Raw genomic sequence first — 144,179 nt, 5'->3', positions numbered from 1 at the left:
CATGGACCAGGTCTTCTCAGACTTCTCCAGCTGGAGGAGGTGACCCCCAAGAAACAACAGGAAGGAAGAATGAGTGTGCAATAACCCGTGAGGGACCTGTCAGATAGAGTAGGAAGACCTCAGTTCCTGCTCCATGTGGGAAGGCCACACATGGTCTGTAGGGCTCTCAGCACCAGTACTGCACTCTCCTGACTTCTCAGACGCCAGCTCCCAGAACTCGGCTGCATCATCACCCTCAGTGCCAGTCCCTGACCCTGCTATCTGGCTTCAGGGTAGCAGAACTAATCAGCCTAAGCTTGCTGTTTTCCTGCCCATAATGTTTGACAACGCTGAGACTGTGTAACCCCCATAGGGAATGCTGCATAATCAGAGACAGGAGGTTCTTCAGGCGAAACCCTGAGAGCAGGAGGGCTGTTAGTCTTCCAAAAACAGAATGCATTGAAGAATGCACCTGCTCTCTCTGGATATTATTTCTCTGCCAGAGCAGTTGGTTATAAAGAGCCTTTTTAAAGTCCTAGTACAGCTTAGCCTTCAGATTAGAGAGAGGCGAGCAGAGGCCACAGGGTTAAGGTCTTAGCCTAGTGCCAGACAGGTGACAAGTCTTCTATAAATGCTAGTTGCAGTTTATTATTCTATTATTGTGACCAAAGAGATAGGGTAGCCATTTACAAGGGCAGAGAAATTAACCAGAGGGGAAAAAAAATTTAGAGCGTCGGAAAAATCAAATCTTAACAATGGCATCAAAAAAAGTTAGTACTTAAAATGAAATTGGACCACTTTGGATAGAAAGTAAAAGTGTTCACTGCCTAGGCATTTCCTTAGACTCTGAGAAGCATCTCCACTTTCAGCCTCAATCTGCTTGCTCCTTGACTTGTGGGATTCTTCCAGATGGCAAGCAAATCATGGTTCCAGACTCACTTGGCTCAGAATCTTGGCTCATGATTCTTATTCCATTTGGACTTGTTAACAAGGATCCAGATTGTCTAATTCATGAATAGCTTATAAAGCACAAGACACCCTAACACTAGGAATTGTCCCCAATGATGCCTCTCTCGGCCCTAGGTGGGGTCCTTAGAATTCCCACCATAAGAGAGCAGACAAAGATGGCCCCAGGAAAAGAAAGTGGCATCTCAGCAATGTCAATGTGGACAAACAACCAAGGATTACTAATATCTGGACAACTTAGAAGGTTGAGAAATCCGTGTTTGCTCAGAAACTGTGCTGTAGGAACAATGAACTCAGTTTTCCTCAAACCCCGGTAAAGGAGTATTTTTCTTACAGCCCCATTGTACAGTAAAACTATTGTTTGAGTTCAGTCATCCTAAACCAATTTTTTGTTACCTTCAAAGGGTCTGAAAGAGTAGATTTTATCTATTTCATCAAAACATGGGTGTTAAAAGTGGGGCAACAATGAAGCAGGATCTTACTTAATGCTGCCGAACAAAAATTTCAGTCTGTACGATGTTACATGTTGAATATGACGCCCTTCAGGAGTCTACAGTTTCCCTTTATTGGTGTGCTCTACCTTGTTGATTCTTTACAAAATTGAGATCAGGATTATCTAAAATCTGACAATGAAAGACTTCTGACTGTTTTTTTTTTTTACTATAGTGCCCATCCCCACCCTAAGTTTTTGTCTCATAATATCACTTATTTTCTAGTTTTTATGGCAATCTATAATTATTTTGTTTATTTTTTAACAGTCTCTTAGGCCTTGTAAAGTCAATTAGAACAGAGACTTTGTTTTTCTTGTTCAATGCTAAATTCTCAGCTTCCAGTATGGAGTCAAGTACATAGTAAGTGCCACGTTAATGCTAGTTAAATGTATTAGCCTGGCCCTGCTCCTTCATGTTGCATTTACAGATGAGGAAATGAGATTTACTGGAATTGCAGTTGATGTGTTGGAGATCTTTTGTTCAAGGCAAAATCCAGAAGTGAGCACTAGTCTGCTGACTCTTGGGAGATATTTTCCCTTTTACAATAAGTTGCCTCTTTTTATATGTTTTTTTTAAAAAAAGTTCTTAGCCTCCAAGTGCATATTAGAATCATCTAGGGAGTTTTGTAAAATCCCAATGCCCACACACCACTCCTTATCAATTACTTAGAATCAGTATGTTTGAAGTTATGTGGAAGATTCCAATGGGCATTAAAGTTGAGAAACTGTGTGTGTGTTTGTGTGTACATGACCATTCTGTGTGCGCACACACAGGTGTGCAAGGGCAGGCCCAGAGTTTGAATTTCATTTAGGAACCAGTGAAGGGTGATACAAGCATTGGCCAATGTAATTTAGCCTGTGCTTATATAAAGTGTAAAACTGGTCCGTTTGGAACTCTGGTTCAGTTTAAGAAAAGCTCTAGCTGTCTCTTGATGACTTTTGAATCCCAATTGTTGGTTGGCTGTATTGTTGATTTCTTCTCCGGGGTGATTTTTCAAGTCACTGTGTTTGGGGAAGGCTTATCTGGCCACTGTATAGGACAGTTTGGGGTAGAGGTGGAATGATAGCAAAATAACCGATTACTATACTAATGCAGTTCTCTAAACAAGAGTCAGGAAGACCTGAACTCAGGTGGTAACAGTGGTAATAATGGAGGGAATAGGAAATATATGTGAGACATTGTGGAAATAGCTCTACAAGATTTGGCAACTGATTGAATGTGAATGCTGGGGCGGGGGCGGGGTGCACTTCAGAGAGCCTTCACAATTGTGCCTAGCCTGATTCCAGAAGTAATTTGTTACCCACATGTGGTAAATTAATACTTTGAGTGACAGTGTACCAATTTGCAAATTACTTCTTTCAGGGCATTAATGACTGAAGAGCATAATCACCATGGCATTATTTTTATTAGCATTAGCATTAATAAATATTTCATGAGCAACCAAAAATTACAGTGCCTATACTTTGAAGAATAGGTATTCCTCCAAAATATGAAATACAACCCTCAGGCTATCACCAGTGCCAAAAATTCTGTAAATATTTATAAATAACAATTCATTTGAGTAGAAGATTAATTGAGATGAGTTGCAATTATGCTTAATGTTAGGTAGTTTTGTTTATGTCATTATAAATTGGAGGGCTTGAGGAATTGAGCAGCATGAATTCCAGTAACAATTTAACTGCAACATTGGAAGAGTTTTATAAACTCTCTACATCTCAGTTGCCTTATCTGTAAACTGAAGAAAATAATTTTTTATCCACCTGACAGCAACCAGTCTGAACCAGAATTTTTTCTCCCTTACTGTAGGTCTTCATGTTTTTTAAAAAAAAAAAAAAAAAAAAAACTACGGAAATAGAGTATGGAAAAAGCATTGGATAAGGAATCTCATGTCTCGTCACCAGTCTCTCTATTCCAAATGGTGCAAGAATTAGACAAATAATCTCTTGAGCTCTCACGTTCAAAATTCAGTAACACAGAATATGCTATTTTCAGGAGGATGAATAGAGCAAGATAATGAGGGAAAGCTAGTATACAGCATTTCTAGAAAGACGAGGAAGCACAGTGATCTGGATCTGAGGAGAAAAGGGGAGTCCTAGAATTGTCCTTGAGGCTTTCTTTGTCCAACGATTCTATGAAAATACCAGAGGCAGAAGATGACAACGCGAGATCTTTCTATAATGTTTTTCATTTTTTTTTTTTTTTTTCTGAAGTGATTTTGTTGCCATTTTCAAATTTAGGGAGATAGGCTTTTTTTTTTTTTTTTTTTTTTTAATGGGAAAATTGAAGAGAATTTGCTAGAGAAGTCTTCTGCTCTGTACAAATGCCAGGGATGCAATCAAGAAGGCACTTGCGATTTTGTGGCATTTTTGCAGATTCCTTTTCACCATGCTCGTGTAGGCATGGAAGGAACCTAAATTAATGATTTAGTATGATTGAACTGATGAAGTGCAGCAGTAAAGGCTGCCAGGTACAGGAATAATTCAGTCTTTTATTTTCAGCCACTCGAAAGCTATAACACCAGAGGGAAATAGTCACACCATCAGCAAACCCGTAGAAAATGCTTTCACACCATTGGGAAAGGCTCTGCCAAATTTCTCAAGGAATTATGAAGTGAACTAGACAAAATAAGCCAAGCCATCAAACATCAACAAGACAGGTGTGAGTGGCTGGTAAGCACCATTTCCCTGACACATGTCTTTGAGACAAGCAGGCCAGAGGATTATATAAAATGCAAATGCAAAACGATAATATCTAGCATCGAGACCACTGCTTCAATCAGATGACTTTGAGGGGGTGGAAAACAAGCTAAAAATAGAATTCTTAAGAGCATGGTACTGAGATCTGATCAAAATGACAAAGTTACTTAACAGGAAATGGAGAAAAGTACTGAAGTTCATCAGTTTGGAGGAAAGAAATAGTTCAAATATTTATTGAAGACCTATGGGCCACACTTTGAGCTCAGGTGCTTCAGATGCCTTGGTGGAGCTTGCATTCTGGAGAAAGAAAAACGGACAATAACCATAGTAAATTAGATAGTATGTTAGAAGGGGATATGCACTGGATAAAAAGAAGAAATAGGGTAAGGGACTGAAGTTTGGGATTTACTCAAGGAGGATATAGAGAGAATAGTCAGGGTAGGATTCACTGAAATGTAAGCAAAGACTTGAAAACTCTGTGAGAGCATTGGCCGGGGGCGGTGGGGGGGTGGGATGTGTTTCTTCCTCCAGACAGAAGGAACAGATAGAGCCAAAGTCTTGAGTTGTGAGCATGCATGGCATGTTGAGAAACAGCAAGGAGTTCAGTTAGTGTGGCTTGAAAGGCAAAAGTGAGTGGGAGAGCTGTAAGTAGCCAAAGGAGGTCAGAAAGCAAGTGAGGTGAGCAGACCATGCAATCAGGTTGGGCCTGGAGGCCATCTTGGGAAGAATGTTGAATTTTACGCAGGGTTTCAAGTAGAGGGGTGATGTGATTGGCACAGAGGATGTAGAACTTCTGTGTTGAGATTAGACTGGGAGTGGGGCAAGGTGACCTACTAGGAGGCTATGGCAGTATAGAAAAAAGAGCAGCGTGACTTTCATGAAATCTGATTACCCATGAAGGGAAAGAGTTTTGTGATATATTATCACTGTCTGTTCCCCAGCTTGACTTGTAGCCCAGTGCACACAAAACAGGGTGGGTTTCAGAAGGCAGGAAGGGAATCCCTCAAACCTGGAGATTTGGTTCCCTTTCTTTTTAAACATCTCTAGAGAGTTCCTCCATTTTTTTAGTTCAAGTACTTACTTTCTCTTCTGAAACTAAAGCCATATTGCTGGTTCCTTCCTCTTGCCTGGGCCCTAATTCTTTGTCTCCAAATAACTGCTAGTTGCCACTTGGTCACGTGTCCATTTCCCCAAATCACTGTTTCTAAAACTTGTCACCACCTGTTTAATTTCCTTGATCATGAATCTAGGAGTTTGTCAGTCATTCTGGGTTAAAACCAGCCTTTCTGATTCATGGTTCCTTCTCTCATATATGTAGGCAATCTTTGAAAGGCATTAATGATTCTTTCAAAATATCTCTTGTATAAATTGTTGCTTCCCCCTCCCCATGTCTATCACTTAAAGTACATCTCATTCTTGTATTACTCTAAGTTTCCCAAGAGTTCCCTACTAGATCCTACCTAAGATTCTCATAAACATAATTTTCATTGATCTGCAGAACCTTCAAAAGTCTACAATGTATAATCTAGCATCTAAAGAAGGATCATTAAATGTACAAATATTTTAGAAGAAAAAAAAAGTAAATAGTTTTGACTGTATGATGATTAATACCATGGTATATCAAAAATGTAATGATTTGAAAGCTAGACAAACCAGGAAAAGTAAGTTTTTACAAATGAGATTCCATGTTGCTATAATCCAATTGGAAAAGTTGTTTTCAGTGATGACACTGATTGTCAATAGGGTATTGGTGGGAGGTTAAATGGATACAGTGTTTCTATAAAGCAATCTAACAATACTTACTGAGAGTTTTTAAAAAGTCCCGTTAGCAGTATAATTGAAATTTTATTCATTTTTCTTAAGGAAGGAGAATTTCAGGAAAAAGATGTTTATAAATACATTTTCAAAGAATTAGTTAGAAAAACAAAGCCTTTCATGTCCATCCTATCTTCTCTATCTTTACTGTTCCTATTTTTGGAGGCCTTTGTCAGCACTCCAAACATGTTCTTCTCACTGGACTACAGCATTCCTTTCTAATGCATCCTCCATGCTTGTCACTAGAATGAGCTTTCCAAAACGTTGTTCTCAGTGATACTATCTGCAGTGTTGGGAAGTTCTGTGTCCGGATGGTCCAGTATAGTAGCAGCTTAGGTACATGAGACTATCGGGCAGGTAATGCGTGGCTAGTGCGATTGAATTTTTAATTATATTTAATCTTAATGGAGCTAAATTCAAACAGCTGAATGTGGCTGGTGACTACAGTATTGGACATCATAGTTCTAAAATATATGTACCTTTTGATGGCTCCCCAATGTCAACAAGTCCTCAAATTTTAACATGTCTGAATAAGCATGATCCTCTGAATAGCTTGTTAGGAAAGTAGATGCCAAGGTTTTATTTTTTGTTTAAAGAAGAAAAGGGCCAAGGGCCTACTGGACTTAGTCCTTTTTCCCCAGAGACTGAAGGTGAGGGGCAAGATGAGTTGGTCATTTTCCTTCTTCTTTAAAGATGGATAGAACCAAGAGAGGACAGTAATAGCCTCAGCTGAGGCTCAGACAGATGGTTGATACAGGGCTGACCCAATTTCCACCATCTCCAAATTCAAAGGTTTATTCACCTTATATTTAAACAAAGGGCTTTAAGTACTTTCCTGCTCCTCAGTTTTATAAGATTTTAAAACTCAGATCTAGGAATGATGTCCCTTCCCCACCACTAAATTCAAGGGCAAAAGTCAACATGGCACATAGTATTATTATCAACTCTATTGCATTAGAAAAATTTGTTTAAGCCACATGGACAGGACAAATCTCTGTCGGTAGGTCCTGTGAATATGAATTCTCAATCTCAGGTGATGCTAAGGGAATTCTGGGCAAAAATTTAAAGTACAAAAGTACAAATTTCTTCCATATTGTAGAAAAAAATGTTCATGATCTGGTCCTTTTAATTCTCCATTTTCATCTTCTGTATTACCCCATGTTTTCCCACCATTCTGTACCCATTTTGCCAAGCCATGTGAGCTACTTGAAATATATTGAGTGTTCTTATTCTCTGGGAATTTATGTGCTAGATAACTGTCATACATTTTTCATGTAATTTTTTACACAATTTCATGAGGTAGACGTATCATCCCCATTTCACAGATGAAGAAATTAAAGCTTAGCTTAAGTAATTTACCCATTGCTATATCACCAATATTTAGTATGATAGCAGGAACTATATGCCAGAGCAATGGGTGAGATATGCATAAAGCAGCATGGATGGATCCCAAAATCTTGATCTGACTAAAAAGAGAAAAAAATAATCCAATGTGCAATATCATTTACTAAAATTAAAAACTATATGCAAGAAAACTTGACACATTTAACAGAATATATGCACACACACCACATGCATATGTGTATATATATTTGTGCATATATTAAGATGAATGAGTGGGGCAGATGGGAGTGGGGGACATGGATAAAAGACAATGAATGAGTGGATGGATTGATGAATGAACGAATGAATGAAACTAAAGAAGGGTCTTGTTTGAGCCAATTATAATATGCCAGCAGGACCTGGAGATACAGAGGGAGAGACAGGGACAGGATAAAATAATGTGTTATATCAAAAGGTTTCCTTTATACAGAGAGGACTAGCATTGGAATATGGTAATAAGTGAATTGCCCTCTGAAGTTTTAAAAACAAATCTATCACACTGCATTACTGAATGAAAAAAAAAAGTTGATATTTTAGCAACATACCCGTTATTACTCATAAATGCATGTATGTTTCACTATGGAGCTGCAAGAGCAGTTAATGTCATTTTATGGTTTGTTTGCTCTTTATTTTCCAGGTATCTTAGTTGTTTACTTCATGGTCATTTTTACACAGTGTTTCTCTTAGAATAAAAATTTCTCAAAAGAGTTGTTAGCTACTTAATTTGCCTGGCATATTTCTTCATGTATTATATTTAACAGAATTATATTGATAGCTATATCTGTCTCCTACCATGTGCCAGAAACTATGCTAAGTTCTTTAGTGAATATAAAATACTTCTGATGGAGCGCCTGGGTGGCTCATTCGGTTAAGCGTCTGCCTTCAGCTCAGGTCATGATTCCGGGGTCCTGGGATTGAGCCCCGCATGGGGCTTCCTGCTCAGTGGGGAGCCTGCTTTTCCCTCTTGCACTCCCCCTGCTTGTGTTCCCTCTCTTGCTGTGTCTCTCTCTGTCAAATAAATAAAAATAAAATCTTTTAAAAAAAATAAATACTTCTGATGATTATTAAATATGAAGTAGATAGCCTCCCAAAGCTTGAATTTTTTTTCTTACCATCAAAGCTTATCATGTTTAGTATTAAATTTAGTTCTAATGTCTAGAACAATCAAATTTATGCTAGCACATGCAGATTGTTTTAATTATATAATCCCAGCCAATCATTCCAGGAAATAATATCAAAGAAAGATTAAACTGCAGCCCTGAATAGCAGAATGTGATACAAGGAAGATCTTATGTGCAAGAAATTTGATCCATATTAAATTTTTCTCCAATATGTTTGTCAATATTTTGCTCCCTTTTGTGTTCCTCTGCGTACATATTTCTCACCAAAATGACTGGCATAAGGAAAATATTTAAAAAGTGACATGTAGTCCAAAAAAAACCCAACATTCTTTCTCTTTGTTGTTGTTGACTGACTAAATCTGGTTCTAATACTGAGTGGAATTTCCAAACATGACCCTGGGGCAAGAGAGAAAGCAAAAGTCAACATATCTCCCAAGGTATTAAACCTATCAGAAGGAAGTTCTAGTGTTTCCTTAAACACACACAATGCAAAATGAATCAAGATATGATGTCATGCTTTATTGAAGTATTTATTTTCATTACAATTCACACAGTTCTTCAAGGTCAGAATGACACTGGTCCTACAAGAAAATATGGTATTTGTGTTGCATAAATCATTCTCTACTGTTTAGAAAACAAACCATGAATTTTCATGAATTTGGGACCTAGCTCTAGGAGCTAGATGATATCAAAATTCAAAGATAAGGGACAGTGTTTCTTTTTTAAAGGCTTCATTGGAAAAAAGTTTAACTTTTGCGGTTATGCTGAAAAAAAAAAAAAATGCAAAGACCAGTACAGCCTATCCTTTTTTCTTTTAGAAGTTGTGGAGGTCTTTTTTTCAGCAGTGTGATTCCCTGACATCCCCCGACTCTGCCATTCTACTCAATTTCCTCTCACATCTTCTGTACAGCCCCCTCCCACATACACAGGACAGAAGTGGGACAAGTGGAGAAGAAAATGATGAGAGTAATGCCGAGGGAAGACAGCAGTGTGTTTAACATCACAAGATCAGAGGGAGCCCAGAAGCAGAACCTAGAAAAATCCTTTCACAGCATGCAATATAGAACAAAAATCCCCAGAAAACTCAAATACTACTATTATCATGTTTCAAAACAAGAAAGCTAAGAAAGGTGACAAAAGGACCCAAGAAAGGCTAGCACATACTTTTAGCCACCTGTGTGTCAGGTGGGAAGTTTTCATCAGAACGCTTTAATTCTTGCCTTTGATGTATGAGCCCAATCAAGACAATAATGTGTCCTTGAACCAAAATGAATCCCCTTGATAGGCTATATCACTCTGGGTGATAAACAAAGCGTTTAAAGACATAAACTAGCTCCGTAGGTGGCCCTCACTCACTCCAAGAAAGCTTTTGATTAAAATAAAAATGTATGGAGGAGCAAAGTTGAATGAAGGCATACAGAAAGTTTTATTCCATTTGGAAGAAATAAACATGAAAATGAGGCCTCTTCAATAACTCTACAAGGGTAGACAAATGGATGAAACCAGACCGTCAGATAAAAGGAGAAAGAACAACTTTGCCTCCATGGCCTCAAGATTTTTACTTTGAGGAGAGAGAATAACCATCGAGGGTTGAGCTACTACCTAAGTAATTCTTTTCCACACTGTTGCCTCCCTAGCTCAACCACAAATAGGAACATCTGCTCAATGGGCTTAGCTAAGAAAGCTGAAGAGCAACCTACAGGAAGCTTGGGACTTCTGACCTACTAGTGATCCTTTTGGTGGCAGCCTTCACAGATGAAGAGATGAATCCTGTGCAAACGAGTGAAAGAAGCCAAAAAGCAAGAGAGAAATGGATGAACAATGGGAAATAAAAGGGAAAGATTGAGGTGAGATTTTTCAGCATTAAGAGAAGTTCTAATGGAAAGGAATTTCTCCTGGTTTACATCTAGAGAGCTACAATAAAAATGGAATGTCTGCTGCCTAGTAAGAACGAAAATATGGAAGCACTAGTTAGTGGGTAAGTCGCAAGGAAAAGCAATTATAGTAAATTTAATCACCTAACAGTAGTCTGTTGGCTATTGAGTGTAACCTAAAACTTTCTAGAGACAACTCTCACAAGTTTGGGCACAATCACTAGAAGTACAAATACCTTTTAGGCTTTGGAGCCGGTCAGGAAAATGGAGAAGTGAGGGTACTGTTAGTAAACTCACCCTTGAATTTCTCAGAATGCCAGAGAACTTAGGCATGTCAGTGAAGAGTGCCAACTCATTCACTTTAATTCTCTGAAAGCACAGTTTTTAGAATACCTACACACCACTGGGGGAAGAGAGAGGGTGAACTTGGGTAAGTTTGGTTGGATTCACTGAGCTGCTGTTTTTATAGGAGAAATAAAAGAAATGAAAACTGTACGCAAACCAACATTTCTAAAGCTACTACACAAAGTTCTGGCAGATTTGACGGTTTGAGAGCAAGGATGTTACAATCAGACTTCATTGCAGAAAAGACATAAAATAGGATATTTTATTTTTTCATTTTTAACTTTTCAAATTTAAATTGTTAAAAATTATGGGAATGTTGCAATGCTAACATGTCAATAAGAAGATAAAATTTAAAAATGAGTTCAAAATGTTCATTGTTATTAATCATCTTGTAGTGAAATAAAAGTGAATAGAATGAAAACACAATGAACTAAACTTACTTTATTCTACAATTCAAAGTATTGGGCCAGAACTTCAAATCATGCCCAGATAGTAACAATTCTTAAGTTGTCTTCATAATAAGGGACTGGTGAGATAAGAAAACTTTAAATCAATATTTATTACCCAAACATATTTAAACCAATATCTTTCATTTTTCTTTCATCAAATCTATTTTTTTTTCAAATTAGAACCGCTAATAATCAAAGACATTTATAAATTCACCTACAATTAGAATTGTTTTTGACAGTTCTATATTTAATTGTTGAAAAAGTGCTATGTGCTTGAGGGAAGCATCAAAATATAATTATTAATTGCCATAAGCAAACCACGTACTAATACATTTAAGCAATGATAACTGTTTTACTCAAATAATTTTAAAGATTCAGGATGAATGATTTTTGGTTTTGCATAATACAGAATTTCAATATAAATGCATCATTGGTTTTAAAATGATTTTAAAATATCTGGCCTTTAAACATTGTTAGGATTTTTTTCCCCTGGCATAAAAAGTAGAGAGTTTGGAAATACAGATTATTAAAAAAAGAAATTATTAAAAGGATTCTAATCTCACTAATTAGGGACAACCACTGTTAAGTATTAGTATATTTTCTGGAGGGAGGGAGGGAAGGAAGAAGGGAGTGACAGAATATATTATCCTATTGAGGATTGGCTAAAAAAAAAAAAAAGAAAAGCAATATATTCTTAAATAAAAGATAGTGAAACTTTGCTTGTAAATATTTGTTGTAACAATTTGCCCAATTAGCCATTTGCTTAATGTGTTTTTGTGTTTCTGAGTAGTAGTCATTTAAGTTTTTGGAAATTCACATTAGTTGCTCTTCCTCTTAATGATTTCTTCCATTGTTTTTAAACTGGGAGTCACTAAAGATTTACATAAAATGTATGACCTGAACGGAACTTTTTTTTTTTTTTTTTTTGAGAAACCATTCTCAAATGTTTATTTTCAGGATCCTTTTACTCTCTTAAAAACTAGTGTGAATTCCAAAAAACTTTTATTTGTATTGGTTATCTCTGTCAATAGTTTCTGTATTAGCAATGAAAACCAAGGCATTTTTAAAAAAATCTGTATATTCATTCAAAAATAGCATTAATAAACTCTTCATATATTAACACAAATGGCATGTTTTTGGGAAAAATAGTATTTTTCAGGAAAAAATAATCAGGAAAAAATTTTCATTAATTTACATTTTTGCTGATCTCCTTCATGTCTGGCATAATAGAAAAGACCCAGAGTCTAATGTCAACTTTTGTATTCAATCTGTTGCAACATGGTTTTTTGGCTGAAATATAGGAAGAAAATTCAGGCTCACAGGGATATGTTGATGAAAAAGGAGTATTATTATTATAATAACCTCTTCAAATAATCATGGATATTCTTTTTTGATCATGCACACACACAAATCTGAGGCATGTCAATAAACTTTTTGTACTGTTGCATCAAAATCCATTGGCCTACCTAACACTTTGCATGGTCTTTTACCCATACATGTTTTTTTAACATCATTCCTTGGTCTTTGGAAAACTTTGTTCCTTGAGCTATACAGATCTTATGAATGTTGACATTTTCCTTCTAAAATATTTTTAAAATCACATTGATTGATATCTTGGCTGATTTCATAATTAAAAAAAAGATTTTTTAAAATCTTGTCTTTTTAAAAAAAAGAGTACAAGTTTTCAAAAACTCTAATTTTCACTTGAACGCTTATGCCGGCAGCAGTATTCCTTGAAGTGAGAGATCTCCTTTGTCCTTTTTCAAGATAATGCCTGCCAGGTACCCAAGTCTGAAGAACCAGTTTGTCTATTAGTAATTCCTTCATGTGGAAAAAAAAAAAAAAGGTGTACCAGGAAACGAAGTGGTTTGTTCAGCTTACGACTCAACCACGCACGTTTTTCTTCAAGACCGTCATTGCTGCCTGCAGAAGTGTTTGTCCAATTTTGTCAAAGTTTATTTTAAAAGCCTTGTGCCTAAGGGTTGAGATTCAGTATTAATAATTATTACTGTTTCCTGAAAGATATTCTCAAGTGAAAATGGCACCTTTTTTTTAATTTACGTGGGGGTTCATTCCAGAAAAGTACACTGTAAGCAACATGGCGCTCTCCCCTTGTTTACAGCATCAGCCTCCCAGCTGTCTCCTTGTATCTACTCTATTCCCAAAATAATAATCAAATGACCCTTTTAAAACATTAAATCATTCTTCCAAAGCAGAGTCTAGGAAGGCAAAAAGAGTAACTTTAAGGGGGGAAATGTGGTGAATACTACCATAATTAAGTGATGAATGCTAATATCATAAAAGTCATGAAGATATCCTAAGAACTGATATGACATGACTGGATAGGCACTTCACCTCTGTGGTGTTCTTGCCAAAACCCCCAAACTTCAGTCTAATCGTGAGCTCAACATCAGACAAACCCAGAGTGGGGGACATTGTGCAGGATAACTTGGCCACTACTCCTCAAGACTGCCAACATCATGAGAGAGAAAGGAAGATGGAGAAACAATCATAGGCCAGAAGAGACTGTGAAGCCATGACAACCTAAAGTAACTCAAAGCATGGACTGGGTCACGGAACAGATAAAGGACATTGATGGAGAAACTGAGGAAATCCAAGTAAGTCTGGAATGTGCCTAACAGTAATGCACCAATGTTGGTTATTTACTTTTGACAAAGATGTCATGTAAGGTGTTAACAATGGGGGAAACTGAGTGATACACAAATGGGAACTCTTACTGCTGTCTCTGCAACTTCTCAGTAAACCTGAAACTATTCTAAAAAAAAAAAAAATGAAAAACTTGAGGCAGATCATTTTACTCTTTTGTTCAAAATTCTCCATTTGCTACTCATCTCACTCAAAGTTAAAGCTTAAATGCTTAACAATCCCTGTATAATCTGGCCACCCATGAACTTTCTAATATCTTTTCCTAAGTAGTCTTTCTGCACCTCACTTTGCTTCAGTCATGCAGGGCTCTGTGCTGTTTCTCTAACACATTAAGCATTCATCTGCCCCAGGGCCTTTGCACTTGCTTCTTCCTCTGCCAGATAGCAGCATGATTTATTCCCGGACTTGCTTCAGATCTCTGAACAAATTTCACCCTTTTAAAGAGGTTTTCTTTGACTGTTTTGTATAAAATAATCATCTGTCCCACTCTGGCACTCCTTATTCCATTTACTCTGCTTTATTTTTCTCCATCTGATTTAACATCACCAGCTGATATGTTTACTTGTCCATTTTTTAATTTCTTCCCTCAGGAATGCAATCTTTTTGAAAGTAGGGACTTCGTTTTGTTCACTGCTATCCTTTAGCATTTAGAACAGAACCTAGTATATAGTCAGCTCTCAATAAATACTTTTTGAATAATAAGTCAACAATAAAGTATTCATGGGTTCAATTCAAGACAAGTAATGTAAGTAATAACTATTTGTTTTGTTATAAAGCTGCCAACCATTATTTCTTGGGAAAACCAGTAACTTATTCTGACACTATGCCTTTGATTAATTTTGTGTGTTAAAATCTTTTGATGATATTAACTAGCAGAGTTTTTTAAAATGTCTCTTCTTAGCAAAACAAAATAGTTAAAAATCTTATGTTCTCAAAACTGTTTCTGGAAATTTTAGTGGTCAAAGAATTCCAAAAGTTTAGTTTTAAACTTCCATATACTACAAGGTTCTAGAGAGATTCAGAAAAAAATATGTTCTATATCAGTATGGAAGTACATTTCAAGGGACACAGTCATTCATGTAAATATAAGTTCTATATCTTATAGTTCCGGCATTTCTTTCTAGAATCAGGTGGGGAAAAAAAAAACTTTTCAATAAATCTTCTCAAAGGTCATTATTTATATGTATCTATAGAACAACAACAACAACAACAAAAAACCAGGCTAGGAATGGATTCTAGGTCTTTTTCTAAGAAAGTCTTAGTTAAAGGATACATTTTTTTATGTTTATCTAATTTTTCCCCATATGAATATGTAGGTCTACTGTTTTTAAATATATATATTCCTTATTTTAATTCACATTGGCACTAGGTAAATGACAATCTAAGTAAAAAGTACACAATATTAGAGAAAAAGTCCTTCAGGGTCTGATTGCATTGTCCTTCACTAATTGTGCCTACCAATTTATTCAAATTTTGAAACTCTTTTTTTTAAAAAAATAGGTTTTACACCATTTATAAATAACAATAGAAAATTAAAGGCCGTGTTACTGTATTTTGAGTTACCGTATTTCTTAAAAGACAAATCATTTTCTTTAGACATTTTTCAGACTTCTGAATGATACGAAGCTTTCCCTGGATTCTGAGCTTTATTCAAATGTTATTTTTTTTATTGTTTCTATTTGGGATCCATGGATGGTTATAATCAAGCTGAAGAAAAAGATTGTGGTTCAATTTTTAATATTTATAGAACTGATACTCTTCAAAAATTTAGCATACTGGCTCCCCATCCCTCCTAAAGAGTTGGGTCTAGATTCTGGATAATTGTGACTTGGTAGACCTGACAGTAGCATTTTTTATATATGGTAAGCAAATATGGCTTATAAGGTAATCAAATTATTGGGGCATGGAAGAAAGTTCTGAGGTTGGAAATAATATCAATAAGTTGCTCTCCTAATAGGACTCCATTGATTTAAATTCAGCTCAACTAATCCTAAACATTAGGTATCAATGTATAACCTTGTGAAAGACTAACAACATATTCATTTCCATAATTCTGTATAAATCAGCTTTTTTAACTACAAGTTTGTACCTTTTGACCACCTTCACCTGTCTTGCCTACCCCCAGTCCCTTGCCACAGGCCACCACCAGTCTATTCTCTGTATCTGTGAGTTCCGGTTTTTTTTTGGGGGGGGGGGGGTTGAGATTTGGTGTTTTTTAATTCCACATATAAGTGAGATCATATGGTATTTGTCTTTCTCTCTCTGGGTTATTTCACTTAGCATAATGCCCTCAAGGTCCATCTGCGTTGTTACAAATGATAGAATTTCCTTGTTGTTGTTTTTTTTATGGCTAATTAATATTCCTGTGTGTGTGTTCCACATTTTCTTTATGCATTCTTCAATCAAGGAACACTTAGGTTGTTTCCATGTCTTAGCTATTGTAAGTAATGCAATGAACATGGAGGTATAGATATCTTTTTGAGTTAGTGTTTTCATTTCTTTCGGATAAATACTCAGAAGTGGAATTGCTGGATCTTATGATAGTTCTATTATTAATTTTTTGAGAAACCTCCATACTGCTTTCCATAATGGCTGTACCAATTTACATTTCCACCATCAGCACACAAAGGCTCCCTTTTCTCCACATTCTTGCTAACACTTGTTATTTTTTGTCTTTTTCATACTAGCCATTCTGACTGGTGTGCGGTGATCTCTCGTGGTTTTAACTTGCATTTCTCTGATGAATAGTGAAATTGAGTGTCTTTTCGTGGACCTGTTGGCCATCTGTAGATCTTCTTTGGGAAAATGTCTGTTCAGATTCTCTGCCCATTTTTTAGTCAGATTGTTTTTTTGCTGTTTGAGTTGTACAAATCAGCTAATGTGATATTTGCGTCCAGTCAAGGTGGCATTTTAAGTTCATCCTTTGAAGTCCTCCTTTGCTTGAAATACATAGCAATGTGGAAAACAAAATATATTTTTTTTAGCAAAAGAGGCAAAATATAATGAAATCGTGTGTGTGTGTGCGTGCGTGTGTGTGTGTGTGTGTGTATACATATATTAGCCCAAAACAAGCTAAATGCCTCTGTTGAATAGACTTCTGCAACAGGTGCACAAAGTAGTAAGTGAAGCCGCAGCTGTGAGCTCGTTGGGTTCCGGACCCCGACCCGGTCAAGGTAGCAGGAAGTTCATTTACTGTGATGTAATGACTATTCATCAGCCTCAGTTCTTAAAACAAAGGTCTGGAATATTTTTTCCGACTCCTTGACCCATATCCCCCTTGTCCTTTGAAAGGAGAATGAAAATAGTTGCTTTGCATCCCTAAGGATAGTGTGGTTTAAATGATGGAATATACCTTGAGAGCCAGGAGGGAGGAGACTCAGATTTGAAGCCAAGCCTGAACCCAACCCAGATACTGGCTCAATGAATCAATCTGAAATGTCCTCAGTCCAGAGTCACTAGTCATCAACTTAAGACCTGGTTCTGACAAGGTGAGGCCAGATGGAACAACACAGATGGAACAACTCAAAAAGTTCTAGACAGTAGAAAGGGAAACCTGGAATTGAGAGAGGAACAAAATTAAAAATGCATTCAAGAGGAAAGGACAGAATAAGCATTCAAAACATATGAGAAAAGCTATCATTATAGAAGATAACCAACAAAATCAAACTTCAGAAAATGAGTTCACATCAGATAAAATAAAAAAAAAATGAACAGTTTGTCAATGACTTTAAAAGTTTGGTTCATTCAGTAAATGAGAACATAACTGAGAAAGCAGAACTTGTTCTACCTTAACCATTAATGATCATTAACAGGAGAATGGTTGAATGACGTTCATACTATGAAATTGTATACCCTTGTTTGCTGGGAGACAGACAGTCCTCCACGGCACCTCTTACATTTCTGCATATCTTGCAATAATGTTTGTCTACTGAATAGCCTTGGAAGATGCTCTGGGGCAAAGGCCATGTTTACTCTCCAGTATAATAAATATAGTATCTTCCTCTAGAGCCAAAGTAAAGCCGGTCTGCTGACTGCCAGTTAGTAACGATTTGGGTTCTCTAAGCTTGGGTCACTCAACTGCATATGCAGCCATTGCTTGTCCTTCTTTATGTTACCCTGTGGTTACTGGAGCTTAGGGATTTGGTATAAATGCTAATACCCCTGATACTGCTATTTCTGTTAGTATAAAACTTCTTTGTCACTAACCCGAGAGTCTCATGTCATCTGCCAGCATCCATGAAGCTGTGGCAGGCTAGCTTTCAACTTGCAAATAGAGTAAAATCTCAGACGCTTCACAGCTGTTGAAATTGTTAGAAATTTGAAATCTCTATGATATGAGATGGAAAGATCACCAAGGCATGCTAAGGGAAAAAAAAATATCAAAAGCAATAATGTATTCTGAATATACACACATACCACACACATATTTGAGCCCAACATACACAGATAAGTATGTAAATATTTAAAGAAAATTCTGGAAGGATACATACCAACTAATAAAAAATGATTACTTCTCTATTGGAAGAGAAGGATGCTAGGTACCTGAGTTAGAGGTGGGTGGGACAGGGAATAGGATACTGAGGAGAGAAGTATTCAAGTGGTTGGCTCATGATCCGTTCAGTCTCCCTGGGGGTTGGGAGCACCACTGGGAGAAAGGAAATACGGAAAAGTGAACTGATCTTATCTCCTTGCCGATTGGACTTATATATATATGTAAACTAATAGTATTTGGTAGATGAAAGAGACCTTCTCCACAGAATTCTTCCAGTAGGGAGTCCCTGACTAAAGGATGACTACAGTAAATAAACTCACAATCGATGGATTTATAAGGCATGACTCCTTAGAGAATGTTCCATAAATTCTAGAAGTCTTTTGGGTATAAAATGTAGATGTTTCGTAACTTCGGTGTTCCTGACTTGGTAGCCTTAGGGAGGGACAATCATGGATCTCTCTGTAACAACAGCTTGGTAGCTGGTTTCACTTTCTCCCTTCTGTCTCTGTCCTTTCCAGTGTCTTCCATTCTCTTAGCCCAAATGACCTCTCTCAAACACAAATCTGAAACTATATTCTTGCTTTAAGTGACAGCACATAGAATAAAATCTGAATTATGTGGCCTGGCATAAGAACTCCCCTTGACCACAACTTCTATTTTTGGTCTCATCTGCTGCCCTGTCCCTCCTGTTGAAGTCATTGTTGAGCCATGTTGAACAGGCTCTGTTGTTAGGCCACCCCATGCTCTTCATAGCTTCAGCTCTTTGTGGATGCTGCTCCTTCTGCTTGACTGCCCTTCTCTCTTTGGTGGCTTGGGAAACTTGAAATCACCTTTCAAGAACTGGCTCAAAAGCATACTTCAACAGAATTCTTGTTCCTGTCAAGCCTCAGTCTTGTGCAATCCCATACCATGTTCACATTTCTGTCTTCTGACCATGCATTTTCACACTTTGTTCCCATCTTTATTTCCCTCTTTCTGCTGTGTGCTCTGAAAATGCAGGAGCTAACTCTGATTTATCTTGTCTTCCCAGTGCCCAGAAAAAGTGGCCACTTATGTGCACCAAATTTAACTGAATAGTACTGAGAACATCAAGAGAGAATGAGACGTTAAGGAAAAGCACAGGGAAGGGAAGATGATGGACTTAGGAGGGGATGTCTATCAACAGGCAATTGGGGAGAAGAAGGTGAAGAGTGATGAATGAAAATAGAGTTGGAATGTAAGAGGAAGGCCAGAGTCATGAGAAGAAAAAGGTGTGCAGATAGAATGCAGAGAGAAGAGACCTACCAACGATAGAGAAAGATGCTCAGGTTCAGGGATATTACTCTAGTTTACAAAAAAAAAAAAAAAAATCCCACAGGTTATTAGTGCTCAGTTTCCTAAGTACTGTTGTTTATACCCACGGCTGTACTCTCCGGATTAATTTAATATTACAAATTATTCTTTAAGTTATTGCATACATAAAGGCACCATAATGTACAAAGTAATGTGAAGCAATTTAAATGATAATTTCTATTTGGAAAATATTTTACAAACTGAAATTTGCCTTTTGAAAATCTCCATGCTCCAGGCTTCTATCTCAGAAAGAATGTGGGGCATCGATTTCCAAGTGTTTCCTGTTTTACCTGATCTAAAAGCCGGAGAGGGTGCCCCAGGAGCAGTGGTATCTGCCTGCCAAACACTCTGAAACTCTCAAAAATAAAAAACTGGACATGCTTCATCACATAAGTAACTTCAGAGGAGATAGATTTGATTTATAGTGTTAATTCCCCTTGCTAAGCTATGGCAGGCAAGTAGAAAAGATGAGAAAACTATTTTTGATTTTAATATAGAAGATATGCTGGAAAGATACCAGTCCTGTTAGGATGTCTGAAGTTTCTGAATTCCTACGAAAAAGGATTTCCCGTAGTTCTAATAAAAGGAAATTTTCCCTATGAATGCAGTGTTCTTTTTCACTGTCCTGTAGACATAGAAATAGAATATTCTGTTGTGCCACAATTTGGTAGTCTTATGAATCCTTTTTTTTTTTTTTTTGATACATTGCCAATAGTCTTCATACTTTCTTAGGAGATTATAATTGTATATATCTATTCTCTATCATGTCTTGTGTTTATCTGGGCTATTCTGCCATGGGTTTCTCCTCTTAGACATTTCTCCTCTCTTTTCATGTCTATATTATAGTCAGATTTTACTAGAGAAATATCATTAACCCTTCTTCAAATCAGTTGTTCTGGACATTCTTCCAGGATATTGAAGTCATTACATCAAACAAGGATACACACACACACACACACACACACACACACACACACTAGAAATGCATTCTTTTCTGGGATCTTTTTATACTTAGATCTTATTTTTTTAATACTTGGCTTACCTGAATGTGATAGAAATTTGTATTTCTAGCTGAATTGAAAGCAATCAGAAGATAGAAAAGGAAAAGTGGAAAATGATATAAACACACTTTCTGGACTAAGTAAATACTATTGACACATTGCAACTATAAACTTAGAGATTGTATGATTTTTATTCTCCCTTTATGAATTTAAATATAAGTTATTAATATCTCTCTGTCAGATATATATATGGGGGGTTTGTATACACACACACACCCCACACACACACACCAGTTTCTCCCATTAGTTGGTAAGAGTTCCTAGACCATGAACTATCCCTGCGAATTGATTCCACACTCCCTCAAGTATGACTTCTCATAAGCCAAGTCCTTTAAAAATATAACATTTCATATATTTCTCAGACTACATGTCAAATCAGTATCATGCAAACATAATACTTTAACTACTTTCTTAGAGCATGGTGTTGAGAGGAAAAAATTTTATATATCTGTACTACATCGACATTAATGCAATGGAGCAATATTGAAACTGCTTTTATCTGCCACATTTCTCAGATGAAAGCAGCAGCTAAATTTTATGGTAGTTAAACTGTGAACCTTGCACACAATCTTGCCTATGTGGATGCGGCCCTTTGGTATTATTAAAGCAGTAGTCTTTATTCTGCATCTTAAACTTTAAAAGTTGCTAAGGACATAAGCAGCCCATCATGTGGTCATGTCTATACCGTAAAATCTTTCCAGAGTGCGCAGCAAATTCTTGGCAGAATTCTCAAGCCTTCCAAGAAATTAGAGTAAAATTCCACCTGGTATTTGTGAAGCAGGCAGCAGAGGAGATTGTGGTCTACCTTGGCTCCCAAACACACTGGACGTGAACTTGTCAATAGTTCTTGAATGGTTTTGGAATACTCTGCCAATTGTTGGCATCTGCTGCTGTCTGCCTATCTTGTACCTCACACACAAGAAAAGTGCAGATTCTACTATTTAAATGAACGATGGCTAAGATTAAGTATTTTGAGGCAAATATGATTTCTGTTAGAGTTTAGTTCAATCTTGCAGAGAAGTTTACCATTAAGCAGAGAAGTGGCCACAGATAAACAACTTCCCATATGAGTATGTTTAAATGGCTTAGAAAGGGATTATGTTTTAAATATCCTTATACTTTTTTTATAAATGGAGTGTGCTGGAATCCTTGCTGTGATGCTGATAAACTCCTTGTATCACTCACTGTCATCAATACCTTTTCTTGAGCTGTTCCGATTAAGTGAGTGACATTCACTCTTGGCAAATCCCCCATGGAGTAACCTGAGCTCACAGGTGCCTAGCCACAGTACCAGTAATGACAGGATTCTGAGGGGATTTGAAACCCTACCTCAATAAACTTATTTCTGTTTTTCAACATACATTCAAAGCAATACTTTGGCATTGTAATGCGATTCTTGACAGGGCTAAGGTAAATTCATCATGCTAAACTGAAATGTTTCTGGCAGATGTCTACTCTGTAACAATCAAATTGTGTGTACTGTGATATATGACAACCCCAGTGTTACTTCTGGTTGTAAAACTTACAAGTGGAATACTTTATTCATGCAAACTTGGAATGTAATTATGCAATGTATTATCCCACCATGTTTTTTCATTCAGAAAAACTTTTTGAAGACAATCTGCCAACTTCCAAATAATGGGAATATTTTAGTGCACATAGAAAGAATAGAACTTTTTCATCACAAAGATGTGCAGGCATTTCGATGCTTTGATAGGATACAAAATCATATGCTTGTTGAAATTTAAGAAAGCATACAAGTAAAGTGTTTACTCTTCTTAAATATTAACTTTTCTCCCCATGGAAAGAGTCGGTTGTCCCAGGCAGATGTTCTTCTTTAAAGAAGAAATGATTGGGGCGCCTGGGTGGCTCAGTTGTTAAGCATCTGCCTTTAGTTCAGGTCATGATCCCGGGGTCCTGGGATCGAGCCCCACATCGGGCTCCCTGCTCTGCGGGAGGCTGCTTCTCCCTCTCCCACTCCCCCTGCTAGTGTTCCCTCTCTCACTGTGTCTCTGTCGAATAAATAAATAAAATCTTTAAAAAAATAAAAAATAATGATTACAATACCAACATTATGTACCAAAATAGTTTAAAAATAGATGTTTTGGGATAGCCGCTGCTTAATTATATGTATCACACATACACTGCAGTATAATTTATCATATTTTAGGTCAAAGAACCTAAAGTTTTGTTTAAAGGAAAATGTAATCCAAATGAATGACAACTCTGACTTTGATGATCCATGAAAAGCATTAGCACATAACTCCTTCTATTCTATGACATGATCTCTGAAAACAAAAACACCCAAGGAATTGGAATAGGCAACATTTTAAGAATCTGGCAAATATCAGTGTTTATACTATGGTTTGGATTCCCATTGCCTTGTCCTCCATACTTTCAACAATTAATAAATATTCTGATGAACAGATAGAAGCCCTTGGTTCATGTTTTAGGATCTAGTTGCCAGATGCAAATCCCACTACCGTCTGGGCAGCTGCATTGGCCTTCCCTTCAAGAACCAGCTTGAACCCAAATGGCTTCCTTTTGCCCTCGTGGCTCCCTTCTCCCTATTATTAGTAAGCACCTATATTTTAAAGACCTCCTTGAAATTTAATTAGTATTTGCAATGTGAATTTAAATATTTACATTTTAACGTAATTATTTTTTAAGAAAATAGTCTAATTCTATGATCCTTTCACTATTTTTGTATTTTATGAAGAATAAAATAGTTAAAGTAGGTTTGGGTCTTATTTTTTTTTTTTTTTTAGAACTAAGGAAACATAATGTGTGATGCACAGAACTTAAGACAAATTAGGCAACCTCTGGGGGCCAGTAAACACCCTCCCAGACTAACACAAAACTTGGAACCTGCCCAATTGAAAATTTGAATCAGATTGTGCAAAAAGACAAAGGCTGGCAAGAATATAACTTTGGAAGATTTACCCACTAATTTTAGAGCTGCTGGAGGCCCACCAAAGAGATTTGGGTCATGCATTACCTAAGACTTATGATGGGAAGTAGACTTACTCATTAGGGCAATTAAAGAATGACTCATTTAAGCAACAGTTAGGAATCAGTAACTGGGTAGTTAGATCAGTTTAGCTAAAAATGATCAAACCATCGTGTGTATAGTCAAGTGGAAATTGTCCTCTCTTTCAGTTGTGCTTATAATCATCATCCAGTGTGTTGTGGAAATACATGTCTGATTGTGTGTGTTGTTATCATGCCATATATATATATATATATATATATATATATATATATATATATGTAATTATATGTAAAATTTCTTAAGCAAAATATGGTTGTAATAGCAAGATCTGGGACTAGACATCAGGTTTCCTAGGTCTAAGGGAACTACTTTAGAAAATGAACTTAAGCAATCCATTGTTTCATATATATATATATATACACACACACACACACACATATGTATTCATTTATTCATTCATGTATTAATTTAACAAGTATATAAATGAACACCTCTTACCTGCCAGGAACTCCAGAGATCCTTTGTCCATGTCTCCTTAACGCCTGTTTTCCTCATATTTCCTCCCTGCAAGCCCTGGCTACATATGGTATTTTTCTCACTGGCTCCCCACCAGAACACCATGTATACCACCATTCCCACCATGTAAAACCTAAATGGAATTCTGAATAAGTTTCCTAATATTGGTGACACTGTTGATAAGCACTTTCAGGCCCATTATCTCACTGAGTGAAAACATGACATTTGTGGTCTTTAATGGACTTTAAAACTTCTGTGAACTTGACTTTTGTAGAACATTCATGCAGTTGGTTTTGTATGCAAGCACTGGGCACATGTAACATGTCCATCCTCCTAAATCTTTCAGTTCTCTTCCAGAAATGTATTTAATTCAGTCCCTCCCCCACCCCCATCTGTTCCTCCAGTCAGTGCCTTAGTTCAGGCCCTCAACCATCTTTTGGGTAAATGAATACACAGTCTTTTAACTGCCTCAGTTCATCTTCAGTCCCCTGTAATCTATCATTCATACCGCTGCCCCAATAAAATTACATCAAAATATAAATTTGATCCCGTTTCTTTGATTACAATCCTCAGAAAGTTTCGTGTTGCCTACAAGTAAGAGTTCAGAAAGCTTCAGCAAAGCATTTGTGGTACTACCTTGTTGGACTCAGTTGTTCTTCTTGCCCTCACCTGTACTCTATCCTTTTAATATTACTGCAACTTGAGAATGAACAGATAACTATTTACTCTTTCTCTAATCCTGGTTTGAATAATCCCTCCTCTGGGAAACCTTCCTGGCTCTTCCAGGGAGCCTTAGTCACTCCTACTTCTCTACTCTCGCAGCAATTCTACCTGTCTCTTAACTCTTGAATTCTATCAATTTAATGTGCATTCTCTGAGAACTCATTAATGGACACCTTGCAGTCACTACTCACAGCACAGGGTCTGGGACACAGGTGACCAGTAAATGCTCCTTAACTAATTGGCTGAATATTTGAGGTACCAATTAAAATGTTGTCATTTACCAACCTAGGGTTGAACTGGAAAACTAAGCCTGAGGTTGGATCTACTTTAGTTTAAGAGTATCTGACTCTGAAGGCATACATATGTCAAATTAAGTGTTTTATTATTTTTGTTTACATTCATCTGGAGTCTCTAAATAAGACCTTTCTGGAGGGACTGACTTCCTGGCTAATTGTGGGTCTGCTTACATTGATAATGATGTTGAGTCATTTCAGGTTGTGTGGAACAAAGTTAAACCTCATCATCTTTAGGGATCTTAGAGCTCTATAAACTCAATCATAAATATTGGATGACTCATGGTAATAATACCCTGTTCCTTTCCCTCTTCCACCGCCAGCTTGTTACGGTGTCAGATGTTAGCATGAAGATGGGTAATCATTGAACCTGAAATTGCTAAGTTAATTTCTGGAGTATCTAGTGTAGTTCATACAATACTAGATTTGACTGTCCATGCTAAAGAGACAAACATCGAAGAAACCACCAGAGTTTACATTATTTTGACAAATCTGAGAAACACAGGATAACAAGATCGGATTCAGAGAACATGTGCATTTGCACACACACAAACTCACTCTTACTACCTCATTAGAGTACTGGCAGAAAACAGATGGCTCACTCCAAGGCCTTAATTAAAGAGCACTTAATAAAAGGGACTGTTCACAGAGGAAGAATCAGTTGTAAGGTAACCAACAGGGGAGTTTGAAGTGCCAGAAACTAGCAACAGTGGGAGACGTTACTTCTCCATGCCTGAAGGGGCAAAAGCAGGGAGCTGTAGCTATAGAAGAGGATGACTACACAGCAGCACTTTATGTCGGGGAATGGAGTTATAAAGGTCATTACCTGGCAGGAAGGGGGCCAGGGAGTGGGGCAGGAATTAATACCTTGACCTCTCTCTCCTCCCACCTTCTGATTTTCCATCAGTGCTTGCCATCAGCCGAAGCCAACTAGAAACCAGAAAGCAAGGGAGCCTGGCACACAGGCAGAGACAGAGAACAGACCTGGAGAGACAAATGGAGAATGACCAGCAAACAATTCATGAAGAACATCTAACTCTTGATTCCTTATCTATCTAGAAAAAAAAAAAAAGACAGCTTTGATAAGTAGGCACAAGATAGTGAAATACTGTGGACTGACGGACTTTGGGTCAATGCATGTAATGAGAGTTAAGTAGTACAGTAGCTATGATTTTCAGTCTCCCTGGGAGCCCATGCTAAGACCCACTCAAAGTGGCAAAGATGGGAGACAGGAAACAAGGCTGGTGAGACTTCAGATCCCCATGTCTTCAAGCCAGCTTCAAGCAGAGCAGTTGTGTTGAATCTATTATATTAAATTATATGTAAAATGTCTTAAGCAAAATATGGTTGTAATAGCAAGATCTGGGACTAGACATCAGGTTTCCTAGGTCTAAGGGAACTACTTTAGAAAATGAACTTAAGCAATCCATTGTTTCATCTGCAAAATGGAAGTAAAATGCGTATCCTAGATGAATCACAGGGTTGTGAAGATCAAATGGGGAAGTAGAAATGGCTTCCTTCTGAAAAGTTAAACAAGTTCTACAAATGTCAGGCCCTATCACTTTTGGATACCATCTTATAAAGCTGGTCCCTGAGTATATGCTTGCAATCATCACATCCTTTTTCTTGACTATCTTTCCTCTACACATGGAGCACTTCACTCAACTCCAACTTAAACAGCACATACAAAGAAAAGATAAGCAGTAAGAAAATCCAAATGTGTTGGCAATATCGCTGCATGTTAACAAGAAAGAGCTAGGTTCACATTGAACTCCATTTTCGTGGTGCATAACTCTCCTTTCCATAGGTCCTATTAACTTCAAAGGGAGCTCCGTGCATGTAAATGATTATATTTATTGGATGCGCCAACTCCTTCTTATCCTCTGGGCACAATTAGAAATATCATAGAAAAATTAATGTCAGAGACTTGGATCCATATTTGATATTCTGTGGGAAATTTCCCATAGTTACAGATGTTAAAAATCCTGCCCAATGGTCCAGTTATGAATGTGTACTATTTCTGCTTCTATCATCTTTGGAATTATTTTTTCTCGTTTTAGAATATTCTTTTTTACATTAAAGGAAAAAAAGTCTTCTCTTTAGGTCCAGATAAGCCAGTGATAAAATCTTGGCTTTTACAACTTGGTGCGGTGATAAAAATTTGGACAGCCTGGCCCTGCTCTTTCAGGGAACTGTTAGTGGTTCCCTGAGATTCTATCATTAATACTTACAACAATCCTGTTCCTACTTCAAGTTCACCCTGGGAACGAAATTCCTGGATGCCCAGTTTAATATTACATCCACGAAACTATGCTGTCATTTCAGGGTTTGTTGTAAATTCTGGCCATTATTAATATCCTTAGTAGGTAGCTATAAACTCAGGTTTTCTCCAGTTGAAATCGCCACAGTCAATGAGAACAGATGGTAGGTGTGTGAAGAGCTGCACTTTTCACACCTACTTGCTGTTTGTTCTCTTTAAATTCAGTGGTTTCGGGGGGCGCCTGGCTGGCTCAGTCGGTGGAGCGTGCAACTCTTGATCTCGGGGTGGTGGGTTCGAGCCCCACGTTGGGTGTGGAGATTACTTACAAATAAAAATCTTAAATATAAATAAATAAATTCAGTCATCTAGTGGCTCTTGGTGGAAGTGTGTCTCTGGAACCATTTCTGAGAAATAACTTCTGTCCTCCGCCCAGACTCCTCGGTGAACGTAAGGGCCTTGCAAGTGGTACAGATTCAGTTCCTCGGCCGTAGGTATTATTATACGTTCTGTATTACATAAACAGTATGTGTGTTATACATCCAAGAGGGCAGGTTAAGTCTTTAACTGTACATTTCTTTAAAGTGACAGCAAAAGGAGAAAAAGGGAAGAATCCCCTCAAATCAAATATTTAGAACGCTGATGAAAGAGAAGATGTGTACTATGGAAAGATAAAAACCTTTACTGGAAATGGACCCACCCACATGAGGGGTGGGGTGACCAATACAGAGACTCATCTGATATTGTGAGAAGCAATATGATTTACAAAAGAGTCATTCTAAGTAGTGTCACAGACAAATAAAACCATATCCACAAAGTAATTTGGATCCACTGTGAATTACTCGTAAGGAATACGTAAGCAAAGGGAGTCTAATTTTAGTAAATATTGATAGAGCAAAACAATCCAAAGTATATATAACAATCATATTTCTAGTGAAAATGTGTGTAAGTGGGTTTATTTTGAAAGGAAAAGTCCTACTCCCAGTGTCATAACCAATTAAATTCTCCAGGTAATGACCCCATTTGCATAGTGAGCGGAACCCACAAGTGGGAATTTTAATGGGCACACCACCTGAGTACAGTAATTGAGAGTGACACAACTTGAACTAGTTTTGTGCTTACCCCACTGAAAATTCTACTCATATTATTTTTAATGTCAAGCTACAAGTCAAATTTCAAGATGATGGATTTGTTCTTTTTTAAGCACCCGAGTTTGAGTAAAAGAAATGCTTTAATTCTGTTATGCATTGCATATCTTTGCTTTAACTAATCTGTAGTTCTGATTCTCACCATTGCTTCATTTTCTTCAGTGATTGGAATTTAATTTTATTCATTAATTTGTGAATAATTAGATAAAAAAAATAATGTCCTCAGCAGCCAAATTGCTTTTGGATTGCCATTTAATGTACTTTTACCAGGATACGTATTCTCATTAAGCTGGCATCACAGTTTACTAAAATGTAATTGTGTAAATATGCCCAATTATTCTTTCTGATGATCTAAGAAAATCTAATAGAATATGTATTCGTGGGTATTTCCCTCCTCCTTCGCCTCAACACCAATAAAACGCCCTTCCTGCAGAGCTGATCACAGATGCCTTGTCATCTGAAGGTGTTACTTTTAAAAGATATTCTCCTTATCTCTCAGGCACTATTCATGTCCTTGAAAGAATTGTGCATTCTGATTGAGGGATCATATGACGTCCACATTAAATTATATAATAAAGGTGATCTCAAGACTATAAGAGTCAGACACACATGATGAACTGCGCTTTCTAGGTTTTGAGATGACATTTTAAAACTTCTTTTGTTTCACTCTAAGATTGCTTGAGATCCTAACTATTTGTAGGTGTTTGACACCACTCCGCCACATCTGTAATTGGCATAGCATCCAGCAGACAGGCTCTGTACATCTTTACACTGCAACCTACCAAGTTAAGAAATGTATTGGTTCAATATAAAACAGCAGGCTGTTTTTAGACATAGTTACTAGTGCACAAGCTTTAATATGGCTTGGCTTCATCCTATAATGAGATCTTTTGGTTCCCTGCTCAACAGGCTTTTATTCCTTTGCAAAAGGCTATGAACTATGTCAAGTGGATCAGCTGCTTTTATACACCCTCTTTCTTGGCTTTGGAACGTAATTCTTTTGCTTCTACCCCTTTATGCATCAGACAGAACTTAAGAACCTTTTCAATTTTTCAAGCTAAACTTAGAATTTGTTTGAATTTGCTTTTTACTATTTTCCTAATAATTACATTCTCCACCGAACCTCACACAAAGCCCTGCCTGGAAGTGAGCACTTAATTGCAAAGCTACACTTTGTCTTTAACACATATTATCTATACCCCATGTCGGTAATATGTCAAAGGATGGTTATCTACCGTGATTTCTTCCCGGTCACCTCACAACTGAATGCAGCACTCTGTTTTAGCAAGCACCGAGGTGAGGGCTCGAGGGCATAAATAACAGACAAACAATGGAACCAGAACTAGTGGCCACAGTTCAGTATGAAGGCAGGGAACTACTCATGTTGACATTTGGCAGCTTAGGAGCTATACTGACTCCATTAAAATTTGAACATTTACAATGTATTTTGATTCACAGCCCTTTTACGGTCGAGGGAGCAGTCATTGTTGGGAATTTTGGATTTAGGCACCACTGATCGTTTTTGCAAAAACCACCCTCCACTTTAGGGCTGCGTCGTAATGTTCTCCCATCTCCATACCCCCTTCCACAAAATCTCTAATATTAAATAAGCAAGTAAACACTAACAGTTTCTCATGAGAGGTGCCAAACTTCTTACCTAGGTTGAAACTACAAGAGGGTCCTGACTCCACTGAGGTACCTTGAGAAAATGGGCACACTGGAAATTTATTGTTAATAGTGGGGCATGGAGAGGAAAGGTTAAAGGGACTGACTCCCTTGTAAAAACGCTTGACCAAAAAATGTAAACAGTAAGTGTGGAGTAAGCCCTATCAATATCTTAACCACTATTTAAAACAAAAATGGTACGATTTAGGGGTACCTGGGTGGCTCAGTCGTTAAGCGTCTGCCTTTGGCTCAGGTCATGATCCCGGGGTTCTGGGATCGAGCCCCACATCGGGCTCCCTGCTCAGTGGGGTATCTGCTTTTCCCTCTCCCTCTGCCCCTTCCCCCTGCTGGTGTGCGCACTCTCTGTCAAATAAGTAAAATCTATAAAAAAAAAAAAAAAAAATGGTATGCTTTACGACATTAGTGTAAAAGGAAAAGAAAAATGGATAGTGTAGTATTTGATGAAATTTTATCTTGCCTGTCAGATTAGATGTAATAAATCTGCAGGCCTACAAATGACAAGTAATTGGAAAGGGCATAAAGGTCTTGAATAATTTGAAAAATAATCTCATTAATAAATAAACTGATTCATTAGGTGGTTGGGTAAATCTAAGCATTAAAACTGGAATTCCAGAAGGCAAGCCACAGACTCAGGACTCCAGTCTTATTTATGCTAGGCAGTGACTTTGACATTTATAACATTAGAATCTAGGGCACTGATAGAGGTTGTATGGATAAAGAATGGGAAATTATTACATAAGGTTGCCTTGGTTACTCCTTGAACTGTTCAGAGAAATCCTGACTACTTTAGGTGAGGAAAAAGGATATAGTTGATAGACTATAAGAATATAAAAATAAAATTATATTCCTAAATAAAAAGCCTTCTAACTAAAGTGATTTTGGAGGGGTTAAATACTAACTATAAAACATTACTAGTGCACAAGCTTTAATATGGCTTGGCTTCATCCTATAATGAGATCTTTTGGTTCCCTGCTCAACACGCTTTTATTCCTTTACAAAAGGCTACGAACTATGTCAAGTTATTGTTTGTTGGTGTAAATATTGCACCACTAAAAACCCGAGATGAAAATACTTCTGATGATTGAACTTTTGGATGAAATTCATTAAATCTAATACCCGAGTTCATAGATTTTTTTTCTGTTTAATCTCAGTATATATATTAAAAATAGAATTACCTTTGTTTCCATTTACTTCCTTTGGAATTATCATCTCCCAACTTCTAAAAACCCTTTAGTTAAGACTATGTTTTAAACTCCTATACTAACTATGATTTGCAGTATAAATGGATCTGAATCTTTCATAGTTCATTTAGGGGCATGAGTCATGTGATTTACAGAAGGAAATTAGGAAATCTTTAGAGAGGGAAGTAACAAGACAAAAAAGCCTCAAGTTTTAAATGACCGTCAAATTCATTCAAATACCAATGTATCAGTTAGGTAGAAAATAAGCTAAAGCACAATAGAGAACATTTTTTTATTTCAAAATAATGTATTCAGGATTATACAGGTCCAGTTTAAAAATATTAAAGGTAAAGTTTCCACAGTTAAAAAGAGAACAAATCGATAACTGTAAACTGTAGCACTTAGTCATCATGGCCATGTAATTCAACAGAACATTTTACATACAGAAATTCTAATATATACTGAAACTATTTTCACATTTTCCTACTTTGGTTTTTTTCATTTTTTAAAATTATACAAGATACTTTATGGAATGACTAGAGTAGACAACAGAGGAAAAGTACTGTGAATATAAATATGAAAAAATTCTATCAATTAATGTTCTCTGTTATGGAGAAACATTACTTTAAAAGTGCTAATATTTTCATTGCAAATAGTGGCAGAATATATTTAAATATTAGACAAACCACTTGGTTGAAAAATCTTGCAAGATAAAAAGTGACACATCTTAACAATTCCAGGTCATTAAAAGGCTTTATATGTCAATACACAGATGATATTCCTCTATCCTAATAGATACGCATAAGTTAACTTTGGGTATAGGTAAATATTCAGATTCTGGTTACTATGAAATAGTACAAAGATGTTCTTATATTTAATGTAACAAAGACACTCTTTAGACAAGAGAAAGAGCGGTTTCCTATAATTCTATTTAAACCCGACAATTTAAAGGGTGTGTGTGTGTACATGCACAAAGCACTGAAAAGGGGATTCAGGAGTTTGCTTTTTTTTTTTTCCTTTAAGTCCTTTAAAAGTAATGACGGAAGCAGAAGCTAGGTTTTATCTCAAAGGAAAAACCAGAGGTGACATTCCTATGCTTTAGGTTTAAAACCTTTCTTAAAAGGCTAGGTTTGCCAAAGGCTTCCTAAAAATATGAATTTGTTTTCACTATCAATTTGAATTTCATCTGGAAGAACTAAAAATAACTATTAATCCAAAAGTATCCTTCCAGAATTTCTACAAGGAATTACATTAAATCAAACCAAACTACAATTCTGGGAAGAGCAGACTTAGTAGGAGAGCACATAGTAGGGAAATTTACTCCCACTTTCATCTGGGCTACACAAAGTGTCTATGTCTTACTAACTATATGCTTAAGTCGATTATGAGACTATTTCTTTACACTTGCAGCATCTTGATAACCTGCAGTGTTGGTTTAATTTAACATAAAATTGCAATACTGAAATCTGCTCACAGTAGTGGACGTCCCACTGCACTGGAAGAAAGGGTGTATTTACATTTAAGATGAGCCATGTTTATAAAACATCAGTTATGAAGCAAAACAAACAGCCTCCGCCTCCTACAAAAGACTGAAAGCTCTCAAAAAAACCCCCCAAAACAAAACATTTTTGAATAAATCAAAATCAGAATACTGAGATTTTAATAGTTAAAAAATCACTTAATTTAAATGCATTTTGTCAAAAGTATTCCACATTCTTTATAAAATAGAGTTATTTTAATAAAGCATTATATTCTTATCAAAAACTTTATCATAACATTGAAATGATGTGTAAAAAACTGCATATTTTTAGTTAAATTTTATAGTCTTTAACCAAAAAAAAAACTATATTCCTGCAACTAAAGAAAATACATACTTACGGCATTTTTCTTTTAATGGCTTAAGGGCACACACAGTTCAGGCTCCCCACCTAAAGCTTGGTCTCACTAAATCTAATTCATCTAAGCCATAGATGGATCACTCATCCTAAAAGCCTCCTGAAATGCTACCTTCTCCTTGAAGCTTTGTGCATATTCCAGTAGGCAAGAGCTATTCTTTTCTGTGTATTCCTAGAGCCTTTTTAGTCTCTCTCTCTCCCTCTGTCCCCGCCATAACCCTCACTTCAGTAGGCCTTGAGGAATGGGGTTTGTACTTGACAGGTCTCTTTCCTCTGCTAAACTGTATACTCCTCTGGATGGGAGTTCAGTGGCATCCGTCTCTGCATCTGAGCAGGCCATTACACACAGTAGGCGCTCAATGTCTGATGAACAAGGGGAGAAAGGGAGAATCCAGCACGGAACTGAACACTGGGTCCCCAACTACGGTGTGGGTTTGTTTCCCAAAGTTCACTTTAAAGGAAGGGATGCTTACTTTGAACCATGAACAGATAGACATCAAAACTAAATTGTCTGTTTTAAATACCCACAGAGAAATAATACATTTGGAGCAAGAGGCTCCTAAGAATGGTTAAAAGAAACAGAAACATGCATAAAAAGGAGGAGACATTTAGGTTTTTTTTTTTCTTTTTTTTGGGGGGGGGAGGGTTCAAAATGTCCCTCAGTCATTGTAACTTATTAAGTTTAAAAGTAGTTAAAATTTCACATATTAAACCACGTAGATTCGGTTAGAGAGAAACAAGCTTCCAGAGATTTCTTGAAATAATGAGTTAACAGTGCAAATACTGGGTTGCTTCATGAGAATCTTACCATGTGCTTTTCTGCCCCCCCAAAGAAAAATTTTAAAACACTCCAGTTTTAACACAAACAGAAGATAAATACCTACGAAGGAAAACAAATTCCACAGCATTCCATACAGATTTCCAAACAGTCCGATGATTCACAACAGGCATCCACAATGCCACAATCCGTGTCACAGGGGCAGTTACAGTCCTCCCCCATTTCGTCTCCACAGCAGCAGCAACAGGTTTCGGAGGTGCAGCTGCCACAGGGGGCCTGGCCCAGCACGATATTGCAGAGGGTGAGGAATTCACAGAACAAGCAGGCCAGGATACAGTGGACACAGCAATCTGCATTTTCAGTTGGGAAGAGACCCCGTAGTGAGGGGAAAAAAAAAAAAAAAATGAACACAGAGAAATCCTCAATGGACTGAATGGTAAGAATTGATCAAACTAATCCAGAACCCCATGCCATGCGGTCTTAGAAGTCTTCTGTGGGCTGCGAGCTCACAAAGACACTTACATTTTAGAAGAGCAATCTTTAGAAGTGGGTATTGCATTCAGGAAACAACCAGCCAACCAACCGACCGACCGAATAGGTGGTGGTTGTGTGTGTACAGGTGTGTGCACGTGGCTGAGATTTTAGGTTATTCGCACACACTGTGCAGCGGTCTTAGTCCTAGGTTCTACTTCTCTGTGCCTCTTACCCATCTTCCCTATATCCTACTGCTCTCCATCACACAGGCTCAACACTTCTGTGACACTGAAGTCCTTTAGAAATAGACACTTGACGGCTCCACCCACCTGCTCCAAAACTGGAAGGAAAAAATATTCAGTATGATACATTCAGTATATTACTGAACTTTTCCAGGGTTATATTGTCATCATGGTTTGTAAGGTAATTGTTATAAAGATACGGTTACAAAGAGCTAGATTTATTATCATATGAAGAAAACAGAGTTACCTGCCAGATAGCCAGTTCTGTTCAATATGCCTTCAGAGAGAGACAAGTATTAACTAGTTCTGACACATGTGACCTTAACTTTCTACTTCACTAGGGAATGCTTCTATTTCAAGGCTGAAAGGGGAATCTAGAAAAACTCACTTGACGTTGAAGAACCTTTAACTGAGTACTCTTAAAGCCCTAAGAATCTTGTTGAACATAAGATTCTTTATATATTAATCATAGAACACATCATACTCAGAACTATCTGTATTGGATCTATCAGTTTCAAGGGGGGAAAGAATGGCCATCCCACCCAGCCTTAGAAGGAGAAGCTTACATCTTTGAAGGCTCCTTTGGTCCCTTCCTAAGCAAAGCTTCCTCTCCCAAAATATAATCAATGTCTTGAATTTTGACTGAATCTTTCCCTTACTTTTCACTGTACTTTTCACAACAGTGAATGTGGAAACATCCCTCAGTAACCTATCAGAAAGGAAAAGGGTACCTGAGGAATTCCTGTGAGTAGCATTTTTTTGCTCAACGCTGTTAATTTACCCTCAATGATTCATGTCGCTAAGTTCACTTATTTTCCAGGTGTAGAGTATCCCAGTTGATTACATATACCATAATTAATCCATACTATTTATGAATATATTTGTCATTTCCAGTATTTTTGCCATTCCAAATAGTAGTGTTTGGAACAGTTTTGTGCAAGTATCCTAGAGCTCACGTGCTAGGTCACTAGCAGAACTGTTGGCTCACAGGATATGCAAACTTGTTTCCAAAGCCATTGCTCCAAATTTTACTCCCCTCAGCCCCCAACCAAGTTTGAGAATGCTCAATACCCACAACCTCACCAATCTTGGAGACTGTCCTACTTTCATAAATGCCAGTTAGTTGAGTGTGAAAGGGCATCTCATGGTGGTTTTACTTTGCATTTATGTCTTCACTAGTAAGTCTAGACATCTTTTCGGGTTTCTTCTTCTTTGAAACAGGTGTTTAGGCCATTCACGTTCCCCCTTCATTTTTCTAGTTATGTTTTTTTTTCTTACTGATTTGTAGAAGTTCTTCATATATTCAAGATACCAGTCCTTTCTCAAAAATGACTGTTTGCTCTCAATATGTGGCTTTTCTTAGGTTAAAATAACGAGACAGATGAGTTAATTTTTAGACCTTGAGAGTTTAAAGTAATAAAAAGAAATCCAAATCAAATCTTGCAGTTAGCTAGAGGTCCGTGATTGATTACAAGGCTGAGGAGGCATTAACAGGATTTGGTAGCAGAATGAAATACAAAGTTTTAATGTCTGATTCAGAAGAAGGGAGCCCAGCCATGCCTATACACAGAAAGGAAGAAGAAACCAATAATCAGGAGGGGAGAGACTGAATGTGATTGTTAAGACATCAACAGCCCTCAAGATAAAAAGGGACGGGAGTGACGCTCCAAACTAAACAGCTCATCCCCACTCAGAGGACCTAGCTATTCACTGGAAATTAAAAGCTCTTCCAGGGGTGCCTGGGTGGCTCAGTCGTTAAGCGTCTGCCTTCTGCTCAGGTCATGATCCCAGGGTCCTCGGATCGAGCCCTGCATCGGGCTCCATCCCAGGGTCCTGGGATCAAGCCCTGCATCAGGCTCCCTGCTCGGCGGGAAGCCTGCTTCTCCCTCTCTCACTCCCCCTGCTTGTGTTCCCTCTCTCGCTGTGTCTCTGTCAAATAAATAAATAAAATTAAAAAAAAAAAAAAAAAAGCTCTTCCAGATTTTAGATAGCGACAGTTGTCATACAGAAAGGAGGAGCCCTAAATCCAGAGCAGGATCTGCCCAAACTCCTACTTTTAGCCAACAAGATTCACAGATTAATTTAAGTCCATTAAACTATTTTTAGTAAACAAAATGAAAAAGACAAGTTCTTAGCTGTCAATAGATCGAACACTCCTTTCTAGCCTATCTTCTATAACACAATGTGATTTTTTTTTTTTCCAAAATGTGATTTCTATAATAGGTATGAGTGGTTGTTTTTCATAGAATGGGAAGCCTAGTGTTAATGAAGGAAAATTATTTATTTGCTGTTTTCAGAATTAAGGAATATGTTACCTTAGGAGAGAAGATGTTTTCATCGCTATTTTTTTTAAAATATTTTATTTTTGCAAGACAGAGAGAGAGAGTGCGCACGTGCACAAGCGGGGGGGAGGGGTAGAAGGAAAAGCAGACTCCCCACTGAGCAGGGAGCCTGATGTGGGACTCGATCCCAGGACCATGACCTGAGCCAAAGGCAGATGCTTAACCATCTGAGCCAGCCAGGCGCCCACACTATTCCATTTTTTAAAAACTATTTTCGATACTTACTTTGTACTAAACTCTGTTTAAGGCTCTTTTCAAATATGAATTCCCTTAATTCTAATAATATTTTCAAGAAGCAGTACTGGTATGACCCCTGTTTTACCAATATAGACTTAGAGAAATTTTTGAAAATTCGCCCCAAGTCCTAGAGGCCAGCAGCAGAGTCAGAGTGAGAAGCCATGCACTTCGCCGGGATGGGCCAGGCTCTCATCCAGCATGCTGTGCGGACCGCGGGGGCAGGGCACTCGGTTCATCTTCCTTGGGGGAAGATCAGTTATAAATCCAAAACTTTCTGATTTGTCTTGATCTGTTTTTAGCCTTGATTCATGTTCCTTTCCTTTCTAAAGATGATTCTGAATTTCACTTTTAATGAAGAGTTGATAGTAAAGGTTAACCCTCAACAAGAGCAAAGTTTATGAGTTGGAGAACTGATAAGCGGCCGGTCACACTGTGGAAATAGAAGACAGTAGGCAGCCGAGAGAGATGTCTCAAAAGAAACAAATCTGTCAATTTAAAGCATAAAAGTTAAGGTCCATACATACATGAACAAAAGCAGTGAGCAGAGGACATAGGAATTCTGGTCAAACACGGTAATGACACACGTCTCTAAAGAGTAAGTTCTTGGGCGCCTGGGTGGCTCAGTCGTTAAGCGTCTGCCTTCAGCTCAGGTCATGATCCCAGGGTCCTGGGATCGAGCCCCATGTCGGGCTCCCTGCTCCGCGGGAAGCCTGCTTCTCCCTCCCCCACTCCCCCTGCTTGTGTTCCCTCTCTCGCTGTGTCTCTCTCTGTCAAATAAATAAATAAATAAAATAAAATCTTTAAAAAAAAAAAGAGTAAGTTCTTTATGTAAATACTAAAACTTAAACATACACAAAAAAGACATCCTCTTAAAACACAGGTTCTATAGGTAATTGACTAGAAAACCACTTTGGGCTACTCTGAAAAACCAGTCTATTCAAGGACACCTAAAAAAAGCCACAAACCAAAATGCAGTTCAGAGATTACAGTGATCATAAACAAGGTGCATCTACAGAGACATGGACCGCAGACACAGTCATTCCCTGTCCTTTATAAGTAAAGAACTACCTAGGTAGGACAACAACAAGAAGATCCCTAAATTCTCTCAAATCAATTTATTTTTCTTTTTAGTTGTGCTCTATAAAGAGCAGTTGGATCAAATTGTGACCTGAGGTAATGAAAAGGTTAAAGTAAGACCAAAGAGCTGACAGTTTCTACCACGGGCACCCCACCCCCTCCAGGGGGATCAACAATCATAAACAGCATTACGATGTTGGTTTTATGTGAAGCAGAGAGAGGATTAGAAGTATTAGCAAACTAAGAAGACTAAAGAAGAGGAGTCGTCTGCATCGATGTAGTTCACAGTCAGAAATAATTCTTTTCCCCCCTGTCCTGGAGGTTTTTCATTTTTATGATTTTATTCAGTCATATTTGCTGTTTTTGCCAAAAGTATTTAACCTCTGAGAAGCCAACTAGGTTCTGGGAAGGATGCCTGTCTCAGACTGGGCCAAGCAAGAATTGCACAATTCAGCGTACTATTGAGAGGGGAGCTCAGCACAAGACTGACAGCTACTGTAAGTTTAGAAAAACAAAGGAACACACCAGCAGTCAAGTACCTTGCAAGAAGCCATAAAAAGAAAGCTTTAGCACAACGTTTGATTAAAAGAAACCAAAACTGTTATGAATGACTGCAGACAACAAACCCAAACAAAATCTTTTGAGTCCTGTGAAAGGTCATCGGTGTTAAGCCCATGCAGCTGGTCTATCTGGAAAGCGTCTAGCTGTCGCATGCCATGAAGGTAACACCTGAAACCTACATAACCAGCATCTTAGATGACTGGTGGAAACATCTGTGACCGGTCCAAGGGGCTTGGTTCTGTTTAAAATGAGACTGGAGACTCATTTTTATAAAAACACATTCGTTTAGGGGGCACCTGGGTGGCTCAGGGGTTAAGCGTCTGCCTTCTGCTCAGGTCATGATCCCGGGGTCCCGGGATCGAGCCCTACATCCGGCTCCCCGCTCAGCGGGGAGCCTGCTTCTCCCTCTGACCCTCTCCCCTCTCATGCTCTCACTCTCTCTCTCAAATAAATAAATAAAATATTAAAAAAAAAAAAAGAACACATTAGTTTAATAATGAAATGATCCCAAATTGATTAGCCCAATCATATGTGACCCAAAATGCTAAGAAAATACGAGGGAAGTAGTTACAGTGAATGGAGCCCTGACTAAGAGCCATCAGAAATCTATCTGCACGGTAAACTCAGCTCTCTTCTAAAGGAGTCTCTTACATTTCTTTAGTTTTCTTTTTTTTAAGATGTGGTATGACAGATGCTCTGAATTTCTTGGAACAAAGACCCCAAACAGCAGAGTACTGGGAAGCGCAGAGCAACAAATTCTGAGAATAACCCACAAACCGTTTCTGAGTGCACGCAGATTTGTATGTGTTTTATCTCGACTAATCTCTAATAACGTTTCCTATGACCTATATGCTTGAAACTACTTTCTTAATCAGGTCCCCAACAAGTAAACTATATACAGAGAAAAAGAGTTTGTTACCATTTTTAACAGACCAACAGTATGCCAAAAAGCAACTGTAGATAAAAATATGAGCAGTCAATTATGCTTAATTAGTAATTTAGGAAATTGCATGGAGATCAAACCTGACTTTACGACCAAAGCTACAGAGAACCCACAGGTGTTCCCATGTCTTTGGCTGCTAAGGCTCACATCTGCCCGGTGGGGGTACAAAGGGGCTCATTGTACAGAGGATGCTTAATTGGGTGGAGGCATTCTTCTTCCCAGACGCCGCTTCACTGCGACCGTTGTTTCTCAATGCAAAATCAAAAAGCAGGCTAGAAGTGGGTTTTAGTAATCCTGAATCACAGCCAGGATAGCTAAGTATCTGGCCTCTGTGAAAAGCCAGCTGTGAGGGATGAGACACAGACATCTCCAGGGAGTTCTCAAGTGTTCGCAGGGGCAGGAAATATTTACTAGTAGAGCACGGTAGCTCAGCTCCAAGTAGCCCTGTGTCTCCAAGCCAGAGGACACACAGCATTCTGGCCTACAGCCCTAGAATGACCTGCTGCCTGCATAAATTGGCCCAAAGTGTCCCTCCTACACAGAACTCTCTGGCACACTGCTGGCCCCGTGAGGCCATGCATCTCAGCCAGAACACAGTCAACATTTTCCTAGTGGGGAAGAAAGTGAGTTAGGTCAGGAGGTAAAAGGAGAGAAGAGCTATATTTTCCACTGCACTACAAAGAAGACCACACTTAGGAAAACTGAACAATTATATTTACTATTATCTTTCCTCTCAGCAAATTCAAAAGAACCTTGGGAAAAAAAATTGTTCTCCCACATCCCACAAAGGGACTCCTTGATTTTCCTCCCACCTGTCCAAATCCTGGATTCCATCCTGCACCTATGAGAAGTGCATTTGCATTTTAAATTACAGTTAAGTGAATAGCAGAATTTTTTTTTTTTTTTGCTTTTCTTACTCGTTTATCCTGCTGCCTGCTCCATGGTTGATTCATTAAATATTCCAAACTCTGAGAGATTTGATCCAGTAATTGTTAGTCACGACTTAACTGTAGCACTGAGTCAAGGAGTCCTTTCTAAAGAGCCACATCTTACTGAGTCTAGGAACAGAGCTTATATACCAGAACCCCCTTTCCCCGCTGCTCCCCCCACCCCAGGAGCTGTACAAAGAAATCTGAAGAGGCGTAAACACTCAGTTAGTAGAGGTATTTATTTAAAATATTTCACATGTACAGTTAGTGAGCAGAGAAGAGGGTAAAGAAAAGCTAAAAAAAAAAAAAAAAGGTGCAAATAACATTTACATTACTTTAACTAGATGCCAAATTGGATAGCTGGTAATAATAGTACTGTCCTCAGAGGGTTGCAATGAGGATTAAAGGGGCAATGCCTACAAGTACTCAAGGGACTTATCGTGGAAGTACTTACTAAGTACTGGTTACTGTCATAGCAACAAAGATAATGGAAGATTTATTCTAGGGAGGCCACACCGCTTTACCTAGCAATATTTCATTCACTCTGATCACCCCACCAAAATCGGGCCATTCCATTTTAACCGAAGGAGGTTTAAAAAGGCTCGGGTCATAGCTGAAACACTTGAAAAGGGAGACCCAAAAAGGCAACTGCAAGAGACAGAATCTGCAGAAGAATGAAGCACGCAGAAATCGGCCTAGGAAAAATTAGGAAATCTTATGCTTGGCTGCAGCAGAAGACTTAAAATAATCATCTTTTTCCACATTTAAATCATGTTCATTTATTTTTCTCCGGAAGCTGGAAGGCATAAACAGAGAAATGCTATAATTTACCTGAACTTAGTCAATGTTGACTTTATTCAACTGGCCAGTTGGAAAAGCTCTAATCCGAAAGGTTTAATTAATAAAGTTGAATGTAACTTTTGGATAACAAAATCCACTTTAGATCTTAGAAGCACTTTCCTAGAAAGAATATGTCTAACGGTCCGCTTAGTTGGTCACAATGCCATGTATGGCTAGGAAAAAATATATTTTTTCATTGAAACTAGGATTTACATTCTTAAAACTGTACAAAAATGATCTAAGAAATCTCTCCCCAAACCTTAATGTTTTTCCCATTTTTCACAACTGTGTCTCTTTCACAATTCACATTTCAGTTTCTCCTCTTCTTATTTGTGCTCGTCTAAATACTGTGCAGGGTACATTCAGAAATCAGCTTTTTCTTTTTTTTTTAAGCCAAATAGTGCCCAGTGGGGTGACCCTGCAGAAGGTGGTGGTAGTGATGATGACAGTGAAATAACAAGACCCTTGTCTTATCAGATGCTTGTTATGTATTGATATTTATAGAGGTATAATTAACATGTAACATTAGTTTCAGGTGTACATGATTCAATGTGTTTGCACTGTGAAATGATCACCACAATATGTCTAGTTACTATCTGTCACCATAGTTTTCTCAGGAGAACTTCTAAGATCTACTCTCTTGGCAACTTTCAAATAGTCAATATGTTAACTATAGTCACCATGCTATACATTACATCCCTATGACTTATTTATTTTATAAGTGGAAGTTTGTTGCTTTTGGATTCCTTCATCCATTTTACCCACCTCCACCCACTGCCTCAGGCCGCCACAAATCTAATCTGTTCTTTTACCTACAAACTCTGTTTTTGGATGCCACATGTAAGTGTGATCCTAGGGTATTTGTCTTTCTCTAACTTACACACTTAGCATAATGCCCTTAAGGTCCATCCATGTTGTTGCAAAGGCAAGATTTCCCTCTTTTTTTTTATGGCCAGATAATGAAAACACACACACACACACACACACACACACACACACACACACACACACACATATATATATAAAATTATATATTTTAAATATATGTATTGATCACATCTTTATCCAATCATCCATTAAGAAACATTATTTCCATATCTTGGCTATTATAAGTAATGCTCCAGTGAATATGGGGGTGGATATGCCTTTTAGAACTAGTCTTTTCAGCACCAGAATTACGGAGTCATATAGCAGTTCCTTATTTTTTTTTTTAAATATTTTTTAGATTTATTTATGAGAGAGAAAGAGAGGGAGAAGCAGACTCCCCACTGAGCAGGGGGCCTGATGCAGGGCTTGATCCCAGGATGCCAGGATCATGACCTGAGCTGAAGGCTGACACTTAACTGACTGAGCCACCCAGGCACCCTGATAGTTCCATTTTTAATTTTTGAACTACTTCCATACTGTTTTCAATAGTAGCTATACCAATTTACATTCCTAACCAACAGTGCGCAAGGGGTCTCTTTTCTCCACAACCTCAACACTTGTTATTTCGTGTCTTGTTGATACTAGCCAATCTGACAAGTGTGAGGTGGTATTTCATTGTGATGTTGATTTGCATTTCCCTGTTGATTAGTGGTGTTAAGCACCTTTCCATGGGACATGTTGACCATCTGCATATCATCTTTGGAAAAATATCTATTGAAATCTTCTGCCCATTTTAAATCAGATTGGTTTTTTTTGCTGTGGAGTTGTATGAATTCTCTCTATATTTTGGATATTAACCCCTCATTTGATACGTTTTACAAATATTCTCTCCCATTTGATAGCTTGTGATTTTGTTTTGTTGATGGATTCCTTTGCTGTGCAGAAGCCTTTTAGTTTGACGTAGTCATACTTGTTTATTCTAGGTTTGCTTTTGGTACCAAGTCTAAAAAATTGCCAGCAGAGTAGAAATCAAGGAGTAGCTTACTGCCTATATTTTCTTCTGAGTTTTATGGTTTCAGGTCTTATAGTCTTTAATCTATTTTGAGTTAACTTTTGTGTATGGTATACAATAGTGGTTCAGTTTCATTCTTTTGCACTTGGTTGTCTAGTTTTCCCAGTATCATTTACTGAAGAGTACTTCAAGTACTCTTTAGTACTGAAGAGTACTGAAAAGATACTTATCTTTTCAGTACTGAAAAGATACTTATCTTTTACTCATTGCATATTTCTTGGCTGTCAAAAATTAATTGACCATATATGCATGGGTTTATTTCTGGGCTCTCTATTCTGTTCCATTGATCCATGTGTTTGTTTTTATGCCAATACCATCATGCTATGATTACTACAGCTTCGTAATATAGATAAAAATCAGACAGTGTGATGCCTCTAGCTTTGTCGTTGTTTCTCAAGATTGCTTTGGCTATTCAGAGTCTTTTGTAATTCCAAATAAACTTTAGGATTGTTCTATTTCCATTAATGCCCTTGCCATTTTGATAGGGATTTCATTGAACCTGTCGATTGTTTTAGGTAGTATGGACATTTTAACAATATTCTTCCAGTGCATGAGCACAGAATATTTTCATACATGTTTGTCTTGTCTTCAGTTTCTTGCACGAATGTCTGGCAGTTTTCAGGGTACAAGTCTTTTACCTCCTGGGTTAAATTTATTCCTGGGTATTTTATTCTTTGAAGCAAATGTAAATGGGATTGTTTTCTTAATTTCTCTTTCTGATATTCTATTAGTATATAGAAATGCCACAGATTTTTCTTACTGATTTTGGATCCTGCAACTTCACTGAATTGGTTGATTAGGTCTAAACAGTTTTTTGTAGGAGTATATAGGGTTTTCTATACATATTATGTCATCTGCAAATAGTGATAGTTTTACTTCTTCCTTTCCAATTTGTATGTCTTCTATTTATTTTTCCTGCCTAATTGCTTGGGTCAGAATGTCTAATACTATGTTGAATAACAATGGTAAGAGTGGGCATCCTTGTCTTACTCCTGATCTTAGAGGAAAAGCTTTCAAGCTTTTTACCTTTGAGTATGATGTTAGCTGTGGGCTGGTCTAATATGGCTTTTGTTATATTAAGATATATTCCCTCCATACACAATTGTTGAGATTTTTAATCATAAATTTATGTTGAATTTTAACATAGTTTTTCTGCATCTATTGATGATCATATAATTTTTATCTTTCGTTTTATTAACATGGTGTATACATTGATTTGCAGATATTGAACCATCCTTGCATCCCTGGAATAAATCCTATTTGATCATAATGTATGTCTTTTAAATGAACTACTGAATTTTGTTTGCTAATATTTTGTTGAGGATATGTGCATGTATGTTCATCAGGGAAACTGGCTTCTAATTTTCTTTCTTGTAGCATCCTTGTGTTGTTTTTGTATCAGGGTAATGTTGGTCTTATAAAATGAGTCTGGAAGTGTTTCCTCCTCTTCTATGTTTTTGGAAGAGTTTGAGAAGGATGGATATTACTATAAATGTTTGGTAAAATTCACCAGTGAAGTCATCTGGTCCTGACTTTGGTTTGTTGGGAGATTTTTGATTACTGATTCAATCTCCTTACTAGTAGTCAGTCTGTCCATATTTTCTATTTTATTATGACTCACTCTTGGTAGGTTTATGTTTCTGGGAATTTATTTCTTCTAGGTTGTCAAATTGGTTGGAATATAATTGTTCATAGTAGTGTCTTAAAATCTTTTGTATTTCTGGGATACCAGTTGTAATGTCTCCTCTTTCATTTATGATTTTGAGTCTGCTTTTTTTGTGTGTGAATTTAAAGGTTCACCAATTTTGCTTATCTTTTCAAAGAAACAACTCTTGGTTTCATTGATCATTTCTATTGTCTTTTAAGCCTCTATCTCATTTACTTACACTTGATCTTTGCTGCTTCTTCCTTCTACCAACTTTGGTCTTCATTTGTTTTCCTAATGCCTTGAGGTATAATGTTAGGTTGTTTTTAGATTTTTCTTATTTCTTGAGGTAGGTAGTTATCATTATGAACTTCCCTGGTAGAGCTGCTTTTGCTGTATCCATTATTTTTATGTTGTACTTTCATTGTCTCAGGGCATTTTTTGATTTCTCCTTTGACCCACTGGTTGTTCAATAGACTGTTGTTTAATTTCCACATATTTGTAAATTTTCCATTTTTCTTGTAATTGATTTCTAATTAAAGACAACTGTGGTTGGAAGAAATGCCTAATATGATTTCAACCTTCTTGAGTTGATTTAGTCTTATTTTGTGGCCTAACATGCTCTATCCTGGAGAAAATTCCATGTACACTTGTGAAGAATGTGTATTCTGTTACTTCTGGGTGTAATGTTCTGTGTATATTAAGTCCATCTGGTCTAATGAGCTGCTTAAGGACAATGTTTCCTTATTGATTTTTCTGTCTGGATGACCTATCTATTGATGAAAGTGGGGTATTAAAGTCCTGTTAATACTGTTAGTATATTGCTATTTCTTCTTTTGGGTCTGTATTGTTAGTGTATTGCTATTTCTTCTTTTGGGTCTGTAAATATTTGCTTTACATAGTTAGGTGTTCCTATATGGGTAAATATTTAAAATGTTATATCCTTTTGTTGGATTGCCCCCTTTATCAGTATGTGATTATCTTGTCTCTTTTTATAGTCCTTGTTTTAAAGTCTATTTTGCCTGATCTAAATACACCTACTCCAGCTTTCTTTTGGTTTCCAATTTGCATGGAAGATCTTTTACCATCCCTTCACATTCAGTCTGTGTGACTTTACATCTGAAGTGGGTCTACTGTAGGGAGCACACAGATGAATCTTGTGTTTTCATTTAACCCTTTTAATAGAAGAATTTAGTCTATTTACATTTAAAGTAATTATTCATCGGCATGTACTTACTGCCATTTGTAAATTGGTTTTTTGGCTGTTTTGTAGCTCTTCTGTTTCTTCCTTTGTAACTTAAGATTTTCTGTAGTGGTATGATAAGATTAATCTTTTTCATATTTTGTGGGTGTATCTGCTATAGGTTTTTGCTTTGTGGTTAGTAAGAGGCTTACATATAATGACATTTCTAACAGTCTATTTTAAGTTTATAACTTGTTTTTTTAATTTTATTTTATTATGTTATGTTAATCACCATACATTACATCATTAGTTTTTGATGCAGTGTTCCATGATTCATTGTTTGCATATAACACACAATACTCCATTCAATACGTGCCCTCTTTAATACCCATCACCAGGCTAACCCATCCCACTACCCCCCTCCTCTCTAGAACCCTCTGTTTCTCAGAGTCCATAGTCTCTCATGGTTCATCTCCCATTCCGATACCCCCCCTTCATTTTTCCCTTCCTACTATTTTTTTTTTTTAACATCTAATGTATTATTTGTTTCAGAGGTACATGCATTCTAAAGCTCTATATGTTTACTTCCCCCCCTTTTTTGATGTCACATTTTACATCTTTTTATCTTAACTACTTATTGTAGCTTTAGTTATTTTTACTACTTTTCTAACCTACATACTAACTTTATAAGTGATTAATCTGCCATGTTTACAACATTATTCTGAGTTTTACTATATATTTACTTTTACCATTGAGATTTATACTTTCATATGTGTTTCTGTTACTAATTAGTACCCTTTAACCTCAGTTGAATGAAGTCCCTTTAACATTTACTGTAAGGCAGGCTTAACTTTTGTCTGTCTGAAAATGCTTTCTCTCTCCTGAAATCCAGAATGAAAACTATGCTGGAGAGTGTTCTTGGTTGTGAGGTTTTTTTCTTTCAGCACTTGAAATATATCGTGCCACTCCCTTCTGTCCCAAAAAGGTTCTGCTGAAAAATCTGAGGATAGTCTATTGGGGTTCCCTTGTACATATGTTGTTTTTCTCTTCCTGCTTTTAAGATTCTCTCCTCTTTAACTTTTGACATATTAATTATAATGTGTTTTGGTGTGTGTCTCTTTGGGTTCATTATATTTGGAAATCTCTCAGCCTCCTGTATCTGGATGTCTGTTTTCTTCACCAGGTTAGGAAAATTCTCACCCATTACTTCTTCAAATAACTTTTTTGCCCCTTTCTCTCTTTTCTCCTTCTGTGATCCCTTCAATGTGAATGTTGGTCCACTCGATGTCACATAACTTCCTTAAAGCTATCTTATCCATATTTTTTTCTTTCTGCTGCTCTGATGAGGTGAGTTCCACTGCCCTGTTTTTGAGTTCACTGATCCTTTCTTCTGCTTCAAATAGTCTGTTGTTGAATCCTTCTAGCATATTTTTCAGTTTGGTTTTGTATTCTTCAGCTCTGTGACTTCCATTTGGTAATTTCTTACATTTCTTTCTTCTCCCAAATTTGGTGAACTTCTTTAAAACCATTATTTTGAACTCTTTGTCAGGTAAACTTTTTCTTGGGTTTTGTCTTGTTCTTTCTTTTAAAACATATTCTTTATTCATTTTTCTTGACTCTCTATGTTGGCTCTTATGCATTAGATAAAACAGCCACCTTGCCCAGTGTGAAGGAGTAGAGCGGCTTTGTGTAGCAGATAAATCTTATTGTTCAACCCTATCCTAGCTCTTGGTTGTCTCTCAAACCTTTGTGATTGTCCAACAGCCTACTTTATTTTTAATGGCTCCCAGTGGTTGAAGAGTGTGCTAAAACTTATCAATGTTCCAAAAGGAAGGATCTCAGTCAGCACCTAGATTCAAACTGTTTAGAAGACAGACCCCTCCCTGCCAACAATAGCAGTTTTTAAAGTATGCAGCCCACTGCCTTCCAAGGCTAGACAATCTAGAGGTGTCCACTGGGTGGCAGTTACAAAAATCAGGGCAGCAGATGGGTATACAGGTTCCTTTTGGGAGGATACTGGTAATCTGGAACAAGGCAGAAGGAGAGCTTAAAGAAAGCATCCATAGGCCCGTGGAGTGCCTATCAATAGGTCCCTAGATATATGCCCCACCTGAAGCCTGCCCAAAGTCAAAGCTCATATTAAGCAAATAGGCCTCTCTTGCAGAAAACTAGGGGTATGTTTCAGTCTGCTATCTGTCCAATGCCCTAGGAGTGGCAGCTGGCCATGAACAGTCTCTCCTCTGTTAGTCTGTGGGACCCAGGAACACATGCCCTGCTGTCCACCAGAGCTAGACAATCAAATGGTGTCCCTGGGCAACCAGACACAGGTATAAGCTCATCTTCTCCCAAAGACAGTGGCATTCTAGACGACAAAGATAGTGCCCCCACTGTGAGGTTTCTGGAGAGGATTAGAGTGGGTTAGTTGGAGGGATGCAGAGGGAAAGCAACCTCCCTAAGGTGGTACCTGCCAGCTTCAGTCCTCAGAGTACTTCGACGACCCCTAGATGTGTATTAAATTGGATGCCTGCCCCTCACTTGTTTATGTTTATGTTAAAAAGTATTTGCCTATCTTAAGGTTTAGGTCTAACCTCTCAATTAGCTGCCTCTATACTGAGGCATGGGGGTCCAAGAGCACAAGCCCATTAATAGCCTTTCCTCAGTTCAACATAGTCTTTTTTGGGTCTTAGATGAGCCCCCAAACTTCTAGCTTTGTAAACCAAGGGGGCTTGCATCCCTATCAGATGCAGTCTTAAAGGTTAGGGTGCTGAATGTGGGGTTCAAACCCTTTGCTCTTCAGGGAGAAGCTCCACGTTTTGAGTTCCCTCCTACTTGTAAATCACTGCGCCATAGTGAGCTTTATGGCAGGACAGCTTCTCAGCCTCTCCTGCTTGCTTTGGATGTGGGTTTTTTCTTTGCCCGATGTGAAGGGTTCCCACAGCTAGTTTTCAGGTTCTTTTCAGAAGAAATGGTTCCATATGTAGCTGTACATTTGGGGTGTCCATGGGAGGAGGTAAGTTCAGAATCTGACACTGCCATCTTGAACAAGCCCTCCCTCTATCAGATGCTTAGTCACCGGTTATTAGCCTGTAACTGAACACACAGGATGGGCCAGGTTACTTGTGACACAAGATCTTATGGGAGCAAACACACACAAAAAGAGAAGCTGACAGTGTTCACAGGGCTGGGATCAGGCACCCTCATTCTCCAAGCACTTGCACCTCTGCGATCCCAAGGGTCTCTCAGTTCCTATTGCTGCAAGCTCCTATGGAGGCAGAACTGCGACTCCAGCAGGGGGGACGGGCCTCCCACAGGCACGAATAGCCTTGCCTTGAGAAGGCCTAGTGACGTGCTCCCTGGTCCTGATAGAAGAGCCAGGCCCCAACCAAAGAGGCACAGCAGTCTGACAGACACTCCAGGCAAGATGAAGAGGCACAAGCCGAGTGAAATGAGACACCAAAGCACATTTCAAAGTAGTGCACAGGAGGTAAATCCTGTTATTTATGGAATTAATTTGTGAATCAATGATGGCATTATTACTCTTTCCACATCCCTCCCTCTCCACCCATGTTATCTATTAATACCATTTGAGTTTTGTTTTGTTTTTTTTTTTAAGCCTCAGATGAACAGGACAGCATGACATTGAAATTATAAGGTATAAATACCTCCACCTTAATTTAGTGTACAAACAATTTCGGAGCCAAGAAAATCCATGACCATGTTGTTTGCAAGTACTCTAATACTGACACACCTGGTTTTCTCATCCAATAATAATTCTGTAGCCTTGTTATTATAAATGGTAGAAAAGAAGATAAAAAATAAAACCCCTCTTACTACACTGCCTTTTTCTGCTCTGCACTTCATCAGCTGCCCCCACCCCCCCCCAGCTGAGGTTTCCGAGTCACAGCTCATTACCGAGGGTGACCGTTCAGGCCAGCAAATGCCAGAACGACTGGAAGAAATGCCACAAGTGTCTGTGGTGGTTGTCTGTCTGTCTGGTTTTGGTGAGGCTTCTAGCAACAAGGAAATGACATTCTTGGGGGCACAAAAACGTATTTTCTAAGTCTTGACTCTGTCACTAATTGGCTAGATGACCTTGAACACATCATTTCACTCACTGTCTATATGCACATAATGAAGGAGAAAATGATCTCCAAATTCTTTCCAGGCACTAAGTTTCTATGAAAGTCTAGCTCATGGTCTTTTCTTGGCCTTGAACAGAGCCATTATTTGGCTTCATTGATATTCAAAGGACAATGGAAAGTTAATTAATGCTGAATATGTGTCGGCCCCAAGTTGGCTAAGCCCCAGGAGCAGGTGGTCCCATGGTATGTGTTAGGTAAAGAGAAGGTAAAGGTGGCTCCAACTAGTGGGGAGGTTATTCAAAGGCACACAGGCAAGAACAAGATAGTTTTAGAAATACCAAGTGGCTCAACATTGTTAGGGCAGGGAAAACCAAAGAGAAAGCCTTCAATTTTCCATTTTGGAAAGGAGGAGGCAGGAACAGCATCAGTGATAATTATATGGTGTCAGGAGGGTCAGGTAAGGTGACTTTAAGGAATATAACGGGGGTCCTCGGATTAGTAGGAGTTGGTAAGACAACGGATGAGGCAATCATCGGAAGAGAAGAGTCAAGTATGACTCCCTAGTTTCTGGAGCCATTTACCAAGAAAGAAACATGGGAAGAAAAATAGTGTGGTTTAAAATACTTTGGGGAGGCACCTGGGTAGCTCGGATCTTTATCTTAGGGTTGTGAGTTCAAGCCCCACACTGGGCTCCATGCTGGCCATGGAAAGTACTCAAAGGAACCCACTTAAAAAAAATAAGACATGGTAAGTCTGAAGATACTCAAATGGAAATGTCAAAGAGGTGGCTGGAGACACTGGCCTAGAGCTTAAGAGACAGATAGATCCAGGGTAGGAAGTCACAGGTAGCTGAAATTCTTACAGTGAATAAAATTATTAAGTTGTCCAGGGAGAATGACATCATTTGAGAAAAGCTGAGAACTGAGGACTTACCAAGACGTAGAAACTCCAGGAAAGGGAGGTGAAACTGAGGACTTACCAAGGACGTAGAAACTCCAGGAAAGGGAGGTGACATGGAAGCAAGAAAGAAAAAGATTTCAAGGAGATTGTGTCAAAGACTGTGCTTAGCCAGAGAAATTTCAGTAATGTGATAGGGATGAAAGTGAATAGCAGCGGGAAGGAGTAACTGAAAAATGAGGAAGTAGAGACGGCAAATGCAGATATCCTTTTAAGAAATCTATGCAGAGAAAGCATCTTCTCCCCCTGGAGAGTGAGGGAAAGCTTCCGAGAATTTAAAGAGAGTGGCAACCGAATAGAACAGCCATTGTGGAAAACAGAGCAGGTCCGTGTAGTTCACTGCAATGTCCCAGTCCCCAAAAGGGTGCCTGCCCCTGAGCAAGCTCGCTAATGATTTGTTGAATGAATGAGGGGCACACCAAAGGTTTGCTGAGGGATTCTGAAAATCCAGTTGAGACCCAAGACCACACATGGATCATGATGGTGATTTTTATGGAGGGCCAGGTTTCCTCAGTAGTGCTCAGCTCCCTGGTACAGAGAGAAGTTGAAAAAGACAGTCTAGATTTTGGTTCTGAAAGGCAGGTATGCCGGGAGGACAGGGTCTCAAGCAAGTTAAGAGGTTCAGCAAGGGATCCAGGTATCAGTAAAGAAGACAATATTTGGGAGGCCAGATATATATAATGGGGTCAACTGGTGTTCAAGAGCCAGTATGTGCATATTTTTTAAAAATTATACTTTCAGTCAGAAGTAAGTAACCAATTTATCAAAAGCACTAGATTAAAAAATAGGACTGCTCTGTAGACTCTCTTACACAGGCCTGGGCACAGGGCAGATCCTTAAATACCTGTTGACATCATGAAATTCATTTGTATGGCCTGAGACAGACATTACTTTGGGTTTTACTTCATCTTCTCCTGTCACTCCACAGAACACATTTTCCAGGAGCTATCTACCCACAGATGTTGAAAAGTTCTTTCTAAAATAACTACTCTTCTGTCATTCCAAAATGCAATTTCTGCATCCCTCACTGAGCATAATTATTAGGGAAAAAAATAAACTCCAGCTTCTAGTGTCAACTTTAAATTATGTTATGGGGATATTATTCCCCAAGAGGTCCAGTTCTTCCCATCTGATTTCCCAAGAGAACTCAGAGTAGAAATTTAGGCAAGTTTAATACGTCTTTGGAAAACTAGTATATTAATCCATTGCGCTCTTTTCTTTCAATTATCTTCACATTTCCCCCCCAATTCCTGGATTTCTCAATCTTCGAGGATACAACTACTCTTTATTTGTATGAATATTTTCCCTTTCAGAGAAAGGAATATCATTAATTTCCCTGAGCAAACTGTTTTCTAATTATTCCATTTTATTCTTCTAATTGCCTCCTCTACCTACCTGAGCCAACTTCCACCACCTTCCATTTTTGCTTCGGTTGAGTGTACAAGAAGTAGGGAAGTCAATACTAACTACCAGGGTCCTGTGCCGGGAAGAGGGCCTGAAGCCACACTAATCCCTTAGGAAGAGTTGCCTGAGACCCCGGAAACAAAATTTTCACCACGTTGTTGACTTTTGATATATTTCTTCTGTTTTCTCCTGTATTTTTATGGAGAGTTAAATTAAGATTACCCAAACTATGGCACGCAAAACCACAGAAATAATTTTCTCCATGCTTCTATATCCTGATACTGCTGACTATACTGTGGTTAAAAAGAAGTAATTTTACAAAAGTATGCATGAAAAGGTAAACGTGAGAACGGTTACTTGGGAATTTACTATCTAACAGTTTCTTAAGGTGGAAATTTGGATATGTCTTTTATAAAGCTTATTTCAATTTCATATGAGCAAAAAAAAAAAAAAAAAAAGCTATTAAAAAAAGTGTTCTCTGCATTATGAAAACTACACCCGGAAATGTAAGGTTACAAAGGAAATTACACTACAAAGAATGCTTAGGATGTAGCAAAGCAGGGTAGAGCAGGTATTGGTTTTTTTGCGTGTCACAGACAAAATATTTTTGAATGTGTAAAGTAAAAACGATTTCAAAGGAAACCAATTATGTTGAAAAAGTTATTAAAAGTTGAGGTAGAATAAAAATATTATAAGTATGTGCTTTTTCTCACACGTCAATAACAAGATTCTGTGGTGATCTGATAACTACCATAATTTTACAGTAGTGATTAGCATAAACAACATTTCAGGATTTCTGCAACAATAATAGGACATGAAAATATCAGTGACAAAGTCAGAGGTACTACTCATGCTACTGAAGTTTAGCATTTCCTTCAATTATAAATGGAAATAATAGATACCACGTATAGAAGGTAAGGAAATGAAGTTGTTGTTTTTTCTCTCAAAGTCACGGACCATTCCCAAAGCTAAGAACCCCTCAACTGGAGGATCCTAAGTGAATCTTTCAAAAAGCTTCCTAGTGTATTCAACTTAAACCTTCTATATAAGAAAAAATTTTACTTTGCGAGAATTTTTCAGAAATAAGGCAAATTCATACCATCAGCTCCCCCTCTATCCCTTTTATACTATACTGAGAGTTATACAGATTAATTATAAAAGGTCCTCAAAAACTGTACTAATTTAACACTATATATTGGTATTAAAATTAGTGAAAACATTTCCAAGAGAAACTGTATACATTTCTGTTACTTCAATTGATTTTTTAAAATTACATTCTCAAATGACCCTACCTAACTCCAACAGTGAAGCAACTATGTGTTCTGAAAGACATCAACTCAAATATCACGAGAGTTTAATTCATTGTTTAAAAAATCTTGGGTCTTAGCTTAAAAGAAATAGTCCTGAAAATCTCCATGTACCCATACTCACAAACATACAAGCTAAGAATACTTATTGGAAAATAACATTAAATCATCACTATTGAAAATGTCATGAATCACTGTCATTTGGGTTCCTCTAAATTGCAATAAATTGTTCAATGAAATCATGCAAAATTTCTGAGTCAGGAGGGAGAGAAAGTAAGAAAAAGAGAAAAATGAGGGAAGAGACAGATTGGGGTGGGGGGGATGAGAAAGACAGGCAGATGGACAGAGATATGGAAGGTATACTTTGGAGCAACAACCAAAATGAGCCAAAACTTGGCTTGCAGGCCAGATCTGCAAAGATAGAAGCTTCCCTAGGGACAAAACAGACCTATTCCTAGAGATGAAGGACACCCTTTTGTTCCTGTTCCAAATTAATTTCCCCCCAAAATTACAATTCTCTATTCTTAAACATTTTAGTGTGTATTTAACCAGTGAAACAATAGATCTTTTGAGTATAAAGAGATGATGGTGGGGGCAAACAAAGGAAAGAACTGAAAGAACATAGTAAAATATGGGGCAAAAAAACCCAGGAAATTTATGAAAGCACCAAGACAAAAAATATAGTATCATCAAAAACGGTTTTAGTTGAAGTCAAAGGAACATGAATATAACCCAGTTAAACTTAACATTTTGAATTTTCTCTTTTTTCCAGATCGTCAGTGGGCAGACCACATGATATTTGGACATAAATTAAGGTATGGATCACACATCAGGATTATCTTCAGTTCATTAGCTTATTTAAATTTATTCTTCAAACCTCAGAAACTGAACTGATTTTTTTTTTTTTTTTACAATGTAAATACTGTAGCTAAATTTTAGGCTAAATTTATCGTGACCATCTGAGATAAAGTTTTGCTGTAACTGGTCACCTCCGATATGTGAAGACAAAAATTATATCCAATGAGCAATACTTTGGTACTATTTTCCCTCTGTATATTTCACAAACTGCAAGAGACTCATGAGTCATCAGCCAGTTTTTGTCAGAAGATTCAAAACATCCTGCACATTCTGTATCTTTTCCCAAAAACTTCCTCCTTTGAGAATTGTAGTATTACGCAGTGTCTAGTGCTATTATTGTAACTATGAAATAATTTTTTGAAGTCCCTCTAAAACGAATGGAAACTTTTATCATAATTAACATCATTCCAAATGATAAAATATTTTCTTAAAATGGGAGGTTTCCAAAACTGTAATTCCATGCCAAATCCTACTGGCCATATGAGGGATATCCGGCTAAATAAATGTATAGGGCCTGCTGTATGTATTATAGTGCTTATATGTAGGAGGCACTTTCTAAGATCACCTTTAAAGCATGGCTGCTTTAACACTCTAAAACCGGTGAAGGATATAATATAGATACAGATATCAATAACTACAACCTAAGGCATTTTGTAACATCTCCTCCTCTCTCTCCTACTCCAGGACATCCTGCTCTCACCTTAAGTAACTCATTACCAGTAACACAATATCTCCCATTTCTAAAAACATTCCCCTTCAGCAAAATTCCTTGAACCAGAGTAGCCTAGACTTGCCATCTTTAATTCTTCTCTTTTGAACCAACTTCAATCAGACTCTTGTCCCCATCACAACACCAAAAGTATGAAGGTCACCAATGACCTTCACAGGACAATGTCAAGGGTTACCTCTCACTCATCCTTTTGGATTTCTCAGTTGCATTTGACTCTTGAAACACTTTGTTCACTTGGTTTCCAAGCTGTCCCTCTTTCATGGTGCCTTCTCCATCACCAGTTACTCATCCTTCTTCTTTTTTTTTAAATGGTTCCTCTTCCTTTTCTGACCTCTCTATATTGGAGTAGTCCAGGGCTCCTGCATCCCGAGCAGTGGTTCTTAATTCTGCATGCATACTAAAATCCTGTGGGGAGCTTCTAAAGGAGACTGATAACTTAGCCACCCCTACCGCATTCCAAATGAATTAGAATCTCTGGGGACAAAGCCCAGAGAGTAGTAATCTACTTCCTACTCCTTTGGCCCAGAAGCTCTTACTCCAAATACTCAGGGCCAGGATGGAGAACCCCAGCCCTAGGGAGTGCCCTCCACCGAACATTCTATACCTTGATGACTCATAAAATATATCTCAGGCTGCAGACCATTCCTCTGAATTCCAGACTCCTCCTTTCACATCACCACTTAAATAAAGGGTATCTCAATCCACGTCCATGACCAAAATCCTTACCTTCCTCCACCAACAAAACCCTGTTCTTCCTGTAGCCTTCTCATCTCCATTAATGACAACTCATTACTTTAGACTGTTTCAACCAAAAAACTTGGGAATCATCCTTAAATTTTGTCTCTCACACTGAAATCTCATCATTCAGTAAATCTTACCCTGCCTTCAAAATACATTCCGGTGTAACATCTCCCCACCTCCACCGCTGCTGCCCTGATCCAACCCAGCCATCTTCCATCTGACTTCTTGCAAGAGGCACACAGCAGGCTTCCATCTTCGGCCCTCATGTGCCTCTAGTGGACTCTCAGCCCCAGAAGCAGGTAATGTTTAAGAATGGTAAGTTAGATCATGTCCTTCATCTGTTCAAAATCCTTACACTAGCTCTTCAGCATCCCCCCTCACTATTCAAATGTCTTAGAGACATTTGATCTTAGAGTAAGAGGTCTGAAGGTGCCCAATGTCTTTACTTCTAGGAACAACACAAAAGGTAACAGGATTCCATTACCATCTTTCTTAAAAACTTGAGGAAAAGAATCACATCTTTTGTCAGATTCTCAAGCCCATGAACCAAAAATGAATCACTGTGTAAGAGACCATCATAATCAATATTCCAATTTATTATAGGTTAGGTCTTAACCTTTTCAAGCTTTTGCTTGCAACACTAATTCAGTCAAGAGTAGGCCATATTAAAAGATAAATTTACTTTAAATATATTTTAATATTAACCTGTCTTCTATTTTTCTGGATTATATAGTAGTTTCCTTACTCATTGTTCCTATACTTCTCTTGTAACTAACTCTTTAACTGGTTTTTTTACTTGTTGATGTTATTTCCTTTCTTATACTATACACACACACACACATATATATATACATATATAAGCTATGATTTAAATTCAATTCTAAAGTATAAGAAGCTCTAAACGTCCATCAACTTGTGGTCCAAAATACAACAGTCAGAAATGTGGAATTCAGAATCCTAACTGCCCACCCTGTCAATGGCTTCCATTCAAATGCCAGTTAGTGTTCCTGGAATGAGGTAGGAGTGGGGGCTTGAGATAGGCTTTTAATCACTTGAAGTTAATTTCCTCTTACGCAGTCATTCCACAGAAGTTACTCAGAAGGCTTCTAAGATTAATCAACCACACAACAGAGTAGAGTCATCTAGGTTAACAATTCAGTAAATGCTTCTCTGGTGGCTCAATTCTCTTCTTTGGTGATGGATATACAACCACACAATTCAGTATCATTGAACTCAAGAGCTGAACTCTGAAGAACCTATATGCCAGCTTGTCAAGAAGTTAATTACCTTTTTATATATTCAAACTTTTCCTCTCTCCTAGATCCTTTCCATCGAAATGTAACACATTCAAAGCTTTCCCATCTTAAAACGAAAGAATACCTAACAAAACAACCTCCCTGGAGCCACACTTCCACCCTGGACTTTAGCCTTTCTAGAACTATTGTTATCAGTGAGTTTCCTCAACATTCCACAACCCACATCATTCAGGCTTCTCCGTGAAAATGGCTCTAAATTAGGTCACCAAATGATATCCACAATGAAATCCAACAGAATTATTTCAGTATTCATCCTGCTGAACCCGTCAATTATCCGGTGCAGTCCTTTTCCTAAAACATTCTTTCCATGACACTACCCTTTCCAATTTTTTTTTTCCTCAGCAAGATAATCGTCCTCCTCTCTTTGCCTCTGACCTCTCCCGTAGGTTATCTTATCAGGGTCTTGGCCTCACTCTGACTTACTCTATTGGACATCACCTGTGGAGAAAAGTCTGAACTTTCCATGGGATTGTCTCCTAAGCACGCAAGCTGAACTCCCATTCCCAGCCCACCAAGCTGGCTGGCCTCCAGTGATCCCTGAGTCACTTAGTTTTCAGCCATCTGATCGTTTCTCTTAAATCTCTTGAGAAAACTCATCCAAATTCACAGTTTCAAATATTCTCTCTACAAGAATATAAATTAGCATACCTGGTTCTAACTCCTCCCAAGCTCCAAGTCTGTATTTCCAAATGCTCTTGGATTGTATATCATTATTTGAAAGCGACAAGGTCTAAAACTCAACTCCTGGTCCTCCTCAAACTACACTGAGCTATTCTTGATTTCCTAATTTCTATTCATTTTCCCAACTAATTGAACTAGAAAATTAAGGACAGTCCCAATCAGGATGGATGTCTGACTGCAGTTCAGTTCTATTCACTTTTAACCCTGGGCTGGGACCCAGCACTTAATCCTGAAACCCTGAAGAAAATCTCAGGTTCTCATTGCTCACATTCAGCACAAGTCACGGGGCTGAAAATAAAGTTTCATCCTAGAGCAGCCTGGCTGCTGTACCTACTTAGTGCTGTCTCACATATTAAAACACCACTGAAACTTTTCACTACGAATGCAAAAGTTAAAACGATGGTGTATTAATAGGGTTGTGAGATTTATTCAGTTTTTCCATTTAGCCTATTATTTTGAAGCTGGGTTTCTAAATAGTCTCTTCACTCTGCCACCCCACACCCCAGAGCTTCCTGGCCAATCTATCTGTATCTCCATTGTTTTATTTCCTCCCCACCCACCTCCTGAGTGAATGCTAAGTTAATTTAAATTGTTCGAGCAGTGGTCTAAGCCACTTGTCTACAAAAGCCCAAGGTAAAGGAGGTGAAATCCATACCTATGATGGCTTCTCTCTTCTTTCACTTGGCCTGCAAAGCCGTCAGCTCTTTTAAAGAAACCATCTGAGGTGTTTCAAATGTTAAATTGTATGTATTTCAGGACCTTATAAAATCTTTTCTGTGCTCCTCATCAGACTGATGGGTATGAGAATAATTTACTCCAGCACATAAAGTATAGAGTTAACCTATTTTCCTAAACTCTAAAGGAAGTGTGTTTAAATATTTGCATTTGGTCCTAAAGACACACTTACCATTTATAAATACTTCGGATAGATAATTTTAAAAAACAGCTGACTAAATATCTCAAGTGAGTAAAAATGATTTATATGTGCGGAATGATTTATACTTTGACACCGTCAACTTTGGTCAGGCCTTCTTTCCTCACACACCCATCTCCCTGTGTTACTGTTGTTCCATTTAGTTTGTTAGTTGAGCAGTAAAATTTACTAAAAGCCTGTTTTCCACTGGACTGGCAAATACTGCCTCAGAAAGCAGAATCCTAAACCTTTCTCCCACACGATCATTTTGACATTGGAATGGAAGGCACTGTGCCTGAGAAAACAGCACCAAACAAAACATCATCCAAGCAAATTAAGTATTTTGAGGAATGTGGCGACATAGCTTGCCAAAGCCACAGAAAGTTTGTTTCTGGAAGCTCAGATTATGACACTATGGTCATATCATGAAATCCTATTATTCGTCCACTAAAATACTTGTATTTCTATAATTACAGGCAAAACTGACGTTTTTATGGGGGAAAATGAATGTAAGATTTTATAATATGTAATTGAGAATGAACAATTCAATTTGAATTTTACCTTTTTTTTTCTGGTTTTAGGAGTTGGGAACATGGTGTTGACTGAAAACCTCAAGGAATGAGGAGGAAACGATGGAGGTGAGAGGCAAAAGTTCTGAGTTCCAGTCCTGCCTCAGTGGAGTTTCTTTTCGCCTCTCTCTGACCTCAGATCTTTGCACTCCTATGGCTCCACATTCTCTTCCCTTGAGGATTTCGGCTGGTCTGAGGTTTCAACCACAATGTCTGCGGAATGTTAAAGAACAAGTACCTGTGTTCTCAGGTTTATACTCCTCACTTGCTTCAGCATTGACTGAATATTTATTACAAGCCAGACTCCGGGCTTTGCTGGAAATGAGAAGAGTAAGACAAAGGCTTTGCCTTCGGTAAGATTAGGTTTTAGTGCAGGAAGACAGATAAACTTCAGTATCACTGTGTACGTGGAAGGTGCTATGGGGACACGGAAGAGGGCCAGTTAGCTCAAAACTGGGCATCAGTAGATGATGCCCAAGTTGAGTTCTGAAAAAAATGTGCACAGGTCAAAAAGGCAAAGAAAATTATGAGAACATTCCAGGCTGAGGGGAGAGAAGCAGCAAGGGCATTTAGTTGTGCCACTTGATTTCTATTCATTTTCCCAACTAATTGAACTAGAAATCACTGCAGTAAAGGCATACTTTCAAACACACCGAGTGAAATCAAGGTTTGCAGATGGTGAGGAGGGTAGGGGAAGTCAAGGAAGGGTGGGGGGGGGGGCAGGACCTGTCTGATCACCTTGTGAGCTTTTCACACTGTCATGCTCGGTTATGCTAAATCCCCTTTGAAGGCTGTGTGCCCCCACCCAGACTCTCCCAGGCACGCCTCCGCTCCTACTGACACTGCCATGCCCTGTCCCTCTCCTGTATACAGTGAAAAACTACTACATTATGAATAATACAAGGGGAAATACACCGGAAAAGGGGAGGAGGCGGAGTCTAAAAAGGTAGGAAGCCAACAAAATAGAAGAAAGGGAAGCAGAGAGAACCAGTAAAATTTGAAGATTGGACTTAGGTCCATCCAAAGGCTTCCTAGAGCTTGGTAGCATCCCAGCTCCACAAGTCTAAAGTAATTCATCATGTCACATACGGCCACAGTTACTTCTAACATACAAAAGGAAGGTAAAGGCAGTCTGTGGGTGGGTGTTTACTGGGTAGCCACCCTGAACAGGTAAGAAGGCATCTGGTTTTAAAAAATTGCAACCACCGGGGCACCTGGGTGGCTCAGTCGTTAAGCGTCTGCCTTCGGCTCAGGTCATGATCCCAGGGTCCTGGGATCGAGTCCCACATCGGGCTCCCTGCTCAGCGGGAAGCCTGCTTCTCCCTCTCCCACTCCCCCTGCTTGTGTTCCTGTTCTCGCTGTCTCTCTCTGTCAAATAAATAAATAAAATCTTTAAAAAAAAAAAAAAATTGCAACCATGGAATTTCTGCATTAGGAAAAGAATTTTTTTTTTTTTTTTAAGAAATGCACACTGGATATAAAATGGTGTCCTTCTTAAAGGTTCAGAGGCACAGAACATCCGAGGGGTGCTGTGGATTTGCCCTTTGTCACATTTCCAGTCTTATTGCTCCTAATTCAGCTTTGACAACAGTGAAATACTGAGGGTTCTCTGAACGAAACACAGTAATTCATAACACCCCTTCAGCCTTGAATGTGTCCCCCTACCCTCACTAGCTACTGAGTCTCCATCCAGGTACTGCTTTCTCGAGGAAGTTAGCATTCTTAAGGAACTCGCAGGGTTAAGTGTCACTGCTGTCGCTGTCATCATTATCAAATACTTCATCTGGGCCAGACTGCTGTTCTAACTCCAAGGAATTCCATAGCAACTCCTCTTTACAACAATCCTATTAAGTAGGTACGAATAACATCCCCGTTTCACACTTAAGACACTGAGGCATAAAGCCTACCCAAGGACGCATCACAGGACAGTGGTGAAGTCAACATTTGAACCCAAGCAGACTGGTTCCAGCGTCTGTGCTCTAATCACTAGGCCACACAGCATCTGTGTGATTAAAAATGAGACGGATCCAGGGCGCCTGGGTGGCTCAGTTAGTTAAGCGTCTGCCTTCAGCTCAGGTCATGATCCTGGGGTCCTGGGATCCAGCCCCGCATTGGGCTCCCTGCTCAGCCGGGAGTCTGCTTCTCCCTCTGTAACCTTCCCCTTGCTTGTGCTCTCTAATAAATAAAATCTTAAAAAAAAAAAAAAAAAAAAAGATTCTAGGTACTGCGCTATCCACAAGGCTCTAGACTGTCTGATTCAACATTTACGCTCAATGAGCTTCTGGAGCTGGAGATGTACAAATGATGGCACATTAACCCAAAAGGTACAAAGTCTGTTTTAAAAACATCTTTGCTGAAAATTTTTACACAAATATAGAGCTGTAACTGGCACACCTGAAATGTTAGGATTTACAGTTCCTACGATAAGAAAAGTGTTTCGCGTCTAATGAAAACCCTTGGCAATTTGAATATTATATGATACTAAATTATACTATAATTATTTCAAAGGTCAAGAATCTTAAACATTTAGTCTTAAAACTCTCCACCTGGGTGATGCAATCAGAAAATTAAAGTATGTATGAAAATATTTAATTATACAAAACAAGTAGAAATCTACCTATTTAATAACCTTTAAATAAAAGGTACAATATTTTCCAACATGGGTATTGCATAAAAGGAAATTTTTAAAATAACATTTTTTAATGAATATGAGTACAGATTTTATTTTCCAGTGCTAGTTTTGAAGGAAGAGTAGGATAAAGGTGTGTGAAATAAAACACTATCACTTACTAACTGGCAGGAAACTCTGTGTGAAGCTACTGTTCTGGGCACCACACTAAATTAAACAAAACGGACTCATCTGAGTCCAGCCTCTTCAGGAATTTACAGTCTGGTAGGAAAGGAAAACAAGAATAGGGCAAAAGTGTGCAAATGCTTTTGAAAGTTTTAGTAGAAAAGGCTTCTAGAAGGCAAATGTATACGAAGATCCCTGCCTGACCTTCACAGGTAACCCGGTCAACACTAGGATGCAGTGCTGGAATGAGCAGTGATTACCTTTACCTTAGGGAACTCTAGTGAGGCAAAATATCAGGGCTTATGAGCATAGACTGTGGAGCCAGAATGTCTGGGGCTGAATCTCATTTCTACCACATACCAACTGATGTCAGCGGGTTCACCTGACCTGTCTGTGCCTCAGTTTCCTCATTTACAATGAGATCATGTGAGGGCAGCAGGAACACAGAATGAACTAACTCACGAATCAACATAGCTTAAAAAAGAGCATTCAGGCCGTACCCAACCCACAGTTAGAGCTTAAAAGATCTTGCCAACACACGGACTCAATTAAGGGGTGGGGTCAGTCTTCAGCTCTGTGTAAGCAAGGGGCCCCCATCTTAGGATTTTTCCAAACTTGGTCAGCAAAGAGGCCCCTACTTCTCTTAAGCAAAATGAAATAGTTAAATATTTAATTCCATCATCTGAGCCAGAAAAATGCCCCTCTACTTGTCATTCTTATTTATGTGCAACACAAAAACAACCACAAGCCCCGGTTCTCCAGAAAAAACACACACTGTCAAACTGTGGTTAGCTGATTTGAGGTTTAGGGTGAATATGACTTTGCTATCCATTTGCTCATTTTACTGTGAGAGGAACAGACATAGACAATAAAGACTGAAGAAAATGAAAAACAAAAAAACAAAACCGAGAAAACTATTAAGCTCCTCCTTATTTTTTGAATAATTTTTATCCATTTTTATTCATGTCCTAAATCAAGCCTGTCCAAGACCTACCGTTGTGACCTACAGACCTCCTGAAATCCAGATGCCATCCCTGTGCATCAAATCCATCCCTGCCCTTGCCCTGTCCCACTCAGCAAGTATTACAGTTCTGCTCAGCCTGGAATCCCATATTCTGTTGAGCAAGAAACATGCCGGGCAACGGAGCGGTTTTGCTGTGAGGACAGAATCACAGAATCCGGGAACACAAGCTAACTTGGAAGATTTCTCCTCCAAACAGTTTTATAGAGAAAGCAGACCCAGAGAAACCCGAGTCGCCCAGCGAGCTTGCTGGCCACGCTCACAACATTGGTTCTTCCACTTGCCATCTGCCCTGTCTGTCCCTTTTTGTTTAGCTACAGCACCATTCAGAGAAGAAACCTAACTTCAAAACTGAAACTCAGGGCTCAACTTTAAATAGCATCAAAAAGCATGAGGATACCTAATTTGGAGACGATATGAACTGGGACAAGGAAATTTTCATCTGGATTTGAGCAATCACAACACCAGGAACATACAATCAGCTAAGTTTTATAGCCTCACAGCCAAGTTCTGGATAGGACACTCTACAATATATTTAGATCTCTTCGTTTATGTTTCATATGACTCATACCCCCAGCCCAATCTGGGAAAGATTTTGTGATAAAGAGCAGGATTGTCCTTAATCCTTATCCCCGTCGCACACTCACAGGACTGAATGAGATGGAGACAGAGGGGGAGACTAGAACTCTTTCAACACTACTGAGTTTCCTCTTCCTTTGTAGGTTACTTAGGAAGCTGCATTCCTGGGGCGCCTGGGTGGCCCTGTCGGTTAAGCGGCTGACTCTTGATTTCAGCTGAGGTCATGGTCTCGGGGTCGTGGGATTGAGCCCCGTGTCAGGCTCCATGCTGGGCATGGAGCCTGCTTAAGACACACCCTCTTCCCCCCTCCCCCCACTCACACTCTCTCCCTCCCTCCAATAAATAAATAAAAATCTTTTTAAGATTTTTTAGGCAAAAAAAAGGAAGCTGCATTCTTCCACCAGAAATAATTTCAGACATGGTATTAAAAATAAGAAAATAATGAAAATTTTTCTAAAAATTCTATAAGATATTTCAAGTTGGGCTGATATGCACCTTTCCGGTTGGATTGAGAGACCATTCTTTAAGTAAATATTAAATGGCAAATAAGAGGTTAAGGCTGTAATAAGTAAATTCAAATGTATAAAACAAGTAGATTTCAATTATTTCACCCAATCACCTAGAAGCAAAGATACTCTAAAGAAAATTGCATTGCCTTCCCAACTCCTTGGAGAGCCAGTTTAGTTAACAGCCTACCTCTGCTTCAGAGATGACCATACAGCTTACATGTCAAACTCATTTTAAAGTGTCAATCATGTCCCTTTCAATCTAATTAGTTTGGAAAGTAGTGTCACTGACCTAGAACTATGCAGACCATTTATTATCATATCATTTGATCAACCTAACACTTTACCTCAGTTGAGTTTGAGACACCTGTAGCCAAAATACAATATCCCTTCTTCCCACTCATTACTGGTAACTCTCGATACAATTTCCTATTTACAACTCAATTTATCTCTATGAATAAGCATGGCCAACTTCACAGAAGCATTGACAGAATTTGCCTTATTTAAGATTTTATGGTAATTAAAATTGAAAGGTAAGGGGAACAAGAAAAAAAATCAGATATACCTGAACTAGCGGGTGGAAAGATCTATCTACACCTATATTTAGAAAACAGATTTGAGTTTTGGGATCCCAAGAACTGCTAAAGGAGAGCAAAGAGGAAGAACAGAGGAACATGGATGGGCTGGCAGGCAGACATCTGGGACCTTATACACGATAGGGAGACTATTCTTTTTTAAAAAAATATATAGGAGCGCCTGGGTGGCGCAGTCGTTAAGCACTTGTCTTCGGCTCAGGTCCTGATCCCAGGGTCCTGGGATCGAGCCCCACATCGGGCTCCCTGCTCCGTGGGAAGCCTGCTTCTCCCTCTCCTACTCCCCATGCTTGTGTTCCCTCTCTCACTGTATTTCTCTGTCAAATAAATAAAATCTTTAAAAAAAAGTAAAATAGAATAAAAAATAAAAAATATATATAATATGGCAAGCTATTTTTATAAAAGGAGTCTGTGGGTTATAAACCTGTTGTCATCAGATGAGTTTGTGTTGTAATAAAGAAAACCTTTCTCAGGTTCATAGTATTTAACCTGACTTTGACCTGGCCAAGGGCAGGATGAAGCCGAACTGAAGACATAGTAACTAGCTCCTGAGAGGTCAGAGAATACCCCTGTACCTCCATGGGAGAAGCTAAAGGCCAGAGCACAATGAGCTGGGGGGCGGGGGGGGGGGATGAGGGGTGGGAGTGGCAGCACAGCTGGCTGGAAGATGCGAGCCAGTGAAGCAACAGAGATCACCTGGCCCACTCTCTGGCAAGAATATGACAATCGCCAAATCTTTTTCTCATTTTAGTGTTGCATATTTAAGAACTCATTTGCAAGACAAACATACAAGCAGGCAATCTTCTCTCTGAACCACAGAATAACATAATGAACCAGGGATAGAGAAAATACATGCATCCACCACCAGCATGTTGCATCCATATTTTTAAACATGGTATTAAAAACAGTAAGTATATCGGTTCTATTTAAAGTAATGACTCCTCACTCTAGAAAGCAATAATCTAAAGCAGGATGTCAGCTGCCGGCACTTCCTTTCCTAGCCTGTGTTTCCCTTTGGAGAGGTTGTATTTTACCAAAACTCCTGTCTGTCTCAAAGATAAGCAAGATTCTTCATTCATGTTTGCTTGATCAAGTAGTTATTGGTGACTATGATTTTACATCTGGTCAAATAAAATAAGCATATATCTCCAACTTACCTTCAGGTGAAGAGCCTGTCTTTTGGGAAAAGACAGCATTTACTTTACTCTTCTTACTGATATCGCTGTTTACAGACAAGCTGGACTGAATTTTTCTATGCATTTTGTGAGAAACAGGTGCTGAAAGTCTTCGATTATCTGCAGATACATGTTTGGCCCCGTGGTGAATTCCATTTCCATTGCTCAGACTTGTGTGGCCGTTCTTTATCTTGCTGGTTTCTTCCTCACTTGGTTCCTGTGAGCACGTTGGAAGCTGAGGCAAGCGCTGGGGTTGAGCTAAACAACAGGAAAAGTTGATCCAGTTAAAAAAAGAAATATTTGAAAATCATCAAAATATATTCAGGAACAGACTTTTTTTTTCCCCCCTGGGCTTTACCCATGGTTCTACAAAATGGAGAGAAAGAAAAAAGGAAAATATTAATAAACACGGACACAGAGAAAACATAGTTAGTAAAAAAGGGAAGTGGGACAGGGTCATCAAAAGTGACCTTATACAAGGCATATGAAAACAGTGGGAAAGACTGCTTTGTTTTTTAAGAAAATTTAAATTGGAAATCTGAAAAAGTTATTCCACACTCATTCAACAGCAAGTGTTTGTTTTTCTATGTACCAAGTCCCTCTTTTGGGTGCTAGAAACATGGTATTATCTCAATATCCCCAGATAACAGGATAAAATGTTTAATTATCTTTTGAGATAAAAGGAAAAAAAAAACAATGAATCCAAGTATCAAAACTGGACAATATAGAAAGAAATATAAAATATAGTTGTTTTCAATTTCATTTTAATTTTTTTAAACAGTTTTATCTCTTTAAGTAATCTCTACACCTAATGTGGGGTTCCAACTCATGACCCTGAGATGAAGAGTCACCTGTTCTTCCGACTGAGCCAGTCAGGCACCCCTTCAATTTCCTTTTAAGTCCTGGAAAAAACTTTTTCCATATTTATTTTTTAATTTGACATAAAAAGAAGCCATTTATTGGGAATAAGTTGGTTGGGAATAGAAGAGAGCTTCCTTAATCTGATAAAACACATCTGCCGAAATTAAATGTCAGCACTTTAGAAACGCTCCCATTTAGGTCAGGACCAAGAAAAAGTGGCCCAACTTCACCCCTCTTATTTGACATGACACTGGAAGTACTGGCAAAAGGAATATAACATGAAAAACAAATAATAGGTCTGAAAAAAAAATTTTTTTGAGATGCATACCTAATTGGAATGTTCTAGGGGAAATTTATGAGACTACAAACCCTGAAACACTAAGAATTTAACAAGATATATACAAGATCAACCACATTAAAGTCAACAAACTTCCTCTATGCCAACAGTAACCAAACAGCAAATATACAAGAAAAAACGAATTCTTTACAAGATCAAAATAATAAAGAAAAATAAAGAAAAAAAAAAACCCCAAAACCTCCCATAAATATCTAAGAATTAAGCTAGGAAAAAAATGGGCAGAGATTTTATGGCAAAAAAATCACAGAACAGTACTGAAGGACATAAAAGAAACCCTACTAAATGCAGAGTGAATATTAATCCTCCCCAATTTATTTACTTAGTGTAATTCCCATAAAATTTCCGACAGGCTTTTACACAGAACTTGAGAAACTGATCCAAAAATTTATAAGGAAAAGCAAACAAGAATCACTAAAGCAATTTTAAGGAAGTAAAAGAGGGTTGCAGCACTTGACTTACTAAATATATAGTCCTATCAAGAAACTCCAGGAACTAAAGCCATGTGTTGTGGGTCCAGGAACAAATAACCAGGGGAAAGATAGAGAGAGCTCCAAATATGTATGTGTTTGCACATCTAAGTGCATATATACCTTATAGAGATAAATTACAGATGCATTAAATGCCTATATGTGAAAAGCAAAACATTTCAGATTGAAAACAAATATAAGAGGGGCACCTGGTGGCGCAGTCGGTTAAGCATCTGTCTCTTGGTTTCAGCTCAGGTCATGATCCCAGAGTCCTGAGATCAGCCCCCTGGGGCTCCGTGCTCATTGGGGAGTCTGCTTCTCCCTCTGTCCCTCCCCCTGCTCCTGCTCTCTTGCACGCATGCTCTCTCTCAAATAAATAAATAAAATCTTTTAAAAAAAAATGAGACTTAATACCATGATACTAAGGAGGGACAAATTAGATTCTTTGGAGAACAAATCACAAAAAAAAGCAGGATGACTACTCATCATTTGTGCTGTCTGGCATTTCTGAACACCCTCACAGAGTTTTGGTCAATTCCTCTATCCCATTCCTTGACTCCTCTGCAGCTAAGGGGCAGGTTTGTGACCTAAGTCCTACCAAGCACAAGGATGACTTACATAGAGCAGTGGCCAAAGCAAGACCACAGCCACACCAGGGAGGTAACTCTCAGCACAAACAGTACAGAAGACGTTTACTGGTCTTGGCAGTGGGATGCAGTGTCTGATATCCACTCCCTAGCAGACCATGGGCTGATGGCGCAGCAGTGGGGTTTTCAACAGAGAAGCCCCACTGAATGGATGGGCATGATCTTGGCTGTGTAACTCCTGGGAGGGTCCGTGTGCTAATGAGGGAGCAGAAGGCTAGCTGAGGACAAAGCACAAGCTGACACCCTGCAACATCCCTCCCCCACCCCACCCCAACTCCTGGGTGGGATATGTGTCACATTCCTCCAGGAAGCTCCCAACTGTCTTACTATTAATGCCTTACTAGAGGGAAAAAAAGCCTTGACAATGGCAAGGCCTCCAGTATCGTACGTCCTCTTCAGCGTATGAAGTTCTTTTGAAAACTTCCCTTTTCCCTTACCCCCAACTCCCAAGTATGTACCCAGCCACCCCTCACAACCCTGGTGCAGCAGCTCTTTCTGCCCATGGGTCCTGTCCCTGTGCGTTAATAAAACCACCTTTTTGCACCAAAGACGTCTCAAGAATTCTTTCTGGGCCATTGGCTCTGCACCCCACCCCACCAAACCTCACCACTATTCCAAAACTACATCACTAATAAATTTTTTTTCCATTTAAATTAGCCAAAATGGATTCTAGTTTTTGCAGCTGAAGAGCCCCGACTCCTCCTTCCCCCAACTGTTATTTGTTTACACTGGTTAAGTAATGAGATTATTAAAATCAACATTTCCATTGATTGAGCAAAGCTATCATAGCACTTCAGCAAAAACAACAGAAAAAACAAAAACCACTCATTGCCAAAATTTTACTATTTTATAATTTCCTGGAATTTCAAAATCAAAAACTGCTGTTTTAATTAGTCTTCTTTTCCATTTATGATTATGAACAGCTACAAAATGTAAATTAAATCTGAACACTAAGAACTCAATTTAGAAAAAGTATTGCATGCAAAGCTTAACAATTATACATGGTATTGACAATGTCTAAAAAGGGCCTGATTATTTGTGATCTGGGGATTAGCCAAAACGGTATATATTTTTGACAAAGAAGACAGTTTGCATTTGAGTAGGTCTTTAGCACACATTGTTTACTTCCATTCTTGTTCACATATCCTATGGCTCTTGAAGAAAAACATCTTAACATATCAAAACATTCTACTCATGATTGTGCATATTTCAAGAAAAAAGAATTCATTTCTTAACAAAAGCATGTTTTCCTACCAAATCTGTTACCATTAATATCTGATTTATTAAACTAACCTATGAACTCCGCGTACAGTTTTTCGGTTCTTCAGTGATAAAGGAGAATGATTATCTAAAAATTAAATATTGGGGAATACGACAAAGTAATGGTGTGAAAATATATCAAAAATATTTTGGTTTTGTCCTTAACTCTTGATGAAAAAAAAAAAAGGTTACTTCTCTGTTTAGCAGCTATATATGACCTTCTTGTAACAAAAATGGACAAGACATCTGCAAGAGGAGATCTATTATGGGTGTGCAATCATTTGATCTAGAGATTAATCTGCTGCTCCCATAGCTTCTTGTATCAACTAGAATGACATCCTAATGACTGCTATTGAACATAGATAGTTATGCATATGTATTTAAAGGGATGCCAAAGAAGACAGTTAAACCTAATTTGGTGTTCTTTTCAGAGCACTTACCAGTAATCTCGCCAAATAAATGGAATGTTTTGGGCCACTTTTTCCCTGAAAAGAATATTTCAAGCAATCTGAGAGCTTGGTTAAATTGAAATATCCAACTGACCAATGCTAAGGAGCTTCTCGTCAATCAAAAATGTCCTGTCATAGTCCATAATCCATATTAAATTTAAAATTACCATGTCATAAACATTCTCAATAAATAAAAATAAAGGTGGTAAAAGACAACTACGTCTTGCCACCAAATTCTCACACTGACAGATCTGACCTTTTTCTACTATCAAAATTGACTATTTGCAAATTAGTGGGTATGGCTGGAGTGGTAGTCAAACATATCCTTAATGATTTATCTACATTTCAATCTTCAAAATGATATCTATTTCTGTTGGCAGAAAAATGATAGTACATTCATTTTTGTTTCACTGTCACCTAATTATTTTTCCTACAGTTTGTATTATGGTCAGGTAACAACTGAGTATTACCTTTTTACGCCAGATTTTTAACATTAACACAATTTCTTAGTTTTATGATTTGGTCAGATACACGCAGTATGTAAGTCAAATTAAAACTAGATAAACCCTAGATAGATTAGCTATCTTAACATTTATTTTAACGTCACTGATAATTTTTCATGGGTGTGACTTGAATCTTATGGGAAAATTATAAGTAAAACCAAGTCGGAAACATGATTTTATTCTCAAATAAAGAACAAAAACATCTGACTGATTAAACCCCAACTACTTGGCTTTAAACAGATTTCTTTTCCTTACTGCATAAAAGTTGTGTATGGCTTTAAAAAAAAAAAGCACACTAATATGGGAACGACACAATGCTTCTTAAAACACAAGTGATGCCTAGGGACCCTCACTCTCCCTTTAATGATCCACTGCTCTCATTCAGCTGTCTTTCTTTTTTCAAATCTTTACATATGTGACAGCTCTCAAAAGTAGACCATAGACCATCTGGCATTTTCAGAGGTGTAACTTGTGCAAATTCAGCTCTATTGGGAGCGCACCGCTATCTTCTGCCTGCGTTATAAAGGGACAATAGAATGGAGAACTTATGAGTTGTTTTGAATTATTCATTTTTTTGCCTGTATATTCAAGAAATTTTACAAACTCTGCATTTTGTACTACATAATCACATGCGTTAAAGGTACAAAGAAACTTTTTGACACCTTTTTTCTACAGAAAGCTGGCATTTTGTTTGATATGTGAACATTCAGCATCTGTTATATCATTCTAAACAGGATGGGTGCTTCTACAAAAGACCCCATTTTAAACTTACTCTCTATGAGCAAAAAAAATTTATTCTTGATATTCAGTAACGAATGCAATACACATCAAAATTTCAAATACCAGTTATATGAACATTCAGCATCTCAAAACCTGGATAGCATTGGTCCCCCGCTTACCATATGTGTAAAGAATTTTTTTTTTTTTTTTGGAAATCACTGCTCACACAATGCTGCATGATTGTAATTTTCATATCCGTGATGAATAGTTACAAATGTCTTAAGAAATACTGTGCTTTCTGGGTTCAAATGTTTTCAATCAGGAAGGAAACCAAGAGAATTAAATCTAGTGATTTTCAGTAAGAATAATAAATATGGAAGTAATGAGTCAATAGCATGAACTTCTTTTGATAATTAAAAAAAAACAAAAAAACAAAAAACTGGGTGATACTGTAGCCAGTAATAACCACACTTGAACCTACAGCTGCTGGAGCGGTAATATAAAGCGACATTTTGTTATAGCCTATAATCTGTTAGCATGTGCAAGTCATCTCCAGTCCCTGGTCTCTTCCACAAATTTAATAAAATTTAATAAATTTACAAAAGAATTCTCCTACCATGTACCCAATCTAAATGGTGGTGGTACACATACAAAGAAAATTTAAATGCTTAGAATTTAAAATTGTAACAAAATTATCAAAATAGAATACTGCCGGGGGGTGACTTGGTATGAACCGAACTTACTCTTCCCAGAGATAGTTAACGAAGCTTTTACTGGGTGCGCAGTACTATGCTACCCTGTGGTCACCCTGAGACAGAGACGAACACGCACATGTGCACACATGCACACACACACACACACACACACAAATGGTAGAGATTATATATAAATAAATAGTGTTTTATTATACTTAGAACATGCACCTATAGGTAGAGATTATATATATGAAAAGCGCAGGGTTTTATTATAAATATGTATAACATGCATCCAGATACAATAGCTTTAAAAATCACTTCAAGATGCACTAATGTGATAAAACTATATTTATTTGTTCTAATGTAAATTTAGGCTAAAATCAAGTAAAATAAATGTGCTAATGGCCAACTCTGTTCCTCAGCTTGATGCAAGCCTTCCTGAGTGTACCCTAGAGAGACCCTGTACCCTAACACTTCCACAGTCTGGGAGCCCCTGGCGTTTCCTACCTGTTTCCTCAGTTCCCTTCCAAGGGCATATCCGAAAATTTTTATTTATCTCTTGAGCCTCTGAACTCTTTCATCACCTATTACATCTTCATTTTATTTAATGTATATATTAACATGGTGAAATCTATTTTGAAACTGTGACCTTTTGGTAACATTGATCACTTTAAGAATCCCAATCAAATTCTGTCTACCTACATGACTTGGAATGCACAGGATGGAGGAGACTGTCTTATGACGAAAGCATTTTTAACAGTAATTCATCCGTAATCAGTGGCAGGGGTTGCAAATACTTCTTCCTAAACAAAAGGATAAAACTTGAGAAGTTGTTTGGAGAATCAATCATTTTCTTCATCTGGTAAAGAACATTAAGAAAGTACTTAGACATATTTCAGCAGAGCCTGAAAGAGGGAGGACTGCTAGCTTCTCCCCAAATCCATGTTCCCCATTGTCCTGGCTCTTGGCTAACCATTTCCCCAGTGTTCCTGGCGGTTCAAGTTCAGCCATGTACCCATGTTCACTCTGAAAGAATGAGAGCAGAAATTACTTCTGCCACTTCCAGGCCTAGGCCTCAGCCTGGGGTGTGTCCTCTATACTTTCTTTCTCGCACTTGCCAGCAACCCAGCTTTGACCACAGCAGAGGGAAGTATCTTAAGCATGCTGGAGAAACCAAATAGAAGGAATCTGCAGGGGCAGCAGAGAGGAGGAGAGCCTCTCACTGACCTGGAATGCTCATCCTATACTCTTCCATAAGAAATAAACTTTTATTTAGCCCACGGAGTAACGCTGGGACTCACTGTTATAAAACACTAATAGCTTCTATCAAGTCCTATGAACAACGATGCACATTATAGATACTTATACGTGAACTGCCCCTAGCACTCGTGACCCAAAAGATAGCACATTTCACTAGAAAGAAAGCAACAATACATTGGTAGCAGTAGAAAGGCCACTGCCAAATCCACAGCCTGTGGTTACTCTTAGAAGACAGCAGATAAGCTTTACAATGCAGAAGCTGATGATTACTGAGGGATAATCGTGCATCATGCAGCTCTGTAGGAAAAGGACCCCAGTATTACTCTGCGGTTCGAAGACAATTTGTATCGTCACCACAGCTGGTAGGAAATCTAGTAGAGTGACCAACCATCTCGTCTGATCAGGACTAAGGGAGGTGCAGGGATGCAGAACTTTTAGTTTTAAAACGAGGACAGTCCCAGGTGAATCAGGACAAGTTGGTCACCTTTATATCGGGAGCAATTTGTGCACAATTGCTAGCATTTTCCTCCAAAAGACACCAGTATCAGCAGATGGAGGGAAGGGCATCGGCTTTGAGCGAGACCCACTAGGGTTTGAATTCTAGAGTCAGTATTTCCCGGTTCTGTGAGCTTTAGAAAGTTACTTCATCCCCCTGGGCATTAGGACCTTCACTGGTAAAATGAGAAACAGTGACAGATCCTCATGGGTATGGACAGGTTTAACACTTCCCAGTTTCATACCACTGTTTTTCTCTTTCCTTTCTCTTCCCTGCAAAATTTTCCTGTCATTTCTTTCTGATTACGATTTGGCTTTTATTTTTTATTCTGTTACTAGGGGTTTCTGTTCCTCCCTATAAATCAACACAAAACCTTTTTAGAAATAAACAGGTTGCAAAAAAAAGATCACAAACGTCACCTTTCATTTTTCAGAAAAATAACAACTTGATTGAAAAATATACTAAATATACTAAAATATAAGGATTATGAAGGAAAATAAGATTTGCACGTTTTTCTAAAAGGCCCCAAGCAGTAAACCAATGAACAACAAAAAATTTGTATTATATTCCCTCCAAGTGTAGCTTTTCTTGAATGCTTGTTTCTATTCCCAAATGAATGACAAATTCAGCCTGACTTTATGCCCGCTCGTGCACATCACAGTTTCTAGTTAACTTATATGGATAATAGGAGCCCACCACTCCTACATTTGAGAACAGAATATTTTTCAGTTTAAGTTAGCAGGCTTCCTTATGGATTATTATCTACAAGCTTTATTTATATATTAAAAGATGATATTGTCTTCTGATATAATCCCATCATGAAGATAGGATCTCCGTTTGCTATGGTATCCCCTTGTTCTCGGACTCAATAGGTATTTCCATCACTTGATTCAACTGATAAAGTGACCTCTGCTTATGATTATTTATAACTGTATAATACATATCTAAATAAATGCATATGCACTTATATTTTATAGAAAATAAATAAGCTAAGCAGTATTTTCGGATGACAGAAAACATATGAATAAAAACATAGCACAAAGTCACAATCTTCCAAAAATCTATTTTACATACTGAAATTTTACCTGTTTTCTTTTTCTTTTTTTTTTAAGTTATAAAAGGCATTTTTTTTGGTTTTTAAAAAACCAATTAGTGGGCGGGCAAGCAGAAGCCTGAAAAATCCTACTATTACTCTATTAAATTTTAACAAATAGGTTTCCTCAGGATTCTCAGAACAATAGCAAGTATCAGATAGCAACAACTAAAAGCACGCAGCACTCTTAGGTTTCAACTAAGATACACACCGACACACTTGGATAGATGCAGAACTGCTTTCTGACATAGGCCCTAGACCCATCTCTGCCTTGGGGTGCCTTTAGCTCTCCCCCCATGGGATAAGGGCCCTCCAGTCAAGCAAGGATACAAGTTAAAAAAAAAAAAAATCTTGAAACCAAGAACTCTGATCAAATATAAAAACTGCATCAAGAGTAGGCTGTTACCATGTCCACAACAGACAAACTGTGGAAGGAGCCGAGACGCCCTTCAACGGATGAATGGATAAAGAAGATGCAGTTCATATATACAATGGAATATTACTCAGCCATCAGAAAGGATGAATACCCACCAACTGCATCGACATGGATGGAACTAGAGGGGATTATGCTAAGTGAAGTAAGTCAAGCAGAGAAAGACAAATATCATATGGTTTCACTCATATGTGGAACATAAGCAATAGCATGGAGGACCATAGGGGAAGGGAGGGAAAACGGAAGGGGGGGAAATCAGAGAGAGAGATGAACCATGAGAGACTATGGACCCCGGGAACCAAACTGAGGGTTTCAGAGGGGATGGGGGTGGGGGATGGTGTAATAGGGTAATGGGTATTAAGGAGGGCACGTGTTGTGATGAATACTGGGTGTTATAGGCAACTAATGAATCATTGAACACTATATCAGAAACTAATGATGTACTACACAGTGGCTAACTGAACATAAAAAATAAAAAAAGAGTAGGTTGTTAAAATGTGCAATCACCTAAGTAAAGCCGAGAACGGGGGGAGGATGAGGATCAATACATTCTACCGTACAAAATCAGTAGTCACTATGAACTGGTGGCAAAGGGGTTAAAATAAGGTGCCATCAGTTCTTGGAACATGGAGTACGTGCGTACTGAGGCTGGAGCTTTGGGGTACGCTGCAGAAAACTACTCATATATTGGTATATTGGACTTCTTATGGCTTTCCGTAGCTGCTATAAGAAAACAACAAACCCATTCTAACTGGCCATGGTAAAAGCCAACTGGGGGGGAAAAAAAAGAGAGAGAGAGAGCTATTCTTCTCTGCAAGCAACACAGACAAAGCTAGCAACACACAAATAAACTTGCTAGTGTGTAAATCCAAAAAGGTGTTCCCCTCTGCATAGACCAGTTGTGCAAGCCTTCCTTGCCTGAGACACGCCTCGGTGATTAGAGCAAGGGCAGGGTTTCGGTCTCCACTTGCCTTTGTGCAATTCACAGGCATACAGCCCTAAGTAGCGGCCCCAGCAGCCAGAGAGCTGAGACCACTGAAGTTCAGACTGTCAGATATGGCAACTGAATTTCAGCAGCCAGATTACGTGTTCAGTCAAAATTCAGTGCTGATGAGGTAAACACGAAGTGCTGAACGATGGAAGAGGGAGGAGAGCGAGAACTGGGAAGCCTGAAACTGCAGACTCTGTCAGGTGCCTCCCACACTCACTGCCCATCAGTAAGCAGTTCCCAGAACTCGTTGACAAGGGATACAGTCTGGGGAAGGAGCAGCCGCTGGGGCCAAGGCTCACCACCCACAGAAGTAATGCTAGGGACAGCAAGCTACTACGTGGAGACAGAGGGAGTCCAGAGCTCGAAAACAGAAGTGGCAAGTCAAGGGCCCAGAGTCAAAGATCATTATGCAACACAACTTCTGATGCCAGTTACAAGAACATGAAGTCTTCCCCCACTACCTCCCAAGAAAGGGTACTGATAAGCAACGAACGAAGATGTTAAAGAAATTAAATTGCTAGTAAAATCTCTAGCCTAGCAAATAAAGGCTTATGACAGTTCCACCCTAAGGCAATCCCTGAATCTAAGTCCTTGTTAACAACAAGAAGAGAACTGCTAAGGCCCCTATGAGGGAATCCTCCCTGAAGCCCTTCTCAGTTACGGCCATGAAGGACACCCAACAAGAGAAATCTTAGCAGAGAATCCTGGCGTGAGCACATCCACTGCCCAGGCCAAGGTCAAGGGAGAAACTCAACAGATGCTTCCGTACTACGCCTAACCAGGGGTATATGGATATTCCCCAGACCAGTACCATACTTGAGAGTTGACACTGCAGCTATCCTATGCTCCCTTCACCATCATACAGCCAGAGATGTTTTAAAACATAAGTTGCAAGATCATGAGGAGCTAACTCCAAATTTGACTGAGGTCACATTTCTGAACCATCTCAAAGGAGGAATGAACATCACCCAGAGGTCTGTAGAACAATGACATGACACCAGCTCTAGATGCATCATCTAAATGTGACTTTGATTTGTCTCTCATTAGGGAGAGGCGGGGTGCACATGTTTGTTCAAAGGATAATTGGATCTCATTAAGAATATTGTGAAATCATATGCACGGAAACAAAAAGTATCTGTGTGTACACACAAGTAAATGTGTGGGGGTCAAGCAAGAACTGGACCATGGCAGACACCTAACCTTGATCCATCCAACGTCACCCACTTTCTTCTGGTGTCACTATGGCTATTCATGAGAGCAGGACCTCAATTTACTAACAAGAACCCTTCAAAAAATAAAGTACTTTTAGTTGCGTATGTTTTGTACACAGAGCTTAACACCGGGCATTTACTGACTTGCCTTTGATTGTATAGCGAGTACCTTAAAGACAAAATTCCGTCTTCTTAGAGTTCCATCAACCTTATCAGGCACATACCTGCTGACAAAGAACCTCGTACAATGTTCAGCACCCAGTGGACACCCAGTGAAAATTAACTGATGATGATGAATTATACCAGCTTTTAAGCTGTCACTTGATCCCAGTATATAACAACCTTCCTGAATAAATCAAGCAACAGTTTGGTATTCAATACCATTATAAACTTCATCCTTCACCTTCATGAGTCTAGGGAATTGCTGTAAAAGCATAATATGAGGATGGTGGAGCTACAGCAAGGATTCAAGAAATTCTCTCGGCTATAACAAGGGAATTAAAGATTCAGTTACAGATATCATACAATGCGTAGGGAAATGTATCAGAAATACTAGTTAAGTGACCTTCTTGAAAACAGCATTAAAAAGTCAGTACCAAATTATAAATCTAAAAGTCCCCCCACCCTTTAATAAAAGTAAATCCAACCTGATGTAGTATCTCTTTGAGGTTAGAGCAGTGGAAATGCAAATGAAGTTCCAATTTGAAGAGAGGGAATCAGGTAGAGGAAACGATGCGCTGCTAACTGAACGTTTAAAAAGAAATTTATTTCTGGTAGCTTATACAAGGTAAATCAGAAAAAAAGTAAATTCCACTGTTATTCCCCTGAGCTTTAATATAGGTCATAACCCTCAAAGTTCACTGGTGAGTATTTGTTATTGGGATAGCTTTTCACTCTTCAATAAATTCCTCTAAGATATGGTCCGAGACGAGGAAACCTTTGTGTTTTAGTTCTAAGAACAGTTCCCATTATAGATGATGCTCTCTCCGACATAATTTAAAGATTTAGGACTCCAAGGAAAGTTCTCAGAAGTGACTCTAAGGCTGGGATGGTCCCAATGATCATATCCAACCCCTGCAGGAGATCCTGGAGACCTTCCTCCCTAAGGAAGTAGTGGGAAGTATATATGAATTTTAAATTCTTTCTTACATGTGAACAACAGATCACAGATTAAACATAATGGAAAGGTTTAATATGTAAACAAATAGGGAAAAATAACATGATTTTCTCCTTCTCATCTTGTCTTCTCTGAAGATGAAATCTCACCCCCGCTTCCCACTCCCTTACAGGGCTACTTTAAATTTTTGGAGACTGATTTGGAGAATGTGAATTTTAGATTCTTGTCTTCATCAGTGTATCAAGATGATTTTAACATTTATGGGAATAAAATGTTACCCCAAACATAAGCCCCAAGAAATGGCTTCCATACAGAGGAACAAATTCATTAACCACATTTAAAGATTAACACAATTAAGTCCATTTATAAAAACATTTCTTCCTCTGATTTTGCCATTAAACCCCACTAAATACATCAAGGTACCTTTGGTGAAAAACTAACTTAAATATATTATAAAATATTTGTTATGTATATAGTATAGTGCCAGGCTCTATTCCAGGCATAAGAGAGATTACAAAATGTACAAACACCTTGCCCTCACAAAGCTTACAGATATTTATTATCTTGCATAACAAGAAATCCAAAGATAGGGTACCTCTACTATTATTAATTTCCTAGGTTCTATATTTTCACTGCCATCCTTGGCATGTCAACTTTCCCATCTGACTATTCTCCTCATAGTTACAAGACTCTCTGAAACACCTCCAGACATCACATTCAGAGATGATGACAGCCCTTGAAAAAAAGACGTGCTCTTTCTTACTGTCTCTTTAAGAATATATTTAAAAAAAAAAAAATCCTTTCCTGCAGGAGATGTCCCTCAGGTTTCGTTGGTGGACACTGGGTCACCTGCTAAAACTAAAGCTCCCTTCTTCTCTCCCCACAAAACAACACTTGTTGAAAGGTCTGCCCTCTCTACCAAACTGTTTGCATGCTTCTCTGTAGAAAGAAACCTGCCATTCATTCATTTGTTCATATAGTCACTTAATGAGCATTTACTAAGTGCTACATTCAAGGGCCAAGCACTTCTGACAACCTGCTGCAGCACCCGGAACAGTGCTCACTTAGCAAAACGAATGAAGGAATGACAGAAACAGTAATGTTCATTCTACAGCTCCTAATTTCAATTATTTAAGTAAAACCTTAATAAGTACGTATTTCTTACCTAGAAATAAGGAAAACGTAAGCACAATAATTGCCTTTTCCCATACCTCCCTGATGTAACTTGATTTCTACTTAACCCAGACGCCAACCCTATAGCCCTGTAACAACTAGCCCACACACACTGTGTTATTTATAATGCCAGATATTAGTTGTATTTCAGATGAAATGGGAAAAATGAGAACGTCTAATTCACTTGTCACCATAGACCTCATATTAATTTCATTAACATTTAGAAGAACGTTGTTCTGCCTTCCAACAGTAGATAAAAACCCATAAATAATAACTGGAGCTGGTAAAAACCACCAACAACAGATCTTAACACTTGAAGACCAAGAGTGGGTGGAAGTGCCCATTATATATAAAATTATGTTTTCTTTATGCGTTATGCTTTCTTTTACCAAATACTTAAATGGCATTTCAACAAAGACCTGAAGGGGAAGACGCCTTGCCAAGAGGAGTAATGGGGTTCCAGGCCAGCCTAACAACACGTGCGAAGTTCTGAAGCAGAACAGGGCTCGGAGCATTTGCTGACCCGATGTTAAGCCAGTGTGGCTAGATAATACTCCCACGGTCCTTTGGACCATATACTTATTGCCTAATTTAAATGATAAACATTAACAAATACATTAGAAAAATCAAAGAATGTGCTTCCATCAACAATTCCTGGCAATATTCTTGCAGATATTGTGCTTCTTTACCTTATAAGCCATTACTGTAATAAATTATTCACTTATAAGACCACTCTCAGTAAAACTGACCGGAAGCTGACTTACATACTTTACTGTGAATCAAGATACTCCCAATAAAAGACTTCTTAGGAAGTTACAAAAAGGGGCCATCAACTGTATATAAATATAAAGTACAACCACAATTTGGAATATTAGGAAACATTTATAAAAATCTTATCCTTTAATTACTTTCCAAGAAAGAAACACATACATCCATTTCTCTGAAATGTACAAATCTATTTATATTGAAATTGTTCTGGGGCTAGAGAGACTAGCAGGAATTATTTGATGTTCTTTAATAGTAAAATGAATGGTTGTGAGAGAATCTTGCTACTATTCTTAGGAATCTGCTCAGAATTTAGATAAGAGACTATCACTGTGATTTATACTTATCTTCCTATTTTATTCCAATTTCCCAAATCCGATTCCTTTACTTAAAATACAATTCTCTAGCAGTAGCTCTCAACCTTTTTCCAACTCCATAGGGCTTATTTGAGTAACACACATTCTTTAGTAATATCTTGTGTGAGTTCAAAAAACAAACTCCTCCAGTGATTCTCCTATCTCCTGGCTTGCATGCAGCACTGGAGAATCCGAATTCTAATACAGGAGCCAGAGATAGGTAGAATGCTGACCAAGAGCAAATTTTTATCATGAAGGCAAACTCTTAGGAGAGAACAAAATGGGCAACTGGACAGTCAGTGGAATAAGTTTATCTACTTGGGGTCTTAAAAATTCCTATGAATTTCTAACAATTATTTTCTATTAATAATGCCTTTCAAAGACAAATACCATATAATTTCACTCATATGTGGAGTTTAAGAAACAAAACAAATGAGCAAAGAGGAAAAAAAAAGAGAGGGGAAGGCAAACCAAGAAATAGACACTTAACTACAGAAAACAAACTGATGGTTATCAGAAGGGGAGGGGGGTTGGGGGAGATGGGGGAAATAGGTGATGGGGATGAAGAAGGGCCCTTGTGATGAGCGCCAAGTGATGTATGGAAGCGCTGAATCACTATATTGCACAACTGAAACCATTATTACCATGTACGTAAATGAACTGGAATTTAAATACAATTTTTTTAAAAAAGAAAAAATATATAGCCTTTCAAATCCCACATTATAGTTTACAGATTACAAGTGGTAACTATATATTCTCATTGATAATCAAAGCCCATTGTCAACAATTTTAGCCCTGCTTCTGCCACTAACTACTTGGGTCACTTTGGATGAATTGTTTACCCCTTTTCATGCTTCAATTTGCCAGCTGAAACAAAACAAAACAAAAAACACACAGAGATTGAACACACTGATCTCTAAGGGACGTTCCCTAACTTTAATATTATAAGAATATATAGGCCCATGATTCATTTTCAACATGTAGAAAAACAATGTAAACACGGCATATGATATATAGAAAACAAACTGGGAAATACGAATGCAAGCACCCACACTGTTAAGGACTTAACATTCAAAATCTAAGTCATCTAGAGAATATCCATTAATATAATTATTCAAATGTCATCTTTTTTTAGAGAAAGAAGTATGAGAGAGTAGAAGGTATGACAGCATTCAGTGGGAACAGAACCATTCAGTGGGAGCAAGGCTAACCAGAGGGAGTGACAGTTGGGATTGAGTGTTTTGCTGTCCACCTTCAGCCAACAATTACTAACCTAACAAGGTTGGCTTAGCCGGGCGTCAGGAGCTCAGGGCTGCTACTAGCGACAACGGTAACCAGCAGGGGGTAAAATTAAATCCCTTCCATTTTTTTGGTCCAACTTAGAAAACTAGTGACCAAAAGAGAGTATGAAAATCAGTATTTTCTCTATATGGTGATAACTGGTTTATGACCATCAATCTTAAGGGGAAAGGAGGCTGAGATTGTATCTGCGACTCATCATTCAAGCAGCTGATTTGCACTTAGCACCCCGTGGTCAGTCTGTCCCTCACTCCTGTGCTCTGTTGTGCCAGGCACTCAGGGTCTGGAGTCTCCCTGGTTTAAATTCTCCAGAGCATCCCTCTCTTGAGTCTTGTGAAGGTCAGAGCGGGAATAATATGGTTACTTCGACTCAAGGGGTGGAAAAGACCGAATGGTCTTAGTCATCTGTAAGCAGACTTCTAACCGGCACGCTTCTGCACTCCCAATTTCATCCCCGATTCCAAGAGCCTTCGTGCCTCCGATCATGAACCTTTTGAGGGGTAGTGCTGTATCGGGTCATGCTAACACTCAGGTTTTGGCTAGTCTGTGCTACGAAGCCAGTTCTTATTTCTCCATCGACTTTCTGTCTTTCAGAAAATGTTTAACATCTCTGGTCTGTCGTTTCCTTGTCTGTTCTTGCTTTCCTTAAATTTATGTCTTTGTAAAATTATCATTAATTTACTATTAATTTCAGTGGGATTTCCAAAGAGAATGGAATATATATGTTCAATCTGTCATGTTGAACCAAACATGATTTTTAAAAACCATCACAAAAAAAATATCTCAAGAAAATGTGGCAAAATGTTAACACCTGTTAAGTCTGAGCTTGGCTGGGGTGTTTTCAATATTCTTTTTTAACTCTCATTTTTAAAGCAGCTAATTTAATGCTAAGAAAAATCAGAATCCTATTGATTAAGCACCTAAGCCCACAAACCAGTGAATTGCTACTGATTGGTACTTAGGTAGAAGCATTGTTTTATCCTGAAAACACGACCACAGTGGGATATTACCAGGTATCGAGGGCAAAACAGTATCTCCTTTTTCTAAAAAAAATAATCTTTTGTTTTGACTGAGATATTTCACTACATTTAAAACTGAAAATGCATTTTAAAATAAAGAGAGGCGTCTTCAGTGCAGTGGCTCACGTCCTTACATTTTTGTAGGCAACTCTGGCGATGTGTTTTAGGTTGTATTTTTTTTAGAATCATAAAAAGAGGCCATGCTGTGTGTACCTGACTCTCCCCTGCTAACTCCTGGATAGCCAAGGATAGAATCCAGAGACTCACACTCTACTTTCTTTCCTGGTTCTTTGCTTAGTATCTCTGGATCCGCCCGAAAATGGGATTAAGGAAGAGGCTCCATTCTTCACAAAGCAGAACTCAAAATGGTCCAGCACTTCTTCCTCTAACCCAGGTACTAGTGATTCTTATCATAATGTAGAACAAATTCCACGTAGAAACTTAAGAGTTAACAAAGTATTTCCACTTGGGTTTTCACGGTTGCCTCCTCACTGACCTCATGAGGTACCGAGGGAAGACAGTACCTCCCCTCCATCTATATTCTGAAGATGCGAAACATGAAGTGACTTGGCCCAACACTGCAAAGCTAATGAGCTTTAGGCAGAATTAGAATCTGAATCCTAGGACTCCACATCCTACCTTCTCTACCGACACACAGCCTCTCTCTAAGCACCGGTGTTGCACACTGGCCTGGCCCCTTTACAACGTCTGCCCAGGAGCCTCCCTCCTGTCAAACACAGAGCTAGCTGACAAGTCAAGCTTTGGGCCATTATTTCATTTTCACTTCTGCTCCAAATACGTTGTCTATTTGGAATATGGAAGTCAATCTAATTGGCCTGCCACATGTGTACCTTCCCCTACTTGAAAAAAGCCACCATGTTATGTTTTTATCTGTCGTCGATGACACCTCCAGTTCTTCCCAGGTCTTCATACATAATCATTAACAGCACGAGAGATTCTAGCACTGAGTTTGCAAGGCGGGCTAGAGTGGATTGCATCAGGCCTGACTGACTGGCAACTCTCTAGCTGAAGCAGCCTGCATGCAGACTTATAGAAAAAAAATTATCTGAATCATGAAACTTCTTTATGACATTTTCCAAGGGGCTGAGTTCTAATATTGTGTGCCAAAAACAAACAACAGAACAAAAAAAATAGGGATCGGTTAAAGGTGGAGATAGACATCATAATGAGTCTCTCTCCCAAATAGACCATCCACAAATATTTTCCCATTTGTATTAACATGCAAAGAAGTGAAAACAACACTGTACCTGCAATTAAAAGAGAAACAACTGAAACCATCCCAAAATGATTTAACGTCATCCTTACCTCCCAGAAATGCTATTCTAGGACTATAAACCAGCCATCTTTTCAATTCATTGTAATTTAGTGTTTCATACACTAAAATGGACACTAAAATCTGTCATTATTACTGACCAAGCTATAATCGCACCTACTCGGCCTGCCAGACCTGTAGATTCTGACTCTGTGAGCTTAGTTATCCCATTTTGTTTTTTTTCGGTCGAAGAAGTAGTGGTTGGGCTTTTGTTTGTTTGTTTTTAGTAAGAAAAAAAAAAAGAAAAAATTAAATGCAGAAAATGAACCCTCCCACACATTTGTGCTTTTTGCACATTAAGTATGCACTTGGTGAACTGTTATATTTAAATATTTTTACTTTAATGCCGTAGATGTCATCAGAAAAACAAACCAAATTAAAGACTTCTCCCCAGTGAGTGTTCTAACAAACCCCTCATTTTCTTTAGGCTTAATGGAGACAAGGAATTGCTCATGAATGTGATGTTTATCAAAAGAAGCAAACCTGAGAAAGGTGATGAGCAAGGGGATGAATCCTTGGCTAGGTAATGGGCCCCACTTCTCAGGAAGAATACTTCTGAACATATTTAAGACAATGAGAATAACTGTACTGAAATCAGAGTACAAACTTCAAAGAGTTGTGCAAAAGGTAGTATTTTGTTTGTGTGTCTCCAACCCTCAGGAGCAGAGGGTAAACCGTGCTTGCAGAGGGCCTTGTACTACGTATCCCATATCCCGTATATACGTATGTTGACGCCTCATTAATTAGTTTCCATGGTGAAACTGAAACCTTTGAAGGAACTCCCTCAAGGTGAGAATGAGGAGACACGACTGCCCAGGAACAGTTTTGTTTGGAGTATTTTTCCTTGTAGCAAAACAGCTCCTTCCATGGAGTCCATTTCTTCACTTTTACTTAATAAAAAACAATTTTTTCCAAACTCCCTCCCTCCCTTCTTGCCTCAGAATGTATTTATCCCACAATTCCAAGTCTTCTCACTCTGTGAGAGCTGAATTTTCTGGGGTAGGCCCATTATTCAGAGTTTTGTAAAAGGGTAACTCTTAATAACGAAATGACCAAGCTCTTTTAAATGCTAAACTATTGTGATACTGATTATTCTTATACAAGCAAATGATTATGACTGGTTTACCGGCGACAAACAATGGTGCCAAGGTTGCACGGAACTAATGTGTTCCCAGCAGGCCTATAAATATTTGCTATTATTCTTCTTTTAGTAACTAGTTCCAAATGAGCAAACTATGAACTTTTATACAGTAAGAATGGTGTAAAACTGCCCCTAATAAATCTTCTCTGTCTTATGCTGTATTTCCATACCATTGAAAGAAATAGCTGATATTGCACAAAGTTTTGAAATACACTGTTCTCCAAAGTATGTGCTTCATCAGCAATTTATTTTAACATCCACATCTCCCTCTCTAAAGGAACTGAAACTAATTATGTATTGTCCCAAATGCCCAGATACCACTGATATCATATGAATTCATATATTATTCAAAAAGCTGATCTTTTTTTTACTTATTAATATGACTCTTAGGTAAACTGTATCTCTATTATAAGGGACTTTGCTTTACTCCGAGAACAAACTCTTAGCTATAGTAGTTAAGGAGATATCCTTTCCACTGTATCTACAAACACTTGATTGGAATGCTGCTTATTGCAGAGATTTTTAACTGAAAGAGATAGCTTATTCCCATTCGGGACAGAGTGTCAAGAGAAGATGAAAGCAGGCATTTGTAATTCCTCAGAAAAACAGGCAAAAGGGTTTTCAACCTTAAGAAATCCAACTCTTACATAACATAAACCTTGATCTTGGGTTAATACATTAAGATTCTAAAGATAATCAAATAATCCCTTATGGCAGCATCAAGTTTTCGATCTTAAAGTCCTTTCAATGCGCTATTCAACCCCATCATGCCACTTCACGAGGCCACAAGTGCAAATTATAATAGTTCTTTTCCAATATCATAAAACTTAAAGTGCTGCATAGTGAAACTAAAAGCACGAAACATTTTCTGAACAATGTAAACATCTCTCCAAAAAAACAACTTCCCAGAAGGACTACGGGCTAAAACAAGAGGCCAGTACCTGGGTTCTCCCAACCAGGCCACCAAAGCTATCAGTCCCTACGGGTCATCAATCAATCAAAACTGTAAGAAACCACTATCCAAAAAAAAAAGAAAAAAAATCTTTAAATATTCAAATAAAAAACTGTTCAATTTACTTTACAAGCTCTTTTTGTTCTAGGGCAATATATTCAATTGAAAATCTTACCAGCTCTAAGTCTGAGCCATACCTCAAAATTAACTGTGAAGCTCTCAGAAATTAAAGTTGTCCAGGCCCTACTTACATCTGATTCTAGGTTCACTGGTGTGGAGTGGGGCCTGGATATCAGTATGTTTTTAAGCTAAAGTAAAGAGTTGAGAACCATTGCTTTGAACAAGGGGATAGGACTATAGCATCATATTCCTGCCCCTGTAGCTCCAGCTTCAGTTACTGTGATTTCTTCTTGGTGCAGAAGGAAAATGAGTATCCTCACACCGCAAAGAAGAAGAGCAGATGTCAAGACTCTCTGCCTATCTCTTGGAATGAGAACAAGTAAGTTCTCACGGAGGCAATGAGGAAACAGTTCGCAAAAACTAAAGAAGTCTTTTTTCTAAGATGTCAAGTATATAGTAAGCCCAGCAATTGTCTTGAATTTATCACAACAAAGATAAAATTCCAAAGGAACACAGTACTTTCAAATTTTCCTAACTCTTTTATGATCCAACACAAAGGCAGGATATAGTCACATCGTTAATAGTGACAGAATGGCAATAATTTGGGAAAACTATCACCTCCCTGTGACTTGAATGTAATCTCTAGGGCACCATGAACACCACAAAGTCCCAACCCTTCCCCTACTCCATCCCCCATCTGAGAATCAAGGCTAGATAATCAGGAGATGAGCTGTGTGGCCCTAGGTACACTGCTTGACTGTTCTGAGCCCAGTCTCATTGAGAGGCAATAATACTTATTATTCCACCTGCCTGATAAAGTTGCCAATAGGCCAAGTGAGATCATCAATATGAAAAATTTCATTAACTGTAAAAAGCTCTAAGTAATAACATTGTTAATATTACTAATAAAAAGCATTCCTTTGATATGCATGAACTGTAGACTGAGAAAATTAGCTCCTTAAGAGAGGCAAAGATAGTCAATCCACATTTTAAGACAAATTACTATAGCTTAACCAATTCAAAGCTGTCAGTCTCCTACAGAGAAGCTAAATGTAGTCAAAAGGTACAGACTTTCATTTATTCAACAATTAACATGACAGTAGTGGGAACAAACTCTGTGCATGGCCCTGGGCTATATGCTGGGAGGGCTACAAAGCTGAAGGAGCCGCCAATTCTGCCTTTAAGGAGCCTTCAGTTCAGTGACAAGGAAGGGGGCCATCCACACGGCAGGACAATTTCAAAATTAACAAGTCCTTTAGGAGAGATGAAGACAAACCCACTCTGTAAGCCGAGACGAGGGAGAAATCACAGCGGGCCTTGCTCATGCAGCTGGAGATGTGGGGTAACCTGAGTGAGGCACGGGAGAAGTAAAGGACTGGACGCGTACAGGGAAGAACAAGGAATCTATTTTGGCTACACCAAAACTACGTAAAAGGAAGGCATGGAGGAAAAAGCCGAATTTCTTTTATTCCCATAGGCATCCAAAATAGCTTCGGGAAAGTCCACTGTGGTCCTGCACCGGTGCTAGTTGCTGGGGGTGCAACCTAAAGCCAGCAGATCGTAGCCATGTCATAGCAGAACCAAGTTACAAATTGTGACAACAACTGAAAGGACAGGTGCTTGGAGAAACAGGGAAGAGACAGAGAAGGCTCTCTTCAGAAGTGACAATTAAGTCTGGAGCGCAAGGAGGTGGGGGGCAGGGGGAGGGACACGATGACAACCCAGGGTGCAAAAGCTCAGAGACACAAAGGAACTCGGGGCATCTGGAGGACAGAAAGAAAACCAGTGTAACTTGGGAGGCAGAGGGAGGGATTTCCAGCAGAAAACCTGTCCTGACAAACACTACAGAAAGAAAAGAGGACTGAGAGGAGGCCACTGGGTGAATGGACCTATCAGTATTCAGAGATGGTTTCAGCCGCATTTAACCTCTAGGACATATATCAAGGTAGACTAAGGATCAGCCGGGTAGACCAGAACTGGGTTTGAATACCAGGAGCTGGTGCTAAAATATAACCTAAAATGTCTCAGTGACAGAGACAGATATATTAGAATATAATCTGAGTCTTTAGAAAAGTGTCACAAAATCAAAAGGCAAGACTGGACCAAAAGCAAAAATCAATTAGAAATTAAAGTACAGCTGAGGAGCAGAGAGGTCTCAATTGAGATCGAAGAACATGTAGTCAAACTAAAGCTAATCCTACCGCATATAACATCTTTTATCTAGGAGTCCCCAACCCCTGGAATATGAGCAGAGAAGACTGACCCTGTTGTCCGTTACCTTGTCATGGCCAAGAGTACACCAGGTCATAGAATTGAGGGGGATAATGAAAGATCATTTGGATCTTTCCAGAAAAAAAACAAAAACAAAAAGGAACATGAAGTTAAGGAGATGAGATTCTATGGGGGAAAAGAACATAGTTAAGAGATGAGGCATAATTAAGGTAAAGAACGGACAGAAATGAGAAAGTGAATTTCTGATTTCAAGGTCTTCGAAAAGAGACCTTGGCGGAAACAAGGTCCAAGGTGTGTCTAGGTTTGTAAGGTGGCCCCAGTGAAACAGATAGAAGGTCCTTTTGAGTTAAAGAAGTCAAGCACCGGTGTGATTTCAAAGAAATTAAAAGCAACTCTATAGTTCAAGGAAATTAAAAGCAGCCTTGACTTGGAGGACAAACCAGACCCCAGTTAGGGACGGAAGAGGTCACGCCGGCAGGTGGAGAAGGATGTATGAGCAGCCAGCACCATCACACTCAACACCGCTCCACGTGGTGACTCATGGGAGACTCTGTTATGTGACTCGGAGTGTCGGCGACCACCAACACCTCTCACACCAACCTTCTAGGCACTGGACAGGCAGTGAGGCTCAGATTTAATGTTTACATAAACTGAGATTTTTTTACCCTGACGTCAATCAGTCCAAACAAATTTGGACTTTATAGCATTAGTATTATTCAATCTCCTATAAAAAAGATCTTCTGATATATATTTAAAATATGTTCTAAATATTATACACATGTATTTCACTGCGGTATAATCTTGAAGAAATTAAAAAGGCAAATTATACATATCTACCTGGAAAATACTGAAGGGCATGTGCTCTGTTTCTTTTAACAATGTAAAGCCAGACCAAAAATCAACCACCTGAAATTGGCTAAAATGAAAAATATTAAAAACCTAAATAGGTAAGAACATGGGTTTAATTTTACATTTCTAGTAGTAAATATTCATATTCAGAGCTATCTGATAAGACTTTTAAAAATTTACTGGAGGGACGCCTGGGTGGCTCAGTAGATTGAGTGGACAACTCAGTAGATTGAGTGGACAATTCCTGATTTTGTCTCAGGTCATGATCTCAGAAAAGTGAGATTGAGCTCCCTCTCCCCTCACCTTCCGGTAGGGCTCTGTGCTCAGCGGCAAGTTGGCTTGAGATTCTCTCTATCCCACTCCTTCTGACTCTACCCCTGCTCGCATGCTCTCTAATAAATAAATAAATCTCTTTAAAAAATTTTACTGGATATGGGAGAAGTGCAGTAAGAAGAACCTAACTCATGAGGAAGAGTAGGAAAATGCTAATTGCACACGATCACACCATTCTTTGGATGTGTGTTCTCAATGCTGCTGCCTACATTTCACTCACCTTTGTGATTATGACAGCACCTTTCCAATGCTGAACAAACATGGAGAAGATACCCTGCAAAGATGGGCCTCTATGTTGATGATACAGCATTATCTTTTTCATTAAGACAAGGAATGATGGGCAACATACAAAGATGACATGTACGGTCTTATTAAATCACACTGGCATGGGGGGCCTGGGTGGCTCAGTCATTAAGCATCTGCCTTCGGCTCAGGTCATGATCCCAGAGTCCTGGGATCGAGCCCTGCATCAGGCTCCCTGCTCCACAGGAAGCCTGTTTCTCCCTCTCCCACTCCCCCTGCTTGTATTCCCTCTCTCTCTGTGTCTCTCTCTGTCAAATAAATAAATAATTTTAAAAAATTAAAAAAAAATCACACTGGCATGGGGGCACATGGATGGTTCAGTCGGTTAAGCCTCTAACTCTTGGTTTCAGCCAAGGTCATGACCCCAGGGTTGTGAGATCGAGCCCCACGTCAGCTCTGCCCTCAATGCAGTCCACTTTAGATTCTTTCCCCCTCCTCTCCTTCCTCCCTGCCCCCCCCCACTCCTCCCCCTGCTTATGCTCGCTCTCTAAAAATAAATAAAATCTTAAGATCACACTGGCATGAATCAATTATTTATGACAATTTGAGATGGTGGGAATCTTTTTTTTCTTAAATTTCCCAGTCTAAATTCTCAAGAACCATGGAAAATGTATTTAATTAGATTATGTTATAATGCAGAACAAATTTCTCCACCCACTCTCTTCTCTAGCTCACTTAATGCAATTTTACCCTCTAATACCAGCATCAGGGGGTTTTAAAAGATATTTCCCTGACTTTTGGGTGTCTTACTGCGGAACCCAAGGACTTGGGAAGAATCCAGCTTCCGATGGAAAACGGTGGAGCACGGATTTACCACCGAGTCCTGAAAGACTCACTGAAGGAAGAAACACAGGGCAAGTCACCGTACTGACTCCCAGCTGTGCTAAGATGGAGGGGAACTGGAGCTCCTGGAAGGAGTGGAGAGGGATTTCCACCAACCCTTCTCATTCTCTACTGAGCCATGGATAAAGCTAAAGCCGGAAGCAGGTCTCAGTCCTTCTGTGCCTGGATAAAAGCTGGCAACCACTGCCAGCAACCGCTGCCTTCAAGAGTGTTACACAGCAAGTGCCCCACATACCTGCACAAGCTACTCATACTTGTCACAAAGGCAGGATCTGCCCAGCCCAAAAAAACTTCCTCATTCTAGAATTTCAGAGCCTTACTGAAAAAACAAATTCTAAAATGGGTATAGAGTATTCCTTTTTGCTTACCAGAACTAAATCCCCACACCCTCGATGCCTCCAGCCAGGCCCGGCTTCGTAGCCATGGGACCTGTGTGTGCAATGGCACAGAGCTCCACTCGCAGAAGGACCCTGAGTGGGTTCAATGCTCTACCGCTGCCATCTTGAAATTCACACTTTTTGACTAAGGGGACCAGAATTCTCATTTTGCGCAATACTCCACACATACTCCACCTACCAATTTATTTAGCTGGTCCTGTCTCCTGCAGAACCTGAAGGAATCTGAATCTCCTGGCTTATCTGTGACTTGAAGCATTTCTTACAGGTGCCTGGGCTCTAATGTAGCTTTGGGAAGCTGTGCCCTTACCCTGGCATTGTTAGCTATGTGGGAGAATTTTCTTCTTAAAATACTGTTGCTTTTAATATAATAAAATAATTCACCCCAAGGGCGGGGGGAATCAACAATACAGAGGAAGGTATACAGAATATTAAGTGGAAGTCCTCTTCACCAGTACAACCCCACTCAATTTCACATAGCTCCCTAAAAGTAACTATTGTGAAGAGACAACTTCTATTAAGGAAAAAAAAAAATATACACACATATGATTTGATACAAATCATATATATACATACACGCATTTATATAAGAGACAGTTACACATATATCTTTTTTAAAAATCCCAATTTTGTATGTTACTGGACTAGATGGAGAAGACCTTTCCAAATCTTTCAATGAGGCAAACCAGCAGCTCCAAACAATGTGCACTATTTTTCATTCATTTCAGAGTGCTCAGCTTAGAGGATATCAAACTACTCTTCCATTCCTCCACAACAGGTAACTAATCTTAGGGCAAAGCAGAAAGAACCAGATATAACCAACTCGCTGGCTTCTCCTCAACTATTAAGTTTCGATGAGGAATTCAGATGATTGAGACTCAAACAGAGATAAGCTCCAGCTTTGCCTCTTACTGGTCATGCTGATTGGAACAAACCTCTGGATTTGTTTCCCCACCCACTGAACAGGGCAATTTTTATGAAACCTCCAAAATTTCTTCCAAATCTGGCACTCTGGGTTTGGGAGAAACTATTTCAGTCGTCTGTCCTTGCAACCTCACCTCACCAGGGACCGTTCCACTTAAAAAATTTTAAATTCTTACTTCCCATTTTCATAATTCATCTTCTCTTTCCACTTCTCTTGTTCACTTACTCCATCGATACCTGTTCTGTTTCTTCAGGAATAGAAACCTTTAGGGATTGTTAGCCTCTCTGGCTATTTTTCTTATTTGTTAGACCTTTCTTGTTTTTACTTCCCTCTCAACCCACTAGACAGCCACAGCCCAGCATTTCAAACCCTCTTTGGACAATGTCCTTAAATCCTCTGCCATGTCGTCCTTTCAAAACAACTATCATTTGTCCAAACTAAAACTCCTGGCCTCATTCCCAGCACCTGCTTTTCTCTCACCCCATATGTCTTACTGACTGTATGCCACAGAAAGCTGGGTCCCACCTGCCATGACCCCATCCAAGACATATCTTTCTCAGTTGGATTAATACAACAGTCTCCCAGTTGGTCTAATATTTTCAGTTTTCCATTCTTATTTATATTCCAACTATTGCACCAGTAATCTTCATAAAATATAGGCAAATAAAAACATAAGCCTACTCAAGTCACTATTCCCTTCAATACGTTCCATCTTCCCTTAAGCCTCTGTTAATAGATTCTTTGCCTCTCACCTCTCTGTACCTCTCATTGAACATTTTCCATCTCAGCTTAAACAAAACTTCTGCAACTCTCCTCAAGCTGACCTCTTACCTCTAGACCTCTAAGTATGCTGTTCTTTTGGCTTGGAACACTATGGCTCCATCCACTCCCATGCTCTGCCTGAGCTGGCTAGCTCCTTTAGGCATTACCGTAGACATCACTCCTCTGGAAAGCCTTCTTTGACCTCTCCCCAACATGAGACTTTGTGTTTCTCAAATGTGAACATACAGCAGCCTGCCCTTTCCCATCACAGCACTCATAATACACCTTATTTCAAGTCTATAAACTCTGAACGCAGGGACCACACTTGCATTGTTCATCACTGTATCACCAACATAACACAGGGTCAGCACACTGTAACACTCCATCTTAATGTAATTGATTTCTTATTCAGCTTTAGAAGTTATATTTTGACTCCTAATCCTGAAAGTTACCCATGAATAACATACTCTACAAAAAATAATTTATGTGTAAATTCACACAGTGTTCAGCTCCAGGAAGTTGGGAGGTTTGAGAACTAAAATTATCTAGCATTTATGGTCTTGATCTTTACATGTTATTTCTTCAGTGGTTAGCATTTTCAGGGTGATCTCTGAGGTAGTTCCCCGGCCTCAGCACCTCCCCGAGGCTCAGAGAAGCTCCCAAATGGGAAAGGAATAAATCTGGTTCCCTCACTGAACCCCATCCACCACTTATACTTCAATACCATCTCATCTCCCCCAGTAAAGACCAAAAGATTTTAAGGATATCAGAAAGAGATTGAAAATCTTTGACAAAAGGGCAGCAGGAGATAGACTGGAACTGAAACGAGTCATGGTATAGGATAAGGGTGAAGGGTGAAGTAATAAATTAGAATATTCATAGGAATAGTAAGAACAACAATAGCAACAACATACATAGCACTTTATAGAACACAAAGCCTTTAAAAACTAATTTAGAAAGGCAGAGAAAGATAGGAGAAGGAAGAAGAGAGGAGGGAGAGAAGGAAGGAGTGTGGGAAGGCTGGGAGTAAGCAAGGGAAGGAGGGATGAAGGAAGGAAGGAAAGAAACTAAAGTGTCTCAGACTCTTTTCTTATTAGCTAGGCAAGAAAAATAAGAAATAGGAAACCAAAAAAGGCCCTACATAAAGTGCCATTTCTACCCACCTCTACAGACAATGAATGTTATTCAGAACACTGCCATAGTTCACTGAGAACTCTTCTGAAGAACTTATCAGCTAACAGCAGTCAAACCTATGACTTGACTGCTTTAATATCCTTAGAGTCATCTATAAATATTTGGAACTTGACTTGAATGAATCATGTATGGCTTGGGAGTAAGAAGGGGGTTAGAAGGAATAAAAGGAAGAATGTATTGATTTAGAATGTTCATGAGAGACCTTAAACTCTGAAATAATACAAGCAAGATGGGTAAAGAATCTCATTAATTCTATGTGCTTCTTACGCATTTATTAAGCATAAACCATGTAGCATCCAATGTGCTGGCTACTGTTGTGACATAAATATCAACGATCTCAGGAAGACTGGTCTACGTACCCAGCATGTCTGGACACATAACCCACTGGAATCACGAATCAAAAGAAAAAGCAAAACTCAAAACAAAAAAACAAAGCTTTGTAACTGATACCTGTGCCCAAGGATAATAATAATGAAAACCAATAAATTCATTCAATGTTTACATATATAGCTCTGTGCTAATTAAGCACACGACATACATTTTCTTGTATAATCCTTAAAATAACCCAGTAAGGTATAAAGAATTAGCACCTCCATCTTATTTTATTTTATTTTATTTTATTAAAGATTTTATTTATTTGACAGGAGAGAGAGAGTACAAGCAGGGGTAGTGGCAGGCAGGGGTAGTGGGAGAAGCAGGCTCCCCGCTCAGCAGGGAACCCAATGTGGGGCTTGATCCCAGGACCCTGGGATCGTGACCTGAGCTGAAGGCAAACGCTTAACTGTCTGAGCCACCCAGGTGCCCCTTAGCACCTCTATTTTAAAATGAGACATTTGATCACAGAGTTTAAGTAACTTGCCCAACACCAGCAATAATGATGTATCCAGGATCCGAACCTGAGAGTCAGCTTCCAAGACCCTGAGCTTAAGTTGCTCAAAGCAAAAACAATGGGCAATGGTTCTCTCTAGTATCTTGACCAAAACCCAGATGAGCTTGGACTAATGCATCCTAAGGAAGAAGTGTGTCAGTAAACTTGAGTTCCATTCTAGAATGCAGCCTAATCATGGTCATTGGCCAATGAGAGAAATACAGGTAACCATCAAAAAATAGCTTATGACTATCCATCCAACCCTGAAACCAAATCATGAGTTGGATTTTGGAATAACGGGATGGTTAGCGATTCTTCTCTACGGCAATAATCAAAGCATCTCAACTGTAGCCACATAACCATTTGGTCAGCGAATTTTTTAAAAAAGAGAATTTTTCTGACAGACAAATGGATGAAAAGATACTGAGCAAGATGAAGTCACAAAGACTTACTCCCAATATGGGATCCCAGAATGAATCAGCATGCACTACTGAGAGAGAATTCCAGATCACCTAAGAAACATAACACGAAAGCTACATTCCCCCCCGCCCAGTCTTACTGGGAGATACTTATTTCCGGGGCTTGTTTATGTCCTCTTTTATATAAAGTGAATTCCAAAAGAATAATAGTAATAATATTAACTATAATGTGGACTCAAACATGAGAACTGCTTTAGAAATTTAAATCCAAATCTCTCATGCTTTTTCCTTATCATCAAATAAGAAATGTTCTCAGTATATAAACAGTATGCCTGAGTCTCTGCCTTTTTTCAGTATTTGACAGAAAGGAGGCATTCCCTCAAGTGATAAAGTCATATTCACTAAGGAGTATCAGAGGTAAGTTGGCAAAGTCTTGGAAGAGAAGGAATAGAGCTCCTCAGAACCAAGCCTGGTGATGTTGAGAGGAAACTCCAAGGATGCCAAGAGGAAGGTTTCCAGCAGCAGAGCAAGTGAAACAGCAGGAAGCCAGGAAGCATTAGCTCCATAGAGAGGAGACAAGTGTGAATTAGAGAAGAGGCTTGCAGTCTACTACCATTTAAGTGCTTACTAGTATGAGAGCTAAAAACTCTTCAGAATGAATGAATGGGTTAAATAGAATGAGGATTACCATTTAAGTGGAGCATTCTAACTTTGCTTCAGATCATGGGAATTCTACAAAATCACAAAGGAGAGAATTAGCTGAACAAAATAGTTTAATTTAATGGGAAATTTATTTCAGAAGGGGAGCTAAGGAAAATTTCTGGAGTTAAGTAATGACATTTAGAATTAGGAGACGTTTATGTAAAAGCAATGTCCAAGAATAAAGTTAAGTAATAAGAATTTTCAGAAAGACCTAGAAAAATCTGCGAGAGAGACCTGAGGCACTTTGGAAAGAAGAACAAAGAAAAATGTAAGCTCTCTCTCTATAGGAAATAATTAGAATAGAGTTTGACCTAAATTAAAGGAAAATACTACACATATCTGAGTATAAACACAGGAACACACACACACACACACACACACACACACACACTCTTTCCTACCTTAGAAATCCCCCCAAAGACTAAGATCAAAATGTTACTTCTGTTTCTTTTCTAGTCTAATTAAAACATGAAATGGTGCCTATTGCCTGTTATCAGTTTATGCATATTATGGGTTAAATAGAAAAATTAATATTAATTGAGGGTGTCACTTCCCTGCCACATTTATTTGACCAATTCAGAGGAATAGTGATTATAAAAACAAGGCAGCGTTCCAAATTATATACTGAATCATATAGGCTCATCTGAGGGGAAAAGCCAAAGCCTTAACTGGTGTTCCCATAAAAAGATACTCTTATAAACTCTAAAATTTAAGCCTCATTCCAGAAATTATATACCAAAGCATTTCCTCAGAATATGAACCCCTTTTAAACTGTAAAAAGAAAATTCATAAGATGAAAAAATAAAACCTCCCAATCATAAAATTTCCTCAAAAACCTCCATTACATTTTTAATTCTTTACTGATCTGATTTTTTTTTAAACCAAGTTGAGTAGTTGGAATTGTCTTTTTAATTTAAATTTCATAAGAGAATCACAATGCACATTCCCTGACCAGATTGTGTGTGGCCTATTTATTCGAAATGTTTGATTCCATATGGATTTCTTCTCTTTTATTTATAACTTCCAGAAAGGATTCTCTGTAATAAGTTAGCAACTCAAGGGCAACCAATTTGAAATCCAGGCCCTGAGAGCACTGTACCTGAGGTCTGCCACCTGCAATGTTTTCTAGAAGGACAAGGGAAGGCACACAGAGCTCGAATTTCGGTGTGGAGCATGAACCAAGTGTGAGCCACAAGTGGGTGGTCCACTGAGGTCAGGGTTAAAGTTCACAGAATAATTTGGAAATTATTCTCAGCTTGGATCTCGTTTATGAGGCCTGAGAATACACCCTTTAATTAGAATACAATTTCCAAAGCAACCACTCCCTTGACTTTCCAGAGCTCAGTTATTCTCAGAAAAGTAAAAACAGCCTCATCACTCTGACAGCTAACAGTCCCCTATAAATTATGCCTTAAATGTCCAACAAAGAAAGCAGCAGGCGTCCGGGACAACGTAGATGTTAGCTGCCAGCCTTCTAACCACGCTCCAGAATAGATAGAGAAAGAGAAGTCCTATTAAAGCAGACTCATTCTCCTCCACTTCTTGCTTATGCAGCTGAGCCGTCCCATGGAAGCTCGGAAAAAGAGTGGGCTGTGCATTTGAAAATGTTCCCACACCCGGCCCGCCTCATTTTTCTGATGATCCCTTCATCCAGCCAACCTCGCACTACAGTGGGAACACTAAAATCAATTCCATGAGAGCCAGCTGCCCGCCCCTTCCCCAGTGCTCGGGGAACCACACAGGACTCCTGGAATGGGAGCCAGCCCGGGCCTGACTCACCACAGATGTTCCCCTCCTCCCCCACGCAACTCTGAGCCAGGGCCTTCTTTCCAGGGCCTATTGTTATTACAAAAGATTTTACTGGACCCCCCAAAATATGCTAGATGCCGAGAGGAAAACACACCTCCCTAACAGTGGGATTAAGAAAGACAGGCGGTGAATTATGCAGAGACGACCACCTACTCTATGGGGAAGGCCAAAGAAGAAAATCCAGACAGCTCTGGGGAGGCCAGTGTCAGGGAGTTGGAACAGCAGAAGCTATCAGAGTGTCAGACCTTGAAGTGCTAGCCAGACTTGAGTGGAGTCTAAAGATGACCTAAATCGTTCCGTTCTGGCAAATCCAGATATCAGATTTTTCTGGAGACCCAACAAAGTCGCCTTTGCCTAGAAAAGTGTGACCCGGAAGAAGACAAAAATACAGTTTCTGAAATCTGTAATCAGAATTCAGAGTCCGAGGTCACCCGCAAATACTCGGAAATTCTTGCCAGCTACGTTTTGGGCAGGCATGGCATTGCTGTCTTTGGCCTTTCTCTTCTGGATATCCATTCGACTATCCGTTTTCCCAGCAGCCTTCCCACAGGGGGTCATAATGCTCCATCTCTGCGTTCGTTCAGTGCGTGTTAGTAAAACTAGACAGTGGCTCCCAGATGCTCCCGTGTCCCATGGTACCGGCTGAACCATCCTTATCTCAAAAGAAACTATTTCATGCAATTTACAGTATTTTTTTTTTTTTTAATCACTGCCCCCTTAACCAGTTTAACAATAGGGAGAAGAATTCATTTTAAATCCTTTCCCTTTAATGGTATGAATTCTGTAACTAAGATGGAGCTTCACCAAACAGTATAGCAATAATCTTTATACTTACATGCTTACTAGAGAGAATAATTCATTCTTTGAACCTACCAGGGGGAAGCTCCAGGTCTACAGAACCTGACGCAGAATCAGCTTTTTTTTTTGAAGACTTTTATTTATTTATTTGACAGAGAGAGACACACAGAGAGAGGGAACACAAGCAGGGGGAGTGGGAAAGGGAGAAGCAGGCTTCCCGCTGAGCAGGGAGCCCGACGTGGGGCTCGATCCCAGGACCCTGGGACCATCACCTGAGCCGAAGGCAGATGCTTACCGACTGAGCCACCCAGGCGCCCCCAGAATCAGCATTCTGAATAGCACCCCAGTGCCACTGCTGTTGCCAGGCATTCCCACAGTTAAATGAAAATATACCAAAGCTTTTGTATATATTCTACAGAGCACTTTCAGGGAGAGGAAGAGAATAAAAAGAAACCAAGTAGTGCTAAAAGTGTTAATTGTAAAAAAACAAAAAAATGAAAAAATGAAAAAATGAAAAAATAAAAAACAACAGTTTGGAATCATTTGACTACAAGAACAGGGACCAGAATGGTATCAACCTTCAAAGTACTGTTTATTGTCCTTTTGCTCTGTCTTTATCTTTTTAGTTTCACAGTCCACTCAGAATTGTCTGACTTCTACTTCATCAATGCTCAAGAAGGAATTAAGTTTAGGGGCACCTGGGTGGTTCAGATGGATAAGTGTCTGCCTTCCGCTCAGGTCATGATCTACAGGTCCTGGGATCGAGCCCCACGTCGGGCTCCCTGCTCAGCGGGGAGTCTGCTTCTCCCTCTCCCACTGCCCCTATTTGTGCTCTCTTTCTCGCAAATGAATAAATAAAATCTTAAAAAAAAAAAAAAAAAAAAGAAGGAATTAAGTTTAACTATATCTCTATGAGAATAAAGTCCAAAATTTACAGGTCAATTCTTCTTTAAAAAAAAAAAAGGATGAAAATGGACAGACAGTATTACTTATATCCTAGCTCTACATTTTAAAATATTCATGAATATACTTTCAGATAAACTCTGTTGATTTATAGATTTCTGGGAGAATTATATGGAACAATTAACTGAAAGCATATTATCATAGCCATATACCCAAATCACTCCGATTTTCTCTAAAAATACTCACTTAGGATGAGTTCGTCATCTGAACAGTTTCCCCAAATGGACTGGTCTTGCATCTCTCCATGTGTGAAGCAGCTATCGGTAGCTTGAGTTATATTTCTCTCAGTATTTTCTTTATCACATTTTTCTAAATAAAACAAAAGATATATTATTATTAAATGTTACATATTTTTCTATTCTTTTTTATTTTAAGGGTTTTTTTTTTTTTTTCCCAAATGCCTCCGAGTCTGCCATAACTTAAGAAAATGGGAGCAGTATCTCTATTGACTGTTGCATAGGTTATTGAAGTAGTAACAGATTTACTGAGCACCTACTATGTGACCAGCATCGAAGAAACAGACATGCGTACAACAAAAATAACCTGTTAAGATTATTAAGTAAGTCATCGTAACACACCAAGTGGTCTGCCATGACAGAGTCATGTGCAAAGGTCACATACAAGATGAAAGTGAGTCTGTACATGTAGGGGGCGGGCGTGGAAGGGAAGCTCCAAAGGAGAAGAGACCCCACTGAACGGTTGGGCTAAAAGTCAGACTGCAGTTGAATGAGGAGCGACTGAGAAGTGAGAAGGTGTAGAAAGCAAGTGCAGAGTTCTCTCTGTGGAAACTCGGGAAAGAGGCAACGACTGTGTTACGCATTCTCAGAAAGGGAGGCTACTGAGGATAGGAGATTTATACATGGGTTTATGGGTCCTCAGGGGGAAAGCCAGTAAGGAAAAGTAACATCTTACCGGGAACATAGTAACTCAAACAAAAAGCTAACTGTAACACAAGGTAAAATCCATGTCATAAGAGGTCCAGAGCACTGAAGAGGTTTGAAGGAAGAAAAAGAAACTCATCCCGATTCAGAGCTCAAGAAAAGCACTAGAGAGAAAGGTGCATGTTGGATGGTCTCTAAAACATTCGCAGGAATTCTCAAAGCAGAGATGGGAGAAAGGCAATGCCTGGTAGAAGAACGGCGTGGGCAAACTCCGCAAGCAAAGGTTCCAACACTCTGGAGTGTGAAATACTTCAAGGGGGACATTAGGAGATAAGACTGTAAAGGTTTGATTAGGGACACAGCATGAATATCTGAATGAGAAGGTGAGAAATCTGGACCGAATTTAAAGGCAAGACAAGTAAGTCAAAGTAGCCACTGAAGCTTTATGAAATGCCTTATCGGAGCCAAGCATTAGGAAGATTAATACATTCGTACACAGCAGTGTCTCAATCCTGACTGTGTTTTAACTCACTTGGGGGGCTTTAAAAAAAAAAAAAAAAAAAAAAAAACAGATTCCTGGGCCCCACCACCAAAGATTCTATTTCAATTTGGGTGTGGTGCACTTAGGTAATATTATTGCACTTAACATCATTGAGAATCACTGGAATATGGATGTACCTAAGAGGGAGAAGAGAGTAAGGGAAACCAAAAGAGAGACTTAGAAGAGTCCAGTTTAATCAGAGTTTAATCAACTGAATGACAAGATGGGAAAGGGGGTAGATGTGAAAATCTAACTAGAGCTCTGCACAGATAATCAGGGAAGATGGGACTGGAGATGATAGAGCCCTCTCGGTCAAGGATTTGACTGGGAAAACCTGGAGACCAGGAGAATAATTTATTAGTTTAAAAAATATATATTTGTACATAGTAGATGTTTAGGCTTTGTGCTAGGCAATAAGGATGCAATGAATTGTGAGATGTGGCTCAGGCCTTCATGGACTTTACAGTTTAGTGGATGAGTTTAGTGTTGCACATTTGAATTTGCAAATCATAAATAAATCAAGTTATAGCTGGAAACAGTGATCTTCCTAAACTTGACTGCTAAAGCCATTTAAATGAACGGGCCCATCAAAAGAGTTAATACATTAAAATAAGAGTACCAAGAGGGGTCTGTACAATTAGAAAGGAGTCAGAGAAGGACGAGAAGCTGGATGATGTCAAGCCATGGAAGCAAGGAAAGGAAAGAGATTCAAACAGAAGTTGTTAGTCAACTGTGTTAACATTTCCAGTGGAAGGAAAAAATTTCTGCACATGCAAAAGTTTCTCATGTACCATGGGGATTTCACAACAATTGAAAAGTTCTGCCATGAAACACATTTCAACACATGAAAATAGATGGACACCCTCTTAGGAAACTAAATCCAGAGGCTAAAGTCTCTGAAAAAAAGCAGGGTCTTCGATGCTAAGTATTTTCAGAAAGCAAAACCATATTCAGATAGCAGTAAAATATAAATCAGAAGCATGCTAAACCAATATGTTCTAGAAGATTTATGTAACATTTACTCAGCATTATCCGAGAGAAAACGTAATCTTCCTGAGAGGTGTTAGTTTCAATTAAAATCTTTACTTTTTTAAACAACTCCAGAAATCTTTCCACTGTTACAGTCAACTCAAGGCCTTTCTGAGATTATCAACAAAAGAGCTTTTTATAAAAACTCCCTAGTATACATAAACTAGCTCAGCAGCAGAGTCCCACGTACTTGCAGCTACTGTTATGTAGCCAACTGCCGCCAGGTGTCATGCTAGTAGGCTTGATTCAATTAGTAACTTTAATTGAAGCTGAATGAAATTAATTATATAATTTTGAGCTGTTCAAGCTTAATTCCATTAAAATTAATTCATGAAACCAGGGCATTATGAAGCATTGCTGACTAAAAGAAAATAGGTATGAATAAAGCCTCTAGACACACTTGACTCACATTTGAATCATGTCCAATATTCAAGTGCTCAACATAGGCCCTCTAGACTCTGCACGGAATAAATGAAAATGTCATGTGGTCCGTATGCACACGCATCTAGTAGTGACCCACTAGTAAGGGGAACATAAAGTTCCTTCTGCTTTAAATTTTATTAAGGAACAGTTTCACTTTTTTTTTTTTTAAGTTTCCTTATCTGTAAAATTCTAGAGTTAGTCTTCCTCAAGTTAAAAAACAAAAACTACCATTCTCCCATATATTCAAGAAATAATCAATAAAATGTAATTACTCTCAAATCACAATCATCAGTCTCTCCAACTTTGCCTTCTTTGAAAAGTAAATGTCTTGGCCCAAAAGTTGGTCTCAGCTTTTTGCTATGACCCACAGCACCCAGCCCAAAGCAAGGCTGAGAAAAAGTTCAAAGTATAAAAATTAAGTTGACTTTTGTCAATTCTCCATGTCTATAAACTAAACTTCTGTGACCACTTGAGTGTTGTACAACTTTCTAACATATCTATATTATTTTATTAACATACCTGTAATATTTAATGGAATACCTATATGGCGGCCTCATAAACGGTGCACAATTACATCTACCACTGAAGAAATGCACTGAGGCAGAGGAAGAGTTAATTGGTAGACAACTGTAAGATGAGCACCACAATGTCCAGCTACAGAACCAACTTTACTACAACTTTCAATACCTTGGGTGAGCCACTACTCATTAAGATGACCAACAGGCAGTTTCTAATAGCAGATTTCTAGGATCAATATGGGTTTATGGTGTTACTTCTGAACTGCAGAAGCAGGGCCACAGTCCTGGTTTCATCACTTCCTTGCTGGGTTTACAAAGGTTTGTAGTTGCTATTCAACTAGTATGTGGTCCCCAAAGAGAGAGCCCATAGATAATCAAGTAACTTCATGATGCATGAGATCCTTCTGTACCTTCCTACAAGAATTCTGTACACACATGCAAGCAGCACTCCTCCCTAACTTAACAATTTCTCTCTTAAAAGGAGACCTCCATTGGCTCAATAATGCCGTTCTTCTAAGCCAGGGGTTCTCTACTGCAGAGCTCTTTAACCATCAAGATGCACAGGTCCCAACCTCAGAGGTCCCAATTCAGGGGGTATGGGAGGAGTTTTGTCATCATCATAGATAGCCAGGTATGAGCGATTCTGCTCTAAGTTCTTCTGTTCTACACAATTTAGAGAAAACTTAGGAGAGCCTATCCAACACGGAGATACACATCTTGCTTTGCATCACCTCATCACAGGATTCCAAGTAATGAGAAAATGCAATTTGACCTCATCACTCATATAGAGGGATTTAGTTCTGTCTCTGTGCCAGAACTATGAGAATACAAAACCTGAGTTATAGATAACACTTACCAATTCTACTAATAGATGACTATAGAAGCATGTTTTAAAAACTAAAATAAAAACTGAAGACACTTTAAAAAGATAGCACTAGACCAGAGAATAACTGCCTACTCCTGGCAGCCACTTCCAAAAGGCTGTTTTCCCAAGAATTCTAGTTACTCTGAACACAGAAGTACAGAAGAATCTTTGGCTGGGGTGGTGGGGGGAACCCCAACAACAACCAAAAACCTTAGTCCCTGACAAAAAAAATCTTCTAGCTGGGGAGACCCAACATACACGCAAAACAAGAAACCACAAAACTCTCAATCATTCCTACTGAAGAAGAAGGAGAAAGAACCAGGTAAATAGAATTTCCAATTAATTAAAAATTCTATAATATTTTACCTAGTTGACATTATTCAAATTTAAAACTTTGAGAATGAGAATTTCACTTATCTCAGAGAGTTGGGGAATAACCTAGTTGAACGGTGATTAACAGAAGAAAAATCTAAGAGCATTAAAAATAAGCAAATTAGATAATAATGTATGTACAACATTATATTATGTTCCATGCCACACAACAGCTACTCAGCTGGTATATGGTTGTTAAACAAGTTTTTAAAAATGAAACAACACTTCCTTTTGTTGAAAGAGTAAATTAATTAATTTTTGCAATTACAGTATTAGCAATTTTCAAAGGACTTTAATATATAATATTCATTTGATCTTCAGAATCATCAACGATATTTTAAGAAAGAACACATTAGCTCCATTTTACTGATGAGAATACAGAATGAGTCTCAGAGATAGATATTAAGTTGAAAACAGGATAAAAGTCAGAGCTGGAAAGCATCTTGAGCTCAGCTAATTTCATACTGCAGCCAGTGTAGAAAGACCCGCTGCAACACTCAGCCCTTCAAAATTCCGAGGAATGACACCTCACAAAGAAACACAGCCCATTCTTGGTCAGTTAGGTTCGTTAGTAAGTTATTCTTTATTTTGAACATAAATTTGCTATCAGGTTATTTATAACTAGTCCCAGTTCTGCCTATTGTAGGTACAAACAATAAATGTAAACCTTTCTAAAAGACAACAGTTCCAACTACTGAAGAGGGATATTCTTTCCATCAGCCTGTAATCAAGCAAATATACTATCTCAATAGCTAAATGCTATTAGCACATAATAGTAAAAGAATCTAGTCATGCTGCATGAGGAGGATGATTAGTTTGTCGAAGTTACTAATGAGCTTTTAAACATAAAGTTCTGTATGTGCCACGGTCTTCCAAGAAATGGAGACAATATTGTCATGTAAAACTCCAAATGTATCTGATTCCTTCCTGACGAACAAAAAGACTCTCATTAGGTTCCCTGGGACAGAAATACCATCTCTAAATTGTACTTTGCACTAGAAGTGGTTAAGAGCAGAGGATCTCAAATCAGGGCCCCTGGGTCCATCACTAATGCTATGGATCCTGGGCAAATTAGTTTTGTCAAAATAGGACTAGAAACAGTTATCTATCTCATAAGGTGGATGGAGAAAGAAATGGAATCATGCCTGGGAAGCAGAGTTTCTGGTATATGATAAGGGCTCATCTACATTTGCTATCAGTAGTTCACTAACTGTTAGGACATTAAGCATCTTTTAAAAAGTTATCATATGGGAGCTGTTGAGGGCAGTAATCTATTCAATAATCCCTATGTGAAAAACCATGCAAGAAATCTGTTTCCAGACGGAGTATAAGGAAAACTATTGCTTTCTCTGAGAAGCTATAATTTTTTTTTTTCCTGATGCACGGTGAACATATTTTAAAAAATGCTTTCTTTTTCACCCAAATTTACAGACAAAACTGAGTGAATCTGACCCTACAGTCTCTCTGTACATTTCAATTTTCCCCCATGTTTGGATCTCCTAGGTACCTATATTTTCATTATGTTTTAATCTTCTTTTAAAATGTACTCTTAAAAGCCACCTCAAATATTCTGCTGAACTAGGCAGAGGTATGTGTAAATGCACAAACCAACCATCACATACATTTTCTACTTGTTATCCATACTTTATTTGCTTACTTCATGAAAGACTAATATAAATGATGGTGCTTGGCAGAAATGTTTATAAAACCTCATAAAACTTAGGGTAAAATACACATATATTCATATAGAAAAGGAATATAAGTATCTTTCTTTATACTTATATTTGGGGGCTTCTGCATGTTAGATCTCATCCAATTCAACTTAATATTTGATAATAATCTATGACAGATCATTTATAATCTATGTAAGATGTATATTCTTACTACTATGCAATCTATATTCAGACCTCCTTTTTCTGAAAACAAAATTGCTTTAAACAATTTTTACTCTTCCATTAAAATACCAGCATTATTTCAGATGACCTATGTGTGTTCTGGTTTATGAAATCTCAAGTAATCCAAGACAAGAATCTCTGAGAAAAGTAAAAAATCTGGGACTGTTTGTCCCAGAGGCTCAGAACAATGTGGAAATCTACAAATGCTTCCCAAATGTAACCTTTAAAAACCAAAGACAAAGCAGCTTTCAGGAAGACCCAAGGCTCTGGAATTTTACTTCTTCACTCATCAAACACAAACAAACAAACCCCTCAAGCCTAATGACCTTCAAGAAGCACAGCAAAACCAACCTGCTTTGCCTAATGCTCTCAAATGGATTAAAATCTCATTGTCCAAAAAAAATTAAGATAACCAAAGCATTTTTAACAGATGAATGAGTATGTGCACAAAATTTCATAATTCTGTAAAGACAATAAAGTTATTATATAAGCACAGATCATTATGAAGTTTATAGAAATAAACACCTAGATCAGTTGAATCGATTCACTGTTACCGATATTTTGAAAAGTAAGACTTCTGAGCAAAATCTAAAATGCATTCCTTCAAAGGGCTTTTTATGCATTCAGAAGCTTATGGTGCATTTACATTCAAGAGTGATACAAATGACAGACTCAATTAGTTCACAGGCTGGGGGTAGGCAGAGTGGGTTATACACATAGCACAGTGGAAAACAACTCCGAAATCAGATCGATATACAATTGAATACGACTATGCAAATGCACAGGTACAAAATGCAGCTATAGTTCCGGTAATATCTCAATAAATCAGGGCTCTAAAATAAATGGCAGAAGGAGCAGGGAGAGGTGAGGTGACAGCAAGCTGATACGCACGACCAGGACACATTGCTTCCGCCACCTTTATCTCCTCCCTTCGACATCTAAACCTACAGTTCCTTGTCCTAAAGACAGAGTTTCAGGATGACTTACCCTGAGGCATAGTAAACTCCCGCCTCTTCAAATAGATGTTCAATTGTGTTCTTTCAACCAAGTATACTCAGGCTAACACCAAACACTCACAGGCTCACGGAATTTGGAGTTAGCCGGGCTTTTAGAGGTCTCGGGCCAACCTGATAACCTGAATTCAGATGAATACCTTCACCATCCAATATTCCCAAGAACACGCTGAGGAGCGTAGGCATGAATACTCCCAGGACGGGGACACAGCCTCAGCACACCGCTTACCCCAGTTTGGGACTGCTTTGACAATTCAAAGATTTTCCTCGCAAGTGGCTAAAATCTACTTCCCTGTATTTTTCAATGATTCATCATATTTTGCTCTTTGCAATCGAAGTCAAGTCTAATCTTCCTTCCATGTAACAGTCCTGTCTTAGAACTAATATCTCATGCTCTTGTGTCTTCACCTTCTCTGTGCTAAACACCCTCAATTCCTTCAGTGTCTTTTCAGGGCCTTTTTTTTTTTTACATCCACCCTTATGGACACCCTATGGATAGTCTTCTTCATCTTGTCTAGAAAGCTATTATGAAAGAGTTTTGTCTGACTGCGAGAATCCAGAGAGGCCGTAACTACAGCAGTTCTCTTACTTAGCAATCGACTAAGCCTATTACAAAAAAGGAATTGAGGACTCTGACATCTTCCCCTTTTTTCCCAATGAAGTCACACACCCATCTTTAGTCTCTTCATGATCACTGTTGTAACGCCACAATTCTAAAACTTTTCTGAGCAAGCTATAGAACATTTCTGCTATCTAGCACTTGTCTAAATAGGGATTAAAAAACTATGGCTTATGGGACAAACCCTGCTTACTCCCTGTCTTTATAAATAAAGTTTTATTAGAACACACACACACACAAGAAAACCTTTTCTGTTACCTCTCAGTTCTATCAGGTGCGGATATAAGTAAGTGCGAGAGGATGGAGAAGAGCATTTCACATAGCAGTGAAACCACAAATAAGAGAATCAGAACTGTATTGGAATTTATTTTTTGGACTTCAGAATGATAGACACAGATTATAGGTCAGGGGATGTATCCTCTCTGGTAATTCTCCTAAAGGCCCAAACCAGAAGCCTCTCATAGAATTCACTAACCTGGCTTTTCCTTGAGACACTGCCTTTTTTGGATTCTCCTTTAAGACAACCAACTCATTCTGGCTCCACAATCTTCGTCATCTCATTAACTTGACCACCTCATTAAAATGACCACCTCCAGGAGAAGAACTTTTAGATCCATTATTCTAGGCCTGTTCCCATGCCCTGACCTACAAATTTGAAGTTTCAACTCTAAATCAGTAGATCTTTAGCAACTCCAACTCGGCATTTCTTAAAATTCATCACCACTTCTCTTCTGTCCCTGTTTCTCCAACTGTAGTCTGTATCTTGGTCAGTGGTATTCACAGAATCATCTTTCAATTCTCTTTTCCCTGCGCCAACATAATCATTATGAGACCCAGCTAGTTACAACTTCCCAATTTCTCTCAGATGTAGACTTTTCCTGTGCCCACTACCAGTGCCACCAATCTTTATCTCCTCCAACCAGAAATACTTTCAACACAAAGACTGGGTATGTTACTCCTCAGCTCAAGAAAAATTAAATTCATTTTGCATATTGATGAAAAGTTGGAATAGTTATTTTCACGTTGTATACATCTTAATGTAAGCTCCTACACCTTTCCCATGCTCCATAATTTCATCTTGCATTTCGGTGAGAAATAAAGAGTAATACCCCTCAGAAAATGCATGTTACTTAAGTGATGGAAAAACTAAGAACAGAGTAGGTCCACATTCATAGAGCCCCAAAGACCAAGGGCTGATCCATCATGGAAAAGAGAAGGAGGACTGTATCTTGGAGGGGAAGCCGGTTCCTTTGTACTCGGCCAGCTGCCTGCCGAGGGCCTGTCACCTACTCAACCACAAATTGCTTTATTTTTAGTGCTCAACTCTGCATAAGGCAAACCAAAAAGACCTACAAACTGTTGTGTTCTTCAGATGGGGTCACTAACAGTCCAACCCAGACAAAACTGACTTCTTGCCATTCTGAGTTTCTCATTCAACCTCTGAATTTGTGTGCTTGAGAACTGCACCCATCAGCTGGCAACTGGCCATCAACTCATCTGTCACATGGTTCTTACTGGACTCTTCAATTGATACTTACGCAAGGAATTAAAATTTAATTTGGCACATTTGTATCTCATCCTCTCTCTCTCACCTACTTTATAAATTCCTTGTGGGCAAAAGATGCATGCATGACACATTTTTAATCTTCACAGGACTTTGTATGTAGCAGGCACACACAAAAATATTTGTTAACAGGGTTCCTCTTCAAACGTGTCAATAATGAAATCTATGTGCTGGCATGACAATTAACTTCAGACTTGACTCCTGAAACTACTAAAAAATTCAGGCATAAAAGCACATGCTATGAATCATCGTACTTCAGATCATGTGGGTGTGAATCTGAAAACAGAAGTGGACTGCAAGTAGAAACCACAAACGAAATTAATGTTAAAATAACTCTGTTCATAGCTCCTACTTACTGAACCCTAACTGATTAAATTAGAATCTTTAAAATACAACTCGATTTCAAAAACAAAGTTAAAAGCTTTCCTTCTTCAGAATATGTGCTGATGTGAAAAGAAGAAACAAAAAGTTTAAGTAACTTCAGGAAGGGAAAAAGGGACAGAGACACAAAGATAAAGAAAAGAGAGAAGCATCCAAAACACTGGTGCACGAACACATGTAAGGTTAAGTCAGCAGGAAGGACTGAAGCGTCCTTCATCTGCTCCAATGACTCACCAACATTCAACTATCCAAACATCTAGAATCTAGCCAGGGCAGAATCTGTCTTCCTTTAATAAAAACTGATGATAAAGACCTTTAGAAGCAGAGACATAAAAATCACATCCCTTGCCTTTACATATAGTAGAATAATTACATTATCTCAGAAAGACAATTTGGTTGAATTGTTCTCCTCTGTTGTTATTTATTGTATCGTTCTAATTTTCCATTTGCAAATGGCTTAACTTTAGATTGTGTCGATTTATGCTTCCTTATTTTCCCCAAATCTTTTATTATTATAAAAAATATAATGCTAGTAGGGGCGCCTGGGTGGCTCAGTCGTTAAGCAGCTGCCTTCAGCTCAGGTCATGATTCCAGGGTCCTGGGATCGAGCCCCGCATCGGGCTCCCTGCTCAGCGGGGAGCCTGCTTCTCCCTCTCCCATTCCCCCTACTTGCGTTCCCTCTCTCGCTGTCTCTGTCAATAAAAATATTAAAAATATATATATATAATGCTAGTAAAATAATTGCACACAGCTATTAGAACTTTCCATGAAATCACCTCAACAAGATCCAGGAAATAAGGTTCAAAAAACAGGAAAGGCTCTTACACACCCAAAAATTCCAATTTCCCCACTAGCCCTATGAAGATCATTCAATTTATACATATATACATATAAACATATATACATACATACATATATATCCACACACGCATGGACGTGTGTGTGTGTTTTCATTTGTTTGTTTTAATAAAAAATCCTTATATGTTAACTGACCAAACAAGGCCAGCAGGCACGGTTCTTGCTGGCCAGAAACCTTCTCCTGCCAACTGCACTTCTGGTCTCTCCGGCTCCCCATATACCCTAGAACACAAGCTTAGTTAGAACAAACATATTCTTCCCACACATGTGTAATCCTCCTCCCTTGTCCCCCACTGCTTCTACCCTGCCACCCTCCAACCCTATGCTAATTCCAAAAATTCATTCTATCAGCTTCTATTCTCAAGCTCCCTCCTGCTCCTTGCTGAGAAAGGCAATCAACCATGCTGACCTTGTCCACTAAAAATTCATGCCATTCATTCTTAGTTAAGCCCTCAGTGTTACTGAGCAGCCCTTTTGTTTGCCCCAGATTGAAACCCTCTTGAATACTTCATTCTTTGAAATCTTTTCCACTCATCTCAAATTTCTCGACTCATCCTAACTGCCCCCCAGCCTTGCTCTCAGCAAATGTTACCATCTACTTTGCTGAGAAGATCGAGGCCTCCCATGACCTCTTTTTCGTATCAAACTTTCTCTAAATTATCACTCATCATTTTCTCCCATGCCCATATGAAAAGGGAACATTCTCTACTTTCCTAAGACTGGTCTCTGTCCCATTCGGTCCCAGAATTTTACTCTTGCAATTACACACCCACACCACCACTGTACTCCATACCCTTACATCTTCAGTCTCTCTATCCCCTAGATTTCTTTCCATTAGCATGTGGTAAGCATGCTCAAAATCTACCCGTCCAGCAGAAGTTCTCTATAGACCTTGCTTCTCTCTTACCAAACCACTTCTTTCATCTTCCACAACCACTAAACCTCTAATGCTTCTGTGACCAATCCTTACAGACTCTCTTCCTGCATTCTTTTCCTTCTCCTCCCTAAGTGTGGCCATGCCTCCAAATCTGCTCCTCAGTTCTTTCTCTCACTCTTGTACCCATCCATCAGCTACCTGGTGGTGAACTCTTACCACTCACCACTCTCCCAGGTGTAGGTCCTACTTTTCGGTGATTTACTGGCTATCATGGCAAGGGGTAAGTTCCAGGAACCAACATGATCAAAAGAGGACTCAACAGCTCCTCCTATGTTACCACTGAAGCTAAAAAGGCGAACCTGTGGACTACCTTAAATTTCTACCTTTCCAGCATCTCCCATATTAAATATGTTGCCCAACTATATCAGTTGAATTCAATAAAATTTGGACACTGTGCTTTAGGAGATTCACAGATGATAAGTAAAAATCAAAACCCTCAAGGGGTTCTCACAGCTAGCTAGAACTCTATCCTACTTTTGCTATTGTTCTTAAACTCATTTTCTCAATTCCATTCCTACTGGTGCTGCCCTATGTCCTCTTTTGTCAGATGACTGGCATAGCCTCCTGTAAAATCACTACCTTCACTCTTGCAGCCCCCACCCAACATCATCCTTTGCACTGCCACTAGATTTATTTTTCTAAAAACACCAATTTGGTCCTGTCTTTCCCTTCTCAAGAACTTTCAATGTTTCACCACTGCCTCCAGAAAGGATATACAAACACCCAGGCAAGAATTAGGGCCGTCCTCAAAATCACTTTAGTTTATCTTCTCAACCTTATCTCACTCTTTGTTTCTTCATACAACCCATACAGTGGGCTTAGTGAAGTACTTAGCATTCTGTAGTAATCCCCTCCAAGCTGCTTTCCACCATCCATCTCCACAGAGCTGAGTCCTACCATCACGCTTCTTCATCCAGCTCAAATCACAAGTTTTTCTAGACGTTTTTCCAAATGCCCCAGCTAGAGATACTTTCTCTCCCCCATGTTCTGCCATCATACTTTCTTTGTACATCTGTTATAGTACCAATCAGTCTACCTTGCATTATAGTTATGGGTGAATGTATGGGATTCCCTAGCATTCTGTGAGACCCTAATTTCGTTCCATCTATTTCTCGCTGTACTTGTCACATAACAAGGTTCAATTGATCACTGTTTCTATGAGAAAGGATCATTGAGATTCTAAAACTCCAACTTACAAAGAAATACAACTAATGTGCAAATTATGCACTCTTTTCCTTATTATCTATTTCACTTATCTTTATCTCATCCGCTTACAACTCTTATTTATGTATTTCTTTTCTAATGTTCACAATACGGTTGTATGATGGTACAGAAAATTTTAGAAAATTCTTTGAAGATGAATACTCAGCATTATTTTTATTAATTGGGGTATGTAATAAAAATGCTGAAGAGCAGTAATATAGAGTGATAGGATTGAAAATTTGGAACTTGAAAAAAGAGACTTTTTAAAAGATTTCTGAAGCCTTTCTACTAAAAAAGAGACTTCTTAGAAATCTATGATAACTTGTCTTTCTACAGATAAAAGACTCTAAAACACTGATTCTCAACCAGAGATAAAGAGCACCTGGAGCCTGTTAAAATTGCAGATTCTTGAGCCTTCCACCCAGAGATGGATTCTTTAAGTCTAGAGTGAGGCCCAAAATACCAGTTGCCTTGAGAGATCAGGATAGCATCTCAACACTACTGACATTCTAAGGCCAGATAATTCTTTGTTGTAAGGGGCTGTTCTGTCCTGTGCATTGTAAGATATTTAGCATTATCCCTGGCTTCTACCCACTAGATCCTGGGAGGACCCACTCCATTCCCCATCTATCTACTAAACATGTCTCCATATGTTGCCAAATGTCCCTTGGAAGCAGAATCACCCCCGACTGGAACCAGAGATAGAAGCTATCCAAAGATGACACACTTTGAGAAATGCCATCCTTAATCAGAAGGATAAAACAATATGATACAATAAGAATATGGGTATTACAAGCATACATTGTATAAAATGAAATAAACAGGCTTCCCATAAAGGAAATCTGATTAGCCACTATAAACTCCTGACAACTCAGCTAAGCTTCTAAGTCAAAGCTCTTCTTATGTAATTTCAACTTGAAGATTTTCTCCCTAGCTTCTATTTTAAATTATTTTTAATTAACTTCACTGGCATTTTGCATCCTGCTATGAAAAGTCTGCCTAATAGTCTCAGAGGACTCTCCCAAGAGAGAAGAGTGCATTAAATCACACATTATCACATTAAAGTATATTCCAGCACTCACAGTCCAACAGTCTAAGTCTTGGCAAATGCAATGGGGTGCGTGGGGGGCGGGGGGGGCGGGGGGGCGGTGACGCAGCCACTGGAACAGGCTCAAGTGATTCACAGTATCCAAAGCCTATTATCTCCAATTCACCCATCCGTAGGAAAGTTATATTGATTCTCTACTTCAACCACATTTATCACAATGACATATATTCTGCAATTTGTGGTTCTACCCTGATTTCTACTGACTGCATGAGACCTTGGCCAAGTCACTTAAATTCTTTGGGCATCCTTTCTAAAAAGTGAGCCATTTTATTTCTAAAAATCCTTCTAGTTACAAGTCACAAATGTATGAATGAAGCACTTAATTAAAAAGCTCTTTCCACTGCATGGATTCTAGTAACTACTGCACCAAAAGGTAAGTACCTACATATTCCATGTTGATAACACAATGAATTTTAAGATGTCTCATCCAAAAAAGAAAAATAAATGACAATTTGATGAACCACAGACACAAGATCCACTCTTTTTAAATTTAAATTCAATGAATTAACATATAATGTATTAGGATCCATGCTCTCTTAAAACAAAATTAAGTTTGGATCAAATCATCCTTCACCTACTAAGACATTTATGCAAGTACTCTGCATAAATAGGGAAAGAGTTATAAATACATGTTTACGTTTTATTTTCTGTAACAGAGATAACAGATCAGCTGCCTAGAGGCCATTTCCAGCCTGAAAGTGTAGTTGCTTTGTTGGCCTGGACAAAAATTGCATTTAATCAATTGCCAACTTTTCAAAAGGGAGAGACGATACATAAAAATCTGTATTTCCAGTGTCTCTTGAAATACTGGAAAATACTAGCCCCAGTGGCAACAATGAGCTGGAGCGGAGCCCTACTGCCTCCTGGCCCATGCACCGGCCACCGCCCGCAATCCCTGCTGCTCCCTATCTTCTGACACCTGTCCTGGGTCCTGGTTCCCTCTTATAGCCTGGAGCATATGAGCTTATGTCCTTACTCTGTAACAATTTTCAAAATACACAGAAAATATTTTTAATGCTGTCAAAGCAATAGAATTTTCCTTGCAGAATCACAGGAAAAGAGTAGAAATTTTGAAGAGAGAGAACTATACTTTTAATACGAAAAACCTTCCTAACTCTGAATGCTGATGAGTAGAACGAGCTACACTTTGGGGTCTAACTAACCATCTGAAAGAATGGAGAAAGGGATTCTAGAGTTGATGGTGAGTTCACTAGAGACCCCCTAAAATGTCTTTTAACTTTAACATTGTAGGTCCTTAGTTAGCAGTGTGGATAGCTCATCATAATCCAATAATATACATATAGGTTTTATCTTGTCATCTATGTATCTTTGCTTACAAAGGAAGACTTGACCTTATACGTTCCCCTCATGAAAAGGTATTTTCTGCTAATTTTCATAAAACACTCCATTTTTCTGATTTTAATATATAAAAATTTTAAATTAAGTTTCCATTAACTAAGCAGCCACAACTTACCAGAGAATGATTAAACTATTCTTCTGAAAGTATGGTAAAAGAATCCAAGGACAGAAGGAAGAGGATAAAAGAACTCAAGCAAGAGCTTGAGAGTAGGGTGCTCTGTGAGCAAAGCTGCTCTCTTCACTAATGTCTTTACCAATAAAACCAACTTAAAAACGGAAGGCAGGATCTTGAAGCTTTTATTCTACCCAATGGCTCCAATTTTTTTTTCTTTCAATACACCTTATGAAATCTGCTTGTTTGAGACATGATATTATAACAAGATTCTGAGGATTTTCTTTTTTAAAAAATTAACTTTATATTACACTTAATGCCTATTTAAAGGATGTTGTGAGTCAAAGATCAACTAATAAAAAAGCAGTATGTAACTATGTTGCTGATGGTAAGTCAATTTTCAGGTACAATATAACCCAAGAGTTTCCACACTGATAACGTGTTGTATGCAGTCAGCTGCAGCTCAGACCATTCTAGATGCCCACGTCTTAGTGTCAGATCATGTGGTATTCTACAGCACTGCATCTGCACAGGTATATTCAGTACCACTGCAAGTTCTGACTCTAAAGATGCATTAAAGTTAGACACTGTAGGTATCACTCTATCAAATCGATTGTTTCTGTAGTATATTTGATGTGGATTTTGACATAAGCATTGTTTAACAACAGTGATTAACAGCTCAAGTGTGAACATAAACATCAATGAGTCGGTAAGACTATGAAGGGCATGCCTAACCGGAAAATGACTATGTTGGCAATACCATGTGCAGAACGTGGGCTGCTTCTGGGAAAATATGTTGATCATTCAAGCTCTCTGATTTGCTCTATTTTCTCTTTAGAAAAAAAAATGAGTCACTGTTTAGAAACAAAAAGCAATGATAAACATAATTCAATTTAACAGCCCTGAATACCAGAACATTCTAATTTAGCCATGGATGTTTTCTGCTTTCACCTCTTCTGAATTCAACATTAACTTCTTCTTTTCCATTTCTGCTGCCTTAAAACAAAAACAAAAACAAAACAAAAGAACAACCCCAAGAAGCTCACTACATTATTGTCAAAGAAAAAGAAAAGCTATCAGATATGCTTAAAATCAAGAGTATAAAGTAGGTTTCTGAGACCTGGAAAATTATTTAGCTTGTATCAGTCCCAGAACTTTTTAAATCGGAGCCACCCTTAGAGGAAAATGCATCTGAAGAGTAAGGCCCTTGTTCACTGTCGCCATTGAAAACCTGAAGTATGTCACCTTCAAGAGAAAAAAGATACTGCCTGACTTGTTTATAAGCTTGTTAGGGATGTTTCCCACAAACAAGATTAGTTTCTTTACCGGTTCCCTGTGTTTACACTTTAGAAGAACACAAAGGAGCTAATTCATTCTTGGAAAGTGTTTCTTTTAAAGCATGTTTATTTCAAAACAAAACAGTTATTGAAACATATGCGTGAGCCATTCCAAAGCAATTTGTCACAGAAACCTGGATCATCAACTGAGTCGCAGAGTGGCCCACAAGAATCAGAAAGATGAACGGACAGTGCATGCTTGTTCAGAAGACCGGGATCTGATGAAGACACGAGAACTGAAGTGAAGCAGGGGAGGGAGGGATCCCACACATTGGAGTCTTAGGCCCCAAAATGCATATGCTTAAGAAAGAAGCAATCCTGTCATCCAGTTTCCCCGCAGCCAAAGGAAGGGGGAGTGGAAGGACCAGCGGACCCCGCCCTCTTATCCGGTTGTTGATCTAGGTAGGGCAGGAGTCCTGGAGAACTTGTTTGAGTAACACTAAGTGTGCAAAAGTTCCCAAGTACGAGGTGAGAATCCGTCCTCACCGCACCAACCTCCACCCCCCTCCCCCAATCAGTAAATGTGTGAACAAATTTTAAAAATGCAACAATGACAAAGCGGCTTGCAACTTGCAAGCAGGCACTCACCCTGGGCTGGGGCGCCCAGCCGGCCGCCGCCCGCCTCGGCCCCGCGCTGGGGCCCGGGAGCGAGGGCTTCACCCGCGCCGGACATGGGCCGCTCCACCGAGCCCGCGCCGCGCTGCCGCCTAGCTCTCCGCCCCCGGGAGGACCACGAAGGGCTCTTAGGTGTTGTGTGCAGAGAACGAACTGCTTCTGGCGGACAAAAAAAAAGTGTTTTTAGAGACCAGCACACCACCCCTGCGGGACATTCCCTCCCCCTCCGTTTCCCTCCCCCAAACCCCACCCCGGAGAAGTTTTGATTTGAAACCCAGGAGGAAAACTGCTACCCCGCACGTTGACAGTGGGGGGCGGGGGGGGGCTGTGGGCGGGAAGCAGTGAAAGGGGGGCGGGGAAGGGAGACTAGATTTGGAAGCTTGGGGAAGGGGACCAAACCCCTCCTCCTCCTAACCCGGCAGACCACCACCTACCTCGGCATCCCCCCCACCCCAAACTCTCTCAAAGCCACTTCTTCCTCCTCCTCCTCCTCTTCCGCCCGGAAAGTTAGCGAAGCTCCGGCAGCGGACGCATCTCGCCCCAGTGGCCCGGCAGCAGTGGCGGCCGCCCGTGCGCGTCCCTCCCCGCCTCCCTCGGGCTCAGCCCAGACACTGCAGTGGCGGCAACTGCGCCAGGGGCCGCTCCTCTCACTCCGCGCTCTCCGCCCCCTCTTTCCAACCAGCTCAGTCCGGCCCGTTCCCCTCCGAGGGGGACTGTGCCCCCTCTGCCTCTCTTTTCCCCCCCGTCCTCCGCCCCTACACTCCTGAAACACTTCTCCCTCTGTTGCTCTTTTTCATCATATCCGGATCGGGCGGCCTCGAACTCTTGGCGGGTGGCCCGAGGCTGGGGGCGGTGCAACGTGGGCTCCCTCTGGGCCCAAGCTGTCTGGGTCAGGAGGCCAAGCTCGAATGGGCTGGCTCTGAGCAAGGGGTTCTTCTAGGGGCTGGGAGAAAGGAGGGAGTTGGCTGGTCCTCTGGCTGCCCGGGCATCTTCCTGCCCAGACTCACCCCAACCCCACTCTCCCAGCCTTTCTTCCCAATCCTGTCCCAGACCTACTGGAAGCTCTGGGAACTATGTGAGTGAAGGAGAAACCTTTAGGGTGGACAACGCAAAACCAAAAAAAGTACAAATATCTCTCGAACTTTACTGGTGGGATAGCAAAAGTGTGGTTTTGAAACCGTGACCCTTAGCAGAGTGTTTAAATTCTTACTCTGTGCCTCTTAAGTTACCTTTATTCTCTTTTTCAAGCCTTTATTCTGGTCAAACAGGATTCTAGATCCGTAAAACCAGTTGCACTTGCTTGGATCAGCTGGCGGCATCCAGGCTGACGCGGTTGACGCCAAGGAGGACGCGGAGGCCCAGGGCCCCAAGCCAGGCCTACTGCATACACACTGAATGGCTTCTGTGGCGAGATAAACTTGTGGTCGGAAGTAAAAAGCCGAGGGACTCTTCAGACGTTCTGATTGTAGCTTAATCTGATGAGCCTAGAATAACAAGTACAAAGTAATTTGCAGATAGAAAGTACTTTAATAATACATTCAAATAACTTGTGCTCTTTTTTTTCATTCATTGTAAGTGAAATGCAGAATTCATTTGTAAAAAGGTAGAACAAACTCATTCTTTGAATCTCTAAAAAAAAGAGGAATCACAACCATGTTACAAAATCAAAGAAAATGTGCACTGGATATATCTTTCTAGGTGTATCATTAATTAATATCCCTGGAATCTCATTTCTTCAAAAAACCAATTGGAATTGATTGACAAGATTTGTTTCTTAACTTTAGAGTGAGTGTAACCAAACTTACTTTCAGTTAAACCTGAAAAACACAACCTTTCAAGTTTCTGATGACAGTTATTCAGACCATACTCACCAAAAACCAAATGACATTTTCCCTAATGACCTATGACTAACACATTTTTTTTTCTTCTGTTTATTGTTAGTGTAGAGGTTTCAGATATGGTATGCATAAAAGTGCCTTAACTTTCCTGAAAACTTGTACAGGGGCCTGGACTCTGGAATCTACTTGATGGAAGCAGATCAGCTCTGAATATCACTGCATTACCATTAAAGAATGAACATTTACAAAGCATCACTGCATACTGCAGTGTTATCTGCAATCAAAGGAACAGGATAGGAAGTAACCACTCTGAAAGATTCTGTTTTATCCCTTTCTTACTATTTCCTTGACTCCTTTTTTTTTTTTTTTTTTGATCCCCTCACAAAGATGGTAAAGTCCATGAATATCAAGAAGTTATACCACTGTTCTAGAAAGTTATAGTCGGTGATAAGTATGTGGTAATTTCACAGAGTACTTAATGTTGCACACATAGTAGGCGATTCAATCAATACTTCTTGACTTTAAACATCTTACTTTTTCATGGGGAAGACGTAAAATTTAAATAAAAATAGGAATAAATGTAAGGCTGTGTTGTAAAATCACCATGATGGTCAAACGCTGTATCTTGTTCAGCTGTGTGACTTTGGGCAACTTAGTCAAACTCTGCCTTGGTTGCCTCATAAGGTAAGGATGATAAGAGAAACTCTTCACAGAGTCTCAGGAGGGCTAGTAAGATAATTATAAAAATAATTATAAAATAATTAAAATAGAAATTAAAAATATAAAAAGATAATTCTCCTATAGCATGTCAGATATGAGGATAGATGCTCAAAAGTGTTAACTGTTATTAGACAGCAGAAGCATTTCGAGGGGTTACACTGAGCATGGCATGATGACGAGATCACAACGGCCACATCAACATACCAGGTAACCATGCATGTGCTTTACACAAACTTTCCCAATGAATTTTTACATCAGCTCCACCACTAACTTCCCAGGATTGCATTGCTAGAATTTAGAACTCAGACCTATCTGACTATAAGGCAGACTATTTCACTTGTTTAGGCAAACTCAGGTCTTCCCTCTGGAAGGTATAAAGGCGGCATCTGATAGACCAGAAATTAAGTTCAGGCTCCTAAGTGTTCCCCAAGCTGCCCATTTACTCCCTCCCTTGCTGTATTTGTTCATTCTGACTAATCGCTTAGCTTGGTTCCTCATGAGCAGCACTCCGTGCCCTCATTCTCTCATTCTTCGATTCAACAAATATGTATGGAGGTGGAAGGCACTGTGGTAGGTGCTGGGGACATAGCAATGAAGATGGTAAATGGGACCACTGCCCGTGGAGTTCACGGTCTAGAAGGAAGTATGGTTACACAACCATTTAACAACAGAGCTGCTGAGGGGCATGGCAAGGGAAGTTCTGGGATGCTAGGATCGTAACCTAGCTGGGAGATGCAGTCTGGTCTAGGAACCAAGGGAAAGTTCCTGGAAAAAATGTCTCTGCTAAGACCAGAAGGAGAAAGTGAAAAGAGGAGAAACAGACTGTTCCAGGTAGAAGGAGCCATGTGGGTGGCAGCCCAGAGGGTGGAGGGCAGCCAAGCATCTCTGAAGAACTGAAGACGTTCAATGTCAGAGGATAACCAATGCAAGGGGGGACAGTGATGGGGATGGAGCTGGGGAGAAAAACAGGGGTCTTACTAACCTTGAACAAGGAGAATTTATTGCCCAAATTTCCCTTTATAACAGCATAATGTGTAAAACAGCTTGGAGGCACTGAGACTAGAGCTCAGGAGTCCAATAAGGAGGGAAGGGATGATGCTGATGGTGGGAATGAAACCAAATAGAGACAAAAGGTGGGGAGCCAGAGGAATGAAAGGTGACTTTCAGCTTTCTGCACCTAGGTGGAGGGTGGTAATACTACCCAATGGAGATGGAAACATTTAGGAGAAGCAGGTTCGGGAAAAGCTGCTGAATTAATCATGTAGATCATGTAGTGTCTGAAGTACCTCCGAGACAGCTAATTGGAAGCATCCAGAAGGTTGCTGGATAGGTGTTGGGAACATAAGCCCATAGATGGTACTTCACTGGCTAGAAGTTATGAGCGTCCAAGATGAACATGTAGTGTAAGAGCAGAAGGCCGAAGACAGAGCTATGCCCTGAAACTCAATACAAGTGTGTCCTCACTGGCCCCTCTCCCTTTCTCCACAGCCTTCCCAAGGTCATAATCCTGTTTTCTCCCTGGTTTGAGAACCATTATTTAGTTACTACGACCGCCAGTGCCCACCCAGCCTCCCAGATGCCCATGGGTATCACATGATGGTCTTCGTTCAACCAGGTTTTGCCACGCCTCATACTATAATGATCTGGATGGGTGGAAACTGTCCCTGGCACCAGCCTTCCATTACAATTGAATGCTCTAGCCCTGGTTCAAAGCCCTCTACCACTGAAATCCCAATGTGTATTGCAGCCATTTCTGCCTAGTGATATACACACTAGTGATGATAGAATATGTGAACATGTTGTCAAAGAAGTCTGACATGAGCTAAGCAGATAAAATGAACTAATTAAATGACTTTATAAAGCATCCCTATGGACTACTTAATCTTCACCCCTCATTCAACATTCATCAAACATTTATTGGGCACCTACTATATGCTAGGCCACATTTAAGGCTCAGGAGCTAAAAATTTTGATTTGAGGTCTTGAAAAGCAGCTAAGTTAGTTTTCACTTGGGCAGAGGCTGATTAGCATAGCTCAAGTCAAAGTAACTATCCTCACATAGTAATCTTTTTTTTTTTTTTTTTTTAAAGATTTTATTTATTTTTTGTCAGAGAGAGAGAGACAGAACACAAGCAGGGGGAGAGGCAGGCAGAGGGAGAAGCGGGCTCCCCGCCGAGCAAGGAGCCCGATGTGGGACTCGATCCCAGGACCCTGGGATCATGACCTGAGCCGAAGGCAGCCACTTAACCGACTGAGCCACCCAGGCGTCCCCCTCACATAGTAATCTTAACCAGAGTTCTAGAAGCCCACGGTCTCACTGTGCATGCCTCCCAGGGGGTGCACAAGAAAATTCTCTGCAATGTGAAAGAATAATGAGAAAATTTTTTAATATGAGCATTTGTATTTGTTTTTATTTTATTATTTGTAATTTCTATCTTTGAGTATGTTTTTATAATATATATAACACATTAGTACAAAAGCACTTGTATATCATTTATAAGTATACATTAGGGGTTCATACTAAAAAATATTCTATCATTTGCTTTGTAAAAAAAATAATGGTTTAAATGCTTCAAATCATTTAAGGTTCATTCATTCAGTCAATCCCAGATTGTACCAACATTAGTTTTTCTTGAAAACATATATACCTACCTCATTTATGTGGAAGTGTGACTTTAGCAAACCCAAAACCCAGGGACATAGAAACTAGGAAATAATCCTAAGACTCTAAATACCAAAAATAATCTTCATGACCTTCACATTGTGCCAACACAATGGCCATCAACTTTCTCAAATTCTTTTTTTTTTTTTTTTTTTTTGTGAACACACACCTCTAAGCAAACTTGATTTTCTATTGTCTTAGCTCACAAAATATTTAGGGCACAGGGGCTCTGAGAAAAAGACATTAGCTAAGGGAGCTATTAGGTCAGAAAAAATGACAGCAGAAGAAATGGCAGATGACAGATAGGGAAGATACAGGAAAATAAACACGTCATAACCGTGCCTTTGTGAATTCAGCCCAGTGAAATGGTGAATGTTCCTAACGAGGGTCTAGTCATTAAGGAAGATTCCGTTACATTAGTACTGCATTCTGTTTCTTGGGGAAGCAGGTCAGTATTTTTACATTTCAGGAAAAATTTCACCAAAAAATGTTCACATAAAAAATTGTTGCTGCTTGAAAGAATATCTTTCACAGAATTACATTTTTATAGCTGCAAGGGAAATGAGCAACCGTGATTCTAGACCAATTTGTTTTAACTGTATTTCTCCACCTCCTAGTGCTTTCTCGAAGAGGAGAGTTCAAGTGGACAGGTTTCTGGAATCCCATTCTTATTTCAAATAGAGCGTTTTCCTCTTTTTCTCCATAATGTATCAGTCCTTCCCTTAAAATTTTTTAGGTGAGAAAACCCATCCATCTACTTTTTAAACATTTGAAAACTACCATCTTGCCCAACTCCTTCATTTAACACACAAAGGGATATAAAAACAAAGTTCATTAAGCTCAACAAACATATACTGAGTATTTACTGTACGTCAAACCATACGCTGCATACTTCCTCTATGCAAAAACTGAGGCAATAGGAGCTCCTAGTGTAGAATGCTAGGATTAGGGGCAGGCAGCAGGGTGGGACAGGGACACTCACATACACAACAACCACAGGATAGGAGCAAGAAGAAAGCAGCTCCTCACCTCTCAGGCGTAGGTGGGGACAGTCAGGGGATGTTTCAGAGAAGATGATACCAAGCTGAGTATTGCTGATGAGTAAAAGTTTGCCTGTCAAGGAGCTCAGGGAATTCCAGATAGAAGGGGTAACGCATGCAAAGGCACAGGAGTGGGAAAGCCCCACAGAAGTTAAATGACTTGGCAAAAGTTGCTGAGTGGGTTCACTACAGAGCTAGCCCCAGAGCCTAAGTTTCTAGACATCCAGGCTTCCTGTTCCAGTTATCCAGCTGAGTCACGTCAGTGAGTTCATCCTTTCTAAGTGATGGCGAAGAAAGGGCATACCTGATCTAATATTTAGGAATTCCTGAGATCTGCTGTTGTAAATACATGGCCCGAGAACTGGGCACAGGATCTCCCATTGCCGGATTAGTTTGACTTGTCCTCCCCCGCCGCCAAGCCCTCTGTGACTGTCCTTTCAGTTGGCTGACTGCTCTGGCCTGGGGCTCTGGCCTTCTGGGTATTTTCTTGCTGTCACTGTACTTTTCTGCTTGTGTTCTGAAGGACAGGAAGGAGACATTCAGTCACACAGTAGCACATGTCAGGTAAGGACAGCGTGAGTGAAGACCGAAATGAAAACGGGCATATCGTATGCAATAGACAATAAGGAGACATTTTCTTGGTAGACAGAAAGCAAACCCAGATCTACCAGGCATTGTGGAAAAGTAATGAATACAAGAGACCCCTGAACATGATCACTGATCTGCTAAACCTGCAACTGCATGATGATCATGACGAAGACATTTAAAAGCTACTCAATCCGGAGACCTCTAATCAACTGTGGGGAAGAACCAAGATTTTCTTAACTATCCTCCCATCTTCCATTGTTTTCCTCTTTCCTTCTTAAGCAGTCTCTGCCCCCCCAGGTACTTGGAGTCCCACACTATTCTCCTGCTACCCCAGGCTCCCAACATTAGTCTCTGAGCAAATAATGCCCCGAAGTTTAAAGGAATGAATTAGATTTAATGTATTAAACACAAAGATATAAATAACTCATAGTCTTCCTCATTCTAGGAGCAGCAGTCCTGTTCCTATGATCATAGTACCCCAAAAATGTATCCAGGCCCATAAGGGGATACAGATTATTTATTGCCACATTGTTTTGGTGGCAGGAGTTGGAATCAACCTGCATAGCCATCCCTGGGAGAGCAGGAAGTTAAGGGGTAGATGCAGAGCAGGGGGTATTGTGTAACTATTAGAAAAAAGATTATATGCACATGATAGCAAACAAACAAACAAAAAATCTCTAAAACACTGTATTTAGTGAAAAGACTAAGAAACAGTGTGATTTCAGCACAGCACCGATTAGTGATTAAAAATATGTGAACAAGGGACGCCTGGGTGGCTCAGTTGGTTAAGTGGCTGCCTTTGGCTCAGGTTATGATCCCAGGGTCCTGGAATCGAGTCCCACATCAGGCTCCTTGCTCAGCAGGGAATCTGCTTCTCCCTCTGCCTGCCACTCCCCCTGCTTGTACTCTCTCCGTCTCTCTCTCTCTAATCAATAAATAAAAAATCTTAAAAAAAAAAATATGTGAACAAAAAACAACACAATGTATAAGAACACACACAAGCAAAGGACTTACATAAACACCTTACAATGGTAATCTATGGAGGGAAGGAAGAGTGTATAGGAATCAAAGAGAGCATACAGATGCAAACAAGCGTATGTACAAGAAAGGGGACTTGCACAGACCAGTGATGATATTGTGCCCTGTACCAAGGTACCCATTAACTCACTTCTTTCAGAGGTTCAAAACAGTGACAACTACTACTGCCAATAATAATAATAGTAATAGTAATAACAGTAATAGACTCGCCTGAATTTGTATTTGGTAGATTATCAGGCCGTGCAATAAAAAGGCCAGAGGAGGGAGACCTGGGTGGCTCAGTCCGGTAAGCGTTTGCCTTCAGCTCAGGTCATGATCCCAGGGTCCTGGGATCAAGCCCATGTCGGGCTCCCTGCTCAGCGGGGAGTCTGCTTCTACCTCTCCTCCCTGCTTGTGCTCTCTCACTATCTCTGTCTCTCTCTCAGATAAATAAATAAATAAATAAATAAATAATCTTTAAAAAAAAAAAAAAAAGACCAGAAGAAATGAAGATGCTGTGGCATATATATTGGGGGAAGGGTATCTAAAATCACTACAGATATGATTCCCTAACTTATCTGTGTTAAAGGTCAGCAAAACCAGAATACCTTGGTTACAACGGCCAACCTATACAAAGGCATGTTTTCTTTTCTCACTCTCATAGAGACTGTTGTTGTCGGCAGAGTGGTGGCCTCTAAAAAGATAGGTCTACATCTGAATCCCCAGAACCTGTGAATGTTACATCATTTGGTTAAAGGGTCTTTGCAGACATAAATAAGTACTTGAAATGAAGATATCATCCTGGATTATATCATATTAAGAAGTAGGAACTGGGTCCTGTGATGGGTCACAGGAGTGGCACCAAACCCTGTGTGGAGAGAAGAATTTCCAGAATGATAGGGGTTTGGAGAAGAGCCTGGATGAGAAGGATTCAACCATAGGAACAGGGGGAGGAAGGTAAAGGGAGAGCATTCAGAGAACTCCAAACCCTGCACCTGTTCTTTTCTATTTCTTATGATGTGTATGCCTAATCCAAAACAGGACCTCATTTATACATTCCAGAAACTTTTAATTTGCCTCAGAATTCTATTGGAGGGATTTCTAAGCTAAGTTTTTTTTTTTAATTTTATTAAGTTTTTAAATTTTAATTCCAGTATAGTTAATAGTTTTAGGTTAGTTTTAGACTAAGTTTTTTAACTCTCTAATAATGAAAATGTTCAACTTTCCCCAGGTGATCAGACATCAATCCATCTGAAGTACGACCAAAATGCTATTGGCTTGATGGTGCTGGCAAAAATCTATCTGATAGCGGTAGGGGAAAAAAAAATGGCTTGGAAGGCTTATTTGTATTTATACCATAAACTGCGCCACCAGTACCACGCAGAGAACTGTGTTGCCCCATGATGTTGCAAGAGTAGCACATTGGTTAGAGTTCCTTGGGGTCATTTCTCTCTTTATCGTACAGTCTTTGCTTTTTAAACTCTAAAGAACAGAGAATCTCTCCTGGGTGTCTCTGTAATGAAGTGGGTATTTGGAAAAGTCTACTAACAAGTAAAGGTAATGTTTTATTTTTTACTTTTATTTTTTTAAAGATTTTATTTATTTATTTGACAGAGAGAGACAGCAAGAGAAGGAACACAAGCAGCGGGAGTGGGAGAGGGAGAAGCAGGCTTCCGGCCAAGCAGGGAGCCCGATGCGAGGCTCGATCCGAGGACCGTGGGATCATGACCTGAGCCGAAGGCAGACGCTTAACGACTGAGCCACCCAGGTGCCCCAAGGAAACGTTTTAAACAAGAGAGAAGGAATGGTGCTTATAAAGGTATGATTACGAAGTTATTTCAAAATAAAAGGAAATCTCTAAATCACATAAAACCATCATTAATTCCAAAAATGATAAGAAAGATAAAGTTGAAACAAACCATTACAAAATGAAACCATGACATTTAAAATTGCTAGAATACCTTCGGAATATTCTATTTGGTCTATACTGAGACCCAGGGCACTCTCTTTTCAGATACTAGCTGACAGACATTGTCTGTGATCATTCAGCATTACAGACACTACACCTGTTTCATATAGGATGTGAATACCTTCAAAACCAGAAGGAAGTAACTTCTTCGGAAGACCTAGATTTTTTTTTTTCCTAATAAATCAGATTTGGAGAAGGTCTAGAATTTTCTTAGCATTCTTTCTAAAAAATCATTTCTAAAAGTGAATGTAACTCACAAAGTAACCATAACTACTTTAAAAGCAAGGCTATTTAAGATTCTTAAATTATGATTCTAATTTTTAGTTTAGCGTAACAAACAAATCACTCCTTTCTCTGGCTCTGCTAAAGTCATGCTTTCCAACACTCAATGGCTCTTGAGGGGCCACATCTGTCCCCTAGCCTCTCAAGCCAATCGGAGTAGACAATGGGCCAAGGGGGAAAGAAGACTTCTGAGAATTTGAAACCTTAATCCAAGAGAAAGATAAAACTGTCGTAAAACAATCAGCAGTTTGAAATATTTCCCTAGTGCCCTTTGACCCAGGGCAACAGATACATTAAAAATTGTACATTTTAAGTGAGATGAAATGAAAGAAAACCATTTTTTTATTCTCTAATATGCTTAACATCATTCTTTTTGTTTGTTAAAATTCCTCCAAAAAGTAATAACCTCTACCTGTAAGAATCTTGCTTCTAGGATTATGGATGATGCTAACTATAATTAATAAAAATTTTTACCTGTCTATGTGCATGTAGTTTAGTGTATTCAGTAGAAGCCCAATGGTAATTTCAAAATATTCAATAAAAGATAGTTTCTTTTTACATCAGATATTTTCAAACCATGTTGTTTCCCTAGCTATTTTAAGTGTATAATAATAACAGTACTGTACTTGATAAATTTTAAAATATCAATATTTTAGAAAGCCAACTATTTTTTCAGAGTGAATGATGTTTTTAATGTACTGGTTTATTATTATTATTTTTTATTTAAATTTTAGGTAGTTAACATACAGTGCAATATTGGTTTCTGGAGCAGAATTCAGTGATTCATCACTTAAATACAACACGCAGTGCTCATCATAACAAGTGCCCTCCTTAATACCCATCACCCATCTAGCCCAAACCCCACCCACCTCCCTCCAACAACCCTCAGTTGGTTCTCTATCGTTAAGAGTCACTTACAGCTCACTTCCCTCTCTCCTTTTTTTTCTTTTCCCTCTTCCTATATGTTCATCTGTTTTCTTTCTTAAATATCACATGTAAATGAGATCATATGGTATTTGTCTTTCTTTGGCTGACTTATTTCACTTAGCATAATACACTCTAGCTCCATCTACGTTGTTGCAAATGATGACTGAGTACTACTCCATTATACACACATACACACACACACCCCACATCTTCTTCATCAGTCGATGGACATTTGGGTTCTCTCCAAAGTTTGGCTATTGTTGATAATGCTGCTATAAACATCAGGGTGCATGTACCCCTTTGAATCTGTATTTTTGTATCCTTTGGGTAAATACCTAGCAGGGCAATTGCTGGATTGTAAGGTAGTTCTATTTTTAACATTTTGAGGAACCTCTATACTGTTCTCCAGAGTGCCTGCACCAGTTTGCATTCCCACCAACAGTGCAAGAGGGTTGCCCTTTCTCCACATCCTCACCAACACCTGTTGTTTCTTTTGTTAAATTTAGCTATCTTGTCAAATGTGTGATGGTATCTCATCATGGTTTTGGTTTATATTTCCCTGATGAGTGATGTTGAGCATCTTTTCATGTGTCTGTTAGCCACCTGGATATCTTTTTTGAAAAAGTGTCTATTCATGTGTTCTATCCATTTCTTAACTGAATTATTTGTTTTTTTTGGATGTTGACTTTGATTAAGTTCTTTATAGATTTTGGATACTAACTCTTTATCAGCAGATATGTCATTTGCAAATATCTTCTCCCATTCCGTAGGCTGCCTTTTAGTTTTGTTGATTGTTTCCTTTGCTGTGCAGAAGCTTTTTATCTTGATGAAGTCCCAATACTTCATTTTTGCTTTTGTTTCCCTTGCTTGTAGTGATGTGTCAAATAAGAAGTTGCTATGGCTGAGGTCAAAGAGGTTTCCACCTATATTCTCCTCTAGGATTTTGATGGGCTTCCTGTCTCACATTTAGGTCTTTCATCCATTTTGAATTTATTTTTGTGTATGGTGTAAGAAAGTGGTCCAGTTTCGTTCTGCATGTAGCCGTCCAGTTTTCCCATCACCATTGGTTGAAGAGACTGTCTTTTTTCCATTAGATATTTTCCTGTATTGCCGAAGATTAGTTGACTGTGTAGTTCTGGGTCCATTTCTGGGTTCTCTATTCTGTTCCAGTGATCTATATGTCTGTTTTTGTGCCAGTACCATACTGTCTTGATGATTACAGCTTTATTATATAGCTTGAAATCCGGAATCATGATTTTTTTCTTTTTCAGAACTGCTTGGCTTTTGGGGTCTTTTGTGGTTCCACACAAATTTTAGGATTGTTTGTTCCAGCTCTGTGAAAAATGCTGGTGGTATTTTGATGGGGCTTGCATTAAATGTATAGATTGCTTTGAGTAGTATAGACATTTTAACAATGTTATTCTTCCAATCCATGAGCATGGAATGCTTTCCATTTCTTTGTGTCCTCTTCAATTTCTTTCATAAGTGTTCTATAGTTTTCAGATATAGATCTTTTACTGCTCTTGTTATGTTTATTCCTAGGTATCTTATTGTTTTTGGTGCAAATGAGATTGATCCCTTGATTTCTTTTTCTGCTGCTTCGTTATTGGTGTATAGAAATGCAACAGATTTCTACACACTGATTTTATACCCTGTGACTTTGCTGAATTCATGTATGAGTTCTAGCAATGTCTTGGTGGAGTCTTTCAGGTTTTCTGTGTAGAGTATCGTGTCATCTGCAAATAGTCCGTTTGACTTCTCCCTTGCCAATTCAGATACATTGATTTTTGTTGTCTAATTGCTGAGGCTAGGACTTCCACTACTATGTTAAATAGTAATGGTGAGAGTGGACATCCTTGTCTTGTTCCTGATCACAGGGGAAAGGCTCTCAGTTTTTCCCCATTGAGGATGATATTAACTGTAGTTCTTCCATATTTGGCCTTTATAATGTTGAGGCATGTTCCATCTATCTCTACTTTGTGGAGGGTTTTTATCAGGAAAGGATGCTGTGTTTTGTCAAATGCTTTTTCTGCATCTATTGACAGAATTATATGGTTCTTATCCTTTATTAATGTGGTTTATCACATTGATTGATTCGTGAATATTGAACCAACCTTGTAGCCCAAGAATAAATCCCACTTAACTGTGGTGAATAATTCTTTATTAATAGACTGTTGAATTCAATTTGCTAGTATTTTATTGAGAATTTTTGCATTCATGTTCATCAGGGATATTGGCCTGTAATTCTCCTTTTTAGTGGGGCCTTTGTTTTTGGAATGAAGGTAATGATGGCTTCGTAGAATGAATTTGGAAGTTTTCCTTCTATTTTTATTTTTCACAACAGTTTGAGACAATAGGTATTAGCTCTTCTTTAAATATCCGGTAGAATTCCCCTAGAAAGCCATCCAGCCCAGGGCTTTTGTTTGTCTGGAGATTCTTGATTACAGATTCAATTTATTTGCTGGTTATTGGTGATTCAAATTTTCTACTTCTTCCTGTTTCAGTTTTGGTAGTTTGTAAATTTTATGGAATTTGTCCATTTCTTCCAGGTTGTCCAGTTTGTTGGCACATAGGTTTTCATAGCATTCTCTTACAATTGTATTTCTGTGGTGTTGGTTGTGATCTCTCCTCTATCATTCGTGATTTTATCTATTTGGGTCCTTTCTCTTAGGAAGCCAATTTTAAAGGTAAATAATTATTTTCATTATTTAGGATGAGTTCTGTTACTGAAATATCAAGCCAGTAAGTAATCAATTGTCCATACAATGAATTATAATTACTATACTATAAAAACTATTATAATGTACTATGCACAAATTTATATTTCTGAAAATGATCCAGTTGACTAAGAAAACTGAATTAAAATAGTTACTTAAGTCATGTTTCCTTTAGTATTTAACTTTATGAATTCTAATGCAAATTTAATCATCTATAACATGGAAAAATTACTTCATTCCCCTGTCAATGTTTATATTATGCACTTATAACTATATACTATGAAGATATATTTAAGGACTGTTATATTTTCTTTAGCATCATGTAAATTCTTCAATATTATTAAATAAAATAATTCATGCACACTGAAGGCCAGAAAACATACACTCAGTATTTCCTATGCTAACCACATTATTAAGGATCTGGGCAGGCAGCATTCTAAATTGACCTTCAATGATCCTCACTTCCTGTGTGGTCCCTTTCCTTGTACGTGGGCTGACCTAGTGACTTGCTTGCAATGAGCTGAATAAGATGAAAGTGATGGTATATATCTTCCACAGTGAAGTTACAAGATCTTGAGAATTCCATCCTGGGGAGCACTTTCTCTGTCTCTTGCTGGCACTCACTCACTCTCACTGCCCTATGATAAGGAACTGAGGGTAGCCTTCAGTCAACAGCCCTCAGGAAATTGAACCTTACCAAAAACCATGAGGACCTTACAAGAAGTTCCCCCCCACCCCCCGTGGTGCCTTCAGGTGAAACCATATCCCTAGCAGACACCTTGATTTCAGCCTGTCAGATCCCCGAAGCAGAGAAGCCAGCTAAGCCTTCCTAGATACATTACCCACAGAACCCATAAGTTAATGAATGGGTGTTGTTTTAAGCCATGAAGTTTGGGGGTCATTTGTAACGCATCTATAGATAACTGATAGAAAAAAAACTTGCTAAATTATTCTTTCTCAATCCACAAAGCACAAAAGAAGACCGTTCAGAATTATAGAGAGCTTAAGCCTTGGCAGTTACCTTAATGCCCAGCACTTAGGCTGATGTTCCAGGAAAAAAAGATCATTGTTCCTTTGCTTCTCAATCCAAATAAACACTAGAGTTATCCTTCAGCCAAAGGGTAAATGTGTGCTTACTCTTAGTGTCTGAATTTTTCCCATCACACTTATAAATAAGTGCATGCATTCCTTTATCTCCCTAAAGCATCAGGTATTCTGATTTTTTAAAAAAAATTGAGATGTAAGATGTAATATGTCATAAAATAAGAGTTTTGACAATTATATATATCTATATAACCATCACCGAAAACATGGAAGCAACCTCTGTCCATTAATGGATGAATGAAGAAAAGGTGATATAGATATACACACATATATGTACATACCACATACAATGAAATATTATTCGGTCATAAAAAAGGAGAAAATCCTGCCATTTGTGACAACTTGGATGGACCTTGAGGACATTATATTAAGTGAAATAAACCAGAGAAAGACAAATACTGCATGGCATCACTTATAAATGGAATATTAAAAAAAAAAAAAAAAAAAAAGGTTGAACTCATAGAAACAATAGAAAAGTGGTTGCAAGGGGCTGGGGAGTGGGGGCAATAGGTAGAGGTTGGTGAAAGGATACAAACATCCAGGTATAAAAATAAAGTGTGAGGATCCAATGTAAAATATGAGAACTACAGGTAATACTGTCCTGTATAATTGAAATTTGCTAGAAGAGTAAAACTTAAATGTTCCTACCAAATACACACACATACCCACACACTCAAGGTGAAAGGTGTTAATTAACTAGATGGGGGGGGGGGTAAAGACATATACACATATCAAATCACCATGGTGTACACTTCAAATATCTTAAAATTTAGATGTCAATTATATCTCAACAAAGCTTAAATTTAAAAAAATTAAAAAAGACCATTGCTAGCTCCCCCACCAAATGAGAATTAAAAGACACTGGGATATACAATTCTGTGCATGCAATTCATTTAAGTTAAGAAATGATGATTTTTGTAGAAAAATATGAACTACCAAAATTAACACAAATGAAAAAATGGATTAAACCAGTTACCACTGAAGAAACTGGAAAAGTGATTAAAGAGCTACTATCAAAAAAAGCACCAGAATTACATAGGTTCATCACTGACTTTCATTTAACTTTCAAAGAATAGACAAATTAAATGCCAAATACATGATTATAAACTGAAGAAGGTATAGAAGATTTTTATCCCTTGTGTAAGGCTAAAATAACATTAACTCCCAAGCCTTGTAAATAACAAATAATAGTACAGGTAAATCTTACTTATAATATATTAAAATTTAAAATGAAGGCATACCAAATAGAATCTACCATATTGCAAAAGAAGAATAATGCATGATAAAACAATATTTATTCCAATAATGCAAGGATGACTCTGTATTGAGAAATCTGTTAACTTAACAAAATATGTCAAATAATTTAAAGAGAATAATGCCAAAAAATTGATAAAATTCAGTCATTCCCTGTAAAAATATCAAGTAGAAAGAATTGAGAAAATTAAATACAATAGTCTCTTTAATAAAATCAAGAGCAAATATTACTCTAGATAGCTAACACTAAACCCAGCTTAATAAAAGGTATTAAATACTGTTATTATTTAATATTGTCCTCAGAGTCTAGCAAATTTAACACAAAAGAAAATTAAACAATCAGTATAAACATGATGGGGAGTGGTGGTAAAATTTTCTTTTTCCTTAAGTTGAATTGTATACCTAGAATTATGAGATCAGTAAAAATAGGAACTATCAAAATGGATGGATAGATATAAAATAAAGATTTTATTTATTTTAGAGAACACATGAGCAGGGGGAGGGGCAGATGCAGAGGGAGAGGATCTCAAGCAGACTCTGCACCGGGCACTGAGCCCCATACAGGGCTGGATCTCACGACCCTCAGATCATGACCTGAGCTGAAACCAAGAGTTGCATATTTAATGGTTTGAGCCACCCAGGTGCCCCTGAAGTAAGTATATTTTTTCAAGTCCAGTAACTTTTCCTTAGGCAATGAGAAAATAGAAATGGAAATGAGATTGTTATTTCTTGCCCAATAGTGATAAAAATCATGAAACCACTAAAATAAATTTAAGAAAGACCTGACTTATATGAAGAAAAGTATAAAATCCTACCAACAGGCTTAAAATCTGAACAAACAAGAAGAGTGGTTCTTAGATGAGAAGTTTTAATATTATAAAATGACATTCCTCTTAAATGTAATTTATACATTTAATGTTATTCCAATTAGAATTCATTTCAGTTGCATTTTTTTTTTGTTTTTTCTTTATTTTGGGGTAAAATCATCTTAGAATTAATATGGAAAAATACATGAGAATAACTATATGCCTCTCCTAATATATGATAAATAAGAACACAGAGGGGGGGACTTGCCTTACCAGTTATCAGAAATTTCTACATGGTCAGAGTAATCAAATCAAGATGGTATTGAAGGAAATAAACCAAGATATTAGTGGAACAGATACAGAAATAACTTGTATATGTGACAAACAGTGTTACTATTTTTTAGTTTAATGAAATTTAACAAATGATGCTGATGTAACAATTTATCTTTCTGGAAAATTAAGTTATAATTTTATTTTAAACCAAAGGCAAACAACTTCAGATGGATTTAAATATAAAAAATAAAGTAATATAAATCTTAGCAGGAAACTAAGCAGTTACATATATAATACATAGGTGAAACTATATCTACAGAGGAAACTTCATACCAAGACAGAATAACTAGAATATGTATATAGGATATGGTGACGGGAAACAACAATATCCATTGTTTTAGGCAACACTACAAATTAGAATGCTGGTGGTAACAGGAGAAAAGATTGCTTTAAAAAGTAATCTGCAACTTTAATTAAAATGAAAAATTACTTATACCACTCTACAATGGCAACTCCTAGGAACCTATCCCATAGAAATATAATTTCCAGTAGGTAAGGATACATGCACAATGTTACTTTATGACAACGCTGTGCTCAGGGAAAAGAACTGGAAATAATGTGAATATTATGATTAAAAGAGTCGTTGAATATATTATGCCATGATACATATCGCAGACTAGTATAAGATCGTTACAGAGAAAGAATTAAACTCAGTTGAAACAGTTCCCAGAATGTTGGACTACAAAAACAAAATGCAAACAAATATGTTTGATATACTATTATATAAAACACAAACCAAAAAAGAAAAAAAAAATCCCTCAAGTAAAGACATGAATATACACTTACATGCAAATGTAGCATATAACCTAGCTTCTGTTGTTAAACAACTCCAGGGTTACCATTCATGTACGTGAAGATGTGTAATATTTTTCACCATGTATTTTTGTGTATTTTGTGTATTTGTGTGTATAGATACCAATATGGATATAATATGCATAGGGATATGAAGCAGATACAAATGTAGATGTAGGTATAATATAAATTTAAATAGGATAGTATATACATAAAAATATAGAAGCATGAACTTTAGGTTGGTAACATGGGTTATTCTGGGCATGGGGAGGATACAGAAAGTCATCTTATTGAGAGGAGATGAAAGGAAAAAAAAACATGTGTACACATACACTGCTAAGATGTATAATTTTTTGTCACCTATACATAAATTTATATCTGTGTGTTGTATATGTTAATAAAAGTAGAAAGACAAACTAGTTATTTCTAAAATAATGATATCTAATATTTAAGGAACTTTTACCTAGAGCAGGTACTGTGCTTAGCACTTTATCAGCATCAGCTCATGGAAGTAATCCTGACTGGCTATGTAAACTTAATTCATGAGTGTATTTCTCAATTGTCCACCCCACTTTGTTAAAATCTGACTGAGCATCACTTTTTGTTGTTTTTGTTTACTGTTTATTCACCTGACCTGCAATGGAGAACATTGATCATTGCTTAGTACAGTAGATGAACAGCATCTGTTTGCTATTATCTTTATTCACTGTTCATCTTCATTCTTTTCCTCATTGGCATTCAACATTGCTAGGGTCAGTTAGGAGACTTTGCTAGTGAGAAATGGCTAAGAAACACACATATGTAGAAGGAGCCACAAGAAAATCACTAGGCAATAAAAACACTTTGGTAGTGAATTCCAAATTAAACCATGATGTTATGTCTTTGGACAAGTTACATAACTTTACTATGCACGGGAGTAAAAAACAAAGTGGGTTCAGCAGGTGATTTTTAAGACCACTAGCTCTCAGATTTCCCAAGTCTATCCCTTCCGCTCATGAATATTCAGAATTGAAAAATCTATGTCCCTTTCTACTTTTATCCTCCCATTTCTAGTAAACAGTAGGTATATATTTATGTGTATTACTTCTCCATTGCTGCAAGCTACCCCCAAATTTAGTGGATTAAAAACAGTAACATTTATTATTTAATAGTTTCTGTAAGTTTGAAAATTGGGCAGAGTTTAATTGGCTCCTCTGGCTCCAGGTCTCTTAAAAGGATGCAGGCATCTCATGGCTCCATTAGGAAGGATTTGCTTCCCAGCTCACTCATGAGATTATTGATACAATTCAAATCCCAGATCTAATATTCTTCCTCCTTTTAATTTGATCAATTCTTAATTAAAAAGCCATTAAGGAAAATCCCACAACTCAAGTAACTACAGATTGCCTCCAGGAACTATCAGGAGCCTCTATTATCTAAAGGTGGCCTCCTATCAACCATCAGCAAAAAAGTTGGGATCCTCAGCCATACAAAGAAATGAATTCTGCCAACAGCCTGAATGAGCTGGGAAGCAGATTCTTCCAGTAGAACTTCTAGATGAGAGCTCAGCCCAGCAGACACCTTGTAACTCTGAGCACAGGATTCAACTAAGCTGAGCTTGGACTCCTGACCCATGGGAACTGTGAAATAATAAGTGTATATATTTTTTATCCTGCTAAATTTGTGATAATTTGCTATGCAGCAATGAAAATGATTACAACCTCTATGGATTCTTTTTCTTGAAAATATGTCACATTTTCCTGGTTCTTTGTATGTCAAGTAATTGCAGATTATATCCTAAATATTGAGTGTTATATTGCAGAGACTCTGGATTTCTTTACATTCCTTTGAAGAGTGTTGGGTTTTTGTTTTGTTTTGTCTTGGAAGGTAATTAACTTGATTTGATTTTCAAATTGAAAAATCTGCCTTAACTATGGTATCTCAAATCTCAGTTCAATTTTTCAGTTCTTAAGCATAATTCAGACACTTGGGCAGAGTTTATACACAGAACCTGGGCTTCCTCTTCCCTAGCTCTTTAATTATCATTTTTGTATGACAATGGCCATCTTGAGCTGTCATCTGATTCCTTAGACCAGAAAAATCATGGTTTTTCTATTGGAACTTCAACTTTTTGCCTTTAGTCCAAAGCTTGCATAAACCAGGAAATCAAACCATCCCATTTCCTTCATTCATTCAAGTATTAACTTCCTTCCAAAATACCTCAGCCTTTGTCCATTATCTTTATCCATAGTCTTCAGGTAGGGTTTTTTGTTTGTTTGTTTTTTGTAGTATTTTCTCCAAAATTGATCATTGTAATATGAGGACCAGTCAATTAGAAGCTTATTCCCCCTTATGGGAAGCAGACCCACCAAACCTATACTTTGATCAATAGATCGTAGATGCGAATTTCTAAGTGGTTCATTTTATTCAAGTGTAAGCGATATTATCCAATCTAAATCATTCTCTATGTTTATAGATCAGCTAATGTTCTGTAACAAAATACCACTCATCACATTACTGTGTAGTATCAAAGGCCTCATAAAGGCTTGCTAAATTTGTGGTATATATTTAATATGTATTCAGACTTATACCATAATATGTCTCTTTTTGTTTCATAAGTATTTCAGTGAATAAGTATTAATAAAACCATGTATTCTGCCTTTTGGACCCTTACTATACATTGAACCCATAACATGTGTCTATTATTCTTCATATATATTCAGAGTGTATCTTATAACAGTTCCTTTGGAACCATTATCCAGGTATGCTGTGAATGCATATTAACAGTAGAATACATTTGCATAATAGGAGTTCATCATATTGAATGCATAGCAAAATCTTTATAAAAATATAGGTATAATATTCAAAAGCTATTTACTTAAACACATTACTTTTCTACATTCATGAAATGCTACTTCTAAATTTTGTAGTAGAAATTAATAGAAAACCCAGGTTTTCAGGAGGTTACATGATCAAATAAAAAAGTAATTCTTTAAAAACTAGATCCTTCCTGCTGATACCCTCAACAGAATACAGTCAATATAGGTAAAAGAATTAGCAACTTTAGCTGTAGTGAACATATTTTCATTGTGCTCATCGCATAGCTGTTATTTATTTTTTTAAAGATTTATTTATTTAGAGAGACAGAGAGAGACAGACAGACAGAGAGAGAAGGAGGAGGGGCAGAGGGAGAGGGACTCTCAAGCAGACTCCGTGCTGAGTGAAGAGCCCAACACGGGGCTGGATCTCACCCCCCATGAGATCATAACCTGAGCCGAAACCCTGAGTTGGATGTTTGACTGCACCACCCAGGAGCCCCTAGTTGTTATTTTTAAAGTTTCTGTAATAGACTTAGAAGTTTGGATAAAATTCTCAAGTCCCCCAAATCTGCAAAGTGTAAATTAAATTACATCTATGGCCATTTAACAAATCATACAGTATCACAGCTGGCTAGTTTTTCATCAACTACAAGAAACCAGAACTGGGGCACCTGGGTGGCTCAGTTGGTTAAGCGTCTGCCTTTGGCTCAGGTCATGATCCCAGAGTCCTGGGATCGAGCCCCCTGTCAGGCTCCCTGCTTGGTGGGAAGCCTGCTTCTCCCTCTCCTCCCTGCTTGTGCTCTTTCTCGCTATCTCTGTCACTATCTGTCTCTCTCAAATAAATAAATGAAATCTTAAGAAAAAAAAAACAGAACTGACCTAAACTCATAATGTGAACGCCACATGTCCATTCTTTCCTGATGAATCTTTGAAGGTCAGCTGGTCACCAAATAAATAAAGGCAGTAAGATCTGTGAGTTGTGTGATTTTCAATACCTTGGGTAGTGTTACAAGGCCATAAACTGAATGACTTTTTGTAGCTGAGAAATGCCAAGAGCTCTCTAGAAATGTAGAGTGTTTTATGCTGCATTAACACAATGAAATCAAATTTCACAATAGCACAAAACAAAAGAAACAGTCCTCTGCATTCAGGAAGTGTGTTAACATGAGCATGAAATCAAAGACATCTAGCCAGGAGACTCCAATTGTGTACAGTGTACCAAAGTTACTTCATAATCTAGATAATGTTGCTTTAGTCAGTAGTAACTGTGTTCAGTAATAGGTACTCACGTGATTAATACAAAATGCCTAGTAGCATATGTTTCATTTTGTAAGTAAATTTAATACCGTATTAACTATAAGATAAAACTGACAGATCATTTGAAAGAAAGCACTCTCTTAAATGCAAAAATTTCCATTCAGAGGGAAGTAGCTTTTTCTTAAACATGACCAGATTACTATTAAAATTATTAAAAGTATCAAAAATATCTGTGGGAATGAGTATTGAAAAGAGGGACAAGAACAAACAAGGAAGCCTACTCTCTCCACTTTTATTCAACATAGTATTAGAAGTCCTAGCCACAGCAATTAGATGAGAAAAAGAAATAAAGGGCATCCAAATTGGAAAGGAAGAAGTAAAACTGTCACTATTTGCAGATAACATAATTGTATATATAGAAAACTCTAAAGACTCCAGCAAAACATGAATTCAGTAAAGTTGCAGGATACAAAATCCATATATAAAAAATCAGTTGTGTTTCTATACACTAATAGTGAAGTAGCAGAAAGAAAAATTAAGGTAACAATACCATTTATAATTGCAAAAAAAAAAAAAAAAACAAAACACCTAAGAATAGATTTCACCAAGGAGATGAAAGACCTATACAGTGATAACTATAACATATTGATGAAAGAAAATGAAGAGGATCCAAATAAACAGAAAGATATTCCATGCTCTTAAATTGGAAGAAAAAATATTGTTAAAATGTCCCTATTACCTAAAGCCATCTACACATTCAATAAAATCCATCTCAAAAAGCCAATAGCATATTTCATAGAAAAAGAACAACCAATCCTAAAATTTATATGGAACCATGAAAGACCTCAAATAGCCAGAGAAAACTTGAAGAACAAAGCTAGAAGTGTCATGCTCTGTGATCTCAAGTTATATTACAAAGTTATAGTAATCAAAACAGGATGGTATTGGCATAAAAACAGATACATTGATCATGGAAAAGAATAGAGAACCCAGAAATAAACCCAGGCACATTTGATCAATTAACCTATGGCAAAGAAGCCAAGAATATACAACAGGGAAAAGACAGACTCTAATAAATGGTGTTGGAAAAACCAGACAATCACATGCAGAAGAATAAAACTGGACTATTGTTTTATACCATACATAACATTAACACAAAATGGAATAAAGACTGCAAGGTAAGGCCTTCATGAAAAGATGATCATCGCTACTCATCAAGGAAATGCAAACTCAAAATCCCAGTATCACCTCACACCTGTTAGAATAGTGATTATCAAAAAAACAAATAACAAGTGTTGGTGAGCTTGTGGGGTAAAGGAAACCCCTGTGCACTACTGACAGGAATGTAAACTGGTTCAGCCACTATAAAAAAGTTTCAAAATTCCTCAAAAAATTTTAAAATACAACTACCATATGATCCAGCAGTTCCACTTCTGGTATTTACCCAAAGGAAAAAAAAAACCCACTAACTTAAAAACAAATCTGTACCCTCCTATTCACTGCAGCATTTAAATAACAATAGTCAAGATGTAGACACAATGCAAGTGTCCATTAATGGATAAATGTATAAAGAAAATATGATATGTATGTACAATGGAATATTTTTCAACCATAAATAAAGGGAGGAAATCCTGCCATTTGTGACAATATGGATGGACCTTCAGAGCATTATGCTAAGTGAAAGAAGTCAGACAGAAAAAGATAAATACCATATGACCTCACACATGGAATCTGTAAATCAAAACCAAACAAAAATCAAACTCATAGATACAGAAAGCAGATTGGTGGTTGCTAGAGGTGGTGGGTGGGGAGTGGGCAAAATGGGCCAAAGGGTCAAAAGGTACAAACTTCCAATTATAAAATAAAAAGGAGGATGAAATATACAGCATGTTGATCGTAGTTAATACTGTATTGCACATTTGAAAGTTGCTAAGAGAGATGTTATAAAGCTCTCATCACAAGAAAAAGATTTTATAACTATATAACAGACATTAACTAGACTTACAATATATACAAATATCAAATCATGTACATCTGAAACTAATGTTCTATGTCAATTATACTTCAATAAAAATAGGGACACAGACAAAGGTGTTTATAATATATTTATATTTTAAACAAAACAGTATCAATTATGAATACATAAGGGACATTCTTCTTTTATCTTAAATAGTTTAGTCTGTTTTCTTTAAGTTCATTGATTCCTTCTGGACTAGATTTAAAATTCTTTGTTCAAAAAAATCTTCCCCAAGGGGCGCCTGGGTGGCTCAGTCGTTAAGCGTCTGCCTTCGGCTCAGGTCATGATCCCAGGGTCCTGGGATCGAGCCCCGCATCAGGCTCCCTGCTCTGCAGGAAACCTGCTTCTCCCTCTTCTACTCCCCCTGCTTGTGTTCCCTCTCTCGCTGTGTCTCTCTCTGTCAAATAAATAAATAAAATCTTAAAAAAAAAAAAAAAAAATCTTCCCCAACATAATGGGCAAAGTAAGTATCATTGAGTAGCTTGCTTTAAAATTTTTCATTGGTTCATGTAAACTTCTTCCGTTTTTGGTGTAATATTTCATGTGTAGTTTATTTTTTTAAGATTTTATTTATTTGTTAGAGGTTGTCAGAAGTTTATTTATTTATTTATTTATTTTTTAAAGATTTATTTATTTATTTGAGAGAGCAAGAATGAGAGAGAGAGTACATGAGAGGGGGGAGGGTTAGAGGGAGAAGCAGGCTCCTCGCTGAGCAGGGAGCCCGATGCGGGACTCCATCCAGGGACTCCAGGATCATGACCTGAGCCGAAGGCAGTCGCTTAACCAACTGAGCCACCCAGGTGCCCAGAAGTTTATTTTTTTTAAAGATTTCATTTGTTTGTCAGAGAGCATGCACGCAAGAGCACACAGGCGCATGCGCATGGGAGAGGGGCACAAGGGGAGGGGCAGTGGGAGAAGCAGACTCCCCACTGAGCAAGGAGCCTGAAATGGGACTGAATCCCAGGACCCTGAGATCATGACCTGAGCCGAAGGCAGATGCTTAACCAACTGAGCCACTCAGGCGTCCCTTTGCTGGAGGGTTTAAAGCAGCAGTCTGAGAAACAGTACAAGAGCCACTCAGCTCTTAGAGGTCACCAGCTGTGTCTATCCTACAGCTCAGGGTATTTCCTAGACCCTGCAAGGTGCCTGGCCTGTGTCCACATGTTGAATATTCATGAATGAATGAAATGATTACCTTAAAGTGTCCTTCCCTTTGGTAACCTCCTCTAGTGTCATGTAGACAAAGCCTTATATATCCAATTGTTAGAATTGTTGGGCTCATAAAGATATATGTGGCATATGAAATCAAATAGTAAAATAGTATATGGTATTTTCCAGAAACAGTGTAAAACAAAGATCCCCAGATTAGACGAAAGTCATGGGCTGGGGGGTCATTCGAAGTTTCACCTTTACCCAGCAAGTTTTCATCGGGACCTTTATCAGTGGTACCTCATCTGTAACCCTACCTGACCAGAAACGGTTAGCTCTTATTTTCTTCTCAGCAGTAAAATTCATAGACTAGTATAATCTCAAACG

General features: G+C 38.5%; 1 protein-coding gene across 2 annotated transcripts; it reads right to left on the bottom strand.

Annotated features, from left to right (window-relative positions):
* Positions 1–31,740: 31,740 nt before the first annotated feature.
* MDFIC (MyoD family inhibitor domain containing) lies at positions 31,741–119,244 on the bottom strand. 2 transcript variants are annotated; one of them, XM_036101042.2, is made up of 5 exons: positions 118,957–119,244; positions 118,496–118,681; positions 101,079–101,201; positions 66,761–67,036; positions 31,741–34,490 (listed from the first exon to the last, which is right to left on the bottom strand). In XM_036101042.2, the coding sequence occupies exons 2-5, from the start codon at positions 118,578–118,580 to the stop codon at positions 34,243–34,245; spliced, it is 732 nt and encodes a 243-aa protein (XP_035956935.1). In that variant the 5' UTR covers positions 118,581–118,681; positions 118,957–119,244; the 3' UTR covers positions 31,741–34,242. The 2 variants fall into 2 exon arrangements, with proteins under 2 accessions (XP_035956935.1, XP_077915609.1); XM_078059483.1 differs by having other exon boundaries at positions 118,496–118,678.
* Positions 119,245–144,179: the final 24,935 nt, after the last annotated feature.

The sequence above is a fragment of the Halichoerus grypus genome, chromosome 12 (assembly GCF_964656455.1).
Source record: "Halichoerus grypus chromosome 12, mHalGry1.hap1.1, whole genome shotgun sequence".
Taxonomy (NCBI): Eukaryota; Metazoa; Chordata; class Mammalia; order Carnivora; family Phocidae; genus Halichoerus; species Halichoerus grypus.
The sequence above is the reverse complement of the archived record's forward strand: the minus strand, read 5'-3'. Positions and strand labels throughout refer to the sequence as shown.

Bases quoted from the DNA above. Each gene is read 5' to 3' on its own strand.
- MDFIC (XM_036101042.2), bottom strand. From the start codon at position 118,580: ATGTCCGGCGCGGGTGAAGCCCTCGCTCCCGGGCCCCAGCGCGGGGCC. The intron at 101,202-118,495 runs GTGAGTGCCTGC...TGTTTTATTTAG, and splicing joins GCTGGGCGCCCCAGCCCAGG to AAAAATGTGATAAAGAAAAT. The intron at 34,491-66,760 runs GTAAGTTGGAGA...CTGAAAATGCAG, and splicing joins GACAGGCTCTTCACCTGAAG to ATTGCTGTGTCCACTGTATC.